The sequence below is a fragment of the Rhinolophus sinicus genome, linkage group LG02 (genome assembly GCF_036562045.2).
Source record: "Rhinolophus sinicus isolate RSC01 linkage group LG02, ASM3656204v1, whole genome shotgun sequence".
Classification (NCBI taxonomy): Eukaryota; Metazoa; Chordata; class Mammalia; order Chiroptera; family Rhinolophidae; genus Rhinolophus; species Rhinolophus sinicus.
The window spans coordinates 63,018,732-63,162,910 of record NC_133752.1 but is presented as its reverse complement, the minus strand read 5'-3'; the positions used below and the strand labels follow the sequence as shown (position 1 = coordinate 63,162,910).

The 144,179-nt window shown below is 32.3% G+C and overlaps 1 protein-coding gene across 2 annotated transcripts; it reads right to left on the bottom strand.

Annotated features, from left to right (window-relative positions):
• Positions 1-34,753: 34,753 nt before the first annotated feature.
• TECRL (trans-2,3-enoyl-CoA reductase like) lies at positions 34,754-118,554 on the bottom strand. 2 transcript variants are annotated; one of them, XM_019756999.2, is made up of 12 exons: positions 118,243-118,552; positions 87,406-87,457; positions 67,665-67,709; positions 61,382-61,485; positions 53,890-54,005; positions 49,341-49,446; positions 47,783-47,855; positions 46,904-46,947; positions 42,349-42,406; positions 36,791-36,876; positions 36,212-36,257; positions 34,754-35,379 (listed from the first exon to the last, which is right to left on the bottom strand). In XM_019756999.2, exons 1-12 carry the CDS (start codon positions 118,474-118,476, stop codon positions 35,252-35,254), a joined length of 1,092 nt encoding a protein of 363 aa, XP_019612558.2. In that variant the 5' UTR covers positions 118,477-118,552; the 3' UTR covers positions 34,754-35,251. The 2 variants fall into 2 exon arrangements, with proteins under 2 accessions (XP_019612558.2, XP_074180594.1); XM_074324493.1 differs by lacking the exon at positions 67,665-67,709 and having other exon boundaries at positions 118,243-118,554.
• Between the last annotated feature and the right edge of the window lie 25,625 nt (positions 118,555-144,179).

Here is a 144,179-nt window from a genome sequence, read left to right as displayed (position 1 = left end):
CTAGCCCCCAATGACTTCTTTCTTTACCCGAAGGTAAGGGAAATATTGAAAGGAAGACATTTTGATGACCTTTAGTACATTAACTGACAACATCTCTTATGGCCATTCCAGTAAATGAGTTCCAGAATTCTTTGATGGGTGGACTAGGCACTGGCATTGGTGCATAGCTTCTAATGGGAGTACTTCAGTGGTGACCATAGTGATATTCAGCAATGAGATATGGAGCATTTTTTTTAGGATTAGTTTGTGAAGTTAATTTTCCACCTCTGTATTTCGCTTAGCATGATAATCTCAGGATCCATCCGTGTGGCCCAAATGGCAGTATTTCATCTTTTCTTATGCAGAGTAGTCCTCCACATACCATGTCTTCTTTATCCAATCATCTATCGAAGGACACCTTGGTTATTTCCATGTCTTGTCCACCGTAAATACCCACAATGAGATATCACCTCATGCCTGTTAGAATGGCTATCATCAACACGACAAATAATAACAAATGTTGGCGAGGCTGTGGACAAAAAGGAACCCTCATACACTGTTGGTGGGAATGTAAATTGGTACAGTCACTATGGAAAACATTATGCAGGTTCCTAAAAAAATTAAGAATAGAATTATCATATGACCCAACAATCCCTGTCCTGGATATCTACCCAAAAAGTCTGAAAACATTTGCCATAAAGATATTTGTACTCCCATGTTCATTGCAGCATTCTTTACAGTACACAATTTTAAATTAAAGCTAAGTTTGTGTAATGATGCCATTAAGGCTTAGCAATTGTATACACCTAAGTTTGCTTTAAAAATTCACTGAAAGAGTGAGTGTTATGCCTTTTTTATTTCCTTAAAATCAAATATCAAAACCTATTAGTGAAAAAAAACCACACAAAACAAACAAACAAAAAAACTATACAGTAAAAGATGATGCTTTTATAATTTCTATTAATGCTTTATTGAAAATCTTTTAGGCATGAAGAATACTAGATGATAAGAAAAAGCTGTAAGGTGCTAATATGAAAGAAAGGAAGAAACACTCTCCTTATCTATACATAAATAATGGCCAAGCTGTTGTATCCTACTATTCCTGATAAAAGGAGAGGTCATTTTTTTGTACATATTTTCTGACAGAATGAGGACTTTCGTGTTATCCCTGATTAGTTGAAAAATGTCCTGTGGCATTTTTTCCATTGATTCAACTTAGCAATGACAACCTTATTTGCTCTTCATATTGACCTTTCTTTTCTTTTTTCCTTTTTCACAACCCTCTCTTCTAAAAATCAGACTTAAAGTGATCAGTATGTTCCAAGCTCTAAGAATAAAGTGCAATATTTCTGGCTTACATTACAAAAATGGGATTATTTTCATTAACACTCCCATCTTGCTGTTAAAAATTTTGCTTTTCTAAAAAAAAAAGAAAAAAGAAAAGAAAACATTGTTACTATAAAAATTAACTACTCACTTAGATTTTAGTTTAGATAAAAGTTAAATAAATTATACTTTATTTTCATTAAATTTTTATATATAACACTGGAACTATGTCCACTTTTTAATATCTGAACTATATTTACTCAATTTAATCTATAGTAAATAGCAAATAAGGCTTTGAAATAAATTTTTAAGAAAATATATGAAATCAATAGTCACATATTGATAAGCTAAATAATTTGCACACAACATGCACTTTAATTTCTGTTTGCATCACCTAAACTAATTATTGGTGCCGGGTGAGGCAACTTTGAGAATCTTACATTTTCATAATAAAAGTAAATACCTATAAGAAAAATGCTAGTATTTTGAGTTATCATGGAATATACCCTTTCTTCTTGTTGACATCATGTAATGTCAATTTAGAACAAGGGGTCTTTCTATATAGTTTGAACAACTGCTAAAAATAGATGATATGGCCACATATTAACAAGGGAAAGATAATACAATACATTTCCCAAAATATATCTCATGGTTGTATTGAACGTTTCATGTGTAGCATCCAAAATTGTTTTTGTTTTTTGGTAAATTTGGAAATACTATATTAAACAAACTTAAATTTGTTTATTTCTGCCTGATTCAGCAATAATATTTAATGTTCCTTGTGATTCTTCTGTATTTCTGAAATTTAAGAAACACAGAAACATTTTTCCCCAGGATATAATGGAACTACTTTTATCACCTCATATTTTTTTGGGAAATAATAATTTCATAGATCTTAGGATAGTTTAAAAGGAAAGAGAACAACTTAATCAACTTAAATGGAAACTCAGGTAAGAGAATTATAGTTAGCACATAACTCAAATTATTAATTTTCAACCTAGAAATTTCATATTCTTCTTTAAGATGTCTAAAAACAGGTCAAAATTACTAATAACATGGAAATATAAATTTAAAAAAGTTGAATGTCAATTTATAACCATTAGATGGCTCTTGAACTGCCCTTTAATACCCATGGAGCTAGTGACTAAACAAGGGAAAGAAAAACAAACCAGTTAAGCAAAAATAAATAAAGAAGGATGTGATCTAGAGCTTAGAGCTAACTGCCAACCTCATAAGATCATGAGTGCATCTGATTAGAAGAATTTAATATATATTTAGAATCCAACCTGCAAGAGGCACTTAAAGCTTTCCAGGCTCTTCAGTGAAGGGCTCACAGGAAAGAGCCCTGGAATGGATAAGAAAGACAATCCACTGTATTGAACAAAGTCACCAATGACCAGGATTGTGGAAGTTCATTACCAAATGCGAATATAATGCAGGAAACAGTTATGTGTTGAATTGTTACCCTAAAATTAATTTATTGAAGTCCTAACCCCTAGAACCTCAGAATATAACCTCATTTGAAAATAGGTCATTAGAGTTAATACCTTTCAAATGAGCTCATTAGGGTGGGCCCTAATCCAATATTTACCAATATCCTTTTAAAAAGAGGAAATTTGAACCACAGAGACATCCATAGAAGAAACATGGTATGCAGAGACATAGGGAGAAGATACTCATCTCTAAAGGAGAGAGGCCTGGAACAGACCCTACCCTTAGTGTTCAGAAAGAACCAACTCAGTTAACACTTTGATTTTGGACTTCTGGCCTCCAGAATTAAGGGAAATTTCTGTTGTTTAAGCCATGTAGTCTAAGGTACTTTGTCATGGTGGCTGTAGGAAATTAACATAGAAACCCACAATCCACATCCAACTTATTTTTTTCTATTTTCTTTATGTTTATATCTTCAGCAAGGTCATATCTAACAGTTAATACCATTTTTCTACATGTACATTAAGAGTTAAATATTCTATAAAATATTTAAGTGCTTGAATTATAGTTTCCTTTTACTATGTGGGATTACTAGTTAAGTCAATTAAATCTAATAGTAGAATATCCAGTTTTCTTTCATTTATCAATTAATTCACTCAGTATCTACATGTCCAACATCTGCCATATTTTCACTAAATTATTAGGTGATCTGTGTATTACAAAGTTGAAATGATAATTTCTCCCAAATTCCAAGAAACTTACTAATTACAATGTTAAATGCAAATAGCAAATGCAATTTAATACATTTTAAATTAAATGTGAATAACTAAAAGTGTTAAAATTTCTAAAGCAATGAAGACGATATGACCAACGATAATCTCATTTTTATATATAAAGAAAACATTTGCAGATAGGTACCCTCTCAATTTTTTAATGTATCATTGTTGAAGAAATCAATGGAGTATCTTAAGTAAGACACTATCACTCACACTGGTATTCTTTTCATATAATATCTATGCATACTAATGCAAGTAAATTATTTTTGAACTATAAGAGCATATGAACATATTAGTATTATGGTTTCCCTAATATGTAATTATATTTCACTTATAAAATATTGTTAATAAGTGACTGCAAATAACAAAGTTTCTTAATTCATATGAAATAGCTACAACATTACACTGCAATATAATGCAATCATTCTAAGAACACTCTGAATTACAGATTTAATATATTAGATTATTTATTTAAATGTATACATTTTTTATCATTCAATACACATTGGGAAATAATACCAAATAATTTAAAACATATGCAAAAATTCTAATTCAAATCTGCTATATATGAAGGGAATTCTTATTAGATTGTGTGTGTGTGTATTTAAATCACAGGTTATTAAACAATACTTTCAACAATTCTTGAGAATCTAAGATGAGCTTATAAACACACAAATACATACATTACAATAATTCTTCTTTACTATCCATTTAAATCTAGGAGGTGCAATTAGGATAATTCCGACCTATATTTATACTGTACACCCAGGACTTTTACTGGAACCTATTTTTCACCAAGCTTATATACTTAAAGTATGAGATAGATGAATGGATGTTAAGATGATAGAGGTATTTAGATAGATAGATAGATAAATAGATAGATAGATAGATAGATAGATAGATAGATAGATAGATAGATAGATAGATTTTTGAAATCATACAGTTCACATAATAACACCAAGAAATGGTTCCAATATTTGCCTAATGCTCTCAGCAACTGTTGTTCCCCTTCTTCCTTTTTAGAAAATCTACTCATACTCTCTTCTTACATAATCTTTCCTTATATCTCCCTTATGTAAGACAGTGAGTGATATTATTCTGACCAATCAGACTACAAATGAACTCATGATTAAATCTTAGTCAAAAATATTTTCTGATGATTCCATGATATTATGATCTAGGATTCTCACTTTTGTATTTTAAATGAAACTAACAAAGATCTGTATTGAGTTCATTTGTAAATTCAATCATAGATAAAAAACTAAATAAATAAAATAATAAAGGATATAAGCAAGAGTAGCCAATATGAGTTATTGTTTTGCCATTCCTTTAAGTGACAATCTGCTGTTGGCACAAGGAAAAACTTATACACCAGTGTTACAAAATAGTGAGTACAGAAGCAGGAACACATGGACATACATGCATGCATGTACATGCATGCTCACATATTTGATCATTTGCCTTACTAGGAAGTTTCTACTTGAGGGTAGTAGAAAAATGATGCTACTTTATTAAATATTTAAGTCTATTGAATAGCTTTATGGACTATCAATTCATTTAATTCCTATTTAACATGTACAAATTATTGCAGCTCTAAGTGTGGGAGAACAGTGAAAGATTAAAAGATAATATATAAGTATATCTTAACTTGAATGAGAAAAACTGTTTTTCACTATAAAGAGCACTAACTATAGAAGATTGATAAATTTGACTTCTCAACATTTAAAAATTTTATTTATCACATATGCCATGGGTGCATGAAAAAAAACACACCCATTGATTGGAAAATTGTATTTGTAATATATATATTCACAGAGATACTGAAACCAGAATATTTAATGAACTTCTACAAATAAAAGAGACTACAATTGAATGCCCTCACCCCTAGTCCACCATGGACAGAATATTTAAAAAGTCATTTCTCAAAATAAAATATAAAAGGCCAACACACACACACACACACACACACACACACACACACACACACATATTAACATGTATATTCTCTCTGTATATACTGTATTGCTCTATATATACTCTGTATACTATCTCGTGTGTGTGTGTGTGTATTCTAAATTGATAGTTATAAGTGAAATACAAATTAAATCGGATATGACAAAGACAATTAAATGAAGTCAGTGTGGATTTAGAAAGGATACAGAGTAATTGTGCTTGTGTACATTGAAAGGGGACTGTAAGTTACTACAATTACTTTGGAAAATGATTGACCCTGAGTAGGAAAGCAGAACAGACTTTGTCACTGAATGTACTGAATGTGCAAAGCGGCCATTAATAGTAGAATGGATATTATTTTGTACAATTTTACATGGGAATGTTATACCAGTAAAAGTGACTAAACTAGGGCAACAATAAACAGTATGTTTACATCTCTGATAAAAATGAGCAAATAGAGTCAGTCTCAAAATCATATTCAGTATTAGCTGTCCTTTATAAAAAGTTCAAAAACAGGCAAATCCAATAAGTGGTAATGAAAACTGGAGAAACAATTTAGGGACATGAAATGGCATGATTCAGACTTCTGGGATGCAGGTAAAATTTTATATCTTGATCTGTGGGGTGGTTACAAGAGTATTTTCACTCTAAAATTTCACTGAATGTACACTAATGATTTTTACAGTTTCCTTTAGTTCTGTTATGCTTCAATAGTTTACTGAAAATAAATTTATAAGACGAAATAAATTAGAACCTAGACAAAATAACTTCATGTAAATTTAACAGTAGTCAAATGAGATTTAAAAATAGTGACCTGAGCAGTCAATTCAGAAAATCGGAAAAAGAGTATCTCAGGAAATCCAAAATAAGGAGAAAGCAATGTCAAAGAAAAAGGCAGAAATAAGTGAAACAGAGATGAGAGAAAAAGTACAGAAATTTAATAAAACCAAATCCAGGGTCTTTGAAAAGATTAGTATAATATAGGCATATCTTTGTTATAGCCTAATAAAAAAAGTATGGGCAATCAATATATACTCTAATTTGTATAATCATATAATAGGAGCAAAAGAAAGATTTGTTAGCATATGATGCTGGGAAAATGGCTAAAAGTAGGAGGAAAATCAAACAAATAGAAACACTAAATCCCTTCAGAAAACATACACACGTGAAATGCGTAAGAATTAATGGTAGGTCCTAAATGTTAAAATCAATTAAAAAATATAGGAGAATACTTTTTTTGTGACAAGATGTCCAAAAGGGCTACATAGGTAATGATTTATAAGCATAACTGTGAGGGCAAATGCATGAAAGATTTAATTACAGCAAAATTAATGATTTATGTTTATTGAAAGGCATAATGAATAAAGTTATGAGCATATGATTGAGAAGATCTTTGTAATGTATGAAAATGACAAGGGAGCAATATCTAAAATGTATGAAAGTAGTCAAGTGACATAAAGGCAACAGAATGGAATCAAATACATGAAGGACTTGAAAATTTTGCAACAAAAGAAAACAAGCTAAGGATAACATGGAACCATGATTAAACTAATTAGTAATCAGGAAAATGTGAGAATAAGATACCACTTATGATGTTGAAAAAGGGGAAGGATTGGTTAATGCCAACTGAGAGCATACAGCACAAATAAACACTTCCTGGAGTAGCTTCTTGAGATGCATTTGTAAGTGAAGGAAGACAATTCTTGAACAATAATTTAAGAAGCAAGAAGGAATGAAGAAAAAAAAAAATAGCATGCATATGTATTTACTTAAATGACACACTGTATAAAATTATATTGTTTGTCACTTTGGAAACTTAAAAGGAAGAACTTAAGTTCTGGAAAAAAAAGTATGTACTGGGGGAAAATGATAATGTCTGTGTACCAAGGTCACTATTAGTTATGAGAGGAATGGTGGTATAATTTCTCCTTACATTTGTTATTTATAAAATTCTTGGCAAAACCTCAACGTTAAATATTATAAAAAGAATAGTACAGTATATAAATTTTGAACCAGGAGAAAATTTTGAGTGAAAAGAACTCCAGTCTTCAAATTTAAACTCTTATTCATTATAATAAAATGAAGAAAATAGTGAAATGAAAATACACAAAATTGAAAATTAAAAAATTAAGATGATTGAAACGAATCCAAATGTATTAATAAGCACTAGAATTGCAAATGGGCTAAAATGCAAAAAATGCATAAAAGTAAAGACAATAGTTTTTTTTGAAAAGAATAAAAAGGAAAGAAAAAACAGCTATTTCTGGCTATCACACGTATGCACACCTAAATATGAAATCCCTGAAGTTGAAATTAAAAAAGATTTAAGGATATCCTAGGTGAATATTAATAAAATAAAGCTTATATGGCTATATAAATATAAATATTTGCTTCTCTACATAAATGTTAATAACAAATGTAGTTACTAGGTAAGGGAAAAAATTCAACAGGAAGGTAGAACCATATAAACTTGTATATTCTTAACATGATTGCCTTAAATATTTATAAAGCAAAAATTGATGTGGACAGCAATTCAACTTCTGGTATGGGTGAATGAATACCTAACTAATCAGCTATCCCTCATAGAGTAACTCAAAGTCTGGATTAAATAAAAAACAATTAGAACTACCTTGAGGTTTTGGAGACTGAACTGAAACTGGCTATTTCTGGAAGGCAGTCAAAACTTCAAAGATGAATAATAATTATTAATGGGTACAGGGAGTTCTTTTAAGAATGGTAAACCTGTTTTAAATTTAGATGGTGATGATGATTGCAAACTCTGTGAATATACTGAAAACTGAGTCATGAGCTGACCATTATGGATTGTGAATTATATCTTGATGAAACTGATATACATGTATAAAAATATTCAGTGATAAGATCAGCATAAAGTGAATTTCTATTTTCCTTTGATTTTTAGCCTGTAGTTAGACCTCAGATATAGCACTATATGGGGTAGATAAAACGCATATTTTACAGTCTTTCTGGCCTAAGAACAGATGAGAGAATTCAGATAGTGATGGCCCCTGGAGAGTGGGTCAGTATGTTTTGGAAAGCAAAGCCATAGATTTGAGCCCACAATCTGTTTGTAAACCCTATCCAAGTGTCTAATTGACCCCTAAAATATGCAAGCACTAAGCATACAACAATGAACCTACTGTAGGGGGTAAAAAATAAAAAGAACAAAGATTTGAGCCAAAATGTCAACAAAGAATTAAATAGAAATAAAGACATTTTCAGATAAAAGGGAATCAAGAGGGTCATCGCCAGCAAATATGCAGTATAAGGGATGCTGAGGATGTTTTTTAGATGAAGTGAAATTATAACAGAGGGAAAATCAAATCCCTAAGAGTAAAAGAGCATCAGAAATAGCATATATTATAGTAGATATAAAACATTTATTTTTCCTTTTAATTCAAATTATATTCATACATCCTTTTAAAGCAAACTATATATATATATATATATATATATATATATGACCTAGATGTCATAAAGGGCAGTGAAATTGAAATATAAATCTATACAGTGGCAAGGTCCCTATATTTCACATAAAGTAGATAATTTAAATGCAAGTACATATTGAAAAGTTAAGCTTGCATGTTATAATACCTAAAACAACCAATAATAATATTAGCAAATAGGTATCACTATAAAAAAAAAAAGGAACTCTAAAATATATCAGCAATGATCATGAAAAAAGGTAGGTATGGAGGAACCAAAAAACAAAACATAGAGGGGATAAACAAAGGAAATTAAAAAATGGTAAATGTAAATTTACCCATATCAATAATTACATTTAATGTTAATGAAATACAAATTGTCAAAATTGACAAAATCCAACTATATACTATGTATGAGAAATAGCTTTTAAATTTAAAGAAACAGATGTTTTAAAAATAAATAGAAGGAAAATGATATACCATACAAAGCAAAAGATTAAGAAGGATGGAGAGAGGGGGGAGAGTAGTGGTGGTTGAGCGTAAAAGAGATCAAACATATGGTGAGGGAAGGAGAACTGACTCTTGGTGAACACACAATGTGACATAGAGATGGCGTATTACAGAACTTTACATGTAAGACCTATGTCATTTGACTAACAGTTGTCACCCCAATAAACTTTAATTAGAAAAAAAAAAGAAAGAAAGATGTAATGGCTATGTTTATATCAGATAAAGTAAACTTTAAAACAAAAAGTTTAGTCCCTGAGATAAAGAGAAATATCATTTATAATGATAAAAGGAATAGTACTAACACAAACTTTGAAGACTTATACTTTCTTATTTCAAGTCTTATTATAAAACTATATCAGTCAAAATAGAATGGTATTGGCAAAACAATAGGTAAATACCGTATTTTGCCATATATAATGTGCACTTATTGCCTAAAATTGTGAGGGAAAAGTAAGGATGCACATTATACATGGGTAGTACTAATTCCGTATGTATATGTTTTTAATTTTATTTATGCTTATGAATTAAAAGTGCAATTCTAGAAATCAATAATGATATCCATATGCAAAATAATACCCTGGAATATGATAATTGGTTTTGTTGAACTTAGCGATGAACTTGCAAATATGAAGAGTTCTTGGCATTCTATAATGCATTAATATCCTAAATTTGTTACCAGTACATACAATTTATTGTACCTTGTATGTGTTCTTATGTTTTGTAATTATTTGTTACATAAAATTTATTGTACCATAATATGTTAAAAATGCTAAAATTCATTTATAATACAAAAAACAAGTACCTAAATTTAAAAAATGAAAATTTGAATTAAAAAATTAAAAGATTTTTTCCCTCAAAGTTTGAGCCAAAAATGTGGCTGGGCATTATACACAGCAAAATACGGTAGATCATTAGGATAGACTAGAGTCCAGAAATAAATTTTCACTTTTACAACATTCTGATTTTTAACCGAGGCAAGATATCATTCCTATGGAAAAAGCAATGGAACACCTTTTCAACAACTGTAATGGCATAATTAGGTGTCCACAAAGAGAAAAACAAAACTTTGACTCTACCTTATATTATACACACAAAAAAATTAACATCAGTTTAACTATAAATTAATCACAGCGCTTTTAAAGTAAAAGGTAAGATGAAATCCTAGTGATATGGAGGCATGTGAAGTCTTCCTCAAGAAATAACAAAAGAAAATAACGGTAATCTTGTTTTTTTCTCTTTGTTTGTTCTAAATGATAAAATAGATCTCATCAAAATTAAAACCTATTGACTCATTAAACTAAACAACCATGTTTCCCCAAAAATAAGACCTAGCTGGACCATCAGCTCTAAGGGGTCTTTTGGAGTAAAAATTATATAATATAAGAACCGGTCTTATTTATATTAGTTTTTGCTCCAAAAGACGCATTAGAGCTGATGGTCCAGCTAGGTCTTATTTTCAGGGAAACATGGTAATGAAGAAAAAATAAAAGCTAGCCACATACTGGAGTAAAATTATTTATAAAGTGTATATCTAACAAAGAATAACAGTAAATAGTTATACTGATTTCAAGTATACTGATTTAAAGTAGTTACAATACCTATAAGTCAATAATATCAAAAACAAAAACTGAATTAAATAATTATCAACATTTTAAGACACTTCATTAAAGAAGATAGACATTTCCAGTAAGCACATGCAAAATTACTCAATATGATTAGACACCAGGCAGTGTAAATAAGACCACAATGAAATACTACCTTACACCCAATAGAATCACTAAAGTGATGAGGATGTGAAGCAACTGGAAATTTCATAGCTTGTTTGTAGATGTGTAAAAATTAAAATGCCTTTAGGAAAAATTGTAACCATTTCTCATAAAACTAAAAATGAATAAACATTTCTTATAAAACTTATACTGTATCCAGCAATTTCTCAGATAGTTACCCAGGGAAATGGAAAATGTATTCCACAATAGATTTGTGCAAGAATTTCACAGGAACTTTATTTTAGTAGCCAAAAACTGTGAACAACTTTGACATCCATTGATAGAAAATTGGAAGAGTGCTTAAGTAGAAAAATACACAGCAAATTAAATGACTGACAAAACTTTATACTGACTGAAATAAACCTTAAACACAGAGCAGATACTCTTGCTTCCCTTTATATGGAATTCTAAGTGTGTATATATGTATATGTATATGTATATGTATATGTATATGTATATGTATATGTATATGTATATGTATATGTATATGTATATACATATATATGTGTGTGTGTATATATATATATATATGGCGAAAAAAAGTATACACATTTTAAGAAAGGAAAAAATGGTATTAATTGTAATACTCAATATATACCAATAACAAAAGATGAATACCAGTCACATTTGACTTCTGCAATTGCAAGAGGTGCTCAAAGTGGTTACCATCAGTGTCCAGACACTTCTAATCATGGCAAACTACTGCTTGAGCTCAGACGACATCTTTTAAAATTTGTGTACATTTTTTGGCACCCCCGGTATACTCATATATAATATAAATGAGTATATCTAAAGATGATAAATCTAGAGTGTGTGTATACATATGCATACTGTCAAATTCTTTCGGCTTTAATAAATGCCTAAGTATTTTTATAATAGAAAATTTTATAACTTGATAGAAAAATAAATTTACTATAAGATATAGATATTTCTATACCCATATGTTACATAGGGATTCCCACAGAGAATAAACAGAATGTTGATTGTTTCTCATCATTACTCTTACTTTATCTATAATCACAATTTAAAATTGACTAGCGCTCCTAGTAGATACACTTTCTTCACCTAACTTTTAAGAAACCCATATGCTTTTTTTTTTTTTTTTTTACTTTTTGGTCTTATTTTACTGACCCTTTCTTAATTTCTCTGTTCCATCATCTCATGTTTCGACAATCATTGGAATGTCCTAGATAAGAATTCCTCTTCTCTTATCTACTTACAGTCATTATCTTGATGAACTCATTTGAACTCCCTCTGTAAAATACCACGTGTGAATTTTCAATTCACAGTTGTATATCTTTTGACCATACCTCTCTTCTAACCCCTGCTCTTTTGCTACTCAATATCTCCATTTGGAAGTTCAATTGTCATCCAAAACTTTCAATATCCAATACTGAGCCACTGGTGGGTTTGTTGTTGTTGTTGTTGTTATTATTGTTTTTTTTTTATATTCTACATTTGCAGTCCTTCCTGCCTTAGCTTTTCTTTATAATATCATCCTTACAGTTGACCAATCAAAAATAAGACTTCTGCTTTATTTCCCAAGTATAAAGAGCAAGGCTCAGGATATGGAAGCTACCGATAAATATTTCTTTAATGACTGAGTTTAAACAGCATAATTAACATAATTGATCTCATGTGTATATATGTTGAAGTCAACTAATGAAGAATACACATTCTTTTTAAACATATAATAGATATATAAATTGAAATCAAACTGGATCATTGGAGCAAGTTCATAAATTTAAACGATTGATATCAGTACATCACATGATCCATCTATAACAAAATTTGGATTAATGATGAAGAAAAACAAATTTAAAACATAACTGTACATTTGGAAACTTATAAACACAGTTGTAAATAATGAATGAGTTAAAGAAAGAATAGCAATAAAATTATAAAATACTATAAGCTACATTATGAGGGGACTTTACAGTTATGAATACTTATATTTGTAAATATCTCATGATCCAAAGAAAAAACAATAACCAAATTTTAAAATATGAGCTGTGCCATGAGGAACATTTTTAGTCCTGAGTGCCAGCAGCAAAAAATAAGAAAGAATAAAAATGTATTGTTACTTCCTTGTTAGGAAGTTACAAAAATAATGACAAAATTAAAAACAGTTTAGCACCTATGTTTTCTTCTCTGTATTTTATTGCTTTTGGTCTTATGTTTAGGATCTTGGTCCTAGAGGGGATTTTATGAATTCGATCTCAAAGGCAAAAGATGTAAAATTAAAAATAAATGAATGGGACTATATCAAACTAAAACGCTTCTGCACAGCGAAAGAAACTATAAACACAACAGAGAGATGAACAACTGAATGGGAGAAGATATGCAAATAACACTTGCAATAAGGGTCTAATATCCAAAATATATAAAGAACTCATATATCTCAACAACAAAAAATAAAAAGTCCAATTCAAAAATGGACAGAGGATCTGAACAGACACTTCTCCCAAGCAGACACACAAATAGCCAACGGATATATGAGAAGACACTAAACATCACTAGCTAATAGGGAATTGCAAATCAAAACCACAATGATATACCACCTCTAAAAGGTTTCCTTTTAGAATGGCTATTATAAAAAAGACAAGTAATAAAAAATGTTTGAGAGGTTTAGAGAAAAAGGAACCCTTATACACTGTTGGGGGGAATGTAAACTGGTCTAGCCACTATGGAAAACAGTATATGGAGGTTCCTCAAAATATTAAGAATTACCATACGACACAGTCCCTTTCTGGATGTCTACCTAAAAAGTTTGAAAACATTTATTTGTGAAGATATATGTACCCCTATGTTCACTGGGCAAGACATGGAAATAACTAAAGTGTCCTTTGGTAGATGATTGGGTAAAGATGTAGTACATATGTCCCATGGAATGATACTCAGCCATAAGAAAAGATGAAATGCTGTCATTTGTGACAACATGGATGGATCTTGAGAATATTATGCTACAGGAAATTAGTCAGATGGAAAAAATCAAGGACCATATGATTTCACTCATATGTGACATATAAAACTGAAAACAACAAAGAAGACAAACAAAAACTCAGACATGGACAACAGTATGGTGGTTATCAGAGGGAAAAGGGGATGGGGAATGATAGAAAATGGTAAGGGAGGTCCAATTGATGGTGATGAAAGGAGATTTTACTTTGGGTGATGAACACACGATGTGATATACAAATGATATATTAGAGAATTGTACACTTGAAACCTATGTAATTTTATTAATGTCACCCCAACAATTTAATTTTTAAAAGTTAAAAATGGTGGCATATTTTATTTTCCAAAGCTGGTTGAAGTAATATGTGTTCTTTCAACATGTGATTGACTCTTGTCTCAACAAGAGATGTGTTCTTCATTTGCTCCCCTTGAATCTTGTCAGAAACTTGTGAGTATTCATTTTAGTAGAAGATGGCAAAATGATTATAGGTCAACTCTGAAGTTTGGTTATGAAAAGCATAGACTTTCCACCTGACTTATGAAAGGTGCTGTGGGAAACATTAACTGACACATAAAAAGTCCAAATATTGTGAAGCCTCTTCGCGGAAGAGAGCAGCTGTAGAGGCCTCATAAAACAAAGATGCACAGGGATCTGCAGCTGTTTGTTTCCCTTAGCCCTTTGTTTCCCAGCATCAACAACCAGAATGATAAGTGAATGTGTTTTGAGGTGATTTTCTCTCCTGGCCTTCAAACAGTAAAGAAGTTACCAAGCAGAGTAGAGAAAAAAATTCCCTGCTGTTCCCTGTCCAAGTTGCAGACTCAGAAAATCTGTGAACATAATAGTTGTTAACTTAGCTAAAACTGGAAACTATGTTTCCCATATTCCTCTTTCATGTATATTTCTTAGTTGGAGTTGACCAAAACAGGAAAATGAATAAGAATTGAAAGTGGGAAACAAAGAAGAAACCATTATTTTCCAAAGATCTCAAGATCCAGTCAGATTGAAAGAGAGACAAGGAGGTATACCGTGAACTCCAAAATAGAGACGGTCTTTCAGAGGACTGGCCTTGGCAGCCAATAGTGGACTCAAGTCACCTGCTAAGCCCTTCACTGAAGTTGCTTCAAAGACAGCCAATTCCACAGATTTCTCCACCAGCTTCCTTTTATGGTTACACTTTGACAGCCAGATATGCACAACTTCTAGAATTTTCCTTAAAACTCACATCTGCCCAAATATGTTAGTGACTCAGCCTGTTGTTGACAGGATTGTACCTTATCTTCCAGTTCTTAGTGACTTTCACTTGATCAATTCCATTCATATTCATATAAACCCTAATTTCTGTGGTAAACTTTTTAGCTTTATCACGTTTTAGTAGTTCTACTGTCCTAATAAAACTTTTACTAATATAACTAATAATTTATCACCCATTATATTAAAATATCTGTGGCAAAAATAAACCTGTTTTTAACTCCAAAGGTTTTATTAAAGGCTGTATCACTGGATATGAAATCTTGAACATAAGAAATATGCAAAGCAAACAACATAAATTTAACCTTCAGTGATTTTCATACATCTAGTGTGGCGTTGGCAAATGTTTTTTATTAAGGGTCAGATAATTAATTCTTTAGAGAGTTTGTAAGCCTTATAGTCTCTGTTGAAACTACTCAACTCTCCAGGTGCAGTACTAAATTAGCCATAGGAAACACATAAATGATTGTCACTGTATTCCAACAAAACTTTATTTACAAAACAAACAAACACACACACACACACACACTCAAAAACAACAAAAAACTGTAAGTAGTCCAGAATTGATCCATGGACCATTGTTTGTTGAAATGTGGTTTACACAATAATGTTGAAACAACTAAAATGAGAAGATCCTGAGACTCTATTCTATTTTGGATTCTACTCAATTTCAACTTACAAAACTGTTATGTACAAAAGCATTCTATTATACTTCCCTCCTTAATCATTCATTACTTCTTAACTTCTATCACACATGCATCTTCCTTCTGACACAAAATAACTTATGTATTACATTTTACTCTTAAAATACTCAGCCCATTTCCGATTAAAGTCTAATTCCATATATCAATTGATAAATTATATCAATTTAAGCTCTCACAATCTCTTGTGTATTAACTCATTATATGCTCCAAATATCCTCCCATATTTGTTATTGAAACCTGGTAAGTGCGTAGGGTTCGCCTATGGTAAAATGTTAAGGGTAATAGTGGTACATGAAATTCAAATTGATGGAGCCTCACAGTACTGAACTTTAGCTTGTCAAACAAATGTGAGGATTTATTCCCTTTGTTCCATGCTAATAACATAGCATTTAAGAAATGAAAACTAGAATGTATGAATGAAACTAGTGTTCAGAGAGCCTGGAAAACATTTTTAACATTTCCACCTTGTGGACTTCATTTCTTTAGGAGATGAAATCTCAGATTTATTGGGTTAGCCTTAGAAGAAAACAAATTACTGTGACATTCACAAAACATTTTAATTGTATACACAGGCAGCTTTAGAGCCTGTCCTTCATTAAGACTGCATCGTGGAGCTGCAGTTTTCTATTAAAGTCACAGTAAACACTGCTCACAACCAGCTGTTCCTTTCTTATACCATAACCAAACTCTTAAAGTAGATGATTAAATCCACTCCCATTATTTATGCTATTCAACTAATAAATGTATTTATCTGCAAACATTGCTAATGTGAATTTTGAGCAATATGACTCACTTATCTGGCAGAGTTACATTTCAAGTTACAAAATCCATTCTTGACAATACAAAAGACTTAAACTACTATTGAATATTTATGTCACTATGTACTGACTTTGAACAGTGACTGATGAAGAGGATTTGTGTTCTTTCCTCCACATGACATGGCATTATTAAAAATGTTAAAGCACTATCAGTCAACTGCAACTGTTGTTTGTTCAATTACAATGAGCTTCAGTTTCAGGCATTTAAAGTCAGTGTCTCCACGTCTTCACCACAATAAATAAAGCTGCAATGAGCATCAGAGCACATATTTCTGTACAGATAAATATTTTCAGATTTTTCGGGTAAATATCCAGGAGAGGGATTGATGGGTTGTATGGTAGTTGTATTCTGAATTTTTTGAGGAATCTCCACACTGCCTTACATAGTGGCTGCACCAGTCTGCATTCCCACCAATAGTGTATGAGGGCTCCTTTTTCTCCACAGTGTCTCCAACACTTGTTATTATTTGTCTTGTTAATGATAGCCATTCTAACAGGTCTGATATAATATCTCGTTGTTTTTATTTGCCTTCCTGTGATGATTAGTGATGTTGAGCATCTTTTCATATGTCTATTGGCCATCTGTATGTCTTATTTGGGAAGGGTCTATTCAGGCTCTCTGGCCATTTTTTAAATTGGATTGTTTATTTTTGTTGTTGAGTTGTAGGAGTTCCTTATATATTTTGGATATTAGTCCCTTACCACATGACCCAGCAATCCCTCTCCTGAGTATATACACCAAAAGTCTGAAAATATTTATCTGTAAAGATATATGTGCTCCGATGTTCATTGCAGCTTTATCTATAGTGGCCAAGACATGGAAACAATCAAAGTGTCCTTCAATAAATGATTGGATAAAGAAGATGTGGTATACATACACAATGGAATACTCTTCTGCCATAAGAAAAAAGATGAAATAGTGCCATTTACAACAACATGGATGGATCTTGTGATTATTATGCTAAGTGAAGTCAGTCAGACAGAAGAAGTTGAGAACCATATGATTTCACTGATATGTGGTACATAAAACTGAAAGGAAAGGAATGAGACAAATAGAGAAACAAAAACTCATAGACATAGACAATAGTTTAGTGGTTACCAGAAGGTAAGGAGGGAGGGTGGTGGTAGATGAGGGTAAATACGTGATGGAAATATATGGTGATGGAAAAAGAACTGACTCTGGGTGGTGAACATACATTGCGATATGTAGATGATGTATTATAAAATTGTGTACTTGAAACCTATGTAACTTTCCTAACCATTGTCACCCCAATAAACTTTAATTAAAAAATAAATAAAGCGAATGTCATCATCTTTGTGAGTAAATAGTGATATTTTCATCTCTGAATTTAATTCAGGCAGGTATTTTTAAATCTGTGGTTCACTGATATACCTAGATTCATTTTAACATCTTTAATCCCCTGATATTGTATGTATGATAGTGTATGTGATTTTTTTTTCTGGTAGATAAAAGATATATATATATATATATATTTGTGTGTGTGTGTGTGTGTGTGTGTTTAAGGTGGAGCTCATGACCAAAATGATCATTAACAGAAATATGATTGTTATGACATTAGGATTGAAAATATAAGTTTTTTTTTCCCATTATCCTTACTTCTACTACTACTACTACTAGAGCATGTTCTAACTTGAATGTGTTAATTTAGACTCTAAAAATATTTTATATCTGGATCAAAAGTCTTTAAATTAACATTTTAAAATAGTTTTATTTCTGGGACATAGAGACACCTCAAGACGAGTAGTAGGAGGGGCCAAAATGGAGAATGTGCTGGACTCACATCCACATGTGACCATGACAAATCAGGAAGGTTGTCTCAGTTACAGAAGAGCAAGGGGTCCCAGCCCCACAATTGTCTCTCAAGCTGACGATTCAGTGCCCGAGAGAGATGTTACCATAACTTCTGTCTTTGAAAACCAGTGGAGATTGTGGCTGGATAAGAGGAGGGTGGCTAGAGTCCCAGGCGATCGTCTTAAAAGGCCCACAGACTTACTCGCTGGCAGTCTTGCTCTGAGCTCCAGGGCAAGGGCAGCAGCTCGAATGTGCCAGGGACATACAGGGAGGAACTGATTGTCTGGCATCAGGGCAAGGGCTGGAGAGGTAGCTTTGTCCCAGACAGAAGTGCTGGTAGAATCCATTGTTTCTTTGTTGAGCCCTACCCCCTCCTGGCATACAGACTCAGGTGGCTGTTATATCTGAAACACCATCCACCTGGCTAACACTTTTTGAAAAGCCCTGGTGATCCCCTGAGAACAGAACAAAGCTCCTGACCCCTCAAATTTTGGGCACACACAAGCCACTTTCAGTGACTTTATTTTACAAACAACCTGTCTCAGCTCAGACTTTCCTAAAATCTCTCAAAGGTTCACAAAACTCAACCAAGCACCACCTAGCTTCAGCATATCTCATACCTCTTGCTGAGTAGCCTCAAGCCCTGCTACTAGCAGCAGTTGGCCTCAGCTCTGAAAGCACTTTCTAGCCCAGCCCGGGTGGCTGCCATCTGTGGATTGTTTTGCGTCTCATGCCAGATGGCCCCGGCAGGGCACAGTTTGAAGCTAAACTTGACCTGTGGAGAGGTCCCTGGGGCTGGCATGGCTGGTGGCCAGCTTTGGACCAAGCTGGAACATCATCCAGATGCCTACAAGGACCACATATCCAAAGGGCAGACTTGGCAAGCAGCAGAGCCCTGCCAAAGTGAATCCTGCTCCACAGAGTCAGACCCTGCACAAAATGTCCACTGTAGTCACAACCAGATTTCAAAACCAATGAGCCAGAGGGTCAATCCCTTCCAATGACATGCAAACAGCAACCAAGGTTCAACTGCAATAGGAAGGGATACACAACACACAAGGGAAGACTTGGATCAGGAGACCAGGGAGACTATATCACTGGGCCCCCAGGACATCAACTGAATAAGGACACTCTACTAAGACCTATCTAATACATAGAAACAAACACAGGGAAGCAGCCAAAATGGGGAGACAAAGAAACATGTCCCAAATAAAACAACAGAACAAAGCTCCAAAAAGCCTAAACAAAATGGAGTCTAGAAATTTACCAGATGTAGAGTTCAAAACTACTGGTTATAATGATGCTCAGTGATCTCAAGAAGAACTTCAGCAAAGAAATAGATAACATAAAAATGGAGATACAAAACATAAAAAGAAGCTGTCAGAAATGAAGAATACAATGATTGAAATTAAGAATACATTAAATGGAATCAATAGTAGATTGGATGGAAGAAGCAGAGGATCAAATCAACAATTTAGAAGATAAGGAAGCAGAAAACGCCCAATCAGAACAGCAAAAGACAAAAATCCATAAAAAGGAGAATTGTTTCAGAGGCCTCTAGGGCAACATCAGGCATACCAACAATTGCATCAGAGATGTACCAGAAGGAGAAGAAATTGAAAACCTATTTAAATAAATAATGATGGAAAATCTCCCTAACCTGGCTAAGGAAATAGACATATAAGCACAGGAAGCAAAGAGGGTCTCAAACAAGATGAACTCTAAGAGACCCACACCAAGACCCATCATATATCAAATGGCAAAGTTTAAAGTAAAAGAGAGAATCTTAAAAGCAGCAAGGGAAAGGCAACTAGTAACTTATAAGAACGTTCCCATAAGATTGTAAGCTGCTGTTTCAAGAGAAACTTTGCAGACCACAAGGAATTGGTATGAAATATTCAAAGTTATGAAAAGCTAGAACTTATAACCAATATTGCCCAACAAACTATCATTTAGAATCAAAGGACAGTTAAAGAGCTTCCCAGACAAGAAAAATCTAAAGGAGTTCATCACCACCCAACCAGCATTACAAAGAATCTTAGAGGGACTTCTTTAAGGAAAACAAAAACTAAACAAACAAACAAAAATGGCAATAACTAACAACACATTACATTTGATCAGAGCATTTAATGTAAATGGATTAAATGCTCTGATCAAAACATAGTGTGGCTGAATAGATAAGAAAACAAAACCCCTACATATGCTGCCTAAAAGACACTCACTTCAGACTAAAGGACACACAGAGATTGAAAGTAAAGGCATGGAAAGAGATATTTCATGAAAATAGAAACAAAAAATCTGGGGTAGGAATCTTTATACTAGACAAAATAGACTTTAAAACAAAGGCTATAACAAGAGCAAAGAAGGACCCAGTAATCCCACTTCTGCGTATTTATCTGAAGAAAGCCAAAACGCTACTTTGAGGGGACATGTGCATCCATATGTTCATTCTAGCACTGTTTACAATGGGGAAGATGTGGAAGCAGCATGGGTGTCCATCAAGGGATGAATGGCTAAAGAAGTACATACATACAAAGGAATATTGCTGGGCCATGGAAGGGAATGGGTTCTTGTCATCTGCAGTGGCATGGATGGACCTGGAATGTATTGTGCTGAGTGTAAGACAGAGAAAGACAGATGCAATGAGAATTTGCTTATATGTGGAATCTAAAGAGCAAAACAAACAAACAAAACAGAAACAAACTCACAGATACAGAGAACATTTTGGTGGTTGCCAAATGGGAGGGTAGTTGAGGAGCAGAGTGAAAAAGGTGAAGGGATTAAAACGTATGAATTGATAGTTATAGAACAGTCATGGGGATGTAAAGTAAAGCATAGGGAATATAGTCAATATGGTAATAACTATATATAGTGCCAGGTGGCTACTAGATTAGTCAGGGGGATCACTTTTTATATTACACAAATGTCTAACTGCTATGCTGTACATCTGAAATTAATGTAAAATAATATTGAATGCCAACTGTAATTGAAAAAATTAAAAAGGGGGGAAAGGTGAAGGGGAATAAGAGGTCCAAATTTCCAAGTATAAAACAAGTCACAGGGATGTAATGTTCAGCATAGGGATTATAGTTAATAATATTATTATAGCATACTACAGTTTCACATTGTTGCTGGACTTACCATAGTAATCACTTCCTTAGGTATAGAAATGTTGAATAACTATGGTGTACACCTGAAACTCACAGAATATTATATGTTAGCTATTTTTTAATAAAAATCTTTAAAAATTGGATTACCTATGGGAGGTAAATCATTTTATTTCTGGATTAAAGGCCTTTAAATTAGTATTTAAAGAAAGATAATATTTGTATTACATTCATATTACATGCAGAAAGGTATTGAATAAGATTTAAAAGAAATGACAGCAGAACCATACTATTTGCTAAAATCAATAAATAACATTATGTGACAAATGGATATGTTGTGAGCCAGAATTTTTCATTGTGCTTGTAATAATGACACATGACCCTCTGATATAGGATATCTATAAGAAGTTCTTTTCAGGTTGTCATGAAATCAAGCTTTTCAAAAGTCTGTGCCAAGGCAGCAACTGTTTTTTTACTATATGCCATTTGTAAAAGCCTAAAAAAGTTTCTGTTGGCCTCTTGATTGATTTAGTTGTTTGGATAGCTTTCTCCTTTAAAGTATTTTTAAACCACAAAAGCAAGCATTTAGATCATGTTCATCTAGCAAATAGGTCTGGAATAGGCAAGAAGGGAGCTAGTATGGCATATTTCTAATTATCCTTATATACCATTCAAGTTAAAATAAAAGAATCTAGTTTCAGACGAATTAATAAAATAAAAGACTTAACCTTCTTGTATTTTTAGTTCCATCATTTATAAAATCTCTTCTAGCTTGAAAACTCTATGATGTCATTTTCAAGAAAGTCTGACAAATGAAACATAAAAACAATACTGCATTGATCAGCATAATGGATTGAGTAGGATGTAATGAGTATCAGTGATTCCCTCTCAGAAGAATCAAGCTATTAAACACCAAAGGTCAATTTCAACCATCAGTTACTAAGATATTTTCATTTCAGCTATCCGGTAAATTTATTTGAGCAGAATCTGGTCCTGTGTACTTGAATCAATAATGCTGTACAAGGAACACTCAGTCTCATGCTAATGAGGCACACAACCCATCATTTCCTCCAGGCTTATCAAATTGACCGAAGAACAGTACTTCCAATATCATAATTGGAAGGATGATGCATACATTCTTCAGTGCCACAGATCAAGAGGAACAATAGACTACAATAGAGGCGTATCAGAGACATGAATCTTCTGAAGTGAAAGAACTGTGTGAGTTTCCAAATTGAGACGATCTGCTGAAAAAGAATAAACAATTTCTCTTGTTTTTAACTATACTGTATTGAAACACTTGGCTGTCAACAATTGGTATTAAAATGTGTAACTGTTTTAGTTATGAAAGTTTATTTTCTTTTTGTATATATGATTCATACCAGAAGAACTGACCCCTCCTTTTTCAGTGAAATGGCACAAATAATCACTCATATTTAGAAACATAATATTAAGCTATAGCTTGTCAACATTTTAAAAATAAGTTCAAGGATACTAATGAGAAAGTTGCATCCATCAAAATATATTTAAAAATAAACATGAGCAATTAATGTTAAGAAATACAAATATAATACAGAGCACCTTGGGAAAAGAAAGACAAATGTAAGAGATAGAAATAGCTACAACATATCTTCTCTTTATTATTATTTATGGTCAGTTGGAATGTGCTTTTTATTACCTTTACTGGAATAATTATATCTAAGATTTTTTTATCTTAATACAAGGCTTTCTTTTAAGAACTTTGAGCATTATGGTTTAAGGTTTTTTAGGTAGAATATATCAACAGTGGTTATATAAATGAATATATAAATTGAACATGTAAACTGATTTACATTTAAAAATCCTATATCTCCTCATTGAAGAAAAATAGCAGAGCTAGAATATAAGAGAAAGAGAAATGAAAATGAAAGTGATACACAAAATACTCATATTTTGTGAGAGGAGTTACAATTATAATTAAGCCTTTGAAAAAATAAATGCATGCATATTTGGGTGCTTTTGATTTCCACTTTTATGACTTTACAGGGGACGTAGAAAAATTATTAATTATTTTGCAATACTCTTTAGAAATCTGATTTGTTTCTTTTAATAGAAAACCAAGAAAAATTGTCCCTATGATTACATAGTTTTGTTTAAATTACTAAGAGTTGTATAAGATTTTGTTTGGAAAAAAACAACAAAAGCAGTTCTAAAAACAACTGATTTAGTTCAAAAGACTGACTTTGTTTGTGAGAAAAGAGAGATGCAATATGCAAGTGTCGTATTGAAGGACATTATTTAACTGAAATAATCATTCTGCCATCCTTTTCAGCACTTTCCCCTAATTTCAGAGTTACCTGTGATTGAGAATCTGATGATTAGATAAGAAGTAGAAAGTTATAACCTAAAGAATGAAACCCTTCAAATCCTAAGTTACCTTGATACTTTCATATAAGACAGAAACAGCCAGAAATACAAATATTATTGACAGGTTTTGTTTGTTTGTTTGTTTGTTTTGTTTTTATTTTTTTTTTAATTTATTTTTTACATTTATTGGGGTGACAATTGTTAGTAAAATTACATAGATTTCAGGTGTACAATTCTGTATTACATCATCTATAAATCCCATTGTGTGTTCACCACCCAGAGTCAGTTCTCCTTCCATCACCATATATTTGATCCCCCTTACCCTCATCTCCCATCCCCTAGTCCCCTTGTTGTTGTTGTTTTTGTTTGTTTGTTTTTTCAAGGCTTTCCTGTGGAGACTGCAAACCATTTCATTCAAACCATGTGGACGTAGTTGTATAACTTAGTAGTCTCTTGGCAGAGGAATGGTAGTACATGAAAGTTAAAATTCGGGCACTATACAGATATTTATTATGTTGCATTGTAGTGTTTATTTCACACATTCCATTTGGTTAACTTAATACTCATTTGGACGTGCGAATTTCAGGTCCCCAGCAATACAAGTTTAATAAACACTTAACACCAAATGGACTACATGTTCAGTCAGGATGCAAGACCAAAAGAAAATGACATAAAGCATAAATAAAGATAATGTTCATCAAATTATTTAGAGACAGAATATAGAGGGTAAGGGGAAAGATTAAAACTTATTGTGCTAAAGCCTTGGGAATTTATCAATTGTCAGACTTAAGTGGGGATGAATGGAAAAGTAACTAGTATTACTGGGTGCTTGTGATGTGGCAGGTACATTATATGGGGGTGCCAAAAAATGTACACACATGACTTGTATTCATCTTTTGTTATCGGTGTATATTGAGTATTACAATTTTAATACAATTTTTTCCTTTCTTAAAATGTGTATACATAATATGGCACCCTCTGTATATATGGAAGCTGGATACCAATCTATGGTTGGACACAGATTCTTCTTCCTTATTAAGAGAAAAATGTCCCCTGTTCTAAGTACACAGTAAACTCCCTTATATTGCTTAAGACATGGCATTTGGCCTGCCCCACCAGTATGCCTTCTCCCTGCAGGGAGGGAACAGGATCTTCACTTGTATCACCAGAAGTGTGTGAGTAGTCCATAGTCCTGAGTCAACTATCAATAGGAGACTGCTGGCCATGGGAGACATGTACACTCCATAGACACTGATCTTGTTGCATTTCTTCTCCATTCTGTGAGTAAAGGAGTCCACCAGTGACTTGTGTGTTGGTTCTTCCTTGATTACTCCCAACCTGTAAAAAATGGCATGAACTGATCGATGTCTGTGAGCTCCTACTTCTGGAGGTTGGCATTGTTATGGTTTGTGCTATCCCTCCACTCATGGGACTTCTGACCTGGGATTGGTAACTAGATCTTCCTGCTCCACAGACAGTGTCTGTTAGATCTAATTGGTTTATTGTGCTGTTCAAGTCCTCTACTTCCTTACTTCTCTCGTATCTTATTCCATTAATTATTAAAAATGGTATATTGAAGTCTCCAACTATTGTTCAAATGTCTGTTTCTCCCTTCAGTTACGTAAAATGTTGAATCATATTTTAATGGTTTATTATTAGAGATATAAATGTTTGTCATTTTTATATCTTCATGATGTATTGAATCTTTTATTAATGAATTCTGTGTTTTTCTTGTTTTATTTTGTCTCTTGTAAATTTGTTTTTAATTTAAAGTGTGCTTTGTGTTATATTAGTAAAACCTCACCTGTTCTCTTTTGGTTACTATTTGCATGGAATATATTTTTCCAACCTTTTACTTTCAAACTATTTTTGTCTTAAGATCTAAAGTGAATCTCTTGTAGACAGTATATAGTTGGATCATTTTATTTTTTATCCATTATGCAAATCTCTCTCTTTTGATTAGAAAGTTTAATCTCTTTGTGTTTAAATTAATTACTGATAAAGAGGGACTTTTGTTATTTTCTGTATGCCTAATAGCTTTTCTATTGTCTCTTATTTCTTGCCTCACTGTCTCTTTTACTTTTAACTGATTTTTTTTTTCTAGCGAAACATTTTTATTCCCTTCTCATTTACTTTTGTACATATTTTATGATGATTTTCTTTCTGGTTGTAACGGGGATTACATTTAACATCCCAATATTATAACATTCTGATTTGAATTTATACCAACTTAATTTCAATAACATATAAAAACTGCTCATTTACTGCTCTGTTCCCACTATTTTCACTTAGTGATGTCACACAATTGCATATTTGCACATTGTATGTCCCAAATGATAAAGTAATAATTTTAATGCATTAGTCTCTAAAATAAATTGGAAAACAAAATGAGGAGTTATAAGCCAAAGTTACAATAATACGAGCTTTTAGACTAATAGGTTTTGAATATGTAAGTTTCTTAAATCATGTAAAAAAATAGAGTTTTAAACCCTTGTTACAATAATTCTAGCTTTTATAATTCCCCATGTAAGTGCCTTTACTGAGATTTTTATTTCTTTATATGTCTTTGAGTTACTGTTTAGTATTTGTTCATTACAACCTTTAGAATTTCTTTCAGGACAAGCCTATAGATAATAAACTCCCTGAGCTCTTGTTTATCTAGGAATGTCTTCATTTCTCCTTTATTTATGAAGGGCAGTTTTGCCAGACACAACATTCTTGTTTGGCAGTTTCTTTCTTGTAGCATTTTAATCCATCAACTCTCTGCCTTCTGAACTCCAAAGTTTCTAATGGGATATATTGTTGAGGATCCTTTCTATGTGATAATTTACTTGTCTCTTGCTGCTTTCAAGACTCTCTCTGTCTTTATCTTTCCACAGTTTGAGTGTAACATGTCTTCATATGAGTCTCTTCGAAGTCATCCTACATGGGGTTTGTATTCAGGTCTTTTGTCATAATTTTGAATTAAATTTACATTAAGTGGTACTCCTTTTCCATTGCATTGCTTTGATAATTCACAAGAATTATCTACATTTTCATTTACCTCTTATTAGTCTGTTGATTTTTAAAATAGTTCCCCTGTACTTCAGAGAAACCATGTTATTGAGTGGACTGAAGAGAGTCCCAATAATCAATCTGGGACTATATAGCTTCTTCTTTTTTTTTGTCCTTTTTTTTTTTTTAAATCAAAGTTTATTGTGATGAAAATTGTTAGTAAAGTTACATAGGTTTCAGGTGTACAATTCTGTAATACATCATCTATATATAGCGCATTGTGTGTTCACTACCCAGAGTCAGTTCTTCCATCACGATATATTTGATTCCATTTTTCTTCATTTGTTTGTCTTGTTCTTTTGTTTTCAGTTTATATACTGCATATCAGTGAAATCATATGGTTCTCTACTTTTTCTATCTGACTTATTTTGCTTAGAATGATAATCTCGAGGTCCATCCATGTTGTTGCAAATGGCACTGTTTCATCTTTTCTTATGGCCAAATATTATTCCGTTGTGTTTATATACCACCATTTCTTTATCCATTCATCTATCGAAGGACATTTTTGGTGTTTCCATGTCTTGGCCACCATAAATAAAGCTGCAATGAATATTGGCGCACATATGTCTTTATGGATAGATGTTTTCAGATTTTAGGGGTAGATACCCAGGAGAGGAGACCACTGGGCCACATGGCAACTCTATTTTTAATCTTTTGAGGAATCTCCTCACTGCCCACCACAGCGGCCATACCAATCTGCACCCCCCCAACAGTGCATGAGGGATCTCTTTTCTCCACAGCCTCTCCAACACTTGTTACTATTTGTCTTATTGATGATAGCCATTCTAATTGGTGTGAGGTGATATCTCATTGTGGTTTTTATTTGCATTTGTCTGATGATTAGTGATGTGTAGCATTTTTTCATATGTTTATTGGCCATTTGTATGTCCTCTTGGAAAAATGTCTCTTCAGCTTCTCTGACCATTTTTTAATTGGATTGTTTGTTTTTTGTTGTTGTTGAGTTGTATGAATTCCTTATATATTTTGGATATTAGCCCCTTATCAGAGGCGTTATTTGCAAAAATCTTCTCCCACTAGGTTGGTTGCCTCTTTATTTTGTCGATGGTTTCTTTTGCTATGCAGAAGGTTTTTAGTTTGATATAGTCCTATTCATTTATTTTAGCTTTTACTTCCCTTGTGTTTGGAGTCAAATTCATAAAATGCTTTTTGAACCCAAGATCAATAAGTTTAGTACCTATGTTGTCTTCTATGCAGTTTATTGTTTAAGTTCCTATGCTTAGGTCCTTGATCCATTTTGAATTAATTTTGGTACATGGTGAGAAGTAGCAGTATATCTTCACTCTTTTGCATGTAGCTTTCCAATTCTCCCAGTACCATTTATTGAAGAGGCTGTCTTTTCTCCATTGCATGTTTTTCGCTTTTTTGTCAAAAATTATCTGTCCATATTTATGAGGGTTTATTTCTGTGTTCTCAATTCTATTCCATTGGTCTGCGTATCTCTGTTTCTGCCAATACCATACTGTTTTAATTATTGTTGCCCTGTAGTACAAGCTGAAGTCAGGGAGTGTGATACCTCCAGCATTGTTCTTTTTAATTAGGATTGCTTTAGCTATTTGGGGTCTTTTGTGGTTACATAAAATCTGATGATTTTTTTTGTTTGTTTATAGAGCTTGTGATGCTCACTTATTTTGCCAATAAGGCTATGTATGAATTCTACCTTTGCATTTCCACCATCATCCTATGGGGGAAACATTAACTAACACTTCCATGAAATAAAAGAGTTAAAAAGATTTAGAAAAATACACAATGGAATTAAAGCTCCAAAAGTATGTTACTTTAATCATGGGCAGACTAGAAAAAAATCATAGATTCATTTAATCTTTCAATTTCGTATCAATGGATTCTGAAGGTAAATGTTGAAATGGCAATTTTACTTAAGTTTAATTTTTATTTAATGCTGCCTAGACTTTTTATTCAAAACTATGAACATTTATCCATATCTTGGCAAATTTTAGCAATCTGCCTAGTATATCGCCAGCCCATTTGTTTACTTAATACATCAAAGGCCCCATAAATCACTCTTCCCCTTTGTCCACTTTCTTTACTCTTGATACTATAATTTTCCCTGTGTTCTAAATTGTTTGTAGAGTGCATATCTCAACAAAATGTTTGACTGCCCTGAGAAATAAAATTGTATGACTCTTTTTGGAATATTTAAGAAAAAAAATGTTCTTAGTGCTTCTCAGGGGTAAAATTCTTTTTTTTTTTTTTTTAATTAAAATTTAACGGGTGACATTGGTCAACAAAAGTTTCAAGTGTACAATTCTATAATATATCATCTATATATTGCATTGTGTGTTCACAACCAAGTCAGTTCTCCCATCACCCTATATTTGATCCTGTTTACCCTCATTTACTACCCCCCTCTCCCTTTACGCTCTAGTAACAACTAAACTGTTGTCTGTGTCTCTGAGTTTTTGTTTCTTTCTTTCTTTGTCTTGTTCCTGGTATCATTCACAAATAATAGTGTACAATGTGATCATCTGTTACAGTCTTTCTAGCAATGTCAAAATTTTAAGATTTTTTTTCTCATGTGCTATGTGTTTGTATACTCCTCAGAACACAAAACTGCTTACTTTGCTCAGCATTTCCTAGTAGCCTGTCGCACATGTTCATATTCAGTGTTCTTTCATGAATTGAGTTCAAATAGATGGAAATGACTTTTTCTGTAAATAAACAGTCCAATTATCAGTTTTTTAAAACTGGATTTTTCTCCATGTGGCAGCTACAAGAAAAAAATAATTCATCTGAATTATACTATTGTAAACAGAAACTGATTTTATGTACGCAACTTAGATTCAACATTCCTAATTGATAGACAGAGAAAGAAAGAGTGCTAACATTGAACTCTTACAGGTGTATCGCCTGTAAACTGATCCCCTGTAGTGTCCTTGAATCATTGCTCATCAGTGCATATGCAAGGATGATTAAGGCTTTATTGTTGCCTTCAAAAATGCCTAAAATATACTGATATTAGAACAGGAAGATAATAAGTAGATGTAATACGATAAAAGTTCTAAAAACTACTATAATGGGGACATTTGAGTATTATAGAGTATAATAGTTATATTTAGGAGCCCAAAGAAATGACAACCAGAACGTGCCAGAAGAGAGGGGGGAAAGAAGAGAAAGGTTATGCAAAGTTTTATAAGGAAGTCAATTTGGTTGATCTTTAAAGATAATTTCATAGCTTTATGATTTGTCCTATTTTGATATAAACATGTGTACACACACACACACACACTAATGGAGATGAATGCTGGTGAAAGTTGGATTAGATAAACACCTACCCTTAAGGGATTTCTTGAATATTAAAGTGTGGACTCTTATTGTTCGGTTGGCTTAGAGCCTGGTAATACCAGAAGGCAGAACATTATTTTCACTCATATTTAAATTAACATTAAATCCACATGTTAATTGAGTTTTAAGTGCTTCATAAATAGTGCCACATAACTATAATCAAGGTCTTAACATTTAAAAGTGTATGTACCTATTCGTCTCTAATTAATCACAGGTATGGAGAATCAATTGTCAGGGAAAAACAGCTATTTAAAAGAAAAAAAACAGTAAAATAATAAAATAGCTAAAATAATACTTTTTTTTCTTTTTTATTAAAGTTTATTGGGGTGGTGGTAGATGAGGATAAAGGGGTCAAATATATGGTGATGGAAAGAGAACTGACTGGGTGATGAACACACATGTGAAGTATAGATGATGTAATACAGAGTTGTACACCTGAAATCTATGTAACTTTACTAACAATTGTCACCCCAATAAACTTAAATTAAAAAAAAAAAAAAGAAATCTCTCACACATTTCTTATTAAAAGTAGCTGGAGAAGGGAAAAAAATCAAAAGAAAAAAAATGTTGAATCAGCTGCCATATCACTCTATATTACCACAGCATATTGGCTCTCTTCCCTATACCTTCATCATTTCTACCTCAAACTTCTACTTTAAAGATATTTTTGGTTTATTTACAAGTGTTTCCTAAAAATTGTTTGGCTAAGTTTGAATAAAAATAGACTTGTATGTACTGCATTTTTTCTTTTAGCAAAAGTTTTGTGAAAAGTTATTCTCAGACTCATGCAGACACACACACAACAATTTTAAGCAACATCATTTCCTAAAAGAGTTAATGAAAACATGGCAGCATCAAAAATTTTTAAATAAATATAACACATTCTAATTTTTAAAATGCTAATATTCAACCTTACTTTTCTGTAAAAAAGTGATGCCCAATATCCAAGCCTAATCAAATCTTAAAATTAAATGTTACAGTTGAGTACTTTGTATATTTACCTTTAATCTTCCAGTTATTAAACATATTTCCAAGATATATTAAGTTCAATTTTAAGAAATGCATTCAGTACAGATTAAATTTTAGCAGTTGATATATTTCAATTATAATATTTATACTTGTAAAATAAAACACAATGACGTGTGAATCAATAATGAGGGTTTCTTCTATTTTTATTTAAATAATAATAATAATAATAATAATAAACTTGTGGCTGCTCCCCGATATTAGAGGTGATTATAGCAAATGTTACTTTATAAGTACAATTAAAGGCATTTATGCAGTCTTTGCATAATGATAATAATTAAAAACCATTTATTTTAAAGGCTGCTTCTAAGTTAATTTTCACCCAGGTGCATATTGAAGCCTATAATTAGCCTTCCTTCAGAGAAGGTTTGGTTGTGGAAATATACAAAACCATTTCCTGAGGCAGAAGTTCCCTGTTAGAATGGGATTTTAATTTTTAACTTTAGTTTGATAATGCTTCTTAAAAAATGTGAGGAAAAATTGCTCTGAAATATTTTTTAAAATGTAACCAAGGGTGTTTTGACTAGTGAAATAAGTCAGAGAAAGACAAAATACTGTACAATCACACTTATATGTGGAATCTGAAAAACAAAAACAAAGAAGTAAAATAACAAACAAATCAGAAGCAGACTCATACGTAGATGCAGAGAACAAGGTGTTGGTTGCCAGAAGGGAAAAGAGTAGGGAGGGAATGGGTGGAAAAGGTGAAGAATAAGGGTACCAATTTCCAGGTATAAAATAAATAAGCCACGGGGATGTAAAGGATGGCACAGAGAATAGAGTCAATAATATTGTAATAAATTTCTACAGTGACAGATAATTACTAGACTCATCGTGGTGATCATATCATAAGGTACATAAATGTTGAATCACTATGTTGCACACCTGAAACTAATATAGTATTGTAAAATAAAATATTTTAATAAACTATACATTACCAAAAAAAGTTAAAATTGTATCTACAATCATCCCAGATTTAATTTCTTGAAGTATAAAAGAATATTCATACTATTTCAATGTTTGAGAAATGAAATCTTTCCTCTCTAAGGGGATTACTTTTCAGTTGACTTTGCAGAGTATTTAGCCAGATAAAGCATTGCAGGTAGAACATATGTGACACACAGAATTAATGTATATAAAATTCTGAGACATGAAACCGTCAGTTCTTTCAACCTGCGGTATTTTCCATTTTGTATTCTGGTTCGATATATACTCATATATCATTGTGTATTTAACTTACATTTTCTTGATGGCTAATGCAGTTCAGTTCCTTTTCATATGCTTAATAATCATGTGGGTATCTTCCTTTGTGAATTGCTGTTTGTCTTTTTTCCAAAAAGCTATTGAGTTTTCTTTCTTATTAATATGTAGGAGATCTTTATGTATTCAAGTTGTGAGTTCTGTGTTTTATATATCTATCTATCTACTCTATCATTTATTTTATCTCTTCCTCTATGGGGCTATCAAAATAAAAAATATATTCTATTCTGTGAGTTGCTTTTCTGGTCCCTCAAGCCATATTTTAGTAATTATTAATATTAATATAGTCTACTTAATTGTTCTATTTTATAATTATTGCACTTTGTGTCTTTTTAAAAACGTTATTTTTCTACTTTAATGTCATAAACATGCTTATCTATAATTTGCAGGGAATTTTAATATTTTATCTTATGTATGTACATCTGCAATCTATCTGAAACTGATGTTTATGTGTACAGAGTTATACAGAGGCCAAAATATATATTTTATTACATAGATAGCCAATTCTGGTGTTAATTCAGAATCTTACATGCTTAATTATGTTTATAAAATTTAAATATTGACGTTCTTGACTACCATTCTTAAGAAACTCCTAATGGAAAGTGCAAAGCTATAGCTTGTCAGGGATCATAATTATTACATTAAGGGATTTGGAGGTAGAAGCTGTGATCTGTGATTATATATTTGCATTCCTGCTTAAGATTATTTCCAGGCTTTTTTTTGGATTAGTATATGTATCCCACCTGTCCTTGCTGCATCAAAGATCTAACCCTGCAAGGATGTGCAAACTTCTTGGGTTGGCATTAGTCAGGATCCAATTAAGAAACTATTCTTTGTCTTTCAACAAAGGGACATTTATCACAGGTAGTTAATTACATAGATGTATTAGGTGTATATGGTTTAATGCATTAGTGCTTCCTCTAGACTTTTGCATGATTCCATGCTATTTTGCTGAATGGGTTTTAGGGAGTTAAAGTTTGTTGTTGTCGTCCCCTGATATATTTTAATACCCTATATTTGGGAATGATAACCATGCTTTTAAAAGGGTATTTTTGTTACTTCTTGAATAATTGACCACATACATTAATAATAAATACCCACAGAATGCATATAGACCTACTTTACCAAGGATATTTTGTCAAATACATATATAATCCAAGAACTTTAATGAAGATATTCTGTTCCATATATATCAATATCAATCTATATCTATATTTCTATCTCCATCTCCATTTCCATCTATATATCTGAGAATTGGTAAGTCTCTAGATATTAACCAATCTAAATAATCGCAATTTTAAAGTGATGAAACTTAGAATGTCTTTTAAACATTCAACTAATATGTACTTGATCTTTGTAATATCAGTTGTCTCATCAAAATATATGTGCATATTCACATGCACACACGCACACATGCACAAGGCTTTGAGAGGGCATAAGCCTTTAAAAATAAAGCTGAATAATAATGATTGTCAACTATAATGTATAATACATAGTCACAAGATGTGGAGTACAGCATACGAAATAGAATCAGTGGAATTGTAACAGCTATATATGATGTTATAGGGGTAGTAGATTGGGGGAGGGCGTTTATCATTTTGTGAGGGATTTAAATGTCTAACTAGTGCATTATTTTGTACACCTGAAATTAATTTAAATAAAGTAAACTAAGGCAAAAAATATTTTCACTCTAAATCTCAAAAAATCTCCAATTTCACTCTCCCTTCATAATCACATATAATCCATTTGAACTGTATATATTTTAATATAGATTACACATAAACATGATGTGTATATAAATATATATTATATATTCCAATAATTTAATAATGTCTATAAATTATTTTAATTGTTATAATTTCCAAATGATAGCACATAATATTGTATTATGAATAAATAAGATACATAACTAATTGCAAGTATTTCACTTTTAATGCAGGTAGTATTTCACAAGAAATTGAACTGCTAATATATAAGATATTCAATACTTCTCAATAGTATTTTGAACAATGAGGAAAAAAATCAGTAATGATGAATATAATGTGTAAAATTCAAGTGATTTAAATGTCACAACTTCTAAAAATATTTACTTTAGAATTCAGATAATTTAATTGTCTTAAGCAAATAATGTTATAAAACATTTAATGAAGTAAGAAAATCGTGTTCAAGGACCAATCCCTTGCAAACATACTGGATGCTATTTTTTATTATGTACATCTACTTTTTCTACTCTTCATTTGCCTTAAGTTTATACTCTAAGTTTAGCTATATTCTGTCATTTTATGTTTTTACTCAATATAAATTTGTCGCTTGTGAATTTCTGGAACATAATAGTCAAACATCCTCAATCAAGTCTGAATTAGTGAGTTTATGTAAATATTTTTCTATCTATAAGATCAGTTATTTTTTTCTTACAGTATGAATGGAATCATTGCTGATTTCCTATGCATATAAGAATTAAATTTCTTCAGATAAATCTTATGTTTCTTTTGTGCCCACAAAGACATCTGGATACTCATCAGAAGTGTAAAAATTCCAACTAGAAGAAAAAAGAAATAATTATCTTTTCTTATTATAACAAGTTATATTAGGGGGGGGGAAAACTCATATCCACCTCTTAAAATATGTCTCAAATGCTGCATAGTTCTCTATCAGTTTTCATTATTTGTTGCCTAGCATAATATGTGTTCACTCAATATTAATTGCATGGTTGAATACATATAGAAAGTATATAGCAGAGGTCAAAATAAATCCACATATTTTATATCCCATTGCCACAAATACTTCCAAATGAGAAATATTTTTGTCTCTGAATGTTTCAATACTCGTTTCCATATGCATATCACATACCTCTACACACATACACACAAATGCATATAACAAACCACACTAATTATGATTCAAAATTTTTGTACAGTGGAACAGAGAATGGATGTAATGGCTGTATATAACAAATATCCCTTCTAATACATGGAGTTCATTGATATTTCACTTCATTGCGTGTGTTGAAATGCCCAGCGTTCAACATTATATACTCATGCCCCCAGCCTGCCCTACAAAGACATTCAAGGACACTAGAATACACAGCACATGCATGACTGTGCATATACGCACAGGAGAGAGCTTCAAGTGAAATGCATTATCACCACTTCTTTTTCACTGTATTTCCTAGCTTTGATTAGGCCACAATTACAGAGATACAGAGTAAATATTGTTCCAATATATTATAAAACTGCTTAAAAATCTAAAATAAAAATGAAAGTGTAAAATCCTTTTGTAAACATGACAAACTTTAGTACTAGAGCAACTTGTTCTCAGAAATCACTTTTCAAGATACATTTACTTCAACTGTCAATAAACCTTGGTCTTACCTGGCAGTGTTTGTGTCATAACTGTGAAACTGATCCATGATCCAATCTGTTAGATTAAAACATAAATTAACACATATCTATGAGTAATCTTGTAAGTTGCTAATTTGTGTCATTAAACAGCTAATTGAAAGCTTAAAGCACAGTATAAAACTTATAGTTAGAAGTAAATTACCTCCAAATAATGATTTCATTGTAAATAATAATTTCTTGTAAAATCATAACCAATCCTATAAAACAGTACCATAAGAAAATGGAAGACCTTGTTCTAAAAACTTTGATAAAAAGATCCTGAAACATCTCAAGATATTTCATATGAAGATTGTAGAATTTTATATAAATATGGGTAAATATATGTACATTCTTTTTTCCAGGGAAAATTGTGGTTGAAATGTTCCAATTTTCTATACCTATAACTTGAATTGAAATCTATATCATAATTTATATCTATGTCAATGCTATATCTACAAATAAAAAACATACATATCATATATTAATGTACAGTAAATGTAAACACATAAATGTGTGCATTTAGTATATCAGCAAATAAAGTTCGATTATTTACATATATAAACAGCATACCTCATAGGTGTAGTTAGGACAGGAAACCAGGAAAAACATCCATGTGAAGGGGTTATAATTTGGACTTGGAAAACAGGCATTAGTCCCTTTTAGAAAGGAGAATAAAATGTCAATGATGCTACATATTGCAAATTTGATCATATATTTCTTATATAATTCTAAATTCCCTAGATGAACTGCTATATACCACATGAAATGTCATTATATATTTATAGAAACCTATTTCATAGATTACTCAAAAGAGAACCATTTTCAAATGTTACGAATTTTGACTCAAATAGAATACCTGTAATTTTCTGACCATATCTATAGCTATATTGCTATAAAATTTCAGAATAGACTATGATAATCAATGTTTAAGAGTTTAATAAAAATATATAAATGTTACTTTGTATATCATAATAGTTACAGCAGTATTGCATACTGATATTAATAAATACATTTTAATAATTGTATGCCTCTTCATATTCTCCTTCAGTGTCAAAGAAGATAATTTGGGTTGAGATTATTAAATACCTCAGACCTCCCTTTCTATTAAATTTGTGAAAATCTAAAGGGAATTTATACGGATATCATACATATGAGAAAAGAGTGAAAATCTCTCATGATAGGATTACAGTGAATATTGGTATAGTTAATATTCAGAAATACCACATAAATTATTCCTGTTCAGCAATCAATATTGTTATTTACAGCTCTTATTATACTTCGCATATTGTCACTGATTTTTGTTAGTAATTTTTGCCTTTCAAATTTTTTCAAGAAACATTTTAGATAACAAATTTATAATGATTTCAAGTTGAACTTTGAGCTGTGACATTTGTAAATGTGAAATATAAAATTACTGTTTATTCTCCATAGCAAGATTTAATCAGATAACACATAAACTAATCTCTTCTAGTTATAATTCTAAAGTCATAATGAAATGTCAGTATGTTTTCAAAATCATATCTATTGGTAAAACATCAAGGTACAAATATATTAGGTTCTGTGCAGCTTTTATGCACTGTTCATTTCAAGATAAGGATAAACATGTATGCTATTTAATATTACAGATTATGTAGTTAACATTTATATAAACACCTTTGTATAATGCTCATGTAGCCATCAACAGAAAGATAATTGAGGAAACTTCCATGTTATGTCCGTGAATTTCAGAGGTGGAAGATGCATATGAGATAATCTTGGTTAAAGCCTCTACTTTTAAAACTGTGCAGTCCTGAGGGTAGTTGGTGATCAGGGGGCCACAAATACAAATTTCTTCCAGATGTAGTTTGTGAATGAAATAACAAGTATGTCTTGTGATGTAGAAAAACACATGTATATAGGTATTGTCTCAAGTATACATAGTAGCTGTTAATTGTAATAATAAATTTAGGCATTACCAATTTAATACTTACATTCCCGTATGTTTTTTTTTTCAAAGTATACTTACTATTTACAATAGAGTTTCTATTAAAAGTCTGAAGATTTTTTTTTTTTTAATATTATAATGCTGTACCACCTCAATTCTTCAGGCATCAAGCATTTATTCAACAACTTCAGGAAGTATTGCTGACAGAGAACCTTTAAGTCTCAGCACCCCCTATGAGGTTGCCTGGCTGAAGGGAGTGACCTCACCCAAGGTCCCGTTCAATATCTGGTTTAGCCTTAATCCATTATTGGACCAATATGGCAAATTAATGTCACAATTCAGAACAACATTGACAATTCAACCCAGCTTGGTAATGTTCCATAGGTTTATCTGAGACTCTAATTGATACTGTATTGCTCTCAATTTCCTACACAAATATGATTTCTTTCTTCCCATCCATAAAGTCACTCCCTAGCAAACCTCTTGAATGCTAATCTCCATCTCATTTGCATCCTAGAAAACAAAAGCTACAGTACTTGACACCAGGACATTTCCCATTTATAAAGAAGGATTTTAAAACCTGAAGATCCTGTAGCTGTCAGGACAGAATCACTACTGTTGGCATGATAATTGACCCTTATCTTGAAGAGGAGGTACACCTGCTATTATACAATAGGGTAAGGTGATTATATTTTACCTGTAGTCTTTGGACACCTTTTGGTACTCAGTTGACCCATAGACATCTATGTCCTGATAAGAACATAGAGACATAATCTCAGACCCTCAAGATGAGGGTCTACGTTATGCTAACAGATAATCCTTGAGATGTTAAATGTGCCAGTTAAAGGTGAAGGGAATCTAGGAGTTTGTGGAAGAGGAAAATGGTATAAATTAATTGTTATACCAAAACCATGTGCAATGGTGAAGGCTGTGTAATTTCCCACTAACATATCTCTTTTAAATTTGCCCCAGAAAGAAAGGCCCACTAGCATCCTGTGGGGGTGTTCCCAGAAAGTATACAAATATGTAGACCTGTGAAGTAAAACAGGGGACTATGGTGGATGTTGTGATACGCTGCCAAGATCCCCATCAGGAATAATGGATTTCTCCATAACTGCTGAGATTGCTGGTAGCAGAAAGCTTTCGTCTGCCAGACCCTCTGAAAGAAGGGTCTTGATTAAAGACAGCGTCCTTATCCTAGATCATTCACCCTTCCCAGGGAGACCCAAATTCAATTAACCATTTCTATAGTACTCCAACTTTGGAAATCTCTACAGGGTTATCCTAACTTCAACTATCTCTATAGAATTGACTGAGAACATTGCGAGACAGCATCAAAGCACACTTTCTCCCACTTGGCACAATTCTTCTTCCGTCCTTCTTTTTCATACTTTGTAATAAGCTTCTTTTAAACTTATTCTGTATCAAATTATGTCTTCCGGGGAACACGTTTTGTGACACCTTGTTTAAACACTCAACGTTAAACATCACCCTATACATAACTCATACCTAAAGCAAATCTAACTAGTTGATATTATTAAAAGCTTCAGTTAATTTGTAAGTGGGGAAATACAAATCCAAGAGCACCAGAGACTCATTTAGAGTTGATACAAGAACTGATAGCTGGATAACGATTTCACATAAGGAAAAATAATATTTTGAGTGTGTAGCTATTTATAGTTCATTATCAAAAGATGAGGGTCTATCCTGAAAATAGGTCTGAGACCTGATACATCTCAACACGGGATATGGAGAACTGAAGTGAAATGATTTCATAGTGAGGCCAGTGGTTTTTGTCTTAGGAGGCAGTACTTCCGAACGAGCACACTGTGGTATAGGAAGGCAGCTCGGATGGGGAAGACATTGCTTGGAGGCTTACAGAAGGGAAAGACAGAAATAGTTCTGGGAATTAAGGAATTTAGAAAACAAAAGTGTTTAGAGAATCAAAAGAGACAATGAACCCCCATCCCTTCCAGAGCACACTTTTTAGAGACTTCAACACCATCACTCCCTCTGTAAAAACATGTTATTTCTTTTCAATAACAATGCACTTAAAAATGAACATTAAGTTGATCTGCTTTCATATAAATATTCTACATGTATAAAATAGAACTTGAGAAACTTCTCTTTTCTCCTGCTGATAAAAATAATCCCCCAAAGAGAAACCAAAAAAAATTTAATAAAACACACATACATAGAAGCATTTGCAGTTACCAAAAAACATAACCATTAACAAATGTCATAACTCAAAATAGATGTGGACAAAATAAGAAGTAGAAAAAATGACAGTTGATGGTACTAAAAAAAGTAGAAAGAAAAAGTCATCTCCGTAATATTGAACATATTTCAGTTTGTTTAAGAATCACATGTTCAATAGAATAAGGAACATTAAGTAAATGAACAAAAACAACCAAATTAAAAAAACAAACAAACTATAAATAGGAAGTGATAGATATATATTAGAGGCAGCTATAACATAAGGTACTTTAACATCACCCTCCTCCCACAGTCCACAATGTGACACAATGGATTTTAAAACTTTACTAAAAGAAAACTTTCCAGAACTAAAATAAGACATGAATCAATCTACTGGATGATTTCATCATGTCCCTAGGGAAATGGAGTTGGAATTGTCAACTCTAAGATACACCCTACAAAATTAATAGACTTTGATAATAAAGAAATGTGTTCTGAGTCTCCAGGCCAAAAAAAAAAAAAAAAAATCGATTAACAAAGAAAAGAAGATTAGTTGACATCTGATATCTCAAAGCAAGAAACAGTGTGGAGTAACAGACACAAGCAAAGTGTCACATGAATGATTTCAAAGTGATGTTTGACTTTGAAAACATGATGACTTATAATTTTCATTTTTAAATAACAACATATTGCAGAAGGATGAAGAAACTTGACCACAGTTATATTGTTAAAGGGTCAGAATCAAGATTAAAATTTGTGATATTTTTAACTGGCAATTTCAGCATTTTTGTAGGATTGTGTTGTATTTTTCTTCAACACTGAAAAAACAACCACAATATCAGTTTTTCATCTTGGCTTCACATACCTTCAAAGATAATTAAGCAGATCTATGAATTTGGATCAAATTAAAATGACATTCAACCTCATAATTAAATGTAGGCTTTACTTTTATAAAAATGCATGCAGCAAACAACAATAGCATTTGATTAACCTGTTAATTTTTTTCAGCAAGAGTCAGAACATATTTTTAAATCATATTGCAGTTTTACATATCCATATATAATAATAGAGTTTATGGTCATTAATACTCAAAAAAGATAAGTTGTTATCAAAATATTATTTCATGTTTTAATAATATATAATAATGTTTATTATATTAAGCATGTTTCATGTTTACAAATATTGTAATATAATAAATTCCATTTCTGATTCTATGTATTTCACTGTATGCCTATATAAAAATTATTCTGGAAAGTGTTTCATATGCTTCAGCCTGCCAGAAATGTGCAAGACAAAAAAAAAAAATCGTTAAGATTTTTGTAAGATTCTGACAATTTCTAAGAAATCCAGATAGAAATTAAAACAAACTTGAAGAAAAACATACGCTATTATATTTTCAGCTGGATTGATAACAACATGAAGTCCAAATGTTGATCATTACTATTTAAAATGTATAATTAAATTACGTATTGTGTGCAATAAGCATTTGTGAATCTCTACTGATAATTGAACCTGAATGGGAGGATTGATTTACTAAAAATATCATTAAATGATATAAATTTAAATGTTTTCAAGTATTTTTGGCTAACTACCAAATTCCAAGTGCTCTCCTAGGCAATGCTTGTGTCAATCATTGTACAAATTAGATCAAGTTTGAGAACTAACCTAAGTAATCTGGATATTCGTCAATGGATTTCATAGTGCTTTACTTCTTGATCATATGTTTATTTTTGCACATTTTTAAGTGAAATTGTTTGGGGCATGTGTGCGTTGGAGGGGAGCGTGGGTATGTGTGTACACACTTTACTTTAGAGAAGCCGTTATTAGGGCATATTATTTTGTTTAGATATTTGTAAAACATAGGCATTATAAGGTAAGGAATAAGGCATGCTATCATAAATGTTTCCATTATTGCTATTTCCCTTTTTAAAACCATTGATTTTAAGGCTTGTTAAAATAATAATCAACATAATTCACTCTAGAAAAGATTAAAAGAGAAGGGACTAACCTGTGTGATTGGGATGAGCCAGCACTACATTGATGAAATGATTTCCAGCTTCACAAATCTGTAAAACATTTTTTTCAGTGTGATATACCTCTGCCTCGTTAAAAAGTGTAGTCTGTACATATATTAGTATCCATGTAACATATTAATCCCTAAGATTCAACTGATATATTTTTACTCTAATTGTAAGGCGAGGAAATTTTGTATTATAGTAATGAAAGAAGTTGTCAGTGGCATATGTAGAATCAAACATAGATTTACATATTCTACATATATTAACAGAGAAGCAACATTTCTATTGTAAGCTTGGTAGTTTGATTCCCAGCTCGTTTCAGCTCAGTTTAGAAAACCCATTTCAAGTAGTACTTTTCCACAAAGGCACTTACTACTCATCTGTCATCTGACCACTTGCTCATGTATACTGTACTAGTAGTTGTCCCTGTTAATAGGCCACTATGACCCTCTAAGAGGCTCTGGCCTTACCAACATCTCCTGGGGCTAATGCTCCCAATTTACAACGTATTTCTTCGGAAAATAAGACCCTTTTCGTCTGCCACATATACCTTATCCTATGTAATACAAAGTATGTGTTCAACATATGAAGACTGTATTATTAATAACATAGTATGCAATTTTAGATAAGAATTTTATAGCTGAAATTATTTATATGTGAATGTGGTTAAGAATGTGGGCTTTTAGTAGGATGGATTTGAGTTCCAATCTTGCATATTTCACTCTCTCTTTGTTAGAGATTATGCAATTTACACATTAGAAATTGTGTGTTTTCATCTAAATGAATATATTAATTCCTTTCTCATAGATATTTTATGATTAAATAAAATAAAGTATTTTCATGAATTGTTCAATAAAATTATTATGATAATTTTAGTTACCCACGTAACCAATAAAAACTTCTCCAGAAAGTTCATCTTATTTCTCTAAATTTCTATCTCACACATTGTCAGCATTACAAAACACTTAATTATGAAATTGGTGATTTATTATATATCTGTTTGGACTTCATATCTGTTACTCATCTCTCAGTCCTGACACTTCGTCACACTTATTTTTCATCATTCACAGTACCAAACACAAAATGAGATATATGAGAAAAATATGTATTATAAGAAAATTAACTTACCAAATATTTATGAACAAATTTTATATTAGAAATTGTTTTATCTTTAGGTGAAACATACTTACTTTGTATTTATCAATATTTTTTACTCAGTCAACCATCAAAATATTTTATTTTTTGTACTTACCACAACTGAACTAAACATTAAAACATTAATCATCTACACCAAGTATGGGTATAAATAAAATAGCATTTTGGTTTCAGTTAGACCAGTAAATCAGACGTATACAAATGTTGTAAATTATCATTAGGTGATGTTTACCCAAACCAGTCAGTAGTTATAGTGATTAAATGCCTATCTAGATACATTCTGAAAGTAGGGAGAAAAAAAATCCAACTATATCTATATGCTTAGAGATGCTTAGTTTATCATCAATTTAACAACTCCCTAATGGATTTTTAAGAGCAATTGTGACAATTTATAAGTTTCACCTTAAGCACTGGCTTTAAAACTCTGGTGAATAAGTAAGTCCAATACAATCTGCAGTACTAATTGACCTAGATAAAAATGGTTGATATAATTTCCTCTAGGGTCAGGGCTGAGTAAGATTAGAAAATCCAGTCAGTGCTGCAAACTCAATATATGCTTCTTTCACCAATTAAACTTCCAGGGGCATATTAAATGTGAAACACTAGAACATTTCTCGGCATAATTTATACATTTCTTTTGGGTTGATTTTTACCAAATTTAGATGTCTTCACTAGGCATATTATATATTAACAAAACCACTTAATAAAGTGTGGGACAGTTGCTGTCTTTAAGTTTGATTTTACATTATTTAAATTTTAAATTACTTTATTTTAAATTTTTAATGATTTTCAATTACGGTTAAAATACATTATTATATTAATTTCAGGTGTAGAAAACAACATAATGTTTAGACATTTACATACCTCACAAAATGATCACCCGATATCTATTACCCATCTGACACTGTACATAGTTATTATAATATTATTGACTATATTCCCTATTCTGTACTTTACATCCCTGTGACAATTTTTCTTCAATTATAGCTGACATCCAATATTATTTTATATTAGTTTCAGTGCTACAGCATAGTGGTTGGATATTTACATAATTTAAGACGTGATTCCCCCAATAAGTCCATTACATACATTACATGATATATAGTTTTTACAGTATTATTGATTATATTCCCCATATTGTACTTTACATTCACATGACAATTTTGTAACTACTAATTTGTCAATTTGTACTTCGTAATCCGTTCACCTTTTTCACCCAATCCCTGAGTAGATTTGAGAGGAAACTAAAATGGCAAATGCTGAGAAAACATACAGTCCAAGATTTTTCTTTGAGTCTTTAATAAAATATAAATGTAAATACTTTTATCAATAATAGGCAAAGGATCAAAAAATTTTCATAACCAAACTTTAGCATATTGCTGAGAATGAAAGCACTTAACTTTGGCACACTTTTTCTCTCATTCAACTCATCCACAAATACCAAATATTCACAAGCAGTTCCCTTGCCTTTCTGTGATTTCCACAGCAGAGCCCTAACTCTCCTCTACCTTTAATAAAAGCTATGATATGTTGCTCCCAGCATCCTCTCCCCTAATCAAAAATTGCTATTCTGTGCCCAAGGTCCTTCTCAGCTAAATGTTACAAGAGAAGGTGTGACTACTTGATAAGAGCATAATTTATTACTTCTCCAAGATTATTTGCATTTTAATAATAATAATAAAAAGTCTTAACCTAAGTGAGTGAATGGATAAATAGTGATGAGACTGGAGACACAGAGGTGAAACCAGGGAGAAGAGTTATTTTCAGTAGTTTGCAATGTTCAATGTACACAGAATTATCAAAAACTATAATTGTTTCTGCAGAGTCAATATAAAGTTGAGAGGAAGAGTGGATAAAGGAAGCATAATTTGATTTTATAAAATAAAATATTAAAAATTATAAAATATATTATGTTTTGCAGTTGTGATTTTGGTGTTTTTATTTGTTGGTTTGTAGGTGGAGTTGGGGTCAGAGGATAGAAGGTCACAGAAATATGAAAAGGCTGGATTATAGTGTGTCTAGAATATTTACAGCAGGAAAACAAAATTGCACCTAAAATTTATAGGGAAAGATATTCTAATATCTTTATAAGTTTCCCCATATTTGATTCTATTTGTTTGATTTTTTTCTTATAGATTATGTAATAACAGAACATATTTAAGGAAACAAAGTTGCATAAAGTCAGAAAAAATTTAAACAAAGGGAAAGTGATAAACTACTTCTCAGAATATACTGTAAACATGGCAAAACTCACTAAAATCAAAGATTATCCACAGGGTATTATTACCTAACTTTCTAGTACATTAAGTATGCATTGCAAAGTATATTTTATGCTTACAATATATTTTGTTTATTATATTAGGAAAATCAGAATTGCCATAAAAATAAAACAAAGGGAGCAAAAGAGAAAATTATGATTGTTAATGGTTAGTTCACAAACTGGATGATTCATACACCAGTACTTATGAGTTAACTAAAATCATACTTAATGAGGTTATCATATATAATCTTCTTACCAGGGATAATCTGGCTCTACATAACAACAAAAACAAAACTAACTTTTTCATTTTTTGGGTTGTTTTTGTTTTGATGTTAGGTAAGTTTTTGTTTTTTGTTTTGTTTTTTTTTTCCAATTATAAAAGCAGGAATGATGCCCCTTCCAATGCTTTATGCCCTTTAATGAAAGGCATAGGTACTTCATGAAGAGTGGTTTTTCAGTAAAAAACATAAAGGATATGGACTTGTACACAAATCATGGGAGTTAATCAATGTCTCAGGGATTCTTATCATGGGAGTTAATCTATCAAGGACAGGAAGGAGGGAAGAACATGAATAAGCAATGGAAACATGGAATTATGTGGTGTATGAGACTAAATAATATGTCTAATAAAATAATGCTTGTCAGAAATAAAAAGGCATCAGTTGTACTCAGATTGATATGTACCTGATTCAAACAGTAATATACGAAATTAAATAGAATGATTTAAAGAACTAGACTGAGAATAATTAAGAATGATCTACATCTCATTCAAAAAAGCATATTATGTTTTCATCTGCACTTAGAACTTTTTGCTCTTAGAAGTTTGTAAGTTGGTAAATGTCAGACAATAAAAAGAATTAGTGATTATAGTTATCCCAAATTTTACTATATTTAAAATAATTCTGATTATCCTCCTTCATAAATGAGAGGGACATTTTGATTAAAAATTTAGAGAGCTAATGACTTGATTATGGGAAGTTATTTGATTTACTTCATTTAATACCATTATGTATATTATATAAAAATAGATCATATTATCTATATGGCAAATCCTCAAGTATAATCTGTTTTGTATTTTAAATAATATCACAATTAGAGCATGAATAGCAAATAATATAAATAATACATACGAGAAAATTGATAGCAGATACCGTGACTTGCCTGTTTCCAAATGCTAGAAAGGAGGTAAAGAAGATATTATGAAAACACTTATATTTTGGTTTGTCACAGTACACACATAATTCAGGCAAGGTTTATTGGCTATCACTATTCTTTAATCAAAACTAATCTCATATGTAATTGACCTTTTGGGATGATACTTTTGCAATCTGAAAAGATATAAATATTTTCACTTTCCACATGCACTTTATTTGTAGTAACCTAATTATATTTAGAATACAAATCAAATTTATTTTTAATTTGTGTTATTAAACTCTTTGAACACAGATTTAATCTATCTTGTTTGTTACTTTCCAATTAATGTTGTATTTATTTGTTTATGTTGATTATTCTTTAATACATGTGCCAAATCAGAAACTGAAATAAAGATATTGTTTTAATATTAAAAAAAAATAAATAAAATCACCCAATCAGCATGGTTTAGCATATAATAACACCCAATGATATCTCTTGATTTTTTAATGTTTAACAATAAAAAATATGAATAATTTTTCTTTTTGTATTGATTTGTAACAGGCACTATTTTAAATATTTTATATTTATTCATATAAAAACAAATATATGAGACGAGTTTTATTCTTCTTTTAAAATAAAGAAAAACATTGGTTACATAACTTCTCAAATCATATAAAGAGTAATGGACAAAGTGGAATTTAATACAGTGTCCTACTACATATCACCTTGCTCATGGTGGAAAAGTTGGAATATACAAAAGTGCTAAATGATAGACTTAGCTGATAAGCTCATCATCTGTATCACCAATTCCATTTCTTCTAATTTTTATGTAAGTGTATATACATGCAATTTAGTTAAGAAGAAATCCTACATACATGGTGGTGTATACCGTGGGTGATTAATGTAGTAGGCAATCCAAGAAGTGAATCCCCAGTAAAAGGCACAGCCCTACAAATAATACAAAGTAATAACACAAAGTAAAAGTTAGGCTTATATGTAGCATGCAATATATAATATATATCATATTTTTTAATTCATTCATTCATTCATTCATTCATTCATTTATCTATTTAAGTATGTTTTTCCAAGACCCATCAGCTCCAAGTCAAGTAGTTGTTTCGATCTAGGTGTGGAGGGCACAGCTCACAGTGGCCCATGTGGGTATCGAACTTCAACCTTGTTGTTAAGAGCATTGCGCTCTAACTACCTGAGCTAACCAGCCACCCCTATATCATATATTTAAACCCCATACATTTAGGTGCCACACTACAATAGTTTTACATGAAAAATGGTATAAATTATAAATGGAATGCTTCTTCACCCAGTAAATCAACATTTTAAAAGTACCTGTTTAATATTAATCAAAAAGTGCATTCCTTTGTTCAACCCTTATTAATGTAAATGTGTGTTCAAGATACAGGGCAAATTTAGGAAGGTTTTTCAACAATGTTTTTTTTTGTCTATCAAGTAAGAAATATGAATGAAGCAATAAAAAAATAAAGTATTTATTAGATATGTATTTCCTGACAGTAAATGAATAAAAGAATGCATTATTTAACCATTAGTAATAATGCATGTTAATTTATTACAAAGGGCAAGGGGCTGGTTTTAGAAGTCCTAGGCTATAACACTGATCTTGCACTGTATGATAAATTTGAATACTTCTGTTAAAAGAAAAGCTAGCCTAAATGATTTCTAAGGTTTCTAAGAGTTCTAGAGTCTCTGAGGTTCTAGAATTCTAGGGTTTACTGTTTCATTACAATGACAATAATAGAATGGCTGTCTTGTCCATATTTTTGGAAAACAGATATTTGCAAAAAAAGAACAGGAATATTTTTGTAAGGACATAATGTTGAAAATAAATTTTAAATTGGAAAAAAAATAAAATTTAATTTGAATTAGAAAATTGAATTGTGGTACTACCTAATGTACATTTCCACTTCAATAGTTCAGAAAATGTTCTATTTTCTTAATAGTTATTTGTTGGTTAATCACTGTTGCATTTACCATTTTTGAAGATCAAAAGATACTGTCATACACTGACAACTATCATAAACATGGGTATAGCATTATTTTAATCACAGAGATGTATATTTATAGGAGAGTTCAATATGAGATTCTTCCTCTTCAAATGACACTTAAAGAATCTGAATCTAATACTAAGTATTTCCAACGTTAAAAGGTGCCTGAGTATATGCACCTTATAACACAAGTTCTTGGTAAATCTTTCTATGAAGGATTATTGGGTGAAGGCAGCTCCAAAGAAATAGGTCAACCAGGAAATGACATTTCAGAACAGAATGTTTGATATATGATAGTTGAACAAAAAGAAACTAGGCGTGAGAGAAATAAACATGATTGAATTATTTTGCAGATGATCCAAAATACAAAATCTCTCAATAAATTACAATTACAATATTTATCAATCCCTACCTTTATTAAATTTTTCAAAGGTGTATGACCTGCAGAAACTCTGTGAACAAATAAAGTTTCCAAAAGGTATCGAATATAGTGTATACAATGACAGAAGCATGCCAAGCTGAAAAGAAAACAAAACAAACACATTAAATTTCCTTCCAAAAATCTGGCTTGCCTTATTCATAAAACATTTTCATTTCTTTTTTAGTTTACTGTGATATTCTATATTAGTAAATATTAATTCCAGTAACCAAAACACAAGTGTTTAGTATAATATTTTCAATCCAGAAAATTTCTGAATTTATTTAATAAGTAATGGTACAACAGTCTCTATAAATTTACTTCTTATGACACTAGAAATATATTACAATCCCAGTTATAAGCTATCTGTTCACACCTGCTCCAGGAATATGTATGAATATAACAATTGTTAATGTGTTCATATCAAAATGCCTCTAAATTGAAGCAGATAATTTAGAAGTTTTAAAAATATCCAAAATCTACTTAGAATGCATTTGACATTTTATAATACTAAGAGTACCTTTTTCATTATCTGGTTGTTCCTTAGCAAGTATCATAAATTAAAAGTTTGAATTTAATCTTCTATGAAGACAATGCAACTTGTGTTTTGTTTAGTTTATATTTGGTTTGTAGCAACCTAACATATTGCAATATTTTGTTTCTCTCTATGTGTTTTGCTGCTGTTGTTCTAACTTGCCACCTCTACTTGTCATTTATATAGAAATATTATTTATACTATATATAAATACTATTTATACTATATATAAATACTATTTGAAAAGTAAATGTCAAATGTGATTTCCAGAAGTATATTTTCTTTTTTATATTTTAAAAAATATTTTCCAGTAGCATATGTGCCTATTTTGATATAAGTAAAACTATAAAATTTCAAAAACTTTGGCTACTACTCAAGAAAATCAATATGGATCAAAAATTGCATTATCCAACCAATAAAGCTTGAGCATGCTATTTACTCTATATAAAATGAATATTGAGTCTCCACTGGGAGTTTATTTTAACATAAATGAATTAATGATTTCTGGTACTAATAATAATGACTTTAAGGAAAACAAACAAATAAACACAAACCCACCTTGCTAAGTCATCAGGGAATTTATCATTGCTCATTAATTCATAAATATATAATTGTGCACCTATATCGGAGAGACATGTTTTATGTGACATGTTTATCTATGAACAATAGACAATTTCTGAAATATGTGAGAGAACAAACAGTGTGGATATCTGGGGATGAGTTTTCTAGACAGAAAGACCAACAAAAGCAAATGTCCTAATATAGGAGTTTGCCTTGTGGGTTCAAAAGACTGATGAGGGAATTGGTCTGTGTCCTAACTTGGTTTTTTTGTACAAATATTTCTATAATTACCTGAGTAATAAAGTTTTCCATTTTGTCATAAAGCAGAAAAATTAGGTTATGCCCAGCAATGTAACAGAGCCCTAAATGAGAAATTCTGTTTCAAGCTATGATACCGCTCAACTAGTTAGTTCACCCACTTATTTTATACTATACTATGAGATATAGAGACCAAAATAGCATACACTGTATGGCTTTACGTTTGGATATATGCCACTTTGCACATTATTGGCAACTTGCTAAGTTTGATTTCATTTCAAAATATTCCTATTTTATTTAATTTTGATTTACTTCCTTTGAAACATCATCTCTCTGTTCTGCACTTAACTAACTGAACATCCATAAATAGGCTTGGGTTCAACTATTTTCTCCAGTTATAGTATTTGAAAATATATTATCCTTTATTAAGTGAGTTTCAAGATGTGAGGGCTGTGAAAGAAGACACGTCTCAGCTTTACAGAGCTGCAAGGGAGGCAGTGTATCAGGTTACTGTTGATGAAGAATATAAAGGCAATATTCAGATGAAAGGCTGAGGATATAAGAGATTTTGCTAATAATGAACTTTGAATTGCAGAGGGCACCATGGAAGGATTCCAGGAGTTGGGTAAGATTCGGGGAAGGCAACAAATAGAGGACGAGAGTTTATTGAGATGGAGTGTGAGAGATGAAGGATAACCTGAAAGTGTGGGGTTAACGAGGTGGGTGAACTAAAGAGGGATAAAGCATCTTAATATCTGAAGTATCCTCTTATATTTAAAGCAGATAATTAAACTGAGTGCTGAGTGCAAGCTGCTTTTCCATCCCTCTCTAAAGCATCCATCTCTATCTGCTTTTCCATCCCTGATGATGCAGTTAGAAGCCCCGGGGAGGTGTGGTCTTAGCCCCAGTGAGCTAGTTCACTCAATCCCTCTAGTGGAAGGACCATGATAATTTTGAGTATATACTTTCTATCTTAAATACTGTCAACTGCATAAAGGACATCTGTGTTACACCAGGCTGTGGGATCACCTTTAACTGCAGATGGGGATAGAGATCCTGCAGGAGATTTGACCCTAGCTCTCGTGTATAGAGGTTTCCAAGAGATTCCAAAGAATTTGGTGGCAGTTGAGTCACATATAGTTCTGAACTTAGCTGAACAATACTTTTGACTCTGTAATTTGATTCAAAGCACTTTTGGAGAATTAACATTGGAGTATGTGGCAAATGGATATAGCATTTTAAATTTTATATTTTTAACCTTGAGAAATGCCATCATCCATCCTGAAATTGGATTGCCTTAGAAGCCTTGTGATTATTTTATAAATCTCTACTAGACATTCACATTTCAGAAATAGTTTGTGTATTTGTGTGCATCTGCTCTGGAATGATTTCATATAATCTTAACAATATTTGCTATTTTGGAATTATGTTGCAAAACACATTTATCACTGAGGTGTTATAAAACCATACTGTGTTTGTGTTTAAGAATAGTAACCAACTGTCAGTCAATTCCTTTGAGAATACCACTGGGAATAAAAGTGTTCTTTTGTCCATGTGCTATATATCTGGTATATATTATATATTTTATCTAAAAATTGAGTGCAATTACATTCTCTTTATGAACTCTCCATCCTGTACTCTTTCTAAGTGAATTGAGCATTCTCTACTCTTAAGAAAAAGAAAGACAGATGTTAATGCCAAAAAGGCCCTGAACAACCTGCCCTGTATTGACCTGGCGAATATGCCCTTGTTTGTCTGTGACTCTGCCCTACTAACTTTCATTATGCTCCTACAAAGCACCAACCGCTTTGTACCATAGAAAATTTCCATATGAAGATTCCTCAAATTTAAAATCTGACTCATCCCTCCAGAAAGAAAAGAAAATAGTTCAAATGCAACATTCTTAGAAAAGCCATCCAAGAACTCCCATCAAGGTCAGGTTCTTATCTTTTATATTCCAAAAGCAACCAATGTAAAAAACCAATTTGTGTAATTTGTTCATCAATCTTATCATTCAAAACATTTATATTGAATATTCTCTGTAAATCAGGTAATATGTTAAGCAGTGAAGATAGACTGGACGTCAAAGTGCATCCATCATAAAACTTTATAGACACACAAGCAAATGGTTATATGAATATATAATTTTAAAGAAAAAATATTGTATAAAGGAAAAGTACCATATTTGTCATGGTAGGAATAGCAATGACTGCCCTGAGTAAGAAATATTTAGGTTCTACTTGAAGTTTGAATAAGAGATAAGGAAGGAAGTAATGAGGATGGAGAAAGAGGGATGGCTTATATAAGTGCCCTTGTGTGAAAGGGAGCATGGTAGATGTAAGGATAACAGAGGTCAGTATGTCTGGAGTACAGACATTAAGGGTTAGGAAAAGCTTAATTAGAGATGACAAAGTCAGGAATCAAATCATTCTCTGTCTTCTAGTGTCCCTAAGACTTAAATTTTGCTTCTTAATTCACTTAGAATTTTGTCAATTCATCTGGTTCTTTTATTTTGTACCTATTGCTAATCCTACATCTCAATGTATCATCTTGAATTATTCTCTTTCTCTTTAATATGGTATGGAGAGAGAGGGGGGAGAGAGAGAGAGAGAGACAGAGAGACAGAGAGACAGAGAGACAGAGAGACAGAGAGACAGAGACAGAGACAGAGAGAGACAGAGAGAGATTCTACTTTTTATAACTGTGCTAGTTCTTGTTTGTTTATTTGTTTGTTTGTTTGTTTTATGTCTTACTTCAAAGTCAAATTTTAGTTTGGATTTTGACTTACTAATGGAAACTTGTAAAACATTTTTTTCCTGTTTATTACTTACATCATTATTTCTTTCCTATGCAATGTTGCCCATGCTTTTAAAGAAGTATTTATATTTTGAGCCTTATACATAGCCTCTCTTTATAATTTTAAGCTTCTTCTATTTCTAAATTTCCAGAATTATCTTGTTAATTATAATTATTATAAACTTAAATTAGCTCTACTTTAAGGTAGTATATCTAATAGCTGTTTATAAATGTACAAGTTGGTGTGTATACATTATTTGTTGTTACCTAAACATATTTCCTTACAATTGAATCCATTCTAATTAGTTTTATAAACACCCATTACTAACACAATATCTGCATACCAGTTCATCTCCACCTTAATTTTTTATATGTACTATATGTATTACTTACTGTACCACAGAGTGGCGCATCCTTCTAGAGCTCTCTTTCATGTCATATATATATGGAATCCTCAAATAAAAGAGGAGATATATTAACAGAGGTCCTGTGTATTCAGCCAAAAATACCTGAAAATGAGAAAGTAATTTAGGTTAAATAATAAATTAACCTGTTGTATGAACTGGTGAGATGGACAGTTGACCGTATTCTTTCAGAAGAGTTAGACAATGTACTAATAAAATAACAAGAAGTCTTTCCTGGATGAACGAGCCAAGAGATAAAGAGGACAATTATAAATATAATTTAAAATAAAAATAAATACTAAACTTACTATAATGATTTCTTCATAAATAGAACAAGGGGTTTCTATTTAACTACCAAACTCTTCTAAACATATTTCTTTGTGTCGCCCCAGCCACATACATACTCCATTTTCTATGGGCACTGTCCCTGTGGTCACTGAATGATTTGACCCTAATTCAAATTGAAATAATTTAGTCCTTTCTTTTGGAAATTTCATACTTTATTTCTAATGAGTCTGAGTGGGTAACTAAAAGGTTGTACTCTGGATTCTGGAGCTGAGGGGCCATCATATATGTGGAGAGAAATATCTGATTTATAGAGAGACAATCATAAGATTTGGAAAGAGCTTTGGAAACAAGATCAAAAAGATTATTCAGCTGACAGGTTTCAGATAGTTTTTGATTCCGATAACTGTCCATTATGTGGTTTTATTTTGATGCTAAAACCAAGTTAAAGTTATTCTCCAGAATTTTCAGACAGAGAAAGGAAAGTAATTTATCTCTGAGCATTCAAGGAAAACAGAAAGGATACATACATTACAATGATAAATTCAACTGCCATTACTACTTTGTCTTCACCGATTTTCATTATTTTCTAAGGAAGAAAATGTAGAGCTGCACGTTTTTCTCAAATATACAGGTGTGCCCATTCATTAGAAATTATGCATAGTTTTATGTATATATGCACATATATATGTAACCATATATATGTATATACGTACTCACATATTGTCATTTATATATGTAGGTTTCTTAAGTTATAATTCTTCCTTCTAACCATATTTATCATCTGTATGTGAGGGTAAAAGCAATGCAACATCTGATAAATTCAATATAAAAGTGATCTTTTTACTGAGAGACATATTAATTTATGGAGATAACATGCCTGATTATTTATACATAAAGAAAAATACCAATTTTGAATGCCTACTAATAAAGTATCATTAATACTCTAGAATCATAAAGGGAGTGATTGTTTTATTACAACAAAATGTTTAAAATATTTATTTAATGCCATCTGATCTAGTTAAGCCAAATTTGAGTAAAATTTTTAGTATTATATCAGATGTGAAAAATGTTGTGAATAATTGTTAACCTGGCCAAACATCACTCTTTATTAAGTTCATAAAAATGCTATTACAAATATAAAGTTTCTTTGGATCAGAGGAATTTAAACTACAATCTTATCTCCATCAACTCCTAAAAATAAATTGAGAGACACTGCTAGTTTATAGTAATATGTTCTAGGAGGCCAAATATTTTATGAAAAATATTGTTCATGCTGAAACATGGGAGTTAAAACAGTACCCAAGTATGAAGAATAGTTCCTAACCTGAAAGCACTAGAAAATGATAAGAAATAACTTTCAGACGATGCATCTATCAAAAAAAAAAAAAAAAAAGTAAAACAAAGTTCATTTGGGTGCAAACAGAAGAAAGGGGGGCGGGTGTTTAATAAACATGAAACATAATCAGAAAATAGTTTCTGAAAAAAAAAAAGGAGGGTCGGATTGACAAATATTAATGACAGCCTTCAAAAAAGGAATTACTCTTTTTTTCAAAAACAGAGAGAAAAACCAAAACCAAAATAACAAGCAAATATGCCAGGTATAAGCCTAAGCAAATCAGAAAAATTTACAAAGATCAGGAACTCCATTATAATCCAAAAATTTACTAGAGATTCTATAATCAAAATAAGCAGATACATTTTTTTTTTTACTTTGAAGATATATAATACTTTTAAATTCCATTTTATTTCCAATATCAAATTACTTTCATGATTCCCCTTCATGGAAAGTTCTCTGTATGCAACACTAATGTGTTGCATTAAATGTAAAATTCACTACTTCCACCAAGCAAGCTAGGTAATTGGGATTTTTTTGGAACTTCTATGGCATATTCCAGTTGGTATATGTCTAAATTGCAAAAAGGAAGAAAGCAATAAGCTCTTTTAGAAAATGAAAATTAAATTGTGCAACTGCAATCATGAATTGAACAGGACCTTTGTGCTTAGACTGTGCTTAATGCATTTCATTCTTTATTGAAAAAAAATAAAATATATATATATTTAATCATTATTAGGGTGATGTTGGCTTTACATGTTCCTAAAATTACAATTGACAATTGAGAACAAAATGAATTGCACATTTCACAGTTGTTGAAAATTACCAACAAAAATAAAGCAGTACCAACTTTAATCTTCTAAAGATAGGAGAGCTACTAAATAAAATGATGAAAGCACTTTCTAATAGTAATAATCATTTTGTACTCGAGTACTATTGAAGCTAATCTGATAGTAAAAGGATATTGGTGTTTGTTTAGTCTAACCATTATATAATTAACATATAATGAAGCATTCTATTCCAAGTTTTTCAAATAAACCATCCTAATGAGATCAGAAAGAAAAATTGAGTAAAATGCTTTTCAGGCTTCAAAGAACTCCTAAGTCATTGAAGAATTAGAAAGTTAAGTTTGTTTTTTTTTTTTAATAGCATTTTTTATTAAAGTTTATTGGAGGCACAATTATTAGTTAAGTTACATAGATTTCAGGTGTACAATTCTGTAATACATCATCTATGTATCACATTGTGTGTCCACCACCCAGAGTCAGTTCTCTTTCCATCACTATATATTGGATCCTCTTTACCCTCATCTACCATCCTCCTCCCTCCTTACCCTCTGGTAACCACTAAACTATTGTCTGTGTCTGTGAGTTTTTAAATAAGTCAGACAGAAAAAGTCGAGATCCATATGATTTCATTGATATGTGGTATATAAAACTGAAAACAACAGAATAACAAAACAAAAAAAGAACAAGACAAACAAATGAAGATTTTTTAAATGAGGCTTTTGAATAGTGATTGAATCTAGGATATGAAAGAGCCAGACAAGAAAACCGAATCTTCTGTGGGTGCTTGAGAATGGAATGACAAAAACAGTTGCTTGATATCTTTCAAAGATGAAGGTGGCCTTATATAACCTACAGAATTTGGGTTAGGGGTTACACCCTAGGAGTGAAGATGAATCAGAAATCGATCTATCTTCACAGGTACTGAAGCTCAGCTTTAAATTGTTTCAATCACTGATTGGATTAAGATGACTAGGAACCCTATAATGCCCTTAGTCCATCTGCAGGATGATACATTATCTTTGAAAGAACATAACACTAAGCCTCATGTTATTTTTAAACTTTTTTACATGAACTGTACTGCACTAAGGCAGAAATATGCAAGTATACAAGGAGTAAAGATATTGTGACCAAAACCTAGAGAAACAGCTGACATTTAAAATAGATGAAATGAAGATTGACCTAACAGAATTAACAGATACCTACTTTTAAACACTGTATTTTATATGTCTAAATAAATAAAAGATAAGGTTGAGAATTTCAGCAAATATTTGAAAACCCTAAAACAAAAAAATATAGAAATGTAATATGAGCCCCAAAGGAGAATACAAAGAGAATAATGGAGAATCAAAAGGTGAAGAGATATCCTATTTTATTTCTAAATTAAATATATAAATTTATATATATAGAGAGATACAGATATCAAACCATAGACTCAGATTATACTATAAAATCAAATTAACATAAATAAAAACATAATAATAACTGTGTGCATCTTAGTCAAACTGCTGATAATCAAGCAAGAGAAAGTTGTAAAATCAGAGAAAAGACACATTAATTTCAAAGGAATATAGTGGATTTTTCAAGAGAAACAATAGGAGTCAAAAATCATAATAAAGTTTTGTTAAGTGAAACCAAAAACTGCTGCTAACATGACATTATTTTTTTCTGCAAAAATATTCTCCAAGAATGAAAGTTAAATAAATAAATTTTAATATGAACAAAATTGAGAGACTTCATCAATGGCAGAGCTACAATAAAGCACTAAAGGTATTCATCAGGAAGAAGGATAATTTTACCAGATGAAAGCTCATCATTAAAAGGAAGAACTAAATTGAAATAAAAATGATAAATCTAAAAAAATGTTTGCCATATAAAATTATACTAGAGAATTTGCATTAGAAATATAGAAAATTAAAATTTATCACAACAATAAAAGATGAGTTAGGAGGAGCTCAAATATGTTAGTCACTCAACTATCTATGAAGTATTTTCATATTAGTAAACTTAAATTAAGCATTTTAAATTAGTGTTTAATATTTTAAGATGTACGTTACAATCTCTTGGGTAACCCTTAGAGTTACTAAAAAAAAAAGAAGATATAACTATCAAAATAATAGCCCAATAGATAAGAAAGTATGACAATTAATCCAAAATGAGGCAAGAAAAAAAAACAGAAAATGAACTGTAGAACACATGAGGAAAATTGAAAGAAAATATTCTTTGGCAATAAAAAAATAGATAATCCCTTACATAAAAATAGGTTAATGTTAAAATGTAAAATATAAAACTATTAAGTATTGGATGAAAACAGGAGAACAACCTCACAGATCCAGCGTTAAGCAAGGGTTTTTACATGTGCTAACAAAGGCAAGATCCTTAAGAAAAAAATCAATAAATTAGACTGCATTAAAGTTGAAAACTTTTTGCACAACAAAGCGTGTTAAGACAATGAAAAGACAAATTAAAAAGTGAGAGAAAATTTTCATAAACCACGTATCAAAGGACTGTATTCAGAACAGAAATTATACTCTTGAAACTCAACATTGTGTCCCAGGTAAATAAAAACTTATGTTCACACAAATACCTCTACAATAATAGATAGCAGCATCATTTGTAATAGCAAAATACTGACAGCCACCCTAATGTCTGTCAATGTATGAATGGTGAAACAAACTCTGCTACATCCATGCAACTGAATACTATTCACCAATAAAAAGGAGCTGAGCAATGATACATAAAACAACTAGGATGGGTCCCAAAGGCACTATGCTCACAGAAAAATAAATATAAATCTAAAAAAAAACAAAAAAAAACTGTTTAGTTTTGTTTATATAGCATTTGCGACATGACAAAAATATAGGGATGAACAGATTGGTAGTTGCCCCAGGATAGGGAAGAAAGTGAGTGAATACGGGGGTAACATGAGGGAGTTCCTTTGTGGGGATGAAATAATTTTGTATCTGATTTTGGTGGTAGATACATAAATGTATGAGATAAATTGCATAGAACTACACATACACACATGAATGAATGTAAAAATGGTGAAAAACGAGTAACATCTTTAGTCTAGTTAATAGGATTTATATAATGAGGATTGCTATCATATATTAATCCTTCCTCCTAAGTCTTTCAATAAGTTCAATGAGGCAAGAAATTTCTTAATATTCTGTGACAAGACATTCTTACTTGATGTAAAATATTATTAAAATCTTAATTTTGACTTTGCTAAATTAAAGAGATTGTTTCTAAAAAGAAAAAACACTATGATAATGCTTTTATTATAGGAGCACATTTAATATTTTATAAGTACAAGAATGTTATGTGTGATAAAATATTGCTTTTATTGTATAATTCAGTTGATATAAAGTGGGTGTGATTGCTATGGAATGTGTATATTTTTAGCATTTAATAGAACAACTCATTTGCTGCAGAAGAGTGTGTGAACCATAGGGTTAGCTTAAAAATATCCAGTTTATTTGCAGAGTTTCCTTTGTCACCTAAATGACTTTCCTCTCAAATAAGCTATAATTTCCAGTACAATTGTCATAGAATTCCACCTTAGCACTTTTTCTCCTCAGTGCTTATCCAAATGATGCAGCTGGAATTTCTAATGAACTCACAGTTAATGCCGCTCACCCTGACAAACTTCTGTAGACAGAATTCCCTTTTCATCATAAATGTGGACAAACACTGAATATTTTAACCTTTGAAGACCAAAATCTGCTTGTCTAAAATCTCTCTTAGCAAAAGTCTGTAGATATCACATTTAAGTATTAAATGTTTTTCTTACACAATGCCTGCATTAATAGGTTGTTTTATGAACATTCTAGCACACCTCACAAGGATTCTGAATGTCAGACTCAGTTTTTATTGCAGCTAATTAGTACTCAAAAACTCAACAAACTATGGAAACTGAAGCAACTGTTTAACCAGAAAAGATAAAATAAATATAATTATTTAAGTGAAAGGAGATAATATATGTTAAAGGAAAAAAGTAAAGGGTGTGACTATATTTTAACTAATTAATATAAACTTGAATTAGTCTTCTCAAGAATTAAATAATAATGCCTGAATTATCTTGTGTGTATAATAATTTTAAAAATAGATTGTTTATAAAGGGAAAATAAAGCAGTAAGGATGATAGCATCGATCATTAATGCAAACAGGAAAGCAATTTTAAATAGAAAATATTAAATGTGTAATCACATAACAAATGAAATGGAATCACATTCCAAATGGAATCACATATGGAATAGAATGTAATCCAAAAATATTTAAAAATCTAAACAATATAAATAAGTTCAATTTAATTGAAAAGTAGAATGATTACACTATTCTTTGTATATCAGTGTCAAAATTATATGTCAGATTAACAATTTCATTGTTTCTTTCATTAATTAGCATAGTATTTCCTCTTGCTACTAAAGCTATCCCATCTATTCCATTACTCATGAATAGTTCAATACTTTTGAACTAATATCAAGTATGTTCTCTGTTTTTTAGTCCTCCGTATATTTTAATGTAGTTGTCATTCTTCTAATGCCATTGGTTTCAGTTGTCACTACTCTTTTGAAAGCTCCTCCTCCAAGTAGAACCAAAAGAACACCACCACCACCCAGTCCACGCACCCATCAAAGAAGTCTCACTACTTCACTCTGTTTCTAAACTCTCCTCCCCCTGACTTAGAACATTTTTTTGTTGAACATTTTTATCTCCCCTCTTTCCAATGTAAAAAGGTTTTCATTATCCAAGGTTTCTAGAAATAAAAACTAAAGAAGTACCATTTAACTGACAAGACATAGGATAAGTAGAAATGGGGAGAAAAGTCATAGAACAGACTGACATTAAAAAAAAAAAAAAATCTTCCTTCTTTAAACTGTGTATTTCCATCAGTCCAATTATTGAATGAAATTTTGGCCACTGATCATCGTAACAATGTAAAGTTCTAAATACCATTCAGTACAATATTGTTTTTCACTATGGATTAATTTGACAGAATTTGTCCTCTCTGTCAACAAATTATTCACATCAAAATGTGGGACATGTATGTTGCATTTCAAATTGATACTTACTGTAGTCCAACTGACCTGTTTACCTAGGTCTGTAAAATAGAGTGTGACAATGGAGGAAGCAGCGACACTTTGAATGGTTATATAGTCCTTCAAAAAAGGTCCACCTTAAATCATAAAGAAATATTATTTTAATACAATTTCAAGACATAATGGTAAATAATTTTTAATGTGAAACCAGTGAAAGCTAAGGCTTAATTTCACATAAAAATTTCATGTATAATATAACTTTAAAGTAAAATAAATTGTGAACAAATCAATTTTCTAAAATGTCTAGTAAATTTTCAAATGCATAGTAGTTTTGCAATAATATCTAAAGTACATATTACCCCTAACTACTATCCTATTATTTTCTAAAAAAATGTAACATTAGACAATTATAATCAAATACAATACAAAGTAACTTTTTTTGGTTCAAACTTGTTTGAAATTAAAAAAAACAAAAAAACATTACATTTATTGTGGGTAGCATTGGTTAGTAAAATTACATATGTTTCAATTGTACAATTCTATACTACATCATCTATACATTGCATTGTGTGTTTGTCACCCAGTCAGTTCTCCTTCAGTCATCATATATTTGACCCCTGGTAACTGCTAAACTGTTGTCTGTGTCTATGAGTTTTTCTTTCTTTATTTGGCTTGTTCCTTTGTTGCCTTCAGTTTTATATCCCACATATCAGTGAAGTCATATGGTTCTCGACTTTCTCTGTCTGACTTATCTTGCTTAGCATAATAATCTCAAGAGCCATCCATGTTGTCACAAATGGCACTATTTAATCTTTCTTTATGGCACAGTAGTATTCCATTGTGTATATATGCCACATCTTTATCCCATCGTCTATCAAAGGACACCAGTTGTTTCCATGTATTGGTTACTGGGAATAATGCTTCAGTGAACATAAGGGTACATATACTTTTACTGATAATTTTTTTCAGATTTTTTGAGTATATACCTAGAAGAGAGATTCCTGGGTCATATGGTAATTCTATTCTTAATTTTTTGTGGAACCTCCATACTGCTGAGGTTTTGTCATGTTTGGCCTTTATTATGTTGAGGTAGTTTCCTTCTGTACCCATTTTATTAAGTGTTTTAATCATAAAGAGGTGCTATATCTTGTCTAATGCTTTTTCTGCATCTATTGAGATGATAATATGATTTTTACCCTTTTACAGCATAGTATATCTTTGTGTGTCAGTAGACTTACATTTCAACTGTACTCTGAGTGATTTTATTGCAGGATAAATTTATTGGGGTAAAAATGCTTTCAGTGATCATTGCAAAGCACCAGGGGAAAGGCATGATTTGCATTTTTAAATCAGTATGCATCTCTATATGTCTTATGCTTTTTTTTTCTTTCAAATTGGATATTTTAAATAAATGTGACAAATGTAAATCAGTTTCTCCCCCCTACTCAGGGTTTGTTGTTGTTTATTTGTTTAGTGACTTTTCTGAGTTAATGTTTTGTTGTGTAGCCACTAAAATATCTTCTTAGTTAAATTGGTTGTTAGCTAATAATTAAATAGAGATTTCCTTAAATTTTTTGACCCCACAAGTCTTAAATTGTTACTGAGAGCTCTGTGTACATGTCGGGGCACACCTTTAACACTCTGCCAGCAGTTAACAACCCTGACTTAGCCGGCTGCTTCTCCTGCTTCTGCTAAAAATCAAAACTATCCAGATGTAAGAGCTTAGGGCCTCTTCTGTATTTCTGAGTAGTTATATATGTGCACATGCAAGACTTCCTAGAGTCTGTGGAGTCCTATGTGCATATGCATGACTTTCTAGATTTTGTGGAATATGTGAGTACTTTTCAAAGCCCGCTTTGGACTTCTTATTCCACAGGTTCCCTTTTAAGCTTTTGCTCTAGTCCATATACTATGTTGAAGAAAGGGTGTGCAATAAAGACTATCCTTGAGAAAGCCCAGAAATTGGATACATTTGAAAAAATAATTCCTTAAAAGTGTAACTAAGAAGTTCAATAAGCTCCAAGAAAGATAAACTAAGAAACACAAGCTCAGACACAAAATAACTAAACTGTCAAAACTCAAAGACAGACTCTTAAAAGCAGCAATAGATAAGAAGCAATCACATACAAAGGATCTTCAATAAGAATTATAGGCTGATTTGCCATTAGAAACCATGGTGACCAGAAGATAGTGGGATGATGTAATCAAAGTGCTAAAAAAAAAAAAAAAAAGAAAAAAGAGAACTCTATATCCTGTGAAACCATCCTCCAAAAATAAGGGAACATTTAGACATTCCCAGATGAACAACTCCTTCCCTCATCTGTCCCTTTTAAAGTACCATCTGGAAAAAAAAGTTACATGTGATTGGCCTTCCATAAGATCTTAATTAACGTAGACATTCTTATGGCATTCTTATGGCTTGGCTGATACCACTGAACTGCCTCTGAGAGCAAAATCACTAGAAATGACCCTGGAAACCATCCACCGACCTTTCCCAAATCATATTCTAGGTTGTCCCAGGTTCCCCACAAGGATGCTTTGTTGATCACTGTGGGAATCAGAAGGGAAGAAAGAGTAGCCCAGACTCTGGATCCTAACCCTCTTTCGAAACACAGAGTCTTCTTGTGCTAGAGATAAAGGCTTCCATGGAATATTCCATAAAAAAGAAAAATACCCTCCAGTACAAGAAATAAAATAAAAAAAATGTTTTCTTAAAAAAAAAAAAAGATCACTATGGATACTGTATGGAAAATGGGAAGAAAGGAAGGAAGAAAATTATATAGGAGGGTCTCTAAATTCATCAAGTAGGGGATGATATTTGTTTGGATTAAGGTGGCAGTGGTGGAAACATTAAAAATGCATCAATCCATATATAATTTAACATAGAGTGGGTTCATCTTAAGAAGAGAAGATTCAGTAAGATAAAGACTGGTCTTAGATTTCTGGCCTGAACACTGAGGAAAGAGCAGAATTTGTAGGTGAAAATTAAGATTTCTATTAGGGTATGTTAAGTGTGTGATATCTATCAGACATTCAAGTGGGAGCTGTCAAGTAGGTAGTTGGGTAAATGTATCTATAGACATTTGAAAGTCATTAACATTTAAAACCATAGGGCTTGATAAGATTATTTATGTAATCAGTTTAAAATGATAAGGGAAACTGAGACTGAGCTTTCTAGCACTCTGGGGTTTTGAAGCAACAAGAGAAATATACAGCAAAGATTATTGAGCAGAAGACCAAGCCATATTGTATCTTCAAGCTAATAAGTGAGTGTTATTTTGAGCTGCTTAATCTGTGGTAATTTGTTACACAGCTATAGGAAGCTAATGCAATGTGGATCAAGGTAAAGAATTTGATACCCAAATGGTCAGTAATGTCGTTGTGACAATCATGTATAACAACATGTGATGGTAATAAGGACAAATAATTCTGATGGCTTTGTACCACTTGAAAGTGTGCTGAAAACATCTTTCCACCATGTACCTATTGACATGTTTGAGGAGGGGTTTAGTTTCTACTCTTCTCTTCCCTTTGCTGACTTCAAGGAACAGAGTATTGGCATTACATGTTTAAACGTTGTCCGGTCAATATCATATTCGGATAAAACAAGCTGATAGAATCCAATATATCATTAATCATACCACTGTTAGATTCAGTTATCAGGGCCCCTGTCCTTAACCTCCCATGCTTATATCCTTTTCCAAATGGGTAAGAATATGTAGGACCAAGAGAACATGCCTAGTGGGAGCCCTAGCCATCTCCTCCTGTATCGTGCTTCAGCCACTGAAGGCCCCTGAATTTCCTGTCTGAGTTTACTCAAGCAATACATCTTTCTTTGGCATTTCCTCCCAAGAGTGGGACAGACACTAAGGAGTATGCATCCAAACCTAGGACTTTGTCAAGGCTGTTGTATAAAGGGTGTGGATGTTTGCAAACTGATATGGGAAGAGTAGGGCAAACTCTACCCATGTTTTACCTTTCTATTGTAGAAATGCTATGATTCTAAGAATTAGAAATTCAATCCATACTTCCAATACATTATGAAGTCCTGGTAATTAATGTAGGAAGAAAGAACACATTATAGTAACCAGTGCGTATGACAGACTTAGTGCAATAATGGCTGCAATTCTTCACAATTACCATAACCATATAATTTATAACATGACATTTAGTTCCTCCTGTTAAAATTGAGATCTATTCCCCTACCCTTTGAATATGGGTTAGCCTAGTGATTTACTTTGGCAAACAGAATGGAAGCCAAGGGATCACATGCCAGTTTGAAGCCTGGGCCTCAGGAATTCTTGAGTACGTGTGCTCATTTGTTTACACACCTGATTTCACAATGAGAACAAGCTCCGAATATTCTGCTGGAGCAGGAGAGACCAAATGGAACAGAGAAGAGTGGTTGCAATTGTGGTCATCCTAGACCAATCAGTCTCCAACCATCCACCAGCTGACCACAGGTGCACGAGTAAGCCTACCACCTAAGGCCAGCTCTAGTCCAGCTCAGCAGAACCATTGAGCTCAACAAATGTTTGTTATTTTTCCCATAAAAATCAATGCTTGTTATTTTTATTTATGGTTTAATCAGGTCTTTTGTGTGAGGAAACTGTAAAACACTCTAAATCCACATGTCATTGCTCATAGTATAACCATTCTGACAAATATATTCTGATAGCAAACATCTGTAAACATTCAGTCCTTGCTTTCTCTTTGGAGTTGAGTCTTTTTTTCTTTAATAGTATAACTGTATTTATAGGTGTAACTATGATTGATAAAGCATCTACCATATGCAAATCATTATAGTATTTTATAACCATAATCATATTTAATATTTACAAAAAAATAACTTAGGGTCTTTATTGCCCCTACTTTATAAAAGAAGATCCTATAAATAGGTAAGTAGAAGAGTCAGGTTTAAAGTTCTGAGATACTCCAAATAACCTCTTCTTTGCACCATACCCTGCTTATCTTATTACGTTAATTAACTCTTTTTTTCAAATACATCATCACATTTCTACCCAAGGACACTTGGCTATAATTTATTCAGACCACACCCTGGTACATATAACCAGGTAAATAAATGTGAAACAAAAGTAAAAATTCACATTTACCAGAAAGGTAGAACTAACAGAAATTCCCCCAGTTCATAAAAATAGCTTTCAAGTTGAAATTACATTTGACATTGATGCCTGTGGCATTCTAAGTCTTCTTTATATGAGTCAAATTCAGAAAACGATACCCCTATTTCATGTTATGTTATTTCAACATCCATGTGTTGAAAGGCATTTATGTGCCTGGCATATACTAGGCTACACAGAGACAAAAATAAACAAGACAGTGATTCTTCTATTTTAAACTCTAGCCAGATGGGAATTTGTCTTGCACATTTGAACTCGGAAGAATTTGAGATCATCAAGAAAGTGTGATTTTTAAAAAGGCCATGGATTCCTCTGTTTTGTGACAGAGCTCTCAGAGAAAGATCAAATGTTTAAGACAGCAAGCAGTTAGAGCTAGCACATCTTAGATATAAGGAAATCATCATGTTTCTTTATATGAATATGATATTTGAAAAATGAAAGCCTTAATATTAAAAAAGCACCAGAAAACAATACAGTTTACTATTGTATAGAAACATTAAGAGATTGAAATTCCTTAATAGATGCTTCTTGTAGATTTACTATTAGGGACTTTGACTTAGTATTCCTCCAACATTTACATTCTCCCCACAGCCTTTATTTAACAAGTCCAAATTCAAGGTCAAGTTGAGCCAATATCAATAACAATGATTCTTAGCAGGACACATTTTTAAGTATGTCTATCAGTAAATTTTCTGAATGGAGGTTAAGGTTTGATATTTTGAGAAACTTGAAGCTTCATAATGGGTATAATTCTTTTCCCTATAATTCATCTGTATCTGCCCCTCCTTACCTCACTTATCCTGTTTTAGAACAGCCAGAGAGAGAGACAGAGAGAGAGAGAGAGAGAGAGAGAGAGAGAGAGAGAGAGAGAGCTAAATTGGATCCCTGAGAATATATTAGAAGGCAGAAGAATGAGCGGTAAAAGGTTTAGAGATAGAAAGATGTAAGTTCAGATCCTGCCTCCGATATGCACTGACAGTGAATGGCGAAGATTATCTCTCTTTGAGACTAAAATTCTTCATCCATAAAAGTAGAGCAATAGCTTGTTGAGAGTATCACATGAGATAATATCGTTAGAGCATTTATTACAGTGACTGCCATGTAGTAAATGATAAATAAGTATTAGCTATTAGAGACAGAATAAAAGGATTCCAAATTAAGTAAATAGTTCTTACCACGTTCTAGCTGCAGGCCGACTCGGGAAGGGTACCAATTTGGATCTATTCAATGAAAAATAATATCACTTAATTGTCAGCACAAGAGTAAACATATTTTAAAATGTACTGGTTTTCATTGAAAGACAAATTAGGTATTAGGAAGTGAATAAAATGGTCATCCATTATCAGAAATGGAGATAGTGTTTACCCTTGGTAGGGTGCTGAAGGGTGGAGGTGGATAGTTCTGAAATAAAGTCTGATGGGAGTTTTCGGGTGGTAATTTTCTGCTTTTTGATCTGCAACTGCATTCTATTTGTGGACATGTACCAAGGTATGTGACCTATGACTTGTGTACTTTTTGCAAGTTGTTCTTCAGTTAAAAAGCTAAGGTAACTTCATTTAAAACTGGAGAATTTGCTCTCCTGTAAAATGTATTTAATATGGACATGTGAAAGTAGGTTATTTTCTCTATCAGTAATAAAGCATTCTATCAGAATAATATGTATTATTAACTTTTAATATTATGGGCTTATTGCTCATAGTACAAACATTCCCTTGCTATCTTCTACTTATATTACCATTACGAATAAATAAGATGCTAAATAATTCTATCTGGATAGGAAAATCAAAACATCTTTATTATAAACTGCCATAATAAAAATGTTGGTTCACAATTACCAGAGTATAAGTCTTTTAAAATGAATTCTGTTTTATTATCTTAAAGTCTTTACTGAAAATTTCCAAATTCTTAAATTTGAGGTGTAATTTTAAGCAAATTAACTTGCTAAATAATAAATTAAAAGAAGAGTATTGTGAAAGGAATATTTCACGATTTTTTTTTTCAAAACACTATTTTTTAAAGTGTCATTTTTAAAGGAGTGATAATAATGTGACATAACTAGACTATGGCAATAGATAGTCAACAAAAAGACAACTTATACATGTAACTTCCAATGGACAAATAACACACAAGTCAAAAACTGTCATCTTAAGTTAAAAGCTATTTAGGATTATATATAAATAAAATTTAGTAATAGCATGGCAAATGAGGAAGGCACAAACATTTAACTCTGACATTTGATTTTTTAAATTAGAAAATATTCAGATAAAGACACTATTTTTATTTTGTTTTTTTTTATTTACTAATGCAATTATTATATAACCATTTGCTGTTCTGGAATGTATGCTAACATTATTTGATGAAAAATATTTAAAAATAGCTACCCTTACTACTCATAGTGAAAATCTGCCAAAGAAAATATAGTGGAAATGAATATAATGGAGACATATACAGTTTTGTTTTGTTTGTTTTGTTTTGTTTTGTTTTGTTTTTAATTAAAGTTTATTGGGGTGACAATTGTTAGTAAAGTTACATAGATTTCAGGTGTACAATTCTGTAATACATCATCTATATTTCACATTGTGTGTTTACCACCCAGAGTCAGTTCTCTTTCCATCATCATATATTGGATCCCCTTTATACTCACCTACCACCCCTCTCCCCCCTTACCCTCTGGTAACCACTGAATTATTGTCTGTGTCTATGAGTTTTTGTTTCTTCATTTGTTTGTCTTGTTCTTTTGTTGTTTTCAGTTTTATATACCACATATCAGTGAAATCATATGGTTCTTGACTTTTTCTGTTTGACTTATTTACCTCAGCATAATAATCTCAAGATCCACCCATGTTGTTGCAATTAAGTTTCCAACTATGTTTATTGGAAAAAATACAAACCTATGAGAATCTGTTTATATTTGATAGCCATTGAGCACCTTCTGATTATTGTACATAAGCTGTCATGTTCTGACCATTCTAATAATATCCATATAAGACATCACCCTCACTAGTGCTTTATGATGCCTTTAATGATGGAAATGTTAATGCAGAACTAATTCTATCATTTTAAGGAAGTAACTATGTCTATGAACTATGTGAGTGAATATTGGCAGAAACCACAATGATGAATCAGAGAAATTAGAAGCTCTAATGTTTTCCAACTCTCTCAACATGGATAAACTATAAATGTACTGATGAAATAACTTGGTATTTATAGGTTGTGATTTTTGAACATTGTGTCCTAGTGAAAAAAAGTTACTAACTGCCTATCTTAAGTCTTTAGAGTAGTTTCAGTCGTCCTTTAACAGAACACACATACATTTTTTCTGAAGTGTTCTGTACTTTTTAGAGTGAGGTAGAGTAGGCTAGAAGAACAGCAGAACAATAGACAGTTTATAAAGGATAAAGGACACATGTTGCATGATAATTTTTAGCATGTGTAAATAGTCTAAAAGATTATTTATAATGCTGAGTAAATTGAGCTTAAACAACTGGTTCACAGCTGAATTACGACTATTTAGTAGATCTAATGCATCTGCCAGTATCTGAAATTATTTAAGATGCAGAACTTGATTTGTGTAGCACTTATCATATTCTAACTATGCCTTAGAGTTCTTTTCTTGATTCTTGGACGTGTTCATATCACTATATAATAACACCCTAAATAAGTAATGTCTTCATGTAATTCAAATATACATAGGGTGCCTATATATATATATATGTATAAATTTTAAGAAAGGAAAAGCTATATTAACTGGTATTAATTGTAATAATATATACTGATAACAAAAGATAAATACAAGTCACATTTGGCATCTGCAATCACAAGAGATGCTCAGAGTGTCCAGACACTTTTGATTACAGCAAAATACTGCTTGAGCATAGGTAACATCTCTTAAAATGCATATATGTTTTTTTGTCACCCTCTGTATTTTAATAAGGTAGTTTTCCACATGGCTGATTTTGACCCATTAGTAAGTTAAAAAATAGAATTAGTGTGTTAGTCTCAGAATTATATAAAGGACTAGAGTAGAGTAGAATAGAATAGAATAGAATAGAATAGAATAGAATAGAATAGAATAGAATAGAATAGAATAGAATAGAAAAAATAGAATAGAGGAGAAATGGGTTGTCATGGCATTGGATGCCACATATTGAAATAAGTTCTAGATTAGTTAAGTATTGTGTTTTGAACTTTTGTTTCAATAGTTTCAATTGCATGAATATATTTGCATTTTTATAAGAATAATATGCATTTCTTACTCTAATTCATAGTCAAAGAAGTTTGAAATCCATGGTTCTCTCTCTCTCTCTCTCTCTCTCTCTCTCTCTATATATATATATATATATATATATATATATATATATGTATATGTATATTAATTTCCTAAAACTATATATTATGGAGCTTTTACATAAAAATTGGCATTCATGATTGAATTAAGTCCTGAAAAATAAAACAGATTTGAAGGGTTTGAATATTTCACCTCTTGAAAAAGTGTTTGTTTTTTTTCTTAATTCTGAAAGATTAAGGAAGAGGGCAATAATTTAAATTATATTACATAGACATCATCTAAAATACGTTTTAAACCATATTCATTCAAGTATGTATGTTAGATGCCTGCTCTTGTTTTCTTTTAACCTAAGGGCATGTTAATTACCATCATTTTTATTACAATTAGAATTTCTCCTATAAAATATTGGTCAACACTATAAATTTTAACTTAAATGCATTACTCATGTTTTCAGAGATCCAATTTAGAAACTATAAAAGTAGGCAATAGACAAATGAAATCTTTTATTTTTGACTTACTGGTGGCATATCTTTGCATATATGAAAATAGAGAGCCAATTAGTAGTCAAGACTAAAACTAAACCATACATAAAGTTATTTAGAATAGTATATAGTTTGCAAGATATTAGTTATAGTTCTTGATTATAGATAGTATTAAATAGTAAACTGAAGCCTATGTGTCATATTATTGCTGAAAAAAAGAAACATAGAAGCAAATATAGTGGAGACATTTTTAAGAACCAGTTAGTATCCTTGATGACCTAGAACCTTGAATTGCTCATTTAAGACTCTAGGAAAAACTTATCCACTATCCTCAACACTTTTCTTGACATCACCAATTCCAGTAGGAAGGAGAAGTTCTGAGAGCAATTAAGAATTAAACTAAAGGTGATACTTAATTTATGTGATGGGATATTAAAGTGGACTACAGAGACTTTGGGGAAGAAAAAAAATGGTGCAATTCTTATTGTTTACATCCTGTGCTATCTGTGGCAAGTGTGATGAGATATGATGAAGTGTAAACAGGAACAGAATATAGTTCTGAGAAGTATGCTATGCAGAGCTGAATCTGTTCAAGAGTTTAGTGGAAGAAAGGTAAAACAATGATCTATAAGTTTCTACTTGGCTCAGTTCAGTGCCTCAATATTCCAGAATTTCATGTAGGAGGAAATAAGTGAAATAGAAGGTCTTTTAATGAAAATGTAAAATAAGGACATTATTAGACAAACAAATCTTATACTCAGTAGATAGTTTCTGTCTGAGTAGATGAACATCTAAAGTTCCAACTTTGAGAAAAAGAAACATATTCCAGGGCTTAGAGATGAGATAAACTAAACAATATTGAGCAAAGAAGCTAGCATATATGTGGATAATTCTATATAAAATAACTATATATATATATATATATATATATATATATATATATATATATGTGTGTGTGTGTGTGTGTGATTATATAAAATAATGATAATTTATATTCATATGCAAAAATAAATAAAATGCTGAACAACTATAATATACAAAATGGGAGGTGTTTGGATTTAGAGCATCTTGAATAGCTTTTGTATTTAGGAAGAAGTAGAAATAGTATTAATCTTAGAATTTGATAAAATGCTTTTTAAAAAAAATAAAATTTTATTAGTAAAATTGCATACTTCTGTGAAGCCAAATGTGTCCTAATAACTTCCACCTATTTTCCTTGTTCTGGCCTCCAAATACGTATACAATTTTCTTCTTTCCTGTCAGGTAAAAGCCTGACCCAATGGGAAGTTCTAATGTGTACAAAACTAAAGGACCGGAAGTCTCAATGAGGGAATGGAATGCTAAATAGGAAACATGACGACATGACAGAATGTTCTGTGTGCATTGCATTACCATTTTGATTATATTGCTTTATTAGTTAGTACAGTATTGTTATACTGTTTTCAAACATTAAAAGCCTAAAAGTGTGAATCAAAGGGCAAGCACATGAATTCTGTTTCCTGTTTCATGCAAAAAACAGCAACAACAACAACAACAAAAATCAAGCATTATTATACAAAACTCTGCCTTGATGTACTAAAATACTGATTTAGTACTGTGAAAATCAGTTGTCTTATTTGTTGGAAATCATTCATTCATTACATTACATTACATTAATTCACTGGAACTAAATGAACCATTTTATTCCCTGTAAATCATTCTTGCAGTCATATAAATGTCACCTAGATAATTAAGTGATCAAACTAAAGTGGAATCAAGGAAACCAGCAAGATATGATATGTGTGATAGTATTTATATATTGGAGAAATAAGAGAACCGCTTTCTATTTCAGATCCAACAACAGCAAAGTTTTAACACTCAACCAGCACAAACCAACATGTATAGTTTTGCTGACCTTGAAAAGAAAATACATCTGCTAGAGAGTTTGTTCTTACAAAGTACTCAAATAAGAAAGACAGAGTGTTATAACACTGTATAATCAGCTAGTGCAAAGCAAGACGTCTTAGGAAAACACATGGTTCTAAAAATGGAAAATTTAAAAGCTGCATGAGCAGATATTAAAAGCTATAACATAAAAAAGTATGAAAGCAAGAGGCATAGAGTAACAAGCCAATTTCACAAACAAATTCAGTAAAGTACAAGACACAAAGCAAGAATAATGTGAGACAGGAAGAAGAGCACATAGAGTACAACCAAACTATGTATCCTCACTGGTTTAAGTTTATAACCAGTTTGTTCACGTAATTACCCACCCTCCCAGGATTGATCATCATGTCTATGTTCCCATTTACATTAGAGACTATTAGCTGTCCAATTCTCCCAGAGTAGCCACCATCACAATGACACTTCTCCCATTTTTGCTTTGCGCAACTATTAATCAAACCTGACTGTCCACCTCTCCATGCCTTCTCGAACTCCCCCAGTGTACATCAAGGCACTCATATTCTGTCATCAGCAAAACCTTCTAAATCAACAACTTCCATTCAAAATCCCTCTATCTTCTTACTTTGATATAAAACTTCTCTGCATATTATTTAGCTGGTATTTATTTTTTCACATCAAACCTGCCCAATTGTGGAACTAAAAGTGTATTAGGGATCCTTTTTGCTATTAAATCCAAACCATTTGTTTTTGGTTCCTCATGGAATGCAAATCACCAGACTTTACAATGTAATATTATTTTTTCTTGTTGCCAGCTACGATGGACTGAGCTTTCCACCTAAATCACTGATAATTATAACTCAGAATATGCACTCCATGACTACTCATTTATCATTGTTGGTGATTTTAATATTAATTTAATGTCCTGTCCTTTAGATTCTGGATCAACTCATCCAATTATCCTCTACAGTAATGTGCTTCATAATGATGTTTCTGTCAACAAGGGACCCCATATATGACAGTGGTTCCATAAAATTAAAAGGGAGCTAAAAAATTCCCATTGTCTGATGACATTATAACCATTGTAACATCATAGTGCAATGCATTCCTGACTCACCCAGAGCAATTCTCAGTCCGGCAAGCTACATTTAGGGTAACTTTCCTACCCTGCTATGCCATATTTTGTCATTCATACCACATGTTTACTATCTTTTCTATGTTTAGATTCGCAAATACTTACCACTGTGTTACAGTCACCTATAGTGTTCAGTACAGTAACATGCTGTACAGGTTTGTAGCCTAAGAGCAATAGACAAGACCATCTAGATTTGTGTAAGTGCACTTTATGATGTTTGCACAATGATGAAATTGCCTAATGACCCAATGCTCTGAAAATATCTTGTCACTAAACAATGTATGACTGTATCTACTTTCTCACTCTTTCCTAGAGTCTCATTCTCAGCAATAAATGTACCACATCCGAAATACAAATATCAAACATCCTACTTTCTCATCACCTCTACTTTTCCTTCCTACTTAAACTAGTTTTCTAGTTCAAATATTGTTTGATTCTTCAAAGATTTTTCAAAAATTGTCTTGTTATTTTCATGATGACAAGTTCCTTATTTCTCCCATATTGCCATTCTTCTCTAGGCTCAATTTTAGGATCCATAGGTGTAATCACACCTTAATCAATGGCCTTAACTACTTTGCCGAACTTTTTCTCTCTCACTGCTCAGAAAACATTAAACCTTGTTATAGTCAACTATTCCATTTTCTGTGTGTGAATCTGAGTTTTTGAATGGCTCTTATACAGAGAATTTCCCGATATTATCAGAATGAGCATATCCCAGTATTACATCCCAGTTACTTTCTCCCATTACCCTGTTCTTGATCTTCCTAGCTGAAATTGTTATGTACCTGATAAGATGTTTTGTATACATTTTTTCTTACTATTGTGCAACATCCATGAGAACAGGCAGTCATGATCATTTGTATTACAACTTCATATTCAGTGATTAGAAGATTGCCTGGCACAGAGGAAATTGTGATTTTGTACTATTTGAATAAATATGTGGCCTCTAATTGAAGAATTGGTAGAAGTTATATGTACACCATGTTTTAATCAAATGTGAGATTAGTTATTTATTGTAATTATCCCTGTATAAAGAGTCAATGTTTTGTGGCTAGTGAACTGAAAAGTCAGTGGACATTGACTGGGTTTAAATCTTGAGACTATATACTACTAGTTGTCTTATTGGCCTTGGGCATGTTACCACTCTGAATCATGTTTTCCTCATCTGTTAAGCAAATACATTAAAAAAAGAGGAGGGGCAACAAAGGTATCTAAATATCAGGGGTTTCATGAGCCTTAAATGAGATAATGCATGCAAATTACCAAAAACTGTTAAGAACTAATTTAAAATGTGTTATTAATTTTAGTTTTAACGCAAAACAATGCAAAACTTTTCAATGACTTGTATAGATAGAAGAATTTCTGCTAAAGCATGATATATGCATTCTTGAAATACCTCGTCTGCAAAATTACACATGAAATAACAGGAGTTATGAGAAAATAGAGTTGGGGAAGGTTATGTAATATCTGTACAACTCTGTATTGTAATCAGTAAGAGAAACAGTATTGTGATCACTGCAACATCAATAATAATCATAATAAAATTACCTGTACATTTTTAATAAATAAATAACACTAAAAATGTGAGTCTTTACCTTCTTTTTAAAAAGTAAGAAAGATTGATGGAAATATGTGTAAGAAAGATTTGTGACTGCTGACATTAACAAAGTCAATAACCATTTCCAAGGCAGAACACATGGGCAAATTGAGCTAGGTGAAAAAATAGATGTCGTGATGTAGTGTCTATTCATCTACGGTTTCATGTATCTATGAAATGTACTTTGCTTTAAGCTGCTGTTCCTTGGTGATGCAAAATGATCCTGTTCAGAGAAAAAGTCTGTGTGAACAACTGTAAATTCCACGTTATGCTAATATCATTAACCTATTTATCCATCATATATGAACTAATTAGTGTTACAGAAACAAATACTGCAGATGAATAATTGAGTATGCATAATTTCACAGTCAACATGCAGTGGCTGTTTAACAAGAACAAAAACAAGGAAACATTCCCCACCCCATCCCTCAAATTATCTATTCGATAGTTTGTTATTGTTACTTTTGCTCCTACCAAGATAAACACATACATACATGCATGTAGAGTATGAGGAAAGTATAAGGTCCTCATATGTCATAAGGAGCTTGAACTTGGTGCTGGGGGTCGTAGGGTAATAGGGATAAGATATGAGAGCAGGGTAGTATATGAGAAAATGTATCTAATAGGAGACTATTATAGGTATCTATGTTAAAAATTCCAAATATTTGAACTGTGAGATTTCGGATATACCAATGGCATAGAATTGGTAATGTGTGTTTTTTTGTTGTTGTCCATTTTTTTGTTTGTTTGTTTGTTTTGTTTTGTTTTTAGTAGTAGTCGTTTACTTAATAGTCATAGACCTCTTTCAAAATATTGTATTGCAACATACAATCTAAAAAATTAATAAATATATTTATAGGATGGTTATCTATACACACACCTACACATGTATATATACACATACACAAGCAGTTGTTCTTATAATCAAGATATTTTCATTTGTTTTGGGGATAGGAAAATTTACACTAATTTGTCATCCCCCAAACCCAATAGCTTCAAATATAAACAAAATGCCTAAGGTGACTATGGTTTCTCATTATCACACTACTTTAAATACTGAGAAGTCCAAAAACAGTTTTCAGGGGCGGCAGATAAATAGGTCAGAAGTTGAACATTTTCCATGTCAATAAATTCCAGGCATTTTAATGGCATTTTTACACTGCGAAATAATTCAGTATGAAGTACATTTTACTATTTCTTGTCCCAAGAGTTACTTCGTTTCAGTTCTCACAAATTCTTAAAATTTGGAAAAAAATCCTTGAAAGTTTTCAGAATGAATCTATTCCCCCAACTTTGCGTGTTAAATTCTAATGAATCCCTGCAGAGGTGTCTGCGAGACATACAAGATACTAAAATGCCACATTGGCTATTTAATATACAGTTGAAACTTCTGGGAAGGAGACAGTTTTGATTTCGTTCATTCATTAGTCATATTTCCTAAACCATGGAAATTATTGAGAGCACACAAAAAGAGGGGAAAAAAAGTAGAACTAAAAAGGAAGACTGTTGAAGATTGAGCCTCAGAAGTAATACCTAGTATTTAAGAAGCAAAGAATAATGAGAGGTCCACAAAGGAGTCTGAGAATGAGCGGTGAGAGAATACAATGAAAGTATGATATCTTAGAATCAAGTAGGCAGAGACTTGCAAACAAACAAAAGGAATCAAACCATGAGAAAAGTAGTGTAGATGTCAAAGGTAATTTACAGTTCAAGTTACACATGACCAAAACTGATCCACTGCCTTAGCAAAAAGAAACAAACAAACAAGCAAAAGAACTGCCACTGCCTTAGATGGATCTTGGCATGCCAACAAAGAAATCTGTTCTGAAGTGAGTGCTAAGTGATGGATAGGTGAAGGAATGATGACATTGCTATAAGTGGTGTGTAAATTGGGAAGCTGTTGATAAGAGAATAAAGAAGCATTTGAAGATATAGACAAAATGAGAGTAAAAGGAATGAATATTCTAAGAATATAGAGAGGATAGCATAATGGAGCTAAGAGTTTGATATGGATCAACCAGTAAGAGAGCAAGTAAAGATAAAGTACAAAATACAGTTTTAAACTAGATGACACTTCAGAAGAAAGATGGTATTCTAGAGACTGTAAATAATCTCAGTAAGTTCCAGAAACTGGGCGTTTTGAAACAAGAGTGAGATATTTGGAATGGTAGATGGTCATGAGATTTGTTCAGAGATTCAAATATTAAAAGTAAATTATAACTACTGGCAAATCTCATGGTGTGAATAAGTGGATAAAGACTTAAAGCAGAGAGGAAGTAAAAGTTCCAGAGAACCAAGTCATTCTGTGATTGGTATATTTTGATGGTTATCATTTTAGATGTAATTTTCAATGTAATGCCAGGGCTTAGAATGAAGGAAATAATCTCTAAGCCTGATACAATATCTCTCAAAGAAAATAGAGAAAGGTCGGGTAGGTAACTAGAAACAAACAAACAAACAAACAAAAATTGAAAGGTAATATACTAGAATGACGTGAAATGTATAGTAGGTAGGGATTTTATGGGAGAAAAATTACTTAAATTTTAAAAGTAAACTAGATGAATGATGTAATGTAGATTGTTACAAAATATATAGATTTCACTTGACAAACATTCAGTCAACCTCAAACTGATACTGTAGGGATATTCTCTAAAATATTCTTTCTAGATTAAATCTTTTACTTTTGATAATTTTACATTATTTAGGTACTTGTTGAAAATGACTGACACAAGCTTTAAAACTCAAAAGGTACTGTGATAAGGTATTAAGATAGCCTAGTTAAGAACATTGTTAATTATTGTTTGGAGTTTCTAAAAATATTTTGTTTATGCTAAAGACAGCCAGAAAATATTGCTTAATTCATATAGAAGCATTTGATAATTATCTGAAAACAGATTTCAGATCATCTCTATGCATTCTTGGCTCTATAGTAGAAAAGATAAATATTTAACTATATATTTATTTTATGACAATGCCCTAACAAATAATCACACAGACACACACATACAAGTACACACATACCCATGAACACAACACACCTAACGTCTGTATATTAAAATGCACGTAGTACATATATAATACCACATAATTTTACTCTATTATCTTTTAGATGGTACTATAACTAAAAAGTTTGTCAATGTGGATTTATTTTATAAATATATTATACTAACTCATTTCAGGAGAGAATTAGTTCTCACTAAAATAAATGGAGTAAAAATAGTGCTATACAGGGTCATATTTGGTAACTACTGAAAAATAAAATATAGTCATATGGTATTATGTTAATATTTGGATTATAACATTTGCAAAACATCATGTCCCTGAAAATGCTTGGAATTCAAAGTTATGGAATGCTAAAAACTAAACTGAGTTGACAAGAAGTCACCTGATCAAAATTATCGGCAAAAGAATAGAGGAATGATGATATAAAATAAATGACCAATGAAATACTTTTAAAGCAGAATTAATTCTCTATGATTTAGATATTGTTTTAAAAAAACAAATAATGCAAATGTATCTAACATATAGAAAGTAGCTATATAAATTCATTAATAATATATGATTAAAATTTAAATTTATAAAAATGATAATTAAAATGGTTAGACTCCTTATTCCATTCCTTATACCAGGATAAATCTCAGATATTAAAAAATGATTATGTAAAAAATAAAACTATAACTTAAACTGTGAGAATAAAACATAAATCAACATTTTAAAAGATTAGAGAAAGAAAATACTTCTAAAAGACCACGCAAAACAGAAAATATAAAATAAATGATTCATTAATTTAGATCTATAAATTTTAATTTTCCAGCAAAAGTGGGAAAATGTGTCTGTGACCTGTATACTAATTTATGAAGACCTTATATGATATAGCAATGAAAACATCTAAATGGAAAAGGATGTGTATAAAGACCATGAACAGGCAATTTCCAGAAAAAAATGCATATAAATCACAAATAAGAGTATGAAAAAATTCACTAATGAGCCAATAAATGGAATCTAATACTACATAAAATCTTTTCTCCATTCATAATTATCAAAAATTAATAGGTTGTTAACATCCAGTCTTATTGAGGAAAGGGGACAAAAGACATTGTGAGGTACTGCTTTGAAGTCTGCAAATTGGGAGAGAAAACTTGGCAATACACGTTAGGATTGCAAATGAGCTAATTCTTTATAACAGCTTTTTTCCCCTCTATTATTCTTACAAATATAACTAAAGAAGTTCACAGACATGCATTATTCTGGTGAATATTACAATTCATGGTACATGGTAAATGTTCAATAAATGATTTTCAACATTCCACAAATATTGTTGAATAAATAAACATATATTGCTTTTATAGAAGGAATTAGAATGTGTATCCAGAGAATGTACATCGCACACCCAAGCTAAAGTACATCTCCACCAATACTGATCACGTAGATCAATATGTATTTATACAAAAATATATCAACAATATGTTTATTGGGAAAACTATTTGAGGACAATGTTTAAACTATGTGAAATTGTACATATAGGCACATAGGTATCTCTAGACATTGGTGAAAATAATAATAGGTGGATAATGCTTTATTCTTTGTAAGCTTTTATATTTTTAGGAATTTACCTTGTAAATCATTTTATAAAATGAAGCTCTATGACCTTGCAAAAATAATTTTATTTATTAAATCTGATGCTGTGCCAACAAAATATATACAAATCAAACAAAAATAATACATGAAAATGAGATATTGGCTTACTGTTATCTTTTGGGATTATACCCTGTTCCCCGAAAATAAGACTTGGCCAGACAATCAGCTCTAATGCATCTTTTGGAGCAAAAATTAATATACAATCTGGTATTATATTATTATATTACATTTTATTACATTATATTGCATTATATTGCATTATATTACATTAATTACATTATATTATATTGTATTGTATTGTATTGTATTGTATTGTATTGTATTGTATTATATTATAAGATCAAGTCTTATACTAAAATAAGACCAGGTCTTATATTAATTTTTGCTTCAAAAGATGAATTAGAGATGATGGTTCATCCGCTACGTCTTATTTTCGGAGAAACACAGTAGAAAATAATGTGATATAATTTAGTCCATCTGAATTTAAAATGAGATTATTTTTATTTTCAAAAAATGTATAATAGGATCTGAGTAATTGTCTGAATATAAACTGGTTTATGAAATGTGAAAAATAAAATAATTTTCACCAACTACATAGATGAGAAAATGTGTAAAACAATAATCTTTATGATATTTTCTTACAATAATGAAGTATCAATAATATTTCATTTAAAATACTCATGTGATTGTTTTTAGATTATTTACACAGAATGACATTGTGATGCATTCCGTATCTGTCTGAAAATTTCCATTAGGAAGAAAATCTCAAGAATGGGAGAAGACTAATGCTATTTCAAGCTATCCCTTAATAAGGTCCCTTGTTTTTACTCATCATACATTATGTCCATAATCCTGTTAATGAATGCAATTTAATCAGATGTGTGATTAAATAGGGGGAAAAAAAGAAAGGGAAAGGAAAAAAAAGAAAATTGAATGTTCATTAAAGTTTGACTCTGTAACAGTGATCTTAGTGCTCTGTGTGCTTCTGGATTGATACTGTTGATAGCATTCCTTTTTTAGCATAGGATGTCTAGTCTTTCTCACTGTCTAGAGATCAATGTTCCTTGGAAATTTAAATGTCCTCACACAGTCACATATTCAAATATAAATTGGAAATCAATCATTTACTGTAAATACACTATCTGTTCTCATATTTGATGTGTCTATATTTGCTCAAGTTCAAATATTGCTAACCCAACCATTTTGATGCTTGAGGATTACAAAACAAAATTATTTCATAACATAAGGCTTGGGAAACATAGCCCTGTCATAAAAGATGAATCAAAATAACCCTAATATTGCTCGTCAATGCACAGGTTTAAATGCTGTGCTATAATGACAAACAATACAATTTACAAACAGGATCACACCTCCTGAACTTTAGGAATTGTATTAGTGATAACAGTTTTATTACATGAACATGGACTGGCAAAAAAGCCAACATTTCCTCTCATTTTGATCTCCTGAGACACTGCAAACCATCATATATCATATAGGTAAAAAATTCTCAGCACTTCTGTATCGATAACATTAAGTATACAGCAATTTTTTACTAGTATTCTAAATTTGACAAGTATTCTAAAGTAGTAACAGTGAGAAGACGTCTGTTTTCAATACTGGCAAATTAATATGTGCCAGTAGTTTCTATTGTGGTTTATATCGAAGCCACAAAGAAAACACTGGCTTAAGAAATGTATTTATGGAAAAGGCCATTTAGTCAGTTAAGAGAACTTAGAGACAACACAATTGCAGTATTCTATATGTCTTTAGTAAATTTCAAAAGAAAACATTAATGAGATACAGTAAGAAACTATGTTTTGAACAATGTTTTATTGCACTTTGTAATTTACAGTACCTATTACATAGCATAATAGGAGATTTCAAATGAAGTTTCTTCTCTAAGTATTATTTCAGTATATTTGCAGCACTTAATATCATGTTGGTGAATAATAAATTATTTAGTGTGTTTTGTTTTGTTTTGTTTTAATCTCAACTTGCCACATTAAGAGCAAATGGATTTTTTTTTTAAAATGTCAAGATTAGGGAAGCTATCTTTTTCTATCATTACTTTTTTTAATGATTTAACATTTTTCTCCATTAATATATGAAGTTGCTGTATTATTTTGAAATCTGCTTAAGAAAAAGAGCTGGAAATAACCTGTCAACTACTTTTAGCATCAAGAGATGATCTGTGGCCACACAGACTAACATTGATTAATGTAAAATAAAAATTTCATAAATCTTCACTAATGCATTCAACATAATTCAATTCCAGGATGTCATTCATTTTTTGTGTGTGTATGTGTATATGCACACGTGTGTGTTTCTGCATGTTAGAAATTCTTGATAGCTACATTACAAATATTCATCTTTTAGTAAAAATATTACTAAAGGTAATGTTTGCAAATTTACTCCCTATATTTTCTTATATATTTCTTCTAGGACTTTTATGGTTTGGATTTTATATTTAAGTCTTTAATCAATTTTGAATTTACTCTGATAAGGAGGTGGTCCAGCTTCATGTTTTTGCAAGTGTCTGTCCCGTTTTCCCAGCACTATTTATTGGATACACTGTCTTTACCCCAATGTAAATTCTTGCTTCCATTGTCATAGATTAAATGACCATATAGGTATGGATTTATTTCTGGGGTCTCTATTCTCTTCCATTGATCTATGTGTCTGGTTTTATGCCAGTTCCATGCTGTTTTGATTACTATAGGCTTGCAGTATGATTTGATGTAAGGTCATGATACCTCCTACTTTGTTCTTATTTCTCAAGATCACTGTGGCTATTCAGGGTCTTTTATGTTTCCATGTATATTTTCAGGATTATATGTTCTAGTTCTGTGAAAAATGTCATTGGTAGTTAGATAGGAATTGTGGTGAATCTATATATTGCCTTAGGTAGTATGGACATTTTAACTATATTCATTCTTCCTATCTACGAGCATGGTATGTGTTTCCATTTATTTATATAATTCCCAATTTTTCAGCTCAGTTTTGAAAAGGTTTAATTTCTCTCCGCAACCATTGTGAGGAGATGGGGGTGAATAGAGGGTGATCTGTAGAGATATGAGTGTGAAGATCACTGAAGCTCTACAGGAGAGACTTAAAGATACAAGCAAGAACAATAATTTTAAGGGGTAATAAATAAATAGATGAAGATAAAGAAAAACTAGTGGAGGATTTGTAGCTGAGGGCATTTCACCATTTTTGGTATATTAAATGAGAGGAGGATAAATAGATGAAAGTAATATATTTGTGTTCATGTTTGTGTGTATGCATATATATAATTCTTAGTTGAATAGCTATCTCATTTTCATGAAAACCATCACTCGTTCCCTTTTGCCTTAACAGCTAAGATTGCAATGGTATTTTCGTCCCCTTTCCATTTCCTCACCAGTCTGATTACACCAGGGTAATCTAAAATATGACTCTTACAACAAAACAGAACTGAAATATTATGAACCTTGGAAAAACATAAGATAGGCATTTTATAGGAAAAGAATAATCACAGTAAAAAAGCTCTAAAATAAAACTAAGAAAAATATAAAGATGACGGAAGTCAGAAAAATAGTGGGCAGATAAGAAATGAAGATTACTCTGAACACCTAAGAGAGTAAAGATTACAGATAAAAGACTTGAAAGGGGAATTCTCTCCTCAGGAAACCAGTCAACCAGTCATCTGATAAGATTTTTTTTTTCTTGCAAAATTAACAATTCCTATTTTAACTCCAGGGACTGAAAATAAACACCATCAGAAATGTTATAATGAGAAAATAATTTGGTTTCAGAAAGTGAAGAAGTTCATACAAATCTAACAATTGTTATATAAATATGACCACAGCTACAACATATTATTATTAGTGTAATATATTTATAAATATGAATAAAATACTCAATGTTACCTGATTTTAAAATATGCTACAGAGATAAAATATGAAGGCAATCAACACATAACCCTTTTTTTTTTTTCCCATTGTACATATAGTCACATATTGTTAGTGTTAACAACATTTATTTGGTTTCCTTTACTATTTGGTAAATATATTAAACATAATATCTAATTTAATTAACTTTGAGATACTTCTCTGTAATGTAATATAAGCAAAACAACTGTTTTCGGTTTTCTGTGTTTTGCAAGTATAATAAATGCAAAATTTCCTGAATGTAATTTTTCCTTAAGTGGTGGATACATTTTCAAGATAAAGGTAATTTTGAAAAAGTGAAGAACATTGCAATTTATGAAAAACTGTTAAAAATTAGAACTGTGCTCAGAAAGGTAAAATAATAGTTGTCAAGAAACCATAAGCCTTGATACAGCTACTAGTAAAACTAAACATATTTTTGACATATATTTAGTTGTCCAGTTCTGAAACTGGACATTTCTATAATTTTGCACAAATTACCAAACTCACTTTCCTAATACATAGAAATAGTCTTTGTATCATATAAATACAGAACTTCTGGCTCTACAATTTTAGTATTCTGTGTAATTGTTATGTACAAGGATATCTATATATAGATACAAGCTATCATAAAAGTAGTCACAGAATTACACATCAAGGTGACTGCACATTCTTTCTATACATACATTAGCCTTTGATTCATTTCCTCATTTCCAGACAAATATAGAAACAACATATATTTCTATGTTTCTTATATTGTCATTTTGATTTAAATGCAAATATTTTATTGCATCATTCTGCTTTCAACTAAAAAAGTCATTTTCAAATGTCTTCACACTTATTACTACAATTTAAATATTTTGAAACTATTTTATTATATAAAATTGAACTACATTTTTCCAAAGAGGTCAATTAAATTACTAGTTTAATAAGAACCATATTTTATCCAAACATAAAAATAACTCAAAACAAATACACTTAGAATGCAAAAAAACTGGAAATGCTTGTGGGGAGAAACAGAGTAAAATGGTTCAAATAGATAAGACACAAATTTAGAGGTAAAATATTTTTTTCAATTTATAAAATATTGGCATAAATGGAAAAATAATATGATTGTCATGCTAAAAATGGAAAATTAATCTATGACAGATCTTTTGTTTTACTCTCTTATATTGTTTTGTTCTTTTTTCTTATTTTAATCCCATTATGATTCTTTTCTGCATATTCAAACCTTACACATCTTTACATGGTAAAATATCAGGATTCACCTTCTACAAGAATTTGAAGCGTATTTCAAATAATTCTGTTCCAACCTGCTTATGCTTTCTATTCTTATTAAAAATTATAGCTTTCCCCCAAAATGTTTAAAAAATTTAGATACATTGACTGCTTGATTTCTATATTTAATATACTGTAAATATAATATATATTTATATTACATTTAATATCTCCCTCAGGAGGCTGTTTTTTGAAGGCTAATGCAGATGTCTGTTACCTTCATTCAGTTAGTCATTATGCCTACTATCATAATGCCATATGTATAGAAAGTTTTCAGTAAATATTCTGTATTTTTTCCTGAACGGAAATAGTGAAAATAATAAAACAGTTGTACTTATTTTACTCTAAGGTGTTAAACAGTTTAATATTTTAGTTCGTAAGCTTTAATATTTTCAGAAAAAAAACATTGTTCAACTAAATCCAAAGAATGTAAAAGCCTCCCTAGCGAAACACATAGACTTTGTAACACCAAGAATGAACTCCAATAAAAACTATGGACTTTGGGTAAAAATGATGTGTCAATGTAGATTCATGAGTTGTAAAAAGTGTACTTCTCTGATGTAAATATACCATTTTGCTATGAATCTAAAATCACTCTAATAGGAAAAGCTTATTTTAAAAAAATGCTCCCTAGTAATTACAAATATTTTCAGTATAAGTTATGAGTAAACTTTGTTAAAAAGTTCTAAAATAAAAAATCTAATTTACATTAATCTCATAAAAATATTCCCAAGTAAATAATAATACGAGATCTGTTAATAAGTTATATTTATCTGTTAATAAAATTAACTAATATAACTTAAATATATAAAAAATTCCTTTGTGGGGATGGCCCGGTGGCTCAGGCAGTTAGAGTTCCATGCTCCTAACTCCAAAGGCTGCCAGTTTGATCCCCACATGGGCCAGTGGGCTCTTAACCACAAAGTTGCCAGTTCAATTCCTCAAGTCGCGCAAGGGATGGTAGGCAGCGCCCCCTGCAACTAAGATTGAACATGGCACCTTGACGTGAGCTGCCGCTGAGCTCCCAAATGGCTCAGTTGGTTGGAGTGCATCCTCTCAACCACAAGGTTGCCAGTTCGATTCCTCGACTCCTGCAAAGGATGGTGGGCAGCACCCCCTGCAACTAGCAATGGCAACTGGACCTGAGCTGCGCCCTCCACATCTAAGACTGAAAGGACAACAACTTGAAGTTGAACGACACCCTCCACAACTAAGATTGAAAGGACAACAACTTGACTTGGAAAAAAATCCTGGAAGTACACACTGTTCCCCAATAAAGTCCTGTTCCCCTTCCCAATAAAATCTTTAAAAAAAAAAAAAAAATCCTATGTAGAATCAAATTGATAGATATAAACACATGGAGTAAAAACTTTGCTTAATATTTTGCTTTAATATGAAGAAATACATTGTGTTGATTAATGCCTTATATATATAGGAAGTATTCTGTTAGAATGAAAAATGTTCAAATATGAACTAGAAAACAGTTTTGTGAAAAACCAAAAAAAATGTTGAGGATTAAGCATTAATTTGAGAGTAAGATACAAGAATGTGCATGGTATTTAGCCTAATATTATTTCCTAGTTTCACATTAAAATATACTTTTCACACACTCTATCCATCATAATGCAACTTATTCCTACAGAAATATTTGGACCAATTTGATTAAAATAAGACTGTAAGATAAATTCAAAAGTCTGTATAAAACTTACATTCTTTGTGAAATTTTTGTTTAACATCATGAATAGTAGATGTTTGCATCACCTGAAAAGGAGAAGAAAATAGAGACAGAGAATTACAAAGAAAAGGGATTCATCTGTTTGCTGTATATTGTTTTTTAAGAAAACATAATTTAATATGTTTAAACTGTAAAATTATTACAAAATATCCTGTTTGTTTTGGTTAGCTTTTCAGTCACTGCTGCTTTGACAACTTGAAACATTGCATCAATATACCTTTTCCAAAATTTTAATTTGTATATAGCAATAATGAAGTTATTGTATGAGTTCATCCTAATATATATGTCGAAAATATATTTTTGAATTTCCTCATAATTTTAAATTTCTGGTTTTCAAATGTGTGAGATTATCAGTTAAAAGTGTGAGTAAATGCACAAGATAGATATAAGTTAATGAGTGTATGACCGAGGGCCTGAGAATGTGAAATTGATTTATACGGATAAAGAGGGACATGTTTACTTCAGAAAATCATGAGGAAAAAAAATTATGTCTAAGCCCACTAGTTATTAAAATTCCCATCCAAAATTATTATCAATCCATCAAAATCTGTGATAGGTATATAATATGGATCCTTTAAATGTATAGTGGTTTGACCAATTGTTTGGTCTTAATCTATTCAAATTAACTCATTATAATATTAGAAAATGAATAAAAGAAATGTTTCATCTAAATTGGAAAATTTGTGATAAGGATAGTTCTATCCAAATACCTCAAGCCATCACAAGACTGTTTGACTTTCTGACTTGTTCATATCAAAAGACATTGTGATGATTATGCAAGAAAAATATTTTTTCTTTGTCTAAACATGTAAAGAATATTGTGTACATGAAATATTTATTTATTTATTTATTTATTTATTTATTTATTTATTTTTTGTTACGCTAACATCTGCTCATTGCTGTTTCGGAAGGTGAAATGAAAAATAACATGCAAGGAGGAATAATGATAGTAATACTCATACAGTCCTTATTTGCATTATTATGTTATATTTAACATTTTTATATATTAAAGTATAACAAGGAATACATTTATTTTACCATTTTCCACTCCTTGTTTAGTAGAAATATAACCAAGGGTGTGCTATACAACTCGATTTTTTTTCATTGTTATTTTATTTATTTTTATTCTTTTTTATTTTAAGATTTTTGTAAATATAGAGAATACGTGATATTATATTAGTTTCAGGGGTACGCCATATTTATTCAACACTTATATACCCAAAGAAGTGATCACTATGATTAGCTCAGCAACCATCTGACACTGTACAATGCTAACACAATATTATTGACTATATTCCATATGCTGTACATTAAATCCCCATGACTTATTTGTTTTGTACTTGTAAATTTGGTTCTCTTATTCTCCTTCACCTTTTCCGGGCTTTTTAATTTTTCAGTTACAGTTTACATTCAATATTATATTACATTAATTACAGGTGTACAGCCTAGTGGTTAGACATTTACATAATTTAAGAAATTATCCCCCTTACTAGTCTAGTACTCACACATAGTTATTGGCACTATACATAGTTATTACCATATTATTCACCATATTCCTTGTGATTTACATCCCCATTACTATTTTGTAACTACCAGTTTGTACTTTTTTTATCCACTCACCTTTTCACCCTGCCCCCAATCCCTCCCATTTATCACCCTAACAAATTTAGTACCCATCTGACACCATACGTAGTTACTATAATATTATTGACTATATTCCTTATGACATACCCTGCATGTCCATGATTACTATGTAATAACCAATTTGTACTTCTTAATCCCTTCCCCTTTTTTACTCACCCCCAACTCCCTCCCATCTGGCAACCATCAATATATTTTCTGTATCTATGAGTTTGTTTCTGTTTTATTTGTTATTTTGTTCTTTAGATTCCACATACAAGTGAAATCACCTTGCATTTGTCTTACACTCCACCCAGCACAACACCCTCCAGGTCCATCCATCACTGCAAATGGCAAGAACCCATTCCCTTCCCTGGCTGAGCAATATTCCATTGTATATATGTACCGCCTCTTTATCCATTTTTCTGTTGACAGACACCCAGGCTGCCTGCACATCTTGGCCATTGTAAACAATGCTGCAATGAATATATGTATGCACATGTTCCATTAAAGTTCATTTTGGTTTATTCAGATATATACCCTGAAATGGGACTACTGGGTCCTTCTTTGTCTCTTGTTAGAGCCTTTGTTTTAAAGTCTATTTTGTCTCGTATAAGTATTGCTACCCCAGCTTTTTTGTTTTGCTTTGTTTTGTTTCCATTTTCATGCAATATCTTTTTCCGTCCCTTTACTTTCCAACTCTGTGTGTCTTTCAATCTGAAGTTATTCTCGCATAGGCAGCATATGTAAGCATTTTGTTACTTTATCCATTCAGCCCTCCCTATGTCTTTTGAGTGGAGAGTTTTAACCATTAACATTGAGAGTAATTGTTGATAAACACATAGCAATTGCTATTTTATTATTCATATTTTTTATTATTATTTTTCTATCTTAAAGAAGTCCCTCTAACATTCCTTGTAAGACTGGCTTGGTGGTGATGAACTCCTTTAGCTTCTTCTTGTCTGGGAAGCTCTTTATCTGTCCTTTAATTCTAAATGATAGCTTTGCTGGGTAGAGTAATCTTGGCTGTAGGTCCTTTCTTTTTGTCACAATGAATATTTTGTGCCAAACCCTTCTATCTTGCAAAGTTTCTGTTGAGAAATCAGCTGACAATCTGTGGGAGCTCCTTATACATTACTAATTGCCTTTCTCTTGCTGCTTTTAGGATTTTCCCTTTGTCTTTAACAGTTGCCATTTTAATTATAATGTGTCTTGGTATGGGCCTGTTTGGGTTCATCTTGTTTGTGACTATCTTTGCTTTCTGGACTTGTATGTCTATTTCCTTCACCAGGTTAGGAAAGTTCTCTGTCATTAGTTCTTCAAATAGGTTCTCAATCCTTTGTTTTCTCTCTTATCCTTGTGGTGCCCACATGATGACAATGTTGTTACTCTTGATGTTGTCCCAGAGGTCTCTTAAACAATTTTCATTATTTTTGGATTTTTTTCTTTCTTTTTGCTGTTCTGATTGGGTGTTTTCCACTACCTTGTCTTCCCCATTGCTTATTCGATCCTCTAGTCTGTTGGTAATTCCTTCTAGTGCATTATTCATTTCAGTAATTGTATTCTGACTTCTAACTGGTTCTTTTTTACAGTTTCTGTTTCCTTTGTTATGCTTGCTATCTCTGTTGAAGTTCTCACTAAGTTCCTTGAGCATCCTTATAAGCATTGTTTTGCACACTGTATCTGGTAGGTTGTTTGCCCCCCATTTTGTTTAGTTCTCTTTCTGGATTTTTCTCCATTCTTTTATTTGGAATGCATTTTTTTGTTTCCTAATTTTCTCTGTCTCTCTGTGTTTTTTTCTATGTATTAGGCAGATCTTTATTGGCCAGGTGACCTTATGTAGTAAGTGCCCTATGGGGCCCTGACACATTCTCCCTAGTCACCTGCTCTAGGTGCTCTAAGAGTTTCCCTTCTGTGGATTTTGTGTGCCCACCTTTTATGGTTGATTCTTGATTGCTTTTGGAATGTCAGTAGGTGGTATTGACCCTCAGGCTGATGGGCTGTGGGGTTTGGACAGTCCACAACTTAGAGGCTGATGTATGAGGGGCTCACCCCACTGGATGGTATTTGCTCTAGTGGGTCTAGTGCCTGTTGAGACCACCCTTTAGCTGTGCCACTTGTGGGGCTAATTGGGTGCTGCTCTGTTATGGCCTAAAACCAACCTCCAAGTATTTTGGTTCTGGGACCTCTTGTGAGGGGCTCTGGTGCAGGCCAAGTTCACTCACTGCCTATGACTGGCTGGCAACAACCTGGTAAGAGCTCCAAAGCAAACTGTGATTGTTTGCTGCCTATGCTAACCGTGGAGGTGCATGGGAGAGGTCACGCTGCAAATTGTGGATGGCTGCCTGTCATGCAGGAACGCTAGTCTTTCTCCCCGCACAAGAACGCAGGATATGGTGAGGCCAAAAAGGAACACCAACGGCGCCATAGATAGGGGAATCATACCACTATATTCTCGCTGGCATCTGGGTTGGAGACACAGAAAGCAGGAGCCACACGATCCACAGCCTGCCATCTGCTTCTCTGCCAACCAACCAACCCCCCGGTGTAGCCATGGCAGTTGTATCAGTGGCTAATCGCTAACTGGTTACACCTGATGGCCAACTAATTATAGCTCATGGTCATCTACTACCCGAGCCAGCACTTTTCCACGTGATACCGAGAGCCTGGAAACTGCTCTCTGGGACTCTGTCCCCACACTGACACAAGTACCAGGCCTAGGGTAACTCCACAAAAAGCTGGGGCACACTGAGGTCAGTTTCTGTCTGCTGACTCCCTTAAGGATCAGACACTGGTAAAGCCTTGTTGGTACACAAGTTGGGTGAGGCAGCACCTCAGAGAGTCACTAGAGTGACAAGAATTGTGACCAACAGGTTAATGTGTTAGGTTGGTGCAAAAGTAATTGCAGTTTTTGCAATTATTTTTAACCTTCTAAACCGCAATTACTTTTGCATCAACTTAATATTTTCTGGTTTGGTGCTATCACTGAACAAAAGTCTCAGAGCTCACCATGGCCAGCTGTTGACCACCTGGGTCCTGCAGACTCCAATAGTTTTTCAAGAAAGAGTGCAATGCCAGCAGTGCTGGTTTCTCTTGGAGAAAGTGCCTCAGGTGTTGGGCAAGTTGTGTTGAGCAGAGTCCCAGTGAGTCAGCAGGGCGGAGCAGCAGAGCTCACCAGGCCAATCAAATTCAGATTTGGCCTGTGGGGGTGGGCTCAACACAGGAAGACAGCTCGCACCTGTCAGCTGCACAGGCACAGGAGGAAGCTCCCTCACAGAGAAAATGGCACCTGTCCTCCAGCTCTTGCTCCTAAGCCACACACCTCACTCTGACCCCTGTATGTCTCCGACGTTCCCTGAGTTACTGTTCCTCCACTGGAACCCAAGGTGAGTGCCTGGGAGTGAGAGAGTCTGTGTGCAGACCTTTTAAGAGGACGCCTGGGTTTCCCTCAGCCTTCTGTCCCACCTAGATGGTTGGAATCCCCATTGTTTTACACAACGTGATGTGGTGGGGACTCCTCTTCTGGGCAATGATACTCTGTGCTGGGGAGGCTGTTGTGGGTTGGGGTCTCTTGTTCCTCCGGAGGGGAATGTCTACAGCTGAGATATCCCTCCAAGTTCTCAACCAGCCCACGGAGGTTTGGGGCTGTCCCGTTTCGCATCTCCACCCCTCCTACAAATCTCAACTTGGCTTCTTGTTTATATATAAAGTTATAAAACTTCTGTTCAGCCAGACTTCAGATGGTTTTCTAGGATTATTTTTCTATAATTTAGTTGTAATTTTAATGTGTTCCTGGAAGAAAGCATGCACAGTGTTTCTCTACTCTGCCATGTTGGATCTCTCCAGATTTATTTTTCTGATGTCTTCTATGCATACGGTTTACTAAAGAAGAAAACTATAAGATTTAAGCATTGGAGAATTATATTAATTTCCATTCTTGTTATGCTATAAATTTAAAAAAAAGGACCATAAAAAATTATCTGAGTATGAAATTTTCAAATATTTTACAACATGGCACTTTTCTGCAAGATGTTAGGAAATATTTGAAAAACAGTTTTTAGAGACAGTGCTATATATATCTATATCTATATCTACATATATATATATATATATATATTCATATTGAACGTATGATATTATATTTTAATTTTGATTATTCAACACTTATATTTGTATAAACTGGTGGTTTGTCTTAACAGTGTTCCTTGTTTTATCTTACTGTTACTTAATCATAAAGCACTCTTGTAAGTTTCTTCCACTAACAGGAATGCCTAAAATTCACATGCAGTTCTCTAGAGTAACAAGTGTTTATCCATCAGTCATTTTAAGGACCATCCGATTTGGAAAAACATAAAATTTTCATCATCAATAACACCTCTATTATGGTTTGCTATGTGTCAGCTGTCATTTTCTGAGAGCATATTATCTTTTGTTTACATACTGGCTATTCAAACAATCTATAAGTTCCTTTAGGACAACGGCATAGTGTTACTGTATATTGTGTTTCTATATGTAGGACACCATATAGCATATAATAAAGTTTAAAGTAACTTTTATTGAAATGAAAAATAAAGTTGTAAGTGCAAAGTCATGTGAAAACAGGTAGACGTTCCTTAATCTGCTAAGAAAAGTCTTTCACAAGTAGATTTGTGTGGAAAAGCTATATGCTTTTCTTAAAACTAGAATAATGTAAATTATAATCTTCTAATTTGATGTATGCATTTATCTCTGAAATTCTAATCTTTCCTAATTAAGCTTATGTGCTCCTAAAAGAAACCTACATGTGGAAGAGGGTTGTTATTATAAGCATTGAACCAAGTTTATAATTTTATTTATATTTTTAAATTTCATTTGACTATCCCGTGTTAGAAAAGTGCTGATTTTGAATAAATCTTTCTTTGAGAACTGCCTTTTTAGGAAAAATTTTGGTTAAATCCAGCAAAATAATTTACCATTAAATGATTTAGACAGTGTTGCTCAATTAGCCGTAAGTCTCTGTTTGATAAATTCTTTTGGGCCTTTAGTTGTATTCAGAGCACAAAGAGAAGATAATTAACAGAGCACGTAAGACTTTCTGATTGCTAAATTGGTGTCTCAGTGGCTTCACCATGAAGTTTATTCATAATAACTTCTAATTTTTAGCCAGTTTTACAATCACTTAAACAGGACAAACTATCATCACAATAATTGATGCATTTTTATATATCATAATTAATTGCAGATGGGAGAAATAGGTACCCCTACATCTGAAATTCTGAAATTCTCATTAACATTTCTTTCTTGTCAGAGAAAATTAATCTTAAAATATTAAATCTTAAAATATTAAATATTAGATAAATGATGTTTGTTAGCTGAACCAAAAATTTACTTCTAAATTTTAACCAAACGTCATAATGGAGGTTTGGTTTATCATTACTTAATCCAACATTTAAATTGATAGACTTAGAATAAACTTTTCACATTCAAGTGATTAATGTAAGATTTGTTTGAATTTGCCCCACATAAAGTTACTATAATATTTTACACACAAAATATAAATTTTTGTACTATTGCTACTTTTAAAACAGTATTTTAGCCACTTTCTCAGGAACTCTTTGAACTGAACAGATGTCTCCAGAATACTGTTTCTCCTGCCTAGAGAAATGATAATTAAAAGATAAGGAAAAACAACAACCACTTGAAATTCATTTGACAGAGAAATTGGGATGTGCAATCCAAAAATTGTCAGTAAACATTGTGCAGAAAAGAAATATGTCTACCAATAAAGACACAGAGAGAAACAGAATGCAAGATAAATAGAAATGATTAACTATAGAGTGTGAAAATACACACACACACACACACACACACACACACAAACACACAAAATATCCAGTGTAGAATTTCTAACTGGCAAGAGCTCTTTCTTTCTAGTTTTGGGGTCACAAGGAAGAAAACTAAACTAGCCTAGAGAATCATATTTTAAGTTTGCTTAATTCAGGAAAGTGGGAAAAATACCTCTGAGAATTTCCATTAGAATGTTTTACACTACTAAATAGACTATGCAGTTGCATGTATTTTATTCAGAATGGAAGGGAATTTTCTGACTAAGCAAATATTATATTATTAGTAAGTAATCTTCAGATTGTACCTAACTATAAATAAGCCATCTATATGAAAAATATTTTTATAAATCCAGAATATGTATTATATTTTATAGAATATTAAGAATTTTCACTGAATAAAATTGGCACTACACTATGAATGTGCAAAAAAATCAATATTAATAAGGTTTAAATATTTTAAATTTAACTATATTTTGTTCTAATCTAGGTTGTAAAACATATACTCTAAAAATATTCCAGAAAGAGAATTAATTTTTTTTGTTCCCAAATATGAATTATTTTCTAATTTATAAAATATTTCCTTATATTTTCAATGTTATTATTTCACATATATATATATATATATATATATATATATATATATATTTATTACAAAATAAATGTCTAGGATATGCTCCTTAATAATATTTATATGTAATTTTCTGGGAATGAAAGTATTTATATAAAAGCATATTATTCAGATACATATATTTTTTACAACAAAATATGTATTATAGTTTATAGAATATCAAGAATTATCATTATGAATGAAATTGACACCACACTATGCATGTGCCAAAAAACAAAAAAAAGTCAGTACTAATAAGGTTTAAATATTTTAAATTTAACTGGATTTTGTTCATTATTTAAGAAATTGGAAAACTGCTTCATATCTATTATATTTCTGTATATATCACAACTAATTATTTTAAGTGAGATCTTTGTTTCATTCAAAATTTTATATATATACATACATATATAAACATATATTTCAAAATTTTGTATCATAACATGTTTCTTTATATGTGGCAATAGCACATTTGGTTACTGTCTTTTCCATTCAAAAAGAAAATAAGCATAAATGTATAATTTATTATTTTTAAGTATTCACCATAGGAAGATGTAAAAATATATTTATCTGAAAATACGCTTTTATATAAATACTTTTATTCCCAGAAAATTACATATAAATATTAAGGAGCATACCCTAGACATTATTTATTTTGTAATAAATTTATTTTGAAATAATAACATGTAAAATATAAAGAAATATTTTATAAATTAGAAAATAATTCAGATTTTGAGAACACAAAATTTTTAATACTCTTTCTGGAATATTTTTAGAATATATGGTTTACAACCTAAATAAGAATATTTTAAGACAGGATGAAACAATAAAGATCACAGAATTCAAAGCATACTTTTAAGAATAAAATAAAGCCTAGTAGAATTAACATTTATGATTTTTTTTAGATGATATTGATTATGTTTTTCTATTGAAAGTTTGTGAAGCCCAGGAAATATTCTTGCAGTCAGGAAAGTTTACATGTAACATGGCATTACTGAAATAAGTTAGGAAACCCAAGTCACTTTAAATGAAATGGTTTCTGTGTAAATACTGAAGGAGCATTTCAAATACGAGTATTACCTCTAAGAAAACAAATAACTAATCGTGTTTTGTTTTTTTTTAAATCTGTTAAAAACACTAGTACTCAAATAACAGTAATTTTCTTTTCCAAATAATCACAGGTATTATTGTATGAAAACTGTTATACTGTTATGTGAAGAAAGTAGTTAATAAATGAATGGATATATTATCCATCAGTTAATCATTTAGCTTCATGATCATAGGAAAAATTACTAAATGTATGTGTGTGTACTTCAAGTTAATTCATATTTATTTTGTTGAAAAAAGTGGTATTTTTTAAATACAAAAATTCTACATCAATAATACAGTTCATTAAAATATAATGCAAATGAAACTAGAAGGAGAATATATCTATGGGGTAAGTTTTAAATCTAGTTTGAATTTTTAAATTATAATCTGTAAAAAAATTTCAGGGATCATATTAAGAGATACAATTGCCTAGCAATTACCAGAATCAAAGGGCTTTTTTTAGAATAAGTATGTATTTATAAGTCTGTTGAAAAATTATTGATTAAAACATAATTGATTTCTACTTAATGATTTGCAGTGACAATAATTGGGACATTTGCTAAATTCACTTTGTCTTCAGTTGTATATAGGAAGGATAAAATTTATACATACCTTCAATTAGTATTGCCATGGAATATGTCTTGAGCAAAGACTCAACTGTAGTGAAAATAATGAGAATGATAAGTAATAGTGGGCTCATTACTAGTAGGATTTGCGAGATATGCTAAAGTAATTGTGGTGACACTATTATCTATCAATCTGTTTTGTGTGTATGCATGTATGGATATAGACTACTAGAAATAAAAATGTACTTTATCCTGTACAGTTCTATCCCATGCTACTGTGGTGACTGCACAAATAACCACAGTATTTTGTAGATTCTCCTATCAAGCGGGAATTTTTTCCCCCAGGCCTCAAATTTAGGCTGACCTTTTGATTTGCTGTAATCAAAAACGTGTTGAAAGTACAGCTGTGCAAGTTACAAATCTAACACTCAATAGGCCGTGTATGTCTATTTGATAACACCCTTGATCAGTGCCATGTTAAGGAGCCTGAGCTAGCTTCCCAAGTGATAACAGACACCTGGACCTGTTGCTCCTATTCCTTCAGCTAACCACCTGGTCAGTCAGTCACCCAGCTACTTGGCAGCTGGCTGCGGGTACTTGAGTGAGACTAGCAGAGATCTAAATCGCCAAATAATAGAATAATTAGATAAATAAATGGTCTTTGTTTTAACCTAGTAAGTTTTTAGTAGTTTGCTATCAAGCAGTAAAGAACTATCAAAAATATTAATCATTTAGAGGAGAAAAGAGAAATACATAGTCAAGTGCCATATAGCGATGTTTTGGTCAATGATGAACCAGATAGGACAGTGGTCCCATAAGATTATAATGGAGCTGAAAAATTTCTACCACCTAGTGACATAGTAGCTTTCTTAACATCATAGTGCATTGATGTTCTTCACATTGATGTTTGTGGTGATGCTGGTGGAAAGAAACCTACTGTGCTGCCCGTGGTATAAAAGTATAACACATACAATGATGTGCTATATGTAATACCTACTTGATGATAATAAACAACTATGTTATTGGTATATGTATTTACTATACTATACTTTTTAATCATCATTAGTTATTATCATCCTCTTTCAACTTATAAAAAGAAAATTTGCTGTGAAATGTATGCTTTTTTATGCCAGTAACAGCCTCATACATCTTGTGTTTACTGTCTGTTGATTGCATAATTTTGTCTTGTGCTTAATTTAATCTCTTGTCATTTTGTATTGTGATGTGCTACACAGACGTTTAGCCTAGAAGCAATAAGCTATACCATATAACTTAGGCGTGTAGTAGGCTATACAATCTAAGTGTGTTTAAATGCACTCTATGATATTTATACAATGATGAAATCCCCTGATGACACATTTCTCAGAATGTATCCCCATTGTTAAGTGGTACATGACTGTAGTTCAATCATTTAATTGTACAAATTAAAACCAAATTTAGTAGGGTGGTTATTACTTTTTAAAAATTTATATCTGGTTTTTAAACCACCTGAGCAGTTAACTTTGTTGTATAATTAATTTGTTTACCTTGTCTTCTACTGATGATATATTTAATAGATATATTGATTAACTTTAACTTTAAAATATGCATTCAAGCTTCAAATTTTATATACAAAAATGAAACTAACATGGTACCTTTGTGATATATGTCATACTTTCAGTTTTATAGTGACTCTGAAACTGTGACTCCCAAATATTAGATACTTAGCATTAGTATTCAAGATACTTAATGTTTGCTTTTGAAAAATGCACAATGCAGTTAAACTGAATTTCAGCAATCACACACACACACACACACACACACACACACACACACACTCACACATGCTCCAAATTATTATGCATAAAACTTTTCAATATGTGGTTTATTCCCCTGGTGACTAAGGAAATGCTCATGTTAAGACAGACAATATATCTTGGGAAATGATTTATGATGGGTAGCCAATTTCCTAAAAAATGTAGGATTTTACCTCTCTTTAAACATCAAATATTATTAATCTATCTGATTTGAATACTCATCTCACTAAAATATATGTCTTGTCCTACCAAGAGAAGGATAATTTAAATGGTTCTTGGAAACTGAAGGTTTGTAGCAAAATAGATTATTTTGGCAAATACTTGTTCTATTCCTCACCTCCACTTCTCTAGAAAGTGATATTGGTCGATGTTGGACTTAGCTCTTTGGCTTACTTTGGATAACAGAATGTGGGCAGAAGAGGTAGTATGTCCATTTCAAGCCTTAGGCTTCTAAAAGCATTATGAATTTTCACATATCCATCTAGGACCTACTAACTTCTACTATAAGTATGTGTCTGGAAGCTTCTGGTTCTTATTACTTGGACATGTCCCTATACTTGCTTGCTAAAGGTCTCACTTGTCTTTCTGGCTTAGCTACCAGGCAGCTAAGATTTTTCCAACTAAACATATAAATTAATAGGATTAGAATGAAAAATTGAGGCTCTATATATGATTAAAGTGAATAAACTTTAGCACAAAAAAAAAAATGGAGTAAATATCTTTGTTGAAGAGTCTTTGCTTACTCTGGTAGATTTATAATTGTTCAAAATATTTGTTGTTCTTCCCTGGGCAGTCCTCCCAGAGGTAGTAGTTTGTATCTCCACCATGTTGAACTCTGTTTTGGTCATGTGACTTGACTGACCAGTGAACTGTGAGAGGAAGCAACATGTTTAACATCCAAGCAGAAGCTTTAAGAGCCAGTGTGTAGTTCACGAACTGTTATGGAATGAATGTTTGTGTCCCTTCAAAATGCATATGTTGAAATTCTAACACACAGTGATATAGTATTTGGAAGTGGAGTCTTTGGGAAGTAATTAAGTCATGAGGGTGGAGCCCTCATGTTGTAATTGGTTTCCTTATAAAAGAAACTCCAGAGAACTATTTACCCTGCTAGATACAATGAGAAAATGACAGTCTTCAACCTGGTAGCGTGGTCTCACCAGAATCCCACCATGCTGGCACCTTGATCTTGTACTTTCAGCCTCCAGAACTTTGAGAAATGCATTTATGTTGTTTATAAGTCAACCAGTCTATGATAATTTATTATAGTAGCCCAAACTAAGATATCACTTCTCTGTTCACTCTACCTGGACCTGAAAATAACAATAGTTGTTTCATCTACCTGGTTCCAGAATATAGAACACTCAGAGCAAAGCCATAGCTCATCCACTGGGCATGTCATATGAGTGATAATTAAACATTTTTTATTGTACATCATTGATTATTTGGAGTCATTACCTAGTCTAGCCTGAAGGGCACTGTTATGTATTAAATATTATCTATATTTTAAAAAAGGACAGGAGTTTTTTTAGATAACTGGATTAAATTTATTGATGTGACGGGACCTCATATCTTATACCTTGATTGACATAGATTTAAAATGACTTTCAAAATATCAGAGATTGCTTCAAATGTTGAAGTGATGGTCATACATTTTCTTTTACTTACTTCAAGATTTATGTTACATTATTTAAAATATGAAGAATGTGCAATGAGTTTGAAGAAAAAAGAATTAGGAAGGAAAATCAACTTCAGAAAATTAATGGATTGTTTGACAGCAAACCATAGATAGACATGCTACAATTATTTCTGCACCATTAGCTCACTGCTCTCATAAATGCTACTACATAGTGCCAGCCCCTGAAAGTGATTGCACTGTGGCTACTTCATGTTCACGGAAGAATTCATCCTCAAAAATTGAACAAATTCAGAGTATTTTTCACTTTAGAGAACAATGGAAATTTTATTATTTAATGTGTCTGATATTCTGAAAAATGTTTGATGATTAAATGAGCCATGAAGCTTCGAAATCTACATCGTATCACTTTCATGATCATGTGTAAAGAGTAAGTCATTATTTATCTACAAAGCTAATCTCATTCATTCCCATGACATTGAATGCCATATATTTCCATACTGTTAAATGTATATCTGCAGCACAAACTTGTTCTCATAGCTGCAGATGTATATGTAAAACTTGATATTTAATATTTATGCATGGAAGTCTCACAGTGATCACAAATTTAAACAGCCAGAACTAAATACTTTGTGTGTTAAGCCAAGAACTACTTCTACTCCATTCATGACACCAGTATTCCATTTTTTTTAAACCAGAATCTTTATATCAGGTATGTTAACCCAAATTCATGATCTGAGAAATATGGGAGTTCTGTTAATTCAACCTTGTATATTTAGAAACAGACCACTTCTGCTGCCTATTTTGCTCAGTATCACCTACTAGATATCTAGTATATATTATGTACTCGTTAAACATTTGTTGATGCAATCAAAATCCAGTGGCTAGACTGAGTATAAAGTATAGTAAATTTATTAAATTATTTTGTTATTTTATAAATCTGCCTTTCATGTGTTTTGTTTGTTAAATAAGTTCAGTTTTAGCTTTATGGAGGTATGATTAAAAAATAAATGGTAAGATATTTAAAGTGTACAAAATGATGATTGCATTGCATATGCATTATGAAAAGCTTCCCCCCATTCAGTTAATTAACACACCCATTATTTCACATATTCACCTTTTTTGTTTGCTAGTTTTTGGTGAGAACATTTAAGTTCTACTCTCTTAGCAAATATTAGTTATACAATACTGTGCTATCAGCTATAGTTAGCATGTTATACCATAGATCCTCTGAACATATTCATCTTGCAACTGAAAATGTGTATACTTTTACCAACTTCTCCTTATTTCCCTTATCCTTCAATCCCTGATTTGACTTTTTGTTTCAAATTCCACATATGAGTAATAATATGCAGTATTTGTCCTTCACTTAGCTTAATACCCTCTAGATCATGCATATTGTTGCAACTGACAAAATGTTCTTGTTTTTTATGAGTGAATAATGTCCCATTGTACATGTATACCACATTCTCTTCATCCATGTATCTGTTGATAGACATTTAGGTTGTTTCCATACTTGGATATTGTGAATAATGCTGCTGTGAACATCGGATTACAGATGTCTCTTTGAGATAATGACTTTGCCATATATATATATATATATATATGACCAAAAATGGGGTATATATACCCCAAAAATGGGATGGTTGCATTATATGACAGTTCTATATTTAATTTCTTAAGGAACTACCATACTGTTTTCCATTCTCTGTACAAGAGTTCCGTTCTCTATCCAAGTGTTCCCTTTTTTCTACAATATCATCAGCATTTGTCATCACTTGTCTTTTTGATAATAGTCATCCTAACAAGTATAAGATGATATTGTGGTTTTGATTTGTATTTTCCTGATGATTAGGGATGATGAGCTCATTTTTATGTACCTGTAGGTCATTTATATGTCTTCCCTGAAATGGAATAATGTTTATGTAGGTTATTTAATCATTTTTATATTGGGTTATTTATTTGTTTTTTGGGGTTTCTTTTTCTTGTTCTTTTTTTTTGTATTGAGATATATGTGTTCCATATGTATTTTAGATATTAACCCCATGTTAGGTATGTGATTTGCCAATATTTTCTCCCATTCAATAGCTTACATTTTCATTTTGTTAATGGTTTACCTTGCTGTGAAGACACATTTTAGTTTCATGTAGTCATGCCTTACAGTTTTAAAATGAGATTAATTACATTGATGTGTATGTAAAGGTTTAAGAGGACAAATTAGACAATGATATAGAAAACAGCTATTCTCTCTCTTTCTCTTTCTTATAAGTTTTTATAATGATGGGGTGATCTTTCATAATAAATTGACAAAATCATGAAAGCCATGCAATTCAAGTTTCATTGAATCTACCTTTCAGAATAATCTAGGTTGGGACAAAATCTTAGTGGTTTAAATAATATATGCTTCTTTTTCACAGACTACATGTAGACCATAGATTGGCTGGTAGAGCTGCTCTGCATTTTCCTCACCTTAGTATCTATACTGGAAAAACTGACAACATATGGAATATTGCTTCTTTCCAAGGCAGAAGTTTTTAAAAAACAGAGGTGGTTAAATTAGATTAGATGCTTAAAATTCCCCTCTGGACGTAAATATATGCCTTTCACCCGTATTTCAAAGCACAAAACACGTTACTTCAGAGAAGTAGGAACTACCATGTTCCTGTATGAGAACCAGCAAAAACAATCTAAATATATACCATTAATGTTTACCAGAGTCTACCCTTCTCATCATGAAATATTTGGTCCTCTTCCTCTGCATTTTCAAAATACACACACAATATCTTCATGGAAGCAGTGCAACATTCCTTTTAGTCATGGTATCAATCTCAAAATCCAAGGTGTCTCAATGTTATAAGGTATCTAAACCAGAAACCGATGACCTAAAAGACAAGGTCTGCTCTCCGAGAGCCCACTTTCTACCCATAGGTGTTTGGGGAAAGAACAATAATTTTAAGACTCATAAAGTCAGTTTCCACAAATGATCAAAAATTTATTTTCTTGTCTAAAATATAGAAAACCATAAAACCAGGTACTATTCCCATCTTTTCTCTTCATGCGAAGTAAGAATACATCATGCATTTTAATAAATCATGTTAATTTAATCTCTTGATATATATAAATATATAGATGTTATATATTTCAAATATCATCATAATATATATATATATATATATATATATATATATATATATATATATATATATATATATATATATTATGCTGTAGTTGGAAAATTCAGGTTCCTTCAGTATGGGGGGGTGGATAGGATACAAAATTTCATTCATTTTCTGTCCTTCGCACAAGATGTATGCTTTTCATCCTTGACCAAGGCATTATTTTCCTGGGCACATAACATAAATAAAAATAGCTCATAAAATGTTAGATAAGTAGAAGATCAGCTTTTTTGTTACATAAGGTATAAGGTGACCTCCATCATCAACATGACCTACTACGTATAGTATACTTAAAATTATGATTGCAAGTAATAATAAAAATTCCTTTCCTACTGCATATAGCAGGAAGCTTAGCCTCTGGTACTCATGGTCCAGAAGTGGTAATTATCAGGCATTATAACAGCATCATTATCCTCATGTTCTGTAGCTAACGTTTTTAAACTTAACTTTTATCAGTCTTTCAAAACTAGAAAAATTGATCTTCAATACTTGTGCAGGACACAGCCTTCTAGACTGCATTCATCTCACAACTTAAATGTAGAAAAGATAACCATAGAATTTATAATCCCAATTAAAACAATATTAAATGTAAAAATGTGCTATTGATAAACACACAAAGAAACAGGGATAAAAAGTATGCTATAGATAACAAATTCTACCTCTGCTTTTCTGAACTTAAACTGTCCTAATATAACTGCTATGGACTTATAAAGACAGTGAATGTTATTGAATCCTATGAAATAGATCAATTTCAATGCTCGATATATGCTAATACTATCAATGCTATTATTTTTATATAGGTGAAAATATTTTCTCACTGAAGTGAGTTTTCTAGGTAGTTTTGTGTTATAATTAAATAATTGTCTCATTTGTCTTTTACCTTAATTTGTCAGAGAGAAATAGCACTGGAGATCATAAATACTGCTAGCGGTCGTAAGTAACATCATTGAAATGCTTAGTAAGAGTCCAGCACTATCCCAAGACCTTTTATCTTTGCTAAAGAATTGAACTCAAACACCATCCTTATGGCTTAAGATACAGTATTATTTTTACTTTAAAGATGAGAAAACTCTGACTCTGAGTGGTTAAGTAATTTATCCAACTCACAGCTAATAAGCTACAAGGATGGACTTTGAATCCAAATAGCCTAGTTTAAACCTTGTACCTAACAACCTTACTGTACCATATAGTGGAGAGGGAGAAAAAAGTGGAAATGAGAGGTGGAGGAAAATGTGTTGAGTATTTACGAGTACTATGTAGGAGGTACTACTTTAAGGTCTAGTTAGAAAATGCTTGGTCATTATAAACAACTTTATGAAGTATGTAATACTGAGACTCTTTAAAATATAAAGAAACCATGGTCATGAAATATGTCTTCCTAAAGTTACCCCACTGATTAGTTAATTAATACAAATAAAATCCTTTTAGAAAGTGTTCACTGTCCAGATATGCCTTGCTGCTCATAATACCTACTTCAGATATTATAGTTTAGATCTTAACATAAACTTGATCACTGTTAGTAAAACAAATCAATCATTACCCAAAGCTAAACTAATATGATATGGTAAATATTTATGATAGTTTGCTGTTTCATTCAAAAATATTAATTGAGTATGAATTATGGACAAGTAACTTTGTTATATGTCATGCATATAGGAGTGTAAACACATGCACACACACACACACACACACACACACACACACACACACGAGTATTACTGTTTTAACACAATAACCAGCACATATATAGTGTATTCTATGTACCAGGTATTCTTTTAAGCAGTTAACTCATTTAATACTTCTAACAACCCAAAGAGTTAGGAACTATTATTATCCCCAGTTGATAGTGCAGAAACTGATTTACTTAAATGTTATGAGGCTTGCACCCTGTCACACAGCCAATAAGCCACAGAGCTGGATTAAATACAGGCAGTCATGTACCTAAATCCATGTGCTAAAACACTGTGGTGCAATGGCACACATTGAACTATTATTCTAGAAGAAATGAGACAGACTACTAAGAAATACTTATGTAATATATCTGAGGGTGATTAAGTTCTAAAAAGAAAATATAAAGAGATCAGAAATGATCGAAAGAAGTATGATTCTGTTTGGAAGGTAAGGATATATGAGTAAAGGCTTTAACTAGGAAGAAAATTATGTAGATATCTGGAAGAAAATTCTTTCAGACAGAAGAATCAAGGGCAGAGACCATGAGGGATCACCACATCAAGAGTGTTTGAGAAATGGCAAGCAAGTCGGAGTGTTTGTAGCAGAATGAGATAGGGACAGCTTGGTTAAAGATATGACCAGAGAGGTGAGGTTGCAAAGATAAATCCATAACCATTTAGAGCAGAGGATAGCAGTTTGGATTTTCTTCTGAGTAAGTTGTGTAGTTGTTGGAGGGTTTACATTAGAGGAGTGACATAATATAACTTAGATTTTTAAAAAATCAATCTGGTTTTTGTAAATTAAACAGATTCTAGGTGACAATTGAAATGGTAATGCAATAACAGAACCATTTCACTTGTAATAATAAATTTCAATTCTGTTTTACCTAGTGATGTGAAACATATGGGCTGTAACTACATCTGATAGAAACTATAGTATCTTCATTGTTTTGTTACATATCCTGTGGGTGTTCAGTAAAGACCCAGGTAGATCAGTCTGTATGCTAGCAGTGATGGCGATTTAAAGTAGGAAGCTACAAGCTCATGAGGAGTTCTATTAGAATAGAATAAAATGATGTACTGATTGATTGGCTATAGAACAAACAGGGCAAGATTCTAAAGAGTTAGCAGTTCTAATAAACAAAGGTGAGACTTTTTCCATAGCTCGTTAAAGAATTAGCTCTCTAGATGCATTCTCTATTGAAGGGGACAATTTGATCATCTTGCAATCACTGAGTCTTTTCAACTTTATAAATTAATAACCATGAGGCAAGAGCCTGGGCAGAACTGAAAAAAAAATTGTTCATTCCATCACATATGTATTATGGAACTCCACACATTGGCCCCTGCTTTTAGGACTGATGTGATGGTGAGTGGTGTGAGTAATAAGAAGAGACATAATCAGGCAAAGGAGGAATGGGTGTCTTTGTGTGCAGAAGCAAAGCTAAACTTTGAGTCCAGGTTTTTGTTTTTTATTGTAGCACAGTATAACCCTTAAAACAGCTTGACACTTAGGTACTTCAGCCAAATTGTACTTAAATACTTAAACTATGACATACTGGACCATTAAGTTAGAGGGATTCTATTACCAACAAAGGCCTAAGAACACATTGTCTGTACAATGCCAGAAATGTTGATTAAAAAGTAAAAGCAAATTAGTAAATGTATTAATCTATATTTTATAATTAGAAACAAGCTGATTTTTTCTTCGCATTTTGAAATGAAGTAAATATTATTTTAACAATCAGTAGGTCAGGGGTCATGGCTGATCTAGCTGTTTATGTTTTTCTTATCATGTTGAGTTAAGAAAAAATATACATAAAATAACTTTTGAAGTTTATGGGAGGCAAATAATAAATCTATATTAAATGGCACGCAGACCAGTATCAAAAAATAAAAGACTGTATTAGACATCCAGTAATTCATCAAACGTTTTGTTAAGAGAAATTGCTAATTATATTACACTTTGATTTTTTTTTAAATCAAATAACCAATAATTGCAAGTTAGAAATTCCCTAAACATGAAATCATATTAAATGCTTATTTTGGCGGCAGTGAAAATGTATAATGAGAAAACTTAAACTGCAACAAGGAAAAAAAGACAGATAATAATTAATTCACTTTTCACAAAATTATTTTAGAATGGTGAGTTTATAAGAAGGCAGACGTGCAGCATTCCTTGATTTCAGAGAAATATCAATTCTCAAATAAAATATATGTTATCTAGATGTACTAGGCAGTTCAAAATAAATTCATCTAAAAGAGAACAACTTCTCATAGGAAAATAAATAACTGTGATATTCATGGGCTTTAACTGGTGGCCTCAGTTTACTCAGTTGAATCCCAGTAGATCAACAGGGATTGAAAATTATTTGAAGGCTGTCAATTTTAAAATTCACTAATAAAATATTATATACTAATGCTATGGAGCCTGACAAGTTTGCACACTTGTAACTCTTGTGTCGGTAGGGAATTCATCTTTACCTCCCTTCCTAAATTCTCTAGAGGTATCTCTATAGCAGTGTGCCTTCCTTTAAAGCCTGAAAGCGATTGCTGGGTCATATGGTAATTCTATTCATAATTTTTTGAGGAACCTACACACTGCCTTCCATAACGGCTGCACCAGTCTGCATTCCCACCAACAGTGTATGAGGGTTCCTTTTTCTCCACAGCCTCTCCAACACTTGTTACTATTTGTCTTGTTGATGATAGCCATTCTGACTGGGGTGAGGTGATATCTCATTGTGGTTTTTATTTGCATTTCTCTGTGATTAGTGATGTTGAGCATTTTTTCATATGTCTCTTTCCCTTTTGTATGTCCCCTTTGGAGAAATGTCTCTTCAGGTCCTCTACCCATTTTTCAATTGGGTTGTTTGATTTTTGTTGTTGAGTTGCATGAGTTCCTTGTATATTCTGGATATTAGCCCCTTATCGGAGGCACTGTTTGCAAAAATCTTCTGGGTATCTACCCCAAAAATCTGAAAACATTTATACATAAAGACACGTGTGCTCCAATGTTCACTGCAGCTTTGTTTACGGTGGCCAAGACATGGAAACAAACAAAATATCCTTCGATAGATGAATGGATAAAGAAGTTGTGGTATACATACACAATGGAATAGTATTCGTCAGTAAGAAAAGATGATATAGGAACATTTGTGACAACATGGATGGATCTTGAGAGTGTAATGCTGAGCGAAATAAGTCAGACAGAAAAAGCAGAGAACCATGTAATTTCACTTATATGTGGTATATAAACCAAAAACAACAAAAGAACAAGACAAACAAATGAGAAACAGAAACTCATAGACACAGACAATAGTTTAGTGGTTACCAGAGGGTAAAGGGGGTGGGGGGTGAGGGGTCGGAGATGAGGGTAGGGGGGATCAAATATATGGTGATGGAAGAAAAACTGACTCTGGGTGGTGAACACACAATGGGATTTATAGATGATGTACTACAGAATTTTACACCTGAAATCTATGTAATTTTACTAACAATTTTCACCCCAATAAATTTAAAAAATAAATTAAAAAAAAAAAAAAAAAAGAAAGCCTGAAAGGCCAAGGATGTAAGACACTTAGAGGAGATAATTTCTACTTTAGGAAATTACCTTTTATTGTTAGAAATAACCCTATGATGATCCTTCAGTGTGCCGGGACTGTTTATAACTGGAAGAGATTTCTAAAGCCACTCTCATTTTCTTCAGTAGAAATGAGAAAAATGATTCATCTGGGCTCAGCAGCACTTTGTTGGTACCTCTATTTTAGCTTGTGTTATATTATCTTGTGTTGGACTATTTACATGTCATTACCCATTACAACTCTCTGAACATCTGAAGAGAAAGGAATATATTTGGTTTGGATTGGTTTGGTCTTCATGCTGGTGTTCCCAGGGTCTATTACAATGCCTAGCAACTGGAAGATTGATTGGTATTCTTCAATGTATATGAAAAAAAAAATAAACAGGAAAGAAAAAAAGGAGAGAAGGAAGCATGCAGTACTCTAGGATTATGCCACTGCAAGATATTCTTGTAGGTAGTACGTAATCATAATGAATTGAGAACATTTTAGGAGTAATAGCTTCAAACAATGATTGCCCAATCAACCGTTGAGGTTTTCTCATGTAGCCATTCAAATTTCATAATTTTCACAGCAGAAGTAAGATGCAATATAAAAATACATAAATCTAAGATCACTTACATTTATAATTTGGGACGACATTGAGCTTAAATGCTGCCATTACACCAATTCTAGTAAAAATATAAATTTTCTTGTGCTTATGCTTCTAATAATGCAAACTTCAGGCCTCAGGCAGCACCAATGTGTGTCCAGAAATGTGGTATGAGGATACTAAAAGTCTTAATGTGATGTAAATATTAGTATCCACTTGCTACAATATTGTCCAATTCATACCTCTCTCCCTAAAGTCTTTAGATAATTTAAAATATAGAGTAATGGGATTTTTATTTCTTAATGTTGCCTTAAATTATTGTTCATTTAGTAAACCCTAATTTTATGAGGAACAGCTGCAGACAAGTTGTCACTAGATCATTTTGAGCACTAAGGTAAGTGAAAGAAAACAGCAAAAATTAAGTGTGTTGTAGTTAAGTATACACTAAGATCAGCATAAGTTAGGTAATTGTTTTGATAGCTATTTTTGAAGCTACAAAAATGTACCAGTAAAATGTTTATCTGGACAAGATACATATCTAATATACCATTCTCATTTAATTTCTAAAGAAAAAGAATCAAACAAAAGCATAGTAAGGTCAAACCAAAATTATTTCCCAGAAATATGTTATGCAAGCATAGTCTTTACCTTTTGTGTTTGAACTGTTAGATCATGAAAAAACTATAAATTCCTTCATCGTGAACTTTTTTTATAATTAGTAGAACATGCACATCTTCATAGAGCATTTGTCTAATATTCATGAGATATTAGACAAATATTTCAAATAATATTTATTGAGTTAATAACTTCTTGATTGTGACATTCTAAAATGTCAAACTAAAGAGTTGGAGGACCACTGAATCTGGTAAATTTCAACTGTTGAGAGATTAGCTGAGCTACAGCATGGTGTTGCTGCCTTGGCACCCCTTTTCTTTCACCAAGACTCCTGCAGGACCTTAAACTGACACCAAACCCTGAAGTAAGTGCATACTGTATATAGTGGCCCTCAGAGTCACAAGAAACTGTACATTCCTGATATGACTTTCCCGATAGCCTTGTTATCAGCAGTCTCCTTTGCACCCCAGTGGCTTTTCCTTGTGCACACTTTACAAAAGATCTCATTCAGGTTCACCTAAATCCTACTATTTTTATTTGAATTGACAAATTCTGCTATCTCTGGGGACCCCAAAGCATTTCATCCATGTACCCTAATAAAGTAATGTGTCCCAGGCAAGCATTGCCTCTTTGTCTGTCTGTACTCTTCCTTGACCTTCCAGGGTGGTCCCTTGAGGTGTGTGCCTTGTACTTCCTCCATGACCTGGAAGAAACTTCTCTATTTCAGTTCCTCCTGCGGTCTGTTGTTGAACCACAGCTCACCATCTGGCAACCTGTGCTACACTTAACAAGTGATAGTTTGATAAATTCATAACAGATTTACATATAGAGAGATTCATTAATTATAACGCATTAATTCATTAGAAATCTAAAGAGTAAAACCCTGGTTAAACTTAATGTAACTGAAATAAAAGAGTAATAGAACATTGCATTCCTTTCACCACACACTTATCTCACTGTGTTTAACACTCAAAATTACCTTTTTTTTTTTTTTTTTTCTCACTATGTAGATATCTTTGGACCTAAAGTTACATCTACTCTGTTCGCCTTCCACAGGAGAGAACAAAACCTATGAAGATAGGCACTGCATCTATATGACTTATTGCATTATCTCAAACACCTGATAAAGTACTAGACACATATCTCAACAAATATTTATTGAATTAATACATACTTAATTGTGACACACTAAAATGTCAAAATAGAGAGTTGTAGGACCACTGAATCTGGTAAATTTCAATTTTTCTTAGATGCATCCTCTCAAACTTATATATGTAGACTTTCTAAATGGACTATCACTGTATCTCATTTATTAGAAATGACATCTTCTTTATAGCTTAACCCTAAACAAAACCAATGTTCTTACATGGTGATATATTTAAATAGAAAAATACAGATAAATTTTAATTCAATACTCATAATAGACTATATTTGTTTTATACATTTTATTCATGAATAGTTTTCTAGAGTTTATTCATTCTTTCTCTACTAATTACATTGTGTGCAGTGCTGGTATGTTCATTGGTATCTTTCATGGTAAAATAAACAGATGTGTATTATTTGGAGCATGAGAATTGGATATAGAATGCTAGAAACTGATACTACAAAGATTGTCTCTGTGGCTATGTTTTCTAATTCTGAAAGGCTTCCTATTAATTTCAGAAAAAGATAATGACTATCATTTTAAAATGCTTTAATTCTTATAGGCATAACAGAGAAGTAGTAACTCATTTTTTTTCTCACTTTAGTGGAATAATAATATTTCTAATATACTGGCCCTATCTAAATTATTACATTCATTTACAGACTGCTAACCATGTGCATGCATAGTGCTACAATTTACATACAAATATAGAATCCTTAGTTATTCCTGGAAGACAGATAGTTACCCTACTTTTGATAAAGGAAAACCAAGAGTCAGAGTAGTTAAGTAACATGTTAAAATTATAAAACAACAATTTTCAAATTTTCGTAATAATATGCAAAAAATAATTTGTGTCAAATACAGTCATAAATATCTGACCTCTGAGCATAAACCACTCTACCACATTGCCTGTCACGACATTCCGTGTTAAATATAATAAAACTACTTTTTCTGAGAGAAATATATGTCAGGGAAAATAATATTAAGCAAAGTGCACTGTTTCTTTTAAAATTAGAACTGCCTATAACATTATGAAATTCCCAAGCACATCCAAAAAGAGGAGTGGGTATAGGGTCACCTCCAGGTTCACAGAAATGAATATTTTCATTACCTCTTTTGTGAGAAACCGTTCATCTCAATTTTGTAATTTTTATATATCAAATTTTGATAGTACATTGTGTCCTTGATTTTATTTTTTTTAAATTAAAGTTTAATTTTAAAAAAATAAAGTTACGTAAGTTTCAGGTATACAATTCTGTAATACATCATCTATCACATTCAGTGTTCACCACCCAGAGTCAGTTCTCCTTCCATCATCATATATTTAATCCCTTTTACCCTCATCTATCACCCCCTTTCCTCTTTCCCCTGTGGTAATCACTAAACTATTGTTTGTGTCTGAGGTTTTGTTTCTTCATTTGTTTGTCTTGTTCCTTTGTTGTTTTCAATTGTGTATACCACATATCAGTGAAATTATATGGCTCTCTACTTTCTGTTTGACTTATTTCGCCTAGCATTATACTCTCAAGATCCATCCATGTTGTTGCAAATGGCATTATTTTATCTTTTCTTATGGCAGAATAGTATTCCATTGTGTATATATACCACATCTTCTTTATGGAAAGTCATTCTATGTTCATGGATTGGAAGAATCAACATAGTTAAAATGGTCATATTACCCAAAGCAATATACAGATTTAATGCAATCCCAAGCAAAATCCCAATGGCATTTTTTAAAAGAAATAGAACAGCAAATCATCAGATTGGTATGGAACCACAAAAGACCCCAACTAGCCAAAGCAATACTAAGAAAAAATAGCAATGGTGGAGGTATCACACTTCCTGATTTCAGCTTGTAGTACAGGGTAACAGTAATCAAAACAGCATGGTATTGACAGAAAAACAGACACACAGAACAATGGAATAGAACTGAGAACCCAGAAATAAACCCACATAAATACGGACAGATAACTTTCGACAAAGAAGCCAAAACATACAATGGAGAAAAGATTTATTATTAAAAGAGACTTTATATTAATTTTACCTTTATATTAATTTTACCATTAGAAGGATTGGAGAATTACTGAGTGTTTTATTTTATTTGTAAGAAGGCTTTAAAAGGCTTTTGAGAGCTTTGATATAGAGCAAATTAAACAATAAGAGAAAGGGAACTCTTGAAGTCAAACTCCTTAGACAAGAGATTAGAGAAAAAAGTATGGGATGGTATTGGAAACGTTTATCACCTCTAGCTTTTGGAGCTCTTTGCTATGGTCTTGAATCATCGACTTATCGCAAGATAAGCTGCTGACGTTTAAAATGTAGAACTGAGATGGATAGTTAGCAACTAGAAATAATTCATTGTTATTTTTTTAATTTGTATTTTTTATATATTTTGATGTTCTAATAATTCTTTAAAATGATATTAACAATATGTTTTAAATCTTCCTCTATCTTTTTATCCTTGATTAGTCATATTATCTTAATCATGCCTAGGAAATAACTAAATTAGTTAAATATCCCCCTCTGTACTGTCTTCTTTAAGAAAAGCTTGTTAGATTTTATAGTCAGAACATGACTACCTGTTAATAACTTATACACTAATGCAAAGTTAAATTTTATACATCATTGTTGGGAGCAAGTCAGGAATTTGGGCATTCAGTAGAAAGGGTTAACTAATGTATTTTCCTATGAATATATTTACAATGGCAATTTGATTTAGAAAATAATAATACGTATTTTCAAATATTGTACTCCTGTACTCCAAAACTATCAGAGCTAAATGTGAGTGCATTATAAAATCCACATATCCCTTAAACAGGCATTGAGTTATTAAATACATATTGGTTAAATGTTTTCTTTGTGCAAAGCATTGTTGGAAATACACAAGTGATAAAAATCAAATCCCATATTTTGTGAAGCTGGCATACCAAGAGTAGGCCAAATAATAAACAAACTAAAAAGGAAATGAGTGTTAGTAAAGAAATAGAACAAGGAAGAGTAATATAAAACATTGCCAGATTTTGCAATTTTAACTAGGTAGTAAGGAAAGTCTCCAAGAAAAAAACGTGACATTTAAGACCTAAAGGAGTATACTGATTAGTTTTGAGTAGTGAATGATGTTCTTTGACGTGATTTAACAGGCTAATTCTGCTGCTTCGTAGGGGATAAATGGAAGGTGCTAAGGGCAGAAACAGGAAAGATTTAGGAGTGCTGGCAGTAGAGGAGGTTAAAATTTGTCAGTCTGGATACATGTGAGGTATCATCATGAAGATGGATTGTATGTGGGTTGTGAGATTAGAAGATGAGTTGTGATGCCTCTAAGTGTTTGTCTTCAACAATTGGAAGGATGTAGTTCTACTTATTGAACTGGAAAAATTTTTAGGGAAGCACAAGCATTCAGTTTTAGATATATGAAGTTTAAGATGCCTAGTACACATCCAAATAGGTAGATAGATACATAGATAGATGCATACATAGATACGCAGGTAAGTGGATTTGCAGTTCAGGGGAAGAGGATACGCTGTGGTTGCATGTTTATGAGTCACCGATAGACAGATGACATTTAAAGCTATGGGACTCAGTAAGATTAATGACTATAGATGGGGAGAAGTTCTGATGATGAAGTTGGTGACAGTCCATACCCAGTAAGTCAGATAATGAAGAAGCTGCAAGAGGAAAGGGAGACGCCAATAAAGTAGGCTTTAAAAAAAAAAAAAAAATGTGTGTGTGGTATTATCCTGGAACTCAAGTAGCAAAGGTGTTTTAAGGAGGATGTTCTTAACAGTGGCAAATGTTGCTGATATACTGAGTAAAATAAAGTATGAGAATTGACCTTTGATTTAGCAGGGTATTTACCATTGCCTCACTGGTGACCTCAGCAATTTTATATTCTGAGAAATGATGGAGGCAAACGTCTGAATGGAGTGGGTTTATGATAAAATGTGAAAAGGAAAATGTGGGCAGACAAAATGAACATGATGAAAGTAATGAGAGGAATGGACAAAACCTGCAGAAGATACTGAAGGCATAGAAAGTGGTTTGTTTGTTTGTTTGTTTGTTTGTTTTCATTTGTTTGTTTGGTGTGTGTGTGTGTGTGTGTAAGTAAAAGGACATGTTTCAATATATTTTCTTTAATCCCAGGAATTCTCTCAATGTTTTTGTTACATGAATATCTTGTCTACATGTTCTGTCCATTCTGAAGTTATAATATCTAGATGCAAGCACAATTTCCACTAGAGCTCAGCATATACCTATTACTAAAATACAGTCCACTCAAGATATCTGAAAATTTGTGTCTAACCTATGCATTAAAACAAGTCATGTCAATGAATGATTCTTAAGAAGTCAAATTTAAATTCTGTGTCAGTATCACAAATTCATCACTTTCATGTTTCTTGGATTTTATACACATAAATTTATCTCTCCAAATGGTTATTAAAACATATATATGTATATATATATGTATATATGTATATATATATATCTACATATACATATATACACATATACACACATACATGCATATATACATATATACATATATACATATATGTATATATATATATTCGAACATATATTATGTTCAATGCACTATGCTTTGCATGTTACATATCTCTTTCCTACTCTTCACTATAAGCTTACAAAATATATTTTATTAAACTCTATTCTAAATAAGGGTCCTGGAGATCAACAATTCAGTGACTTTACTGAGCCTTGATAGATATGGTTGATATAACATGGAGTTAGTCCAGATATGCTTAATTCTAAAGTACATGACCTTCAACTTTTATGACTTTATAAGACAGTATTTTCTTTGCTGAAAGACAGGTACTAAGTCATAAGCAACACTTCTTTTGTATAATAGGTAGAACCAAGTATAACGAAAGGCGCTTGACATGACCTTACTATTTATATAGCTATTAATTTGTCTAAGAAAAACATTATCTTGAACAACAAACAAAATCAGCGTTTCCCAGGTTTACAAACTTGAACTGTGAGGAATCATGAAGAAAAAAAAAAAAAAAAGAGAAAGTTAATCTATACTTTTTTCTTTTAAATGTCTTGCCATCATTATGAGATGATTTAACTAAAACATGACAAGACAAAATCCAGTTCTATTGACAAGGATTTGGATATAGTAAGTTGCACATCATATGGTGTTGATTGTGCAGTAAAGGCTGGTGAGGAATCCAAATTAATCCCTATCTAGCCTACTGAGTTTCCCTAAACGTTTGCCACTGCAAATGCAAATACCAGGACTCTTACAGTTCAAAGGTGAGATTCCTGAGCAAAATCCTTATCTCTAAAGAACGCAGACTTCCGGAATGATTAATGTTTTTTCAACTTAATTAATGCTACAAATGTAAAACTCCATGCTTTAGCTTCAAATAAAATCTCAATAAAACAAATTTAAATGTTTGACAAAAATAATTAGAAGCCCATTATTTTCTCATTATTTTAAGGTGGATTTTGTGTGAAGGTTCAGACACATCAGAAAGGACACAAAACCAGTCTTATTTAGTATCTTGGTCCTCATAAATCCTTGACCAATTTAATAGCCATTCCATTTATTGCATTGTTTCCCCTGATTTAATTGTATTTTTCTTAAAAGTTTTACATTTTTGATAGAGAGATATTGTAAATATCAGCAACTTCTGGATGAGAATTACTTTTTTCATCTTATTTCTGTATGACACAGAAAAATGCAAAACCTTTACTAAGATACTAACATAGAAGTAAATTATACCATGCATGTAATTCATAAGTTAAAATTCTTTACAAACAACATATATCCATCATTTATATATGTTCCCAGTTGTACTATAGAAAAAGAATATGATTTAGAGTTGTATAAAAATGGTTTGAATTTCCGACCCTCCACTTACGTCCTGTATGAACTTGTGAAAGTTCTTTATCTTTCATTTCCATTTGCAAATGAAAGTTAATATTACCCAAATAATAGGCTGGTCATAGTGTTATAACTACTAATTAGGAAAGTATATGTTATCTCTTGGCAATTAAAAACAGTAAATGCTCCCCCTCTTACGTGGGAACACAGCTAGAGCATAGTGAAATGGAATCAGTGATTGAATTTTATTTTTAGAATGGCAAAAATATTATTTAACATGTCAGTAAAGAAAAATAAATGAAGATACATTTTATTAAAATATCAATCTTTCACATAATAAATTAAACTACTAGTGTCTCTAAATTTTGAAAAACTAAAAATGTTTGAAATATTGTATGTACATATGTATATCTACAACGTACACATATGTTTGTGTGAGCTAGGAAGTATCTATTTTATCTTTCTTTAGTGAAGCATTTGTGATATGAATATAAATAGGTAAAATTAAGCAAGACAATCTTTAGGAATGTGGACATTGTTGATTTAAAATGAGGAAACCTTTTATTGAAAGTGAGACGCTTATTTTTCAAGACAAGTAAATCAAAATAATTTTTAAATGGCGATTTTATCATATACACAAAATAGAATTTTTTGTAACTTCAGTGGCTTTTACTTGCTATTTTCTATAAATACTATTAAATGCTCTGATAATGTGAATATGCAATGAAGTACATGAAAAGAAAAACCTGGAAACTTCTTTTTTTCATGTGGACTGAAAAGGTGAGCCCTGGAAATTTTGTCTCCCGACAATGGTCAATTTTAGCAAGACAGCCAGAACCTAGTAATTATTAATTACCATTTAAATTGATTAAGAATGATGCAGCAAATATTTTCTACTAAAACACAGTATAAAATATCCTGCTCGTCAGAAACATTAACACTAAAAGCCAGGAATATATTTTTGTACAGTCTTGTCACCTTTTAAACAAGTGATTAATCATCAGCAGGACAGATAAGAGAAATTTCAATAAATAAATAAAACTTACCTTATCTACGATACATATCTGTTTTCTTGTTTGAGCATCAAGTATTTCAATCTCAAAATGAGAAGTTTTTGCATGTTTAACTGCTGGAGTTGATTTCAGAGGGCCTGCTGAAAGTACAAGTTGTGACAAAGAGTGAAAATTTCTCATGTTATTCTTCAGCATGGACCGGGTAGCTCCTTGGGAAAATAATTCCCTCTTGCTTTCTGAAGGAAGAGACTTGGGCCTTGTGAACATTGTGTGAACTACCAGGAGAATCTGTCATGTCAACAGGAGACACTTTGCAAGTGTGTTTCCTCTACACCAGTTAAATACTGCTGGTGAAACCAGAAAGGTCAAGTGGCGTGCCATTCCAAGAGTTCAGTTTTATTTAGCAGGGTTGAAAACAATGACTGGTTTTATTTCTATATATAACACACCATTGTCAATCGCTGCAATGTAGAGGATTACTTTACTAGGCATTTGAATCATTTCTTGCTTTCTCCTTTTATCTCTGCTTCTTAATATGACCAGTAGAATCTGAAATTCCAAGCAAGAAAGGAATAGACAGAATTTTTATTTTCTCTGAATTCTGGATGCATTAATGTTCAAGGACATATATTATTATACACATATTCATATTCAAATGTATTTAAATATTAGTTTAGTGCTATCTCATAATTAAATGTAAAAATGACGAATATATTATTACATAACAAAATTTTTTATAGATGTTTCCTAATAAAGACTGGTGGCGTGTTTTTAATATATATCTATCTGATACAAAATGGATGAATTCTTAACTCCATAAGTGGAGAGTAGTTTTAAAAATTAAGTAAAAGGAAGTAAACCTTTTTTTAACATTTCTACACATTATATATCATTGGAAAATCACTGAACTTATATACAAAATAAATCAATACTAAACATCACATTTACCAAAACACTAAGTTATGGCAAATTCAAATAATCTCAGAATAAACAATGAAAAATAATAATCAACCTGGAAAGACAAATTTATGAAAAAGATTCCAAGTTCTATGATACCTGTTAAATTTGGTGAAGAAACAACTAAAAAAAAAATCTAAAACATATTGTTACTGATTCAAAAGGATATTACAGAAAAAATATCTTGGATATTATTCTCAATGAAAACACTGAAAGGAAAACAGCTACTATTACAGAAGTGGAATCTGTATATCTAGATGAGGCTAATCTTTACTTTTTTAATTAAATAAAATAATATATTATTTATTTTTAGTTTTTATTACACATTATGCCCTGGAGATTTACTTGCACATTATTTAGTTCTCATTTTCATACTCTAGACCACCACTACACTCAATATTTCATGTTTAAAAAAACATAAAAGACAGGGATATATGTATTTATGTGTGTGCATGTATTTACATACACACATGCACATGCACACACATGCGCATGTGAGTGCGATTTCATCACCAAAGTGTTCGGGACTCCAAACATGGAATCATCCTTACCGTCTCCCTTTCTTCCACACCTCAGATCTAATCCATCAGAAATCCAGAACAATCTTCTGTCCATCCCTACAGCTAACTTCAGAGCATCCGTCTTACTTGTATTGCTTTTCCTAACTTGTCTTCCTATATCAACATTGACCCATCTATAGTCTCTCTTTAACACAACAGCTAGAGTGACCGGCATCTATACTGAAGCAGATAATGCAATGGTCTGCTCAATAAACTGCAGGCATGCTCTTTCTTTTGCATATTCTCTGTGAAGGTCGACAAGGTTCTGCTTCATTAGCATCTTGTTATACATATATATGATCTCATCACCTAAACTATCTACAATGCCTAGAATAGCATCTGGCACACAGTATGTGCCCAATAAACATGTATTAAATTAATAAATACATAATCGATAAATGTGTCTTGAAGGTGTAGGCAGAATGACGTGATGTCAACATGGCTGGAGTAAACTATTGCAGTATGTAAACTGACATAACTGCAACCCATATAATGTATTTTCAGTTTCTATTTTTTAAATTTTTATCTAATTATAGCTAAATAAAATATTATATTAGTTTCAGATGTATACCAGAGTTATTCAACATTTGTATACCTAAAGAAGTGACCACTATGATAAGTCCACAAACAACCTGACACTATAGGATGCTATCACACTATTATTGACTGTAATTCCCATGCTGTACATTACATTACCATGACTTATTTGTATTATACCTGAGATTTGAAGCTTTTATTCCCCTTCACTTTCCCCTCTTTTAAATTCAATTATAGTTGACATTCAATATTATTTTATATTAATGGCAAGTGTAAATCATAGGGGTTAGACATTTATATAATTTAAGCAGTGATACTCCTGATTAATCTAGTACCCACCGGGCACTATACATAGTCATTACTAAATTACTGACTATATTCTCTATGCTTTACATTCCCATGACTATCGTGTAACTACGAATTTGTACTTCTTAACCCCTTCACTTTTTCACCCTGCTTCCAACCCCCCATCTATCACCCCAATAAATCCAGTACACATTTGACACCATGCATAGTTATTACTGAATTATTGACTATATTCCTTACACTATACCTTACATCCCCATGACTACTGCTTAACAACAAATTTATACTTCTTAACCTCTTTCCCTTTTTCACCCACCTCCCCAATACCCCTTCTCCAATACCCCAATAACTCATCTGACAACCATCAAAATATTACCTTTATTTATGAATTTGTTTCTGTTCTTTATTTTATTGTTTAGATTCCATACATAAGTGAAATCATATTGCATCTATGTTTCTCTGTCTGTCATACTACACTCAGCACAATACCCTCCAGGTCTGTCCTTGCAGCCACAGATGGCAAGAACTCATTCCCTTCCATGGCTAAGCAGTATTCCATTGTATATATTTACCACCTTGTCTTTATCCATTTATCCATTGACAGATACCCATGCTGCCTCCATATCTTGGCCATTGTAAACAATGCTGCAATGAACATATGGATGCACATGTCTCCTTGAAGTAGTAGTTTGGGTTTCTTTGGATAAATACGCAGAATTGGATTACTGGGTCCCTCTTTGTCTCTTGTTAGAGCCTTTGTTTTAAAGTCTATTTTATCTGGTAGAGGTATTGATACCCCAGCTTTTTTTTCCATTTTCATGAATTATCTTTTTCCTATCCCTTTACTTTCAGTCTGTGTGTGTCTTTCAAACTGAAGTGAGTCCATGTAGGAAGCATATGTAAGGGTCTCATTCTATCATCCATTGAGCCGCTCTATCTTTTGAGTAGAGCATTTGATCCTTTTACATTTAAAGTAATTGTTGATAGATATGTAGTTATTGCCATTTTATTTTTCATATTTATGATTTCTATAAGTTACAATTTATTGAGGTGACAATGGTTAGTAAAATGAAATAGGTTTCAAGTATACACTTCTGTAATACATCATCTATACATAACATTGTGTTTTCACCACCTGGAGTCAGTTCTCCTTCCATCACCATATATTTGACCCACTTTGCCCTCTTCTGTTATCCCCCTCTCTCCTTATTCTCTGGTAACCACTAAACTATTGTCTGCATATGTAAGTTTTTTGTTTTTTTTATTTGTTTATCTTGTTCCTTTGTTGTTTTCAGTTCTATATCCCACATACCAGTGAAGTCATACGGGTCTCGACTTTTTCTGTCTGACTTATTTTGTCTAGCATAATAATCTCAAGATCCATCCATTTTGTCTCAAATGGCACTATTTCATCTTTTTTATGGCAGAGTAGTATTCCATTGAGTATATACGTATATCAGAACTTCTTTATCCAATCATCTATCAATGGACACTTTGGTTGTTTCCATGTCTTGCCCACCATAAATAAAGCTGCAATGACCATCAGAGCACATATATCTTTATGGATAATGTTTTCAGATTTTTTGGGTAGATACCAAGGAGAGGGATTACTGGGTCATATGGTAATTCTATTCTTAATTTTTTGAAAAATCTTCCCACTGCCTTCCGTAGTGGCTGCACCTATCTGCATTCCCATCAACAGTGTATGAGAGTTCCTTTTTCTCCATAGCCCCTCCAACGCTTGTTATTACTTGATTTGTTGATGATAGCCATTCTAAATGGTATGAGGTGATACCTCATTGTGGTTTTTATTTGCATTTCTGTGATGATTAGTGATGTTGAATATCTTTTCATATGTCTATCAGCCATCTGTACGTCCTCTTTGGAGTAATGTCTATTCAGGTCCTCTGTCCATTTTTTAATTGGATTATTTGGTTTTTTTGTTGTTGAGTTGTATGTGTTCCTTATTTATTTTAGATATTAGCCCCTTATTGGAGTTGTTTGCAAATGTTAACATCTTCTCCCATTTGGTTGGTTGCCTGTTTTGTTGATAGTTCCTTATTTATGTACTTTTGCTTGTTTGTTTTAATCATAAAAAGTCTCTCCAAGATTCCTTGTAATTCTAGTTTGGAAGTGATGTACTCCTTTAGCAATTATCTTTTCTAGGAAGCTCGTTATGTATCCTTCGGTTCTAAAGGACGGCTTGCTGGGTGGAGTGATCTTGGGTGTAGGTCCTTGCTTTTCATCACTTTGAATATTTCATGACAATCTCTTCTGTCCTGCAAAGTTTCTGTTGAGAAATCCGCTGACAGTCTTTGGGACCTCCCTTATAGGTAACTGAATGCTTTTCTTGTGATGCTCTTAGAGTTCTTTCTTTGTTTTTAACCTTTGGCATTTTAATTATTGTATGTCTTGGTGTGGACCTCTTTGGGTTCATCTTGTTTGGGACTCTCTGCTGTTCCTGTGAGTTGTATATCTGTTTCCTTCGGCAGGTTTGGGAAGTTTTCTGTCATTATTTCTTCAAATAGGTTTTCAATTTTTTGCTTATTCTCTTGTCCTTTTCATATCAATATATTGCAAATTTTGGCACCCCTTAAAGTATCCTCATTTCTTTGGATTTTTTTTTTTTTTTTTTTTTTTTTTTTGTCTTTCTGCTGTTCTGATTGAGTGTTTTAAGCTACCTTATCTTCTAAATCACTGATCTGATCTTTTGCTTCATCTAATCTATTGATTCCTTCTAATATATACTTTATTTCAGTTATTGTAGTCTTTATTTCTGATTGGTTCTTTTTTATGTTTGCTATTTCATTGTTGAAGTTATCCCTGAGATCTTTAAGCATACTTATAACCACTGTTTAGAACTCTGAATTTAGTAGATTTCTTGTTTCCACTTTGTTTAGTTCTTTTTCTGGAGCTTTGTTCTTTTCTTTTATTTGGTATATATTTCTTCATCTCCCCATTTTGGCTGACTCCCTTTGTTTGTTTCTATGTATTAAGTAGGGCTGCTATGTCTCCTGGTCTTAGCAGAGTGGCCTAATGTCGTAGGTGTGCTGTGGGGCTCAGTGGAGCAACCTTCCTGGTCACTTGAGCCATGAACTCCAAGTGTGTTCCTTATGCAGTTTGTATGTGCACTCCTGTTGTAGTTGAACATTGATTACTGTTGGCATGTCAGTAGGAAGAATTGACTCTTGGGCTGATTGGTTGTGAAGACTGGCTGTGACTGCTGTGGAGGAGTGTTGTGCAAGGGCTGACCGTGCAGAGCATGATTTTCTTTATCAGGACTCTGGTGCCTAAATGATCTGCCCTTTGGATGTGTCATCCTTGGAGGAGGCCAGGTAATGCTCTGGCTTGTTCCAAAGGTGGCCACCTAGTGTGCCAGCCCTGGGGCCTCCTGGTAGGGACCCTGTCATAAGTCAAGTTCAGATGCAGCCTGTGCCCTGCCTTGGGCTACCTGGCATAAGGCACAAAGCAATCGGCAGATGGCAGCCACACTTGCTGGGCTTTAAGGTGCCTTGAGAGACCAAGCCTCATGCCAAGGCTGGCTGTCATTTGTGCCAGGCTTGGGGCTATTCAGCCAGGGGTATAGGACAACAGAAGCCAGATTCTACTTCTATGGGTTTTGTGAACCTTTGAGAGATTTTAGGAAAGGCTGCAGCATGATCCAAGGCAGGCCGTTTGTATGGAAAAGCCACTAGAAGTGGTATACGTGGTCCAGAATGTTGAATAGAGTGAGTCTCAGGGAAGGGTGATGTTATCCAGATTGATGGACACTCAGTTATGGTGGCTACCTGCATCTGCATGCCAGTAGGGGAGAAGGCTCAACAAAGAACAATGGCTTACACTAGCTCCTCCATCCAGAAGAAAGCTGACCCTCCTGCCCTTGCCCTGATGCCACACAATTCATTTCCTCACTGTATGTCCCTGACACCTTTTAAGGTGCTGCCCCAGTCCTGGAGATCAGAGGGAAGGGGTCCATCAGTGAGTAAGTCTGTGCATGAGCCCTTTAAGAGTAGTGTTCCATGGCTGAGATATCCCTCCCAGTATTTAATGGTCACATGCTTGTGTGGACCAGCCCCATCTGTGTCTCTGCCCCTCCTACCAGTCTTAAAGTAACTTCTATATGTCTTTAGTTGTAGGGTTTCAGTTCAGCTATACTTCAGGCAATTCTCAGCAATGGTTGTTATGTACTTTAGTTATAATTTTGATGTGGTCGTTTGAGGATGCAAACATAGCATTTACCTACTCCGCCATGTGAACCGGAAATTCCATAGTTTCTATATTTAGGAAAAGGAATAATCAAAAGGACATAGGATCCAAACTGAACGATCTCTCATTGCCTAAATTGGAATAATTCAAGGAAGAAAATAAATACTAATGATAATAAATTCTAATTCAAAGAGCAATATAAACTAAAAGGACAATAGTACATACTGTCATAAATAAATGATTAAATAAACAATAAATAAATAAATAAATGGGGATAGTGTTCAAAATATTCTTGCACATGGATTTTAAATAATAAAGACAGATGTCCTCCCCTTGAGTGTGGGTTTCACATAGTGACACACTTATATAAAATAATGAATGAAAAAGGAAAATTGAAACTTTATAGTGGAGAAAATTGGCAGACAGCATTTTAATCAAGAGGCTAAATCTAATATCACCATGAAAATTCATGTTCATATAATGTACCCACTGATATCATGAGAAGAGGACACTTCACTATTATTCTTCCAAGAGTTCATTACTTCACTATAACCATGGAATATCGTCAGACAGACAGAAATTGAGGGTCATTTTACAAAATACCAAATACTCTTTAAAACTGTCAAGAATATAAAATATAAGGAAAATTGAGAGACAGTGACAGACAGAAAAGAACTACATGGGGATATGACTAGAAAATATAGTGTGGTACCCTGATCTTTTTCTGGAACAGAATAATAAATTAATGGAAAACACTGGTAAAATAAGAATAACATATAGTTTAACAGCATTGTATCAATGTTAATTTATGAGTTTTCATAAATATACCATGGTTATGCAAAATGTTAATGTTAGGAAAGCTGGATAAAAAGTACACACAAAAAGTCTGTGCTTTATTTTTGATGTTGTAAAATTATTCCAAAATAAAAACATAAACACACAACTCACACACACACCAAGGAATGAAGAAAGAGAAAAATTGGGAGTAAACAGCATTATTTAAATGGGGAAAATTGCAGATTTTTGTCTCTACCAATGTTTACAAAGGTAAGCATATGGAGAATAAAAGTTATTTCAGATATCATACTATTTATTATTTCATTATATATTTTTGAAGTTGTTTTAAAATAAAACGTTTTGTATTTGCTAAGATGTTCTTATAAAGTTATTGCTCTATAGATCACAATGAAAATAACACCCTGAATTGATATTTGCTTAATAGTAGACTGGGATACTACTTTGTAAACTAGATTGCAATATACTCATATATATTTAAAATAGTAAACTATTAAAAAAAGATGCAATATCAAATGCAATTTATTATAATTGCATTTATTAATAATGAAATATGAAGAGTGGGTTATAATATCATTTCTCTTTACCCTCATATGTTTCATATCTTTTTGACAGAAAGCATTCCATTTCAGTTTAATTTCCGTTTGAAGTGCTACTTCTTCTTAGATCATTTTAAGTAATCAATAGACTTATTTTTGGAGCGACTTTACTTTAGAAAAATTTACAGAAAAATTGAATAATGGAGAGTACGGAGTTCCCATAAACTACTTTTCTCTACCACCCCACCCCCCCAACACGCAATTCTCTCCTATTATTAATATTTTGCATTAGTGTGGAACATTTGTTACAGTTGAAGAATCAATATTGATAGATATTTATTAACTAAAGTCTGTATTTTAGAGTTTAGTCTTTGTGTTTTACAGTTCTTTGAGTTTTGACAAATGCAAAAAATCATGTATCTACCATGATATATCATACAAAATAGTTTCACTGACCTGAACATGTACTGCGATCCACCTATCTACCCCTCCCCACTCCTTTCCTCTGGAACCTCTGGCAATCGCTGATCTTTTTACTTTCCTCATAGTTCTGCATTTTTCAGAATATCATTAGTTGGAATCATATAGTATGTTGTGGTTTTAGACTGGCTTCTTTCATTTAGCAATATGAATTTAAGTTTCCTCCAGGCTTTTCATATCTTAGAGGTTGTTGTTTTTTCTTTCTTTCTTTCTTTCTTTCTTTCTTTCTTTCTTTCTTTCTTTCTTTCTTTCTTTCTTTCTTTCTTTCTTTCTTTCTTTCTTTTTAATCACTGAATAATACCCTATAGTATGGATGTTCCACAGTTTATTCATTAATCTATTGAAGGATGTCTTGGTTGCTGCTATAAACAGTCATGTTCAGGTTTTTGTATGGATATAAATTTCAATAAACTTGGGTAGATAACTAGGAGTATGACTGCTGGATTGAAGGGTAGACCTATGTTTAGCTTTGTAAGAAATTTAAGACTGACATCCAAAATTGCTGTATCATTTTGCGTTCCCACCATCAATGAATGAGAGTTTCTGTTGCTACATATCCTCACCAAAATTTGGTGTTGTCAATGTTCTGGATTTGGTAATTCTATTAAGTGTGATGTTTTAATACGCAATTCTCTAATAATAAATGATGTGGGACATCTTTTTGTTTTCAGAATCATTTGTTATATTTACTTACCATCTATATATCTTGTCCTGAATATTTATTTTTCCTCAATTCTCATGAGAAACTCATATGTATTAGGTACAAAGAATTGGAGTCTAGGAAGTTAAAGTATGAGCAGAAAATCAAAATATATATAAAGATATACTATATTTGAACCTAGACAGATATATAAGCAAGTAATAGGTATGTAGGAAATAGCATTGTTTAGTGAAATAATATGGGTTTAAGAAGTTTCTTGTTGTAATTAAACAGATATGTGATCTCAAGCTTTCCTTTATCTCTTACGTTTTGATAACATTATGAATTTCACAAGACTTTTATGAAATCTGATAAACAACACATACAAAGTAAATAGAGAAGTTTCTCAAAAATAGAGGCTATGTGTGTATATATATATATATATATATACACACACATATATATTCATATATATGTGTATATATATACATATATATGTGTGTGTGTATATATACGTGTACATATATGTGTGTGTGTGTGTACATATATATATATATATATATATGTAATTTATTTCCTGAGTATTGGCCTCCAAAATCAGATTTATGCCTCCCAAAATTAAATCTATATCTTTCTTCACAGCATCACCCTACTCAAACATTCAGATTATACCTGTTCTCTACCTTTCTTTTTTTTTTTTTTTTCTCAATGCCACCTTTCTAAACTTAAATGGTTATAATACTAGCTCACAGGAAAGTGAAATTTACTCAGAATAATCATACTGACAGGTAGACACAGTTCTGACCTAGTTTAATTAACACCTCAAGATATCTGCAAGTATATTATATCCTCTTCCCCTGTAAAGTTTATATTGTCTTATTTTTTTCTATTTGCCCAATTTTAGTGATACCAATGAACTGTGAAATGGGTTCTGAATCAGCAGTCTAAAAGCAAATAGAAAGGACCTTAGTAATACAAAAATAAATTATTTTCTGAGTCTCCAGAGTATACTAACTTTCCCCAAAGAATATTTTAAATCCTGACCTATTACACAAGTTTCTGAAAGTCCTTAAACTACAAAATGTTAAAGCCACTAATGTTAATATTTCAACTAATACATAATTATACATAATAATTGAAGAATTATTTTAGTTACATGAAATAAATCACTTGTGATAGCAGAAAAGGGATAGGAGAGATGTTAGCAGGAAAGGGATAGGTGTTCTTACAATGACAAAGTTTCAATTTTGCATTTTTGGCCAACAGATTAGGAGAGTTGATCTAGATAATCATCAATAAGAAATAAAGATGAATAAATCTGTTCAAAAGATAAGCTCTATTGAAAAAGGTAGTATAGCTGAAATGTAAGGGAAAGAGCTCTGGAGTGAAAGTCAGAGATGTAGATTCTTGTTCTAACCCTGCCTATTTGTGCTATGTGATATTGTGTAAACTGGGAACCTCTCTTAATACTAGTCATATCATTCATGAAATGAGCACATTCTCGACATGATCTCTGATGACCCTTCTATCTATGATTTCCAAGCAATATTTAAAAGTGTATTTCCTGTTTAAAATCAGTCATAGTAAAAAATAGAAATGCAACCTATACAACAGTCCTTCCCTCACAAGGTTATTATGCCATTAAAGTATGTGAAAATGTACTGTGAAATCTTATGATGTTATTATTGATTAATAAAACAGACTCAGGTGAAAGTCTCCGTACTTCACCACAACTATGGTGAAATTAAATGGTTTCCTGAAAAGCACATCAATTGGACTGAGATTTAATCTTTTTTAAAGAAAATTGAAGAAAACACAGTCTTATCTTGTATGTATTTCCCTGGAAGAGAAAAAATAAAAAAGAGGAGACAGAATTTACTTTTCTATTCAGTTTCAAACAGGCCATGTATTTCTATTTATTTTGATTGTCTATTTTTTAAATTTTGATTTGAATATTTACTAATTTTTTTTATGAACCACTTATACAAATTATAAACTCACCACACACCATTCAATCTCAGTTTTTAACTCAGCTCTGCTTGCTTTATTTTTCTTAATTGCATGCTATTCTTTTTCTTAGGATAGTTGTCTATGACCTCCCTTGTGCTTTTCAAATCGTCCCTGGAGGATTTCCAGATCATTTAGGCCTGCCTTTCCACAAAGTCTGTCTTGTGATTACAGTTGTTCTCTCATGTGTGTTGGCACATGCTTCCCTTTATTTTGAGAGTTGAGGCCATGCCTAATTCTTCCCTTTCAGGGATTTCTTGCTTTGAATGGTGTGGACTAGAGATCTCCTTTATCAATGTTGAAAGAACTTAAAAAAATAAATAAATAAAAAATAAAAAATCCCGGTACTTGGGATCTATTTATTTAGAAACAAAGTTAAACACTTTTTATGCAGTTGCTCTCTACTTTGGTAAGTTGTAGGAAAATAATGGTCAAAGGAAAAAAAGAATGTTCATACTCAAAGTCTGCCATGTCTGTTTCCTGATAGAATGGACTTACAGTAGATGAATTAAGAAGGATCACATAACAAGAAGATATAAAACATCAGACATATTTTGTATCTCCTGTCTTATTGGTCTATGCAATCACATAAATAGTGAAGAATGGAAAATGTTTACAGTAGAATACCTATTAATAAGGAATAATAGAATCATAAATACACCATTTTTCTACCACAATATTAAAAATGTTTAAGAAAGTAATCTTCAGTGGACTACAAAACAGGATATTTAACTGTTTCAAAGTATTTTCCCATAAAATAATCACTACCTACAGAGAGAAAAGTGTATTTCATTGAAGAAACCTTGTAATCATCACCGTAAGTGGTGTATGATAACATCAGCAAAAATATGGTGAACTGATATCTTATATCTCCTAATATAATGAACTGAGGACATATTAATTCTGTAGTATTGCTTCCCCAAATAATCATTCACTTTAATTATAAGGAAATATGAGACAAAAATAAACAAGACATATGAACTAAATTCCTCATAAGTTACAGTGTAAAAGAATGATTAAATGACTGTTTCGGATGAAGAAAGACTAAAGAAACACGAATAGTACGTAATATTTGATTCCTGATTGGATGAAGGATTAGGTAGGAATTCTTGATCGGATGCCGGATTAGGCATAAAATATGAATTTGAGGTAATTGCAGAAACAATGAAATGTATATTAAATAACATTTTAGTGTAAATATGAAGGATAAATATATATGGATACAACCTTTAACTTAAAATGTATTCCTCATTTGTAATGAGATTAGACACACACACACAAAGAATCTGGTAGAAATGTAAAGTTTTATTCCAGAAATCCATGACATCTTGCAACTTTTAACTCCTAATAAATGTATTAGTAGCGTTGTTTCCTGGCTAGTCTTCACAGCAAGGAGTTTCACTGTTCAGATATCACATCATTTATATTTTAGTGCAGTCTGCACATAAAGGGCACTCAATAAATTAGAGCAATGAATAATTACCATAAAATCATTGTAGAATTCACATTGAGCCAACTACCTTATACCAGGAACTATAAAAAAAAAAAGTTGTACAATAATCATTGTTTTCTCCTTATTTTATAGATATTTCCATGACTTTTTTATTTTGTCTATAAATATTAGTAAATCTACAGGATGATTTTATAAACTCCCTAAAATGCAGTTCTAAATATCACATAGTTCATCTTCTATGTGATCAATATTAATGTGTTTATTATTTCACTCTTGAGTGATATAATACAATTTAATATATTTCTATATTTCTATTTATATTAAGATATTTATCTTTATTCAAGTTTATCCACCAAATAAGTATTATGTTTATTAACTCTTTTGTTATTAAGTCTTCTTATACCTCTTGACCTTAAAAGCTCTTGAGCTGAAATGTCACTGAAAATTTAATTCAAACTTTTGAATGTTGAATGCTAATGAAAAATAAAAATGTATATGAGTATCTATACATGTGTGAAAATATTCACATATATAAAACTATAGATAGAAAAATTATTAATAATAAAAGTTAACAGAAAATGGTTGTGTTATAAAACCCTTTCTATTGTCTCCAATATGTATAGGAAGAGGATTTGTTTAGAAAGGGCTAATCTTTACACTTTGCTATTGACTCCCTGTATATCCGTATTTAGTTGAACATTTCTGAGTGTCTAAGACTTTCTCTTTTTCTTGTTCTTCCAACACTTTTACCCCTGCCTCCTCTCCCTCAACAGTTGAATTTTCTTCACATATCAATAAGAAAATATCAGGAGGGGTAAGAGAAATTCCCTATCTGTTAATAAACCTATTTTGTGCCTATGTATTCCTACTGTTTTGCATTCATATTGCAAGATTGACCATTCTACCACCATCCAGTGTACAACATTTCCAGTTGTACACTGAATTCCATTTTCTTTTGTCTGGTTGTGAACATTGGTCCAGCAATTAACTCCTTCTCTGCTGTATCGTAAGTTAAATATTTTTACTCAATCATTAATATCAGCTTGTGAATGTCATAGCACCACTTACATTTTAAAAAAAAATAATCTCTTTACCCCATATCTTCTTTCTGTAACTACTACTTATTTCTGTGCTCTATTTGATATAGAAATTCTTGCAAATTTTATGTGGTATCCTTTTCCCATTTCCTTTACTCTTATTCCCTTTTAGCCTCATTTTAACATGTTTCTTGCTTACACCTAGTTGTTCTTAAGATTACCATCAATGTCCTTCTTTGAAAATCACATTTTCAAGTGTCAGACTTCAGTTTTTGAATTAGTCTACAGCATTTAACCTAGTAAGTCACACTCTCCAAACATTTTCATCAGTTGACATCTGGAATTCCAACTCCCCTGTTTCTCTTTTACCACTTACCTGTCTCCCAAGAATTGCTTCTAGACTTCTTCCTGAAACCCTAAATGCCGCTGTTCTTCCCTTGGGATAGTCTAAAAGTTTTTATGTACAGTTACTATCTAAATAATCTTACCCTGTTTTATCGTTTTTCCTTTATTACACTAATATTTATTTAGCAGCTGTTATATCCCAGGCACTGTGCTGGGTTGTAGAAATCTAACAATGAACAAATTAACCAACATCTGTCCCTCTACAGTGCACATTATATAGGGTAGAGAGACCTATAATACCTAATAATAAACTATATTGTGTTTTATAAGGTGGTAAATATTAAGGAGGGAAATAAATCCATGCTAGGAGTTTTGTAAATTAAAATAGAGTTGACATAGAAAGTCGTGAGCCTTGTGTGGTGTCTGACTAAAGGCATGAAGAAAGTGGAGTAGTGAGCAATGGGCTCTCAGGAATTCCATATAACTTTAAATACAAACTACGCATGGAAAAAAATGTTAAGTTTTAACCCCAATCCTGTCCTGTGTCATGAATGTCACCTTCCTATTCACCTATTAATATCTTGTTTGAATAGCTAAACTAAGAGATGTGTCAAATACATGTTTAAAAACAAAACTAATTAAAAACAAACAAACAAAAACCTGATTTTTTCCAACAATCTCCCTGTAGTCATTTATGTTTAGGTAAATGTCAATTCTTCTCATTTTTCTGGCCAAAATTCATAGATCGACCTTACCTCTTTCCTTTCACGCATCCCAATGCCAGTTCATTTGCAAATACTGTTGGCTTTACTGATTAACACTATCTGGAGTCTGAGCATTTTCACAGCCTTCACAGAAAACTGTGAAGACATCACAACTCTCAAAACATCATCGTCTCTCATTTTGAATATGACAATAGCTTCCAAACGTCTATCCCTTGTTCTAATATTGTTTCTCACAAAGTCAATCCCTGCAAAAGCCAAATTGCTCTTATCATCTCCCTAAAAATTAAACACAAAAATAATATCATATAACACAGTCTTGTGTTCCCGGAGCCTCGATCTCCTCTCTTTTCACACTGTTCTTCTCTTTATTCATCTACTCCATCATTCTGGCCCACGCTGTTTCTAGAAAACACCAAGTGTCTCTCCCTTCAGGTTTGCAAATTGTCTTCACCCTTCTTGGAGTGCAGTTATTCAGATCATTGCAAGATTAAGACGTTTTATTCAGGTTTCTGCTAAATATCACTATTTCAAAGAAGACATTTCCTAACCGCTCTGTTTCTATTGGCCACAGTCTGGGTCCTTATCCTCCTTTATTTCTTCTGAACACACATCACCAGTTGACACCTTAAATACGCATTTTTGTTGTTGTTGTTGTTGTTTGTTTGTTTTTTTATACTCCTCCTAACTCCACTAAAATATAAGGTTCACAGAGTAGGAATTAGTCTGTTTTGTTTGCCAATTTATCTTCAACACCAAGAATAATTGCCAGGCATATGGTAGGTATATGAAAAATATTTATTGAATGTGTCTTGGATGTATTAAATAAGAAGCAATGCAGATAGTTTAAATGAGCTGTAAATTATTGTGGTTGAATATAGTCTTAATATTTAGTTGATTTGTTACTATTAGATTGAAAATGTAGAAAAAAGACACAGCTATACCAGGATATATCAAGGAAAACCTTTAGACCAAAAGCTATTTCTTTCACACCGCTGACCCTCTTTATTTATTATTTTAATAATTGTTTGATTTTTTTTTATTTACAGTTAAGATACAATATTGCATTTTAGGTGTACAACATAGTGATTAGACATTTATATAACTTAGAGAGTTATCCCCATGATAAATCTAGTACCCACACGATATCATGCATAGTTAGTACAATATGATTGGCTATGTTAGTTATTCTATACTTTATATCCCCATGACTATTTCGCAACTTCCAATTTGTGCTTACTAATCCATTCCCCTTTTTCACTAACCCCCGCTTTTAGATGGCAGCGATCAAAATATTATTGGTATCTATGAGTTTGTTTCTGTTTATTTTGTTCTTTGGATTCCACATATTAAGTGAAAACATAGGGTATTTGTCTTCCTCTACCTTACTTCACTCAGCAGAATACCCTCCAAGTCCATCCACACCACTGCAGATGGCAAAATTTCATTCTTTTTATGGTGAGTAATATTCCATTGTATATATGTACTACTTCTTCCTTATCCGTTCATCCACTGATGGTCACTCAGGTTGCCTCTATATCTTGGTTATTGTGACTAATGCTGCAATGAACATTTGGAGGTACATGTCACTTCAAAGTAGTGATTTGGGTTTCTTTGAATAAGTATCCAGAAGTGGGATTACTGGGTCTTTCTTTGTCTCTTGTTATAGCCTTTGTTTTAAAGTCTATCTTGTCTGTTGTAAGTATTGTTACCCCAGATTTAATTTTTGTTTTTGTTGTTTCCATTTTCATGAAATATCTTTTTCCATTCTTTTACTTTCAGTCTCTGTGTGTCTTTTGATCTGAAGTGAATCTCTTGTAGGTAACATAGATAAGGGCCTTGTTTTCTTATTCTTACAGCCACACTATGTCTTTTGATTAGATCATTTAAACCATTTACATTGAAAGTAACTGTTGGTATATATTTAGTTATCCCCATTATATTATTCATATTTTTCTTTCTTTTTTTTTCTTTTTATTTTTAAAGAAGTTCCTCTATCATTTCTTATAATACTGGTTTGGTGTTGATAAACTAGATTCTTCTTGTCTGGAAAACTATCTATCCTTCAGTTCTAATTGATAGCTTTGCTGGGTAGAGTAATGTTGGTTGTAGGTCCTTTCTTTTTATCACTTTGAATATTTCCCGTCAGTCTCTTCTAGCCTGCAACATTTGTACTTAGAAATCAGCTGATGTCTTATCAGACCTCCCTTGGAGGTGACCAACTGCTTTTCTCTTGCTCCTTTTAAGAGTCTCTCTGTCTTTAAACTTGTCATTTTAATTGCAGTGTGTTTTGGTATGGGCCCCTTTGGGTTCATCTTGTTTGGGACTCTCTGCATTTCCTGGACTTATATGTCAATTTCCTTCACCAGGTCTGGGAAGTTTTCTGTAATTATTTCTTCCAATAGATTTTAAATTATTTGTTGTCTTTCTTCTCCTTTGGGCATGTCCTATGATGCAAATGTTAGTATGCTTGATGTTGTCCCCTTAGACAATTCTTATTTTTTTTTGACTATTTTATTTTATTTTATTTTATTTTATTTTGTTGTTCTGATTGGGTGTTTTCTGCTATGTTACCTTCTAAATCACTGATTCAGTCCTTTGCTTAATCTAATTTACTGTTGATTCCCTCAATGTATTCTTCATTTCAGTTATTGTATGATTTATTATTGACTGGTTCATTTTTATGTTTCCTATCTCTTTGTTAAGGTTCTCAGTGAGTTCATCTACTCTGTCCCTAAGTTCATTGAACATCCTTATAACCAGTGTTTTAAACTCTGTGTCTGGATAGATTGCTGGTCTCCTTTTTGTTTAGTTCTTTTCTGGAGCTTTGTTCTTTCATTTGGTATATGTTTTTTTGTTTCACCATTTTGGCTGCTGCCCTGTCTTTTTTTCTATGTATTAGGTAGGGCTGCTATGCCTCCATGCCTTATGAGAGGGGCCTTATGTGTAGCTGTCTTGTAGGGCCCCAGAATGAGGTGTTCTGGGGTATTTCTTGTGTGGGATGTGTGTGACCTCCTGTTGTTGTTGTTGAACCTTGGTTTCTAGTTGCATGTCCATGGGAGGGATTTACCCTTAGGCTGATTTATTGTGAAAAAAGCTGTGACTACATTTTTAAAGCTGGTGTACAGGGGCTGATGCTACAGACCAGGATTTGCTTTAGCAGGGCTCTGGTGCCTTCCCTGTCTGCTCTTTGGTGTGTCACCCAAAGATGCTGTTGGCTGGTGCCTCTGCTGGGTCTGAAGCTGGCCATTAGGCATGTTAGCCCCTCTGTAGGCTAAGTTCAGCTGTAGACTTTGCCCTGCCCAGAACTACATAGCATGAACCATAAAGCAATCCACAGATGGCAGCCACCCACGCGGCCTTGGAGGTGCCTAAGAGAGGCCAAACATCGAACTGAGGGCAGCTGCTGTTTGTGTCAGTCTTGAGCCTGCTCACCATGAGATATAGGGCACACCAAGGCCAGATGCTGCTTGTTTGGGTTTTCTGACCCTTAAAAAGATTTTAAGAAAGTCCACAGTGTAAATTAAGATAGACTGTACAGAAAAGCCACTGGAAGCAGCTTGGGTGAGTAAGCAATTTGGGTGGCATGAGGTCTCAGGGAATCACCAGGGTGGGACGAAGGAAAGGTGTTAACCAGGTTGATGGAGATTCAGATATGGTGTCCTATTGCATCTGCACTATGAGAAGGGGAAGGCACAACAAAGAAATAATGGATTCTGCCAGCACTGTGTCTGGGAGAAAGCTGTCCCTTCAGCCCTCACCCTGATGCCAGACAATTCATTTCCTCCCCATATGTTCCTGGTACCTTTCAAGCTGCTGCCCCAGTGCTGGAGCTCAGAGAGAGTGAGTCCATCAGCGAGTACATTTATTCATGCATGGTCCCTTTAAGAAGAACGCCTGGGACTACAGCTGCCATCTGTCTCATTCAACCACAGTCTGCTGGTTTTCACAGCCAAAGTCATTGGGACTTTTCTCCCCCAGGCATTGGAACCCTGAGTTGAGGAGCCTGCTGTGGGGCTGGGATCCCTCTCTCCTCATATGGTATCTCCACAGCCAAGATATTCATCCTGCTTTTTAATGGTCACATCAGATGTGGGGCCAGTCCATTCTGCATCTCTGATCCTCCTACCAGTCTTGAGGTGGCTTCTTCTATATGTCCTTAATTGTAGGGCTTTAGTTCAGCTAGACATCAGGTAATTCCCATTGATGGTTTTTTATGTAGTTTAGTTGTAATTTTGAGGTGGTCATAAGCGGAGGGAATCACAGCATTTACCTACTCTGTGATCTTGACTGGAAATCTCACCTCTGACTCTTTTGAAAGAGTTTCCAAAATTTTATTTTTCTTGATACTTCAGACAGACTAAGTTATGGAAGAGTATAATATAGAAGAACTAATGCTTCTTGGTTGTCAATCTAAACAAAATGGAGAAGATTTTCCTATATGATGGAAGATGAATGTTAAGGATTTAATTCTAATCAGCTCTAATCTTTGTGTTTGTGCATGTTTAAATAGGTATAATGGGTATTGTGTAGATATAAAAGGAAATATACATATTTAAACATGTGATTGTACCTGTGGATTTCAATTATTTTTATTTCTGAAATATATTGTGAATACAAAATACTGCACATAACACAGCTTTAAAGTTTAAAGTGTATTAATAAAACAAAAACTCAAGTATTATGACATAACATTAAGAAATAACATTTAAAGTGCTCTTTGTGCTCCTCCACAAAAACATCTTGCTCTCTCCTTCAGTTAACCTTTCTTTAATTTTATAGTATTTATCCTTAAACAATATATTTTGTGGAGTTTTGGGGCTGCTTTTTGATATGCATATAAGCAGTTCTTATTCTTCTATGATTTGTCTGTTCTCCCAAATATTCTATTGTCAGCAGTGATTCCAATAGAAGAAAATGGTCACTAATTATTAGACCACACATTGTCATTATATCGTTCAATATTTTTTTGTATGTAGTAAAATATATTTAAATGTGATTGGACACAATATTTTTTTGCTATATGTTTGCAATGTTTCTAGATTTTGTTTTCATTTTTTTTTCTTTTACAAATAATCCTGCAATAAAATGTTATGTACACAGCTCTTGGTACATACACAGAAGTATTTTGCTATGTTGAACACCCAGATGTACAATGTTTGTATTATAAATACAGGCATGACAATAGTACTGGGAAACTAAAATTATTTTCCAAAGTTTTTATAAAATTTAAGTATTCAGCTGAGGTGTACAAAATTTGCATTGCTCCACAGTCTTTTCTGTACTTGATATTATCATATACTTTATTTTTTTCAACATAGTGTATGTAAAATAATTTTTTGCTGTGATCTGAATTTTCATTTCCAAGATTATTCATGAAATTTACCATATTTTCATAGATTTTTGATATGTTTTTTTCTTTTGTTAAAACCAGTTCAAGATTTTTGTTTATATTTCCTATTGAATCATTTGCTCCTTCAAATAATTTGCATAACCTCTTTAGTTTCTATATTTAAATTCTTTATTGATTATGTATATTGTTAATATCTGCACTAGTCTTTTGACTTGTCATATCTTACTCTTGACTGTGTTTAGTAAACACAAACTCTTCATTTCAGAGTGATCTAATTTATCTGTTGTTTTTCTTTGCCTAACTATTTTGGTATCTTTAAGAAAACTTTTCATTTACTGAACTGATAAAGCTTTTCTTCTAAAGGTTTTCAAAATTTTCTCTCTAAATATAGCTCCATAATTCATCATAAATTGATATTTTATGTTATTATGAAAAGTTCTTGTTTTACCCACATGATAACAAGTGGACCCAGTACCATTTATTTAATAGTCCGCTATGGCCCCGCTAAGCTACAATACTAGCTCTCAATAGATGAAGTTTACATATAAATAAATAATGATTTGATTCTGTGAATTGGTAAATTTCTCATTCCTGTATGATTATGACAGTATTTTTATTATTATAGCCTTATAAGTAGCCATGATAAAAACTAGGACAAATCCCATTTGGTTGTTCTGCAGATTTAACTTGTGTATGTTTGGTTCTTTTCTCATTTATAGTAATTTTGAGATTATGCTATAAAGTACCTTGAAAAAAAGGTTTTGATTATAATTATAATTTGAAGAAAATAACATTTTATCAATTTTTATAATATTCTTATGATTCATATATTTTATCTGAATTTTCTACAAATGATATTTTGAATACTTGCATTGTTTTTCTGTTTTTCTTATATTGCTGGTTAGGACTTATTACTCATTTTTAAAAAGAAATGGTGAGAGAGACATCAGCAAGATGGTGGAATAGGAGGTCCCGGTCTTCCTTTCCTCTCATGGACACACTGAATATACAGCCACACATGACCCAGTTCCCTCTGAGAAAAATAAATTGGTTAACCTAGAACAAATAGATAAATTCCTAGGCACATACAAATAATCATGACTGACTCATGAAGAAACAGAAAATCTGAACAGATGAGTAATGACTAAAGAGATTGAAGCAGTACTAAAATATCTCCCAACAAAGAAAAGTTCAAGACCAGATGGCTTCACTTGTGAAATCTACCAATATTTAACAAAGAATTAATGCAGATCCTTCTCAAACTTTTCCAAAAAATTGAATAGGAAGGAACATTTGCAAACTCATTTTACAAGGCCACCACAACCCAGATGCCAAAGCCAGATAAGGGCACCACAAGAAAAGACAACTATAGGCCGATATTCCTGATGAATATTGATGCAAACATCTGCAGGCTGGTCCAATATTCTGATGCCTTCTACTTTTCCAAAGCCATGCTTTTGTTCTTAGTGGGCCCCTAGGATATTAAGGTATGGCAGGTCCAGTCAGTGCCCCAAAGGAGGTGGAAATCCCACACATATTCATACTCCTTAAGGATTACTAATTGCCTGTCCTGTCAGCTCCTAGATACAGGCTTTCTGGAAGCCTGACTCTAAGGCAGCAGCTGTGAAGGTCAGGATATTAGATATGCAGTCTAGCTTCTTTCAGGGAGAGACCTAGTTTTGCCAACTAGGTCTGTGCTGAGCCTGGGGGAATAGCCATGAGGAGAGCTTCTGTGTCCATGTAAAACTGCCTCTTTATAGTCTGTATCCTGGGAAACTAAAAAATGCAGCTCTATCTGTTCCCTAAGTTAGACTACTCAGTAGCTAGTCCCTTGAATGGCAGCCTTAGAAATTTGGATGCTATATGTGTGGACATGCGCCTGCCAGGGAGAAGCTAAATACTGTCTTATTATTGGAGAGCGCTTGGAGGAGAAAGCAGCCCATTCAGACTCCCAGAAGATCCCAGTCAGCTCCCAGATGCAGGCTGATTAGAAGCTTGACGCTGGCAGCAGCTGGGAAAATATACAGTCAAAACCTGCCCAGGGAGAAACTGGAAGCCTGCATTTTGGCTTGTTTTTTCTGCACTGGTGGTGGTGATAGAGAATTTTATTTCAAACTGCCTCTTTGTTTAATGCAGTCGCTAGGTGACTGGAAAATGTAGAACCTCATCGGGTAATTTGGGAACCAGTCCCCTGGATGGCAGCCATAAAAGTTTGGATGCTTAATGTGCAGTCCAAACCCTTTTCTCAAGAAGAAGAAGGGAGTTGGGGCTTTCCTCCAACTGTAAGGCTCATGGGGGATAGAGATTATGGTATAGCGTGTCTCAGCTTTTCCTATCTGTTTCAATGTGGACATTTTCTCAGTCATCCAATGTGTAGGATTCATACAACTAGTTGTATGATAACTATTCATACAACTAGTTATCCAATTTATTGGTGTATGAATGTCTGCAGTAGTCTCTTATGATCCATTATATTCCTGCAGTATCAGTTGTAAAGTCTCCTTTTTCATTTCTTTTTTTTATTATTGTGAAAGATTAGAATATTTTTTTTAATTTTATTTTATTAAATTTATTGGGGTGACAATTGTTAGTAAAATTACATAGATTTCAGGTGTACAATTCTGTATTACATCATCTATAAATCCCATTGTGTGTTCATCACCCAGAGTCAGTTCTCCTTCTTATTTTATTTATTTGAGACTTCTCTCTCTTTTCTCTTAGTCTAGTTAAAGAATTGTCAATTTTGTTTATTTTTCTAAAGGAAATATTAGTTTTACTGATCTTTTCTATTGCCTTTCTAGTCTCCTTTTCACATATTTCTGCTGTGAATGACACCAATTCTCAGTCTGTTAACACAGTGACTCCCAGAATAAATAAAAATAAATCTACAGCCAGGTTTATCTTAGTGAAACTTCAAAACCAAATATAAAGAAAAAAAATTTAGAGCATACTGAAAGAAAAAAAGAAGAGGGAGGGAATAGATAAATTACTAAAAAAAATCAAACTAGGTCATTAGTTTATGTCTTAATTAGTAACAAGGGTGGCATAAACAACAAAATACATTTTGCTTTAAATTTAAACAAAATAAATCAATACACATTTATATGTTTTTATATGAGCTTGTACAATTTTACTAATAAAAATTGGATTCTTGACCCTACTCCACTTCTTGAGAAACATGTTATCTTCTGGGGAAATTTACAAGATAAGCCATCTGGCTACATTCTCATGAAAACACAGGCTATAAGAGAAACTAGCACTTAAAAAATAATCATGTTCATTACACATATTAGTGATATTTTTCTAACTGAGAATTTTTTTTCATTAAAACCTCAGCATAGAAATAAGTATAGTAAGTTCAAGTGAATGTAGGTACCAAAAATTCCCTCTCACAAAGTCCTTTCAAAATTTTGTGAAAACTTCTTAGAAAGGAAAATATATATTCCAACACTCAAAAAGTGAAATGTACATTTTAGATTCCAACATACATTTATTTTATGTTTATTGTTAATGGGTATAAATTCATTTTGTATGCAAACTTCCTTACACCCAAGCCCCAGTTTCATTTTCTAAGTTTCAGTGACTATAAAGTCAGTCATCTGAGTTCATCTGTATTTCAGATCATCAGTACAAGCTGCCAGGATTCTTACACAATTGTTAAATTATGTTAAGTTTATTTTCATATATTTACGTGTGTACTTATGTTCCAACTGGTTGATAGAATCACATAATTAAACCCTTAAGGAATGAGGGAGAATAACCCTATACTAGAAATGAGCAAATTAAAAAGTGAAAACACACACTTTTACACACACACAATACTCTATAATCAGTATTGTTTTTTGCAATAGAAAGAATAAGATAAATATTTATATTTAAAATTACATATTATAGCTTAAGAATTAGAATTTATGATTTTGAGGTGTACAGAAGAAACAAATTATCAAAAGAAAATATTTTGCTGCACATTGGTTTCACAATTTTGCTTTTATAACACTAGTAGCCCATTTTGATTGTTGATATAAAATTATTTAAAGTTAAACATCTCTATAAATTGTATATTAGAATTCATTTGGTAAATCTCACAATTCTATGATATATTGTCTTCTCTTACAATGGGGCAAGGGAGAGAATTAATTTCCAAGCTGACATCAAGTCTGGTCAAAGAGGCTTTATGAAAAGACCAAACGGAATTTGATATTTGTCTGCTGCAGTCTGCTTACAGAACCAGAAGGGGTCATGAGGACTTTATGAGAGTTTCATGAAAGATACATTTGTAATGACAGCATGTAGAGTTTGTTGGGACAGGGAATGCTTAGGGCTATCACTCAGGAGTGAAAAAAAAAGTGGGGGGTGGAGGGCAGCTATATTTAAATCTTTCTCAATCGACTGCTTTGAGGAGCCATGGGCCCTATCAGGAGAGTTAGGGGAGGAATTTTAATTGGCCATCTGGTGGAAAAACAACTTCCTTTAAGTGAAATACAGGTGAGGGATCCCCAGTGGAGGACAGTCTCTGCGAGTCCGCAGAGCTTTCCACAAGAGACAGAGACTGATTACCTACCAATTTATAGATAACATCAGTGACAGATTATGACTAGTCAACTAGGACCTGGCCTTGCCACTGCTCCAGCATCAGAAGGATGATTAACCATGTTTAGCAAGTTGGAGAAGTTGTGAGGAAAAGAGTGGGGAAATTAGTGAGGAAAACCTATTATAACCACTTCAGATATCCAGAATGGAGCCGGCCAGGTCACAGAATATGTTTCACTTAAAAGGTAATTCAGAATTTTCCCATTATATATTAGTCAGGTTTCTTCAGAGAAACACACCATAAGATTGTGTGTGTGTGTGTGTGTGTGTGTATGTGTGTGTGTGTGTGTGTGTGTGTGTGTGTGTGTGCGTGTGTATATCTATAGAAAGAGAGAGGTAGGGGGTATTTTAAGAATTGCCTCATGTAATTGTGGAGGCTGGCAAGTCCAAAATCTGCAGGCTAAGCCAGCAGGTTAGAGACCCAGGGAAGCTTTGCAGTTTCTTTCCCTCCAGGAAACTGTCTTTTTGTGTGTCAAAGCCTTCAGTTGAATGAGAGAGGACCACCTACATAACATAGGGTACTCTGCTTTATTCAAAGTCTACTTATTCAGCTGTTAATCTTATCTAAAAAGCACCTTCACAGAAACATCCAGATTGGTGTTTGACCAAATATCTGGGTATCATAGCCTAGCCAAGTTAACACATATAATTAATCAGTGCAGTGCTTTGTGAAGACTGGTAATATGATTTTGTTTTGTTTTAAAAAGATGTGTGTTATGTGGAGACTGCATGTTGGAAGCAGGGAGAACAGTGAAGAGTACACAGAAATAATCCAGGAAAAAGATTACCTTACCTTCCACCAGAATGGAAGGAGTAATTGGAGTGTGTGTGTGTGTGTGTGTGTACATATTTGAAGAAAATATGTATTGGATATTAAGATGGCTTGTATGTGTGGTAAAAGAAAAAATATAGTTCCAATGAGTGTATTTGCATGTATTTATATGCATGTGCCTTAGTAACTAGCTAATGCAGTTTCCATCAATTGATGTGGCAGATTGAGAGAGAATAGTTTGGCAGAAAGAATATCTGTTTGGGATTTAAGCTTGAAGTAACTTCTAAATGGAGATATCATGTTTGCAGTCTGACACATAAACCTGGGTTTAAAGGGAGAGTCTAGGTAGAAGACTCAAAGTTTGAAATCCTCAGCATGTTAATGGTATTTGCAGCTATGAGACTCAAGAAATTCAGTGTTGAGAACAAATAAAACAAGAGAATGGCTTCTCCCTTAGCACTAGGTGTCTCTGGCATTTTGAGACCTAGATCCTAGAAGTTAAATGAGAACAGAAGAAACTGAGTAGACATGACCCATGAGATAGGAAGAAATGCGAAAGAGACTGGTGTTCCCAAAATCACATGAAGTTTTTCAAGGAGGTAGTGATGAACTCTGTCAAATGCTCTGGTAGTTCCAGGAAAATGAATACTAAAGGTTTTGCATTGGATTTG

Excerpts from the sequence above, each read along its gene's own strand:
- TECRL (XM_019756999.2), bottom strand. The coding sequence starts at position 118,476 with ATGTTCACAAGGCCCAAGTCTCTTCCTTCAGAAAGCAAGAGGGAATTA. Across the intron at positions 54,006-61,381 it reads AACAGGTCAGTTGGACTACA|GTATTTTTGGCTGAATACAC; the intron begins GTAAGTATCAAT and ends TCTCATTTTCAG. Across the intron at positions 49,447-53,889 it reads ATGCGCCACTCTGTGGTACA|CTTGGCATGCTTCTGTCATT; the intron begins GTAAGTAATACA and ends TTTTCTTTTCAG.